At 40.9% G+C, this 126587-nt stretch overlaps 2 protein-coding genes across 3 annotated transcripts in view; both read right to left on the bottom strand.

Moving 5' to 3' along the window:
• Nucleotides 1-18296: 18296 nt before the first annotated feature.
• LOC126235236 (uncharacterized) lies at nt 18297-101757 on the bottom strand. The gene is made up of 3 exons (XM_049943968.1): nt 101391-101757; nt 53227-53573; nt 18297-18841 (listed from the first exon to the last, which is right to left on the bottom strand). Exons 1-3 carry the CDS (start codon nt 101753-101755, stop codon nt 18297-18299), a joined length of 1257 nt encoding a protein of 418 aa, XP_049799925.1. The 5' UTR covers nt 101756-101757.
• A 23249-nt stretch (nt 101758-125006) lies between these two features.
• LOC126236790 (toll-like receptor 4) overlaps nt 125007-126587 on the bottom strand; it is a 164721-nt gene continuing 163140 nt past the window's right edge. For both annotated transcript variants that reach the window (XM_049946377.1, XM_049946376.1), the window contains exon 6: nt 125007-126587. This exon is cut by the window's right edge and continues 1565 nt beyond it. The gene's annotated coding sequence lies outside the window, so the exon portion shown is untranslated.

Below are 126587 nucleotides of genomic sequence, written 5' to 3'. Positions count from 1 at the left end.
TGACATGTGATTGCATTTTCACGCAATTTGGTGCATAGATCCTGAGAAATCAGTACCCAGAACAACCACCTCTGGCCGTACTAACGGCCTTGATAAGCCTGGGCATTGAGTGAAACAGAGCTTGGATGGCGTGTACAGGTACGGCTGCCCATGCAGCTTCAACATGATACCACAGTTCATCAAGAGTAGTGACTGGCCTATTGTGAAGATCCAGTTGCTCGGCGAGCATTGACCAGACGTTTTCAGTTGGTGAGAGATCTGGAGAATGTGCTTGCCAGGGCAGCAGTCGAACATTTTCTGTATCCAGAAAGGCCCGTACAGGACCTGCAACATGCGATCGTGCATTATCCTGCTGAAATGTAGGGTTTCGCAGGGATCGAATGAAGGGTAGAGCCACGGGTCGTAACACATCTGAAATGTAACGTCCACTGTTCAAAGTGCCGTCAATGCGAACAAGACGTGACCGAGACGTGTAACCAATGGCACCCCATACCATAACGCCGGGTGATACGCCAGTATGGCGATGACGAATACACGCTTCCAATGTGCGTTCACCGCGATGTTGCCAAACACGGATGCGACCATCATGATGCTGTAAACAGAACCTGGATTCATCTGAAAAAATGACGTTTTGCCATTCGTGCACCCAGGTTCGTCGTTGAGTACACCATCGCAGGCGCTCCTGTCTGTGATGCAGCGTCAAGGGTAACCACAGCCATGGTCTCCGAGCTGATAGTTCATGCTGCTGCAAACGTCGTCGAACTGTTCGTGCAGATGGTTGTTGTCTTGCAAATGTCCCCATCTGTTGATTGAGGGATCGAGACGTGGCTGCACGATCCGTTACAGCCATGCGGATAAGATGCCTGTCATATCGACTGCTAGTGATAAGAGACCACCGTTGGGATCCAGCACGGCGTTCCGTATTACCCTCCTGAACCCACCGATTCCATATTCTGCTAACAGTCATTGGATCTCGACCAACGCGAGCAGCAATGTCGCGATACGATAAACCGCAATCGCGATAGGCTACAATCCGACCTTTATCGATGTCGGAAACGTGATGGTACGCATTTCTCCTCCTTAGACGAGGCATCACAAGAACGTTTCACCAGGCAACGCCGGTCAACTGCTGTTTGTGTATGAGAAATCGGTTGGAAACTTTCCTCATGTCAGCACGTTGTAGGTGTCGCCACCGGCGCCAACCTTGCTTTTTAATGGCCAGTAGTGTACAACTATCATGTGTACAGTGCTCGCAGATATGTGTAATGTACTTTAGAAATACTTCACAACCAGTTAAAAATCTTCCACTGCATAATTAACTCGGATCCTAAGTATGATACGGGTATAGTGAAACCTTGTGTAGTTTTCCAAAATTACATACGAGACCGTATGGCTTTGAAATGGAAAACAAGTTGTCGACCTCAGGTTTTGAAGATGTCTGCTCGGATGAAATGAGGAGAAATCAAGCAACGACGTTAGCCAAAAATGTTACAGGCGTGTTGAAAAATTACTTCATGACTGAAGTGGGTTATGTGAGTTGGCATTTTTCCAAAATGTGATTTACTTTAAAATTCATCACAAAAAATGGTGTACTCAATAATAGTTTGATACGTATTTTGAATAAATGACACAGGTTATTTTCTTAGTTTCGAAACCATTTCCGTTTAAATTTCCTCAAAATCGCAGTGAGTTTAGCAATTGTCCAAATGCACTACGTCTTTTGATATTCCTGGCTGCGGCCACGAGTATTATAGTTTGCTAGAAACTCCCCTTGATGCAGCTTCATAGACGTGAAATAGCATATGGTACAAAAGCGGGGTGAGGTATAAGTGACAGATGGTACAGTATGTACCAGTCCAGTGGGAGATTCCGCCAGTTGTACTGAACTGGCTTCTGATCAGTCGGCACGTTCGGGTGCTAGGCACCAAAACGCCTAACTTCTCTTATAAATTATTTTTATACTTGTCATCCTATTTAACCCAGTTTTTAGTATGACAATCTCTCATAGTTACCCTGCGAGTCTATCGTTTTTGTTTATTACATTTCACTAGTTTTGAGAAACATAAGAGTAACGATATGGCAACCGAAGTGCTTCAGACACCTTCGGGTCACTGCGGTATGCCTGCGAGTCGAAGTACTTCGGCTGCGCTAGTCACTATGTTTCGGGCTTTCTGGAGGGCCGGACATGTGTCTCAGTTTCGGACATTCTAAAGAGTCAGACACGTATCTCAGTATCATGCGTTATCTTAGATATGAATATGTAATAGTCACTCTGTTTCGTGTGTTCTTCAGAGCCTGACATCTTGTACTTTATATCGGGCATATTAAGTTGTGAGTATGTAATACTCACTCTGTCTAATGCATACCGGAGAGCTGGAGATGTGTATCACATTTCGGAAGTTGGATGGAATAGCTAACATACAATTAATAAAGCTATGTCGAGTGTTGTAAAAGACAGTAATTGTGTGACTATTTGAATAATAACCAACAGGATTCATTAATGAGAAGTATCGCCTAACCAACATTGCCAATACTGCAAATCTTGCCCTCTGTAGACACAGAGACTAACCTGGGCAAATGGCGTTCCGCAAAAAGCACAATCACAGGTTCAAATTGACAGCGTAGCAGCCTCTGCTGAAGAAGAACCAATTACAGGGCATGCCAGATGGAATTAGTTATATGAGTAAAGAGCATATTAATCTAAAGTCAGTAATGATGAATGTACAGGAAAAATTAGATTCAATGGCAGATGATTAAAGTGTACAAAATCAGATGGATGATAACTATTTACCAGAATCGTCTGAAGTAAAAACCGAAGTTTTCCAAGAAAACATAATTACAGATAGTAGCAATAGTGAAATTGGAGAGGTGGTAGTTGAATGAATGTTAATGATAAATTAAATAAGTTGAATGGTGATGTCAGAGGTGATGGCTCTTGACACCGTCATTGCTAATGAATCAACAAGTAGAACAAATAGATTAAGCCGTGGAACAGCATCAGCTGATACGTTGCCTACACAAGACAGTAATAAAAGTATGGTTGAAATAAGAATGAAGTTATTTTTTGGGCAAAAAGAATTTAAAATATGGTAGAAGAAAAAATAGAACAGGTGCAAAAAGAATTAAAAAAAGGATTCAAATTAATTAAAGAAAGGGCAAAAATTACTTGCTGATAGAATAGAAGCAACAAACGGGGAGATAGCAAAAATTAATCATAAGTTTAAGCATTTAGAGACGAGGGTTGATTCTCATGAAACTCCAATTGGGGCTTCTGAGAAAATAATTGAACATGACAGTCAAAAATGGGGTCAAAAATTAGATAAGTGTTAGCAAGAGGATGGTCATAAGATTGATGATGAAGTAGCGAAATTAAATGACGTCATGCAAGTTCAATAAAATTTTGTATTGTTAGTTAGGGATGAAGTCATTAAATTTGGTAATGATCACAGTTAAATAAACAAAACTTGCAAAGACACCCACGAAAAGCAAAACAAACAAGTCGTAGAATTAAAGGACGAAAATGCAGTCCTTAGCCGTAAAGCATCACGAATAGAAGCTGTTTGTAATGGTAATACAAATACAATTCAGGGTCGTTTGAAAGAAATAGGACAGAAGGTAGAAAATATGCCTCATCTAAGTGATGTGAGTGAAAATATGGATGATATGGAAGTTGCGTTAAAACAGAAACTCAAAACGTGGGTTGAACAGGAAAAACGTAAGAGTAAACATGATCAGCAAATCAGACAGATATCGTACCAACTGGTGTTAATTAAGTCCAGACCGAGGTCCTCAAAAATCAAGAAGTTCCAAGAAACATATGAGTGTCTATACTGGATAATTAGATTGGCTCATCCTAGTGCCGTGGAGGTGGCCAATCCAAAGACAGGACAGAGCAAAGGATTGTGTAACGTCGTTGATATCAAAAAGTTTCGTCAGAAACAGAGAAACCTCAGGGGGAAATAGCACGCTTTGCATCGCTAGATAGCTGACACCTACCAGGTACCCGAGTTAACTAACAGTTTACTTCCTTTGTTTTCATGCTGTTAGTTCTTCCCTCTTCATCATTCTGAACTAAAATCTGTCATCCATCCTTCTTCTCTATTCAAGATAAAGACATAAAAAAGACAAAAAAGGGATTAATTGAAACAAAAGACATATTAATTGAATAGTTAAGCAACCGATCATAGACTAAAATTACGTATAACAAAATATAACATGCAGCATGAAGTTTGCAAAACAAGTATGGAACCTAGGCTATAAGACCCACCTAAAATCGTCATCCATACAGGCAGGAGGACACCTATAAACTACGTACAGAAACTTTTTATGTATGTTATGAAACACAAAGAAGTTACATACACATATATACAGAGAAAACAATCTTCTATATTTCTTTATTTAGGTAGCTTGCAGCAGATGCAGAGGAAGAGGACGACGCCAAACCAAGTAACTGGACACAGTTAGAACAAACAATATGCAATGGTCCTGAGATGATTGGATTAAACTTTATTAGCAACAGTTGGTAGATGGTCTGAGAGTGATAACAAGCAGTGCTGAGGTTTCCGCTGTAGTACATATATACTTAGGCTAGGATGAGTCCAGCTACAGTTAAAATGACGAGAAAGAGTTTTGGATCTACCAGAGAAGTCGACCACTCGTATATAAATAATAATGAAAGAGTTTTGGATTGACCACAGAAGTCGACCCCTCGTATATGATGATAGGGAATAGGAAGGTAATAGGCGATGTGAGAGTCGGCCACACATTTAGGGATTAATAGGCGAGGTATTTCCACTGAAGCATTATTATTAATTGTATCACGACGCAGAAATGTTACCCACACGGCTAATGAACGCAAGATATGAATCTCACATAGGACACAGACAATAATAAGTACTGAGGTACAATACATAAAGCACGTGAGAAATGTTTGTTATGTTCATAGTGTTTACATGTTTGAGCAGCAAAGTCCATAACAAGCTAAGAGCAAATTAAAGCAACAGAATTTGTCTCGCTATTTTTCTCTGTCATCACGATCTAGGGTATCTTCAGTTCTCTCAAAAGACCTGTGAATATTGTTTGAATGCCTAGTTAAGTTATCGAATGGAATGAAAGTAAAATCTGATGTATAAAATGAGAGATATTCTCGTATCATTTCGATTCTCAGTACGTAGACGTAAGATAGCGATGCGTCGAGCACCGGTATAAACTTGAAAGGAAGTGAGCGCTGATTGGGATGAGTCATGCCTGAAGTGTAATGGCAGAATATTAACAGGTGGTGTAAGTGTGCACTGACCGATGAGTCAAGGTTAGGAAAACAAAACATTAGCCACGTGAGGAGACAATTCAAATGAAAACCCTGTAGTCACCACAGCAGTGACAAAGACTTTGTAAATATTATTGTATTTTATTCAATGCAACATTGTATACCTTATAAAACTATGTAACATTCATGTGTGAATTTTATGTAAGAACACTTATATGCTGACATAATTTAGAGCATTTCTGAGCTATGTGATAGTAAAGAACATATATGGACAGCCTAGTGCTGGCATTAGTAAAAGAACGTAAGTGTTATTAGGTAAAGTGACTGGAACTGCCCCGATGTTTGATAAAAATATGAGTGTTATTAGGTAAAAGTGAATGGCATTGCGCTGATATTAGATGAAAAACGTGTGTTTTGTAAAGATGGACGGCATTGCGCCTACGACATATATTGCTTAGTTTGTAGTGAGTGTTTATGAGGAGATTTGATGATCCAGGTGCCGATGATTATTGTTGAACAACAATACTACAGAAAATTTAAAGGACAGCTATGAGCTGAAAATCATAAATGATATTTTGTAACAAGAAAAACTTCATGACGTAATATGTGCTTAGTTCAGGTTTTTTTTATAGAAGTAAGATGAAAAACTATATTGTAGCATTAGTAAGTCAGTGGTTTTTGTTAATTGGTGTGATATTTTAGGAACAGCAAGTTCCTAGTTTTTCCCCCTAAGAATTTCCATGAATGAGAGGATAGGGGAGGTACTGAGAGATTGGAAACTTCAATTTTTTTTTCCAAATTTGAGGCATAATTTTCTCATTTCCAAACTTGTTAGTTGTCTTCGAGAACAAGCCAATTTCGGAAATCAAAGAAGGAGGGGGCTGTGTGATATTCCTGGTCGCGGCCGCCAGTAGTTTATTTTGCTACCCTTGGTGCAGCTTCTTACATGTGAAATAGCATATGGTACAAAAGTGGAGTGAGGTATAAGTGACAGATGGTACGTTATTTACAAGTCCCATGGGAGAGTCTGCCAATTGTACTGAACTTGCTTCTGATCGGTCGGCACGTTCGGATGCTAACTTCTCTTATTAATTGTTTATATACTTTTCATTATATTTATCCCAGTTTTTAGTATGACAATCTCTCATGGTTACCCTAAGAGTCTATCGTTTTTGTTTATTAAATTTCACTAGTTTTGAGAAACATAAGATTAATGACATTGCAACCGAAGTGCTTCGGACACCTTCGGGTCGCTTTGGCGCGCCTGCGAGACCAAGTACTTCGGCTGCGCTAGTTACTCTGTTTCGGGCGTTTTGGAGCGCCGGACATGTATCTCTGTTTCGGGCGTTCTGGAAAGTCGGACACATATCTCAGTATCGTGCGTCACTTAGATATGAATATGTAATAGTACCTCTGTTTCAGGTGTTCTTCAGAGCTGGACATGTTGTACTCTATATCGGGCATATTTAGTTGTGCGTACGTAATAGTCTCTCTGTCTAGTGCGTACTGCAGAGACGGACGTGTGTATCATATTTCGAAGTTGGATGAAAAACTTACCATACAATTAAGAAAGCTATGCCGAGTGTTGTAAAAGACAATAAATGTGTGAATCTACATCTACATGTATACTCCGCTAGCTACCAAGCGGTGTGTGGCGAAGGGCACTATTCGCCCCAAAGTCATATTTCCCTCCCTCGATTCCACTCGCGGATCGCGCGAGGGAAAAACGACTGTCTGAACGCCTCACTACGAGCTCTAATTTCCCTTAACTTTGACTGGTGATCATTGCGCGATTTGAAAGTTGGTGGTAATAATATATGCTCTACATCCCCGGCGAAGATCGGATTTTGGAATTTAGTGAGCAGACCCTTCCGTTTAGCGCGTCGTCTATCTGAAAATGTGTCCCACTTCAAACTTTCTATGAGATCTGTAACGCTCTCGCGATGGCTAAATGTACCAGTCACGAATAATGCCGCTCTTCTTTGGACCTTTTCCATCTCTTGAATCAGACTCAACTGATAAGGGTCCCATACAGATGAACAGTACTCTAAGACTGGACTAACCAACGTAGTGAAAGCAATTTCCTTTGTTGAAGGCTGCATCGCTTCAGGATTCTACCAATAAACCGCAGTCTAGAGTTCGCTTTACCTCTTACTTGTGTAGTCTGATCGTTCCATTTGAGATCATTTCGATTAGTCACACCCAGGTACATCTACATCTACGTGATTACTCTGCTATTCACAATAAAGTGCCTGGCTGAGGGATCAATGAACCACCTTCAAGCTGTCTCTCTACCGTTCCACTCTCGAACGGCACACGGGAAAACGGGAGCTTAAATTTTTCTGTGCAAGCCCTGATTTCTTTTATTTTATGAATATTTGAATAATAACCAAACAGGATATATTAATGAGAAGTGTCGCCTACCGTCATTTCAGTACTGAAGATCTTGCCCTCTGTAGATACAGAGACAAACCCGGGCAAGTGGCATCCCACAAAAATCACAATCACAGGTTCGAACTGACAGCATAGCAGTCTCCGCTGAAGAAAATCCCACGACCGACGAGCTGTCTTCTGCGCTAGGGACAGAACTTCAGAAGACGACAGGTTGGTGGAAAGAATGGTCAGAGACTCTTATTCAATCTCTCCAGCTTCCAGATCCGATTTCCAAAGGGATACAAAATTTATCGTCCCTTATTCGACATAAATGAATTTTTCTATATTTACCCAAGTCCTTTTTTTTTTTTTTTTGTGGCGTCAAATTCGTCAAAGACGTTGAAACTTTCAACACAAACGTCTTTCCATGCTTTCTACGTCTTAAATTTTCCTTATATTTTTCACAGGTGTTGTTCCACAGCACTGGTTTAGATTGCCCTGCAGAAATCAGCCATCCATATCAATATCTGGTAAACCGCTAATCTGCCAGAAAAACTGCGACAACAGTTTTCAAAAAAAATTAGAAAAAGAGAGAACTTTTAAAGAGATCGACTCGCTGTCTGTTTGAAACATAAACTAAACTGTCCATGTGTGAATGGTTGTTTCTGTTCCCTAGAAACGAGATCACATCTTATAGAATCCTGATGAAATCTGTTCGTGTCGAGGGAATATTCGCTGCTGTACTGTTTCTGGTTACCGAATAGACACCGAAGAACCGTTTCACACTTGTCGGCCGAAAACGAAGCGAACTGAATGGTACCGCGTACATGTGAAACAGGCCATAAGGTGTAAGGTCGAATAAGGAATGTTCCTTCTGCTATACTTTACTACGAGGTCAGATGGGCCAGAAATTAAAACAGTGAAAATCTCGTGAAGCTTTGTGTAGATGTGGTGCTCAGTGTCTTTTGTAGGCCCGTCGATCGCGTCATATCGCACTTTTCACTTCTGTGTGCCTACTGACCAACGTACAGATACCCAGAACGATGGAATCTCCCACCAAGTGTGAAGCGCGTGCTGTTACTCGAGTTCTTTGTGCTCAGGGGTTACACTCAATTTTATGCAGCCCACATAACGTAACTGACGTCTGGGACGGCAAAGCGTAGCAGTGGTGCTGGACCTTTGAAGCAAGAGGTGTAGGCGCCCATGATGCAGGCAGTCAGCGAAGGAAGACAGTGTCACCGAATAATGTTGTTCAGTGAGTGGATCAGTCCACATCTATGAGGGCAGTTCACGAGAAATGAAGAGGAATGTTGTTATCAGGCATTGAATTTCTTACTGATAATGCTCGGCCGCACACTGCAGCTGCAACAAATACGCTCCTGGGGCCCTATTCTGTATCGTTCACACCGGTCGGTGCAGTAGGTTACCCTCGGTAGTGACGTCATTTTCGGTTCTTTACCCGAAGTTCCTATTCAGTAAGCTTCTGAGACCTGTTACCGATCGGTCCCCCTGCCGATATTTCTACAATTGTACCAAGAGATTTTGGACTTCGGTATGGCCCTCTCGTTCGGTTCTGTGTGGTTTAGTTACACCTAAATTTGTTATTTTAAACATATTGAGCAGTTTTAACTTCGGATTTAGTGACTGTGTTACTGAAGAATCACCAGGATGCGTCCGGGTGAAAAGTGAGTTCATAATAGACAATTTTCCTTTGTTAGAAATATTGTTTGTATTGTTGTTACTGCGAGTGATTATAACAAAAAATAGTTTCGGTCAGTATTCTGACAAAATACTTGTTATTTTTACGTAATTAAGGGTTTAAAAAGTCATTAAATTTCAAAAGATCGGCTCTGCTTATGTATATCATATGAGTGTTAGCTGAAATTACTAGTGACTTCACGTGTCTATGGCGTGCCAGACTTCACGTGTGCAGCGTTTGATGGCGACGGACGGGCCGAGCCTGGTCTGTCACACGGCTATCCTCGGTCCTTCTCGGAAGTAGCTGGAACAGCGCGGCATTTCATTTAGCGTTCCGGTGCGGCATTTTTCGGTCGGCCCAAGTCTCTTCAGTTCGGCAGAATCTTGCTGTCAGTTCTGTTTAACCTACGCTATTCGCTCGTGGTATGAAGAACTTTCACTGGTCTAGTAGCTGTTTGCACGAAGGAGGGAATCTAGCGATCTATCGCCGGAATTCTTAAAAAAAAAAAAGGTTCAAATGGGTCTGAGCACTATGGGACTCAACTGCTGTGGTCATTAGTCCCCTAGAACTTAGAGCTACTTAAACCTAACTAACCTAAGGACATCACACACATCCATGCCCGAGGCAGGATTCGAACCTGCGACCGTAGCAGTCGCACGGTTCCAGACTGCGCGCCTAGAACCGCGAGACCACCGCGGTCGGCGGAATTCTTTAAAACGAATGGGAATGACAGAAGGGAGGGATGATAATTCTCAATTCGTGAAAGCGACAGGTAGTGCGTAATTCCTGTGAAACGACATTACAATAACATGCAGAAAGAATTTAAAGATTTAGTTGAGCATGAAAGAGCCGCGCGGAATTAGCCGAGCGGTCTAGGGCGCTGCAGTCATGGACTGTGCGGCTGGTCCCGGCGGAGGTTCGAGTCCTCCCTCGGGCATGGGTGTGTGTGTTTGTCCTTAGGATAATTTAGGTTAAGTAGTGTGTAAGCTTAGGGACTGATGACCATAGCTGTTAAGTCCCATAAGATTTCACACACGTTTGGACATTTGATCATGAAAGAGCAAAAAATTACGGAGATCTACAGACGGGATTAATTGTTTTCTACATCAAAAAGCATTTAGAGCTACACTTGCAGGCTTGGAGCACGTAGAGGAATGATAGTACGAATAGTACAATTTCTGAAGTCACACGCACTATTCCATTGCCAACTGCAACTTCGTTCAGTGAAACTGAACGAAGAGCATGGAGACTTCACATGTTACTACAAAGTACTTTTGTTAAGTCAAGGGCTATTCTTGGAACTATTTTTTGATTTAGAACTCGCCACTGTTGGATTTATGAAGGAAAAAGGAGTGCAGGAACGGAAATTACAACATCCAGAATCGACTGCCGACTTCGTATTTTAAGTGGAGTTAACTGCCCACTGCTCAAAGTAAGATATAGCAAGATAACTCCTTGCTTATTTGATGGGGATGCTTTTACAAAGAAACTTGCGTTGTAGAAGCGATTCATTTTGTAGTATTTTGAGGATACTGTCGTCTTACATATGGTTCGTAGTTGTTTTCAAGACTGTTTGCCATTTCAGTTAAAGTCGTCAAGTGCATGTGCAGATGTAACCGATTGACATACTGGGTGATTCTAGTTATGGCAAATCTTTTTAGGTTAAAACTACACTGCTTTCCTCAGTTAGAGTTTCCACGTCTCCGTAATGAGGTCACAAAAGTGCACAATTTGAATCGACATAGTTCAGTGAAAGACCTTCTTTGGATTATGAAACTAAATAATTCAGGATTACAAGGCAAACTGAGTGCGAAGCTCTGTGAAATTGTCTGCATCTGTCTGTATGCTGGCAGTTTTTACCAGATAAAAATTATACTCACATCAAAAATAGTTTCATTCTTGGTGTCACAGTATGTCAGCCTTTTGCTGTGGCCCGCCAGATCACCAGATTTGTCGGCGATTGGAAACGTAAGGGAGATCGTGAAACGACAGGTGCAGCACTGTGATCCAATGTCAACCACCACAGATGAGCTTTGGAACCAGGAAATGCAGGATGGATGGCTATAACACAGGACGCCATTTACGCATTATTCGCGTCGATGCCTTCATGCATGGAACAAGTTATCAGGGTCCGTGGCGGACCCCGCGCCTACTAGGCAATACGACACATGTTGAACCATGGTGACTGAAATGTTAACCAGTTCTGCAGAACGCACCAAAGTACATGTCCTGTGAATATGAACGTCCTATCTTTGTTCGTTCAAGGTGTTCTTTTTTCTGAACATGAGTGTATGATAGTATATGAATAATGGTTATAAAATTATCATAACAGACAGGCACACAGGCAGCCGAGACAAGTGTCACATCTTGTGAATGACGACAGTATGAGGCCTGACAGGACTATCTGCTGCCTGTGAAATGCAGATATACTTCAGTCAGTTTCGAAGCAACAGGAACTGAAAGAAATCGACTTATTTAGTCGACTATTTCGCAGTGGTATTTAGAGCTGCACAACTTCAAAGGAGCACATAAGACGGTGGACTGTGGATGGCTGTAGACTGTGTAGTATGGTCCGCCGCAGCGAGATTTTGGCTATCTTGAAGTGGTATGAGGCGTCAAGTGCACCAACCGCCCAATGAATCCCTTAACCCACAGTGTGTAGAGATTGCAGTTCTGGCAGGAGGTGATTCTACGATGTATTGGGGGGCGGGGGGTGTCTTCCGTGCCATTTGTTGCGGCCTTACGTTCAGATTACCCTGAACGTGAAATATGTTGTTTATTTCAATTTGCAGTGTCCATTAGTTGCTCTTTCTTCTACAGTTTTTTGAAGACTGTGTTGTGGACGTTCCCATCTTCCAAGATTACAACGATTTGCTCATTGGGCTCAACGCATACGTTGATGCTTTGATCAACAGTCAGGCACCATATCACACCTCTACTGGCCCTCTAAATTATCCGATGTTTATCTCATAGAAAATGCTGGATTATTTGAAATAGCGGGTGAAATGTAGCAATCAGTTTTTCTTCTATTTCGTAGTTCTACATGATATGAGACGTGGTTATAAAATAATGGGAGTTTGATGTAAAACATTTTATTTCAGAAACATACATATTTCATTATTGTCACCCTCAACATACTCCCGCAAATTTTCTGTTGCCGGGAACAGAACTGGAAGTTTTCCTCTGTGATCTTCTTGGATGCACGTGCTGCTTCTTCTTACACTGTTTCAACGGACTGAAATCTTGCTTCTTAATAGATAATCCGGTAAGAACCGGTGCACTGTCTTGATGCAGTATGCAGGACTTCTTCTACAATTCCGATCGTTCTTTTCTTATTTTCTCACAGGGTTGAGCAACAACCTAAAGGTAATAAGGTTAACTAATACTTTGACCTTCAGTAACGCAAAGAAGATAAAAAATTCCATTAATATTGAAGAAAATCATCAACGCTTTTAAGCTTGATTTATTCATTTGAATTTTTTCGCTCTCGGTAAAGCTGGGTCCTTCCAGTGCATTGATTGGCTCCATCATAACTGAAAAACAAAGATTCATTACACGTTACCACTCTTATCAAGAAATTAGGGTCGTTTTCAGTGATATTCAAAGTGTCAATACAAGTATTTATCCCCACGTTGTTTTTGTTCGATCGTAAGAATTTTCGGCACCACTTTCGCAAGAATTTTCTAATGCAAAATTGTACATGTAAAATTTGCCTCACGCATTCTTTGTCGATTTCTACAGCTTCAGCAACCGATCGAATACTCAATTGACGCCCAGATCGAATCAGATTACCTAATTTTTCGATATTGCCATCTGTTTTTGGTGTTGGAGGACGTCCTGGTCTTGAGCCGTCTTCTCGTACATTTTTACATTTTGGACCATTCAAAAACTCTCGCAGGTGACAAACAATCTTCGCCCTACACTTCTTTTAGTAACAGGTAGATTTCGATAGCACTTTCTCCTGAAGTTTCATGTGAAACTTCATGACAATTCGTTGCTCTGTTATTACACTTAATATTTTCCCTGCAAAACAAAGTAACAGCTTTTACACAAACGAAGGCCACGGCCACACTGGTTCCTCTACAGACAGCAGAGATACCGCGTTCGGCTGACCTGAGGAGGCTTCACGCTTCCCAGCTATTTGGTCGTTCATCTTTGGCGCATGCGTACTTACTCCGTGACAGCATCAGTCGTGTTATTTTATAGCCACACCTCGTATAATCACCAAGGAGTAGACTCAGCTGGATATTGCTTGCCTGAACTAGTGGAATCGCTTTCTCACGTGACTGAGGCTCTCATGAAGGATAGCGGTGCTGTTAGACGGTATTAGCTTGATGTCTACTATAATTGAGCCACCGAAATATTGTCCCTGACTGCTGACGGCCATGTTGCCAGTTCTAGTACGCGCGTGTTTATCTTGAAACGCCGTGTCGGTTGTCTGACTATGGAAGTCACACCACAAAATTGTAGAGCCGGTGCAAAGCCTTCTACAGAAGCGTGAAAGGCCGCTAATAACCTTTGGGAACTGAAACGTACTGTCTTCATAATTAAAAAGAAATTAAAGCTTGGAAACACATGCCAAGGTAGATATTTCAGTATTTCAGTACATATTTTAATGAAGAGATGCATCCCTTATGTGCATCTCATGGAAAATGATAGAGAGCCACAGTCTCCAATGAGAGTGTCATCGTTAGCCACATCTCCTATGTCATGATCACTAAGTTCACTCCTGCCGCTGCTATCACCCCCTATTTATTTCTAAGATGTGTTCTTTGTATGTGACAACGTTGCTCCTTGTTGTGGAAGTTATACTGCCAAATGTCTCACGCACTAAAGTTTCGACGTCGTGTGATTTAAAATATTTCTTTCTTTCTTTCTGCAACAAATAACTTCACCTGAGCCCACACAAGATCTATTGCACTTAAACGGTAACGATATGATGGGGGGGGGGGGGGGGGGAGGGAGCAACACACTACTACCATTTTCTTATGCATTAAAAAATTCGCAATTGCGAATAAGGACTACTATCAGCTCAAGAATGGAATGACGACAATGAAAACTTGTGCCGGACCGGGACTCGAACCCGGATTTTCCGCTTATCACAAGCGGTGGCATTACTATCTTTTTTTTTTAATCCCATTTTGTTCTTTCTGTTTGTTCAGGGCGGAAGTCCCATGACGCTTGTTAAACTTCATCATTGATCCATTAAATCAGTTTTTTAATTGCAGAGGGCAGTTAACCCTCTGACCGAACACGGTGAGCTACCGTGCCGGCAGCCATCTAGCTATCCGTGCACGACTGACAGCCAGTCCCAAACTTCCATGCGTGTACGATCTGCACTCGTACATCCATTATGTATATTCCCGTACAGGTCAGACATAGTACTTGAAAGTCGCTTGCCTGGTATCGACAGATAAAAACGATATTGCAGTGCCTGTGTTATTCTGATTACGACGCAAAGTTCCTCTGGACATTTATGCACGCATGCCCAAAGGAACTTCACATCGTAATCAGAATAATAAAGGCTTTGCAATATCGTATTTTCTTACACTACTGGCCATTAAAATTGCTTCACCAAGAAGAAATGCAGATGTTAAACGGGTATTCATTGGACAAATATATTATACTAGAACTGACATGTGATTACATTCTCACGCAATTTGGGTGCATAGATCCTGAGAAATCAGTACCCAGAACAACCATCCCTGGCCTTAATAACGGCCTTGATACTCCTGGGCATTGAGTCAAACAGAGTTTGGATGGCGTGTACAGGTACAGCTGCCCATGCAGCCTTAACACGATACCACAGTTCATCACGAGTAGTGACTGACGTATTGTGACGAGCCAGTTGCTGGGCAACCATTGACCAGACTTTTCGTGAGAGATCTGGAGAATGTGCTGGCCAGGGCAGCAGTCGAATATTTTCTGTATCCAGAAAGGCCCGTACAGGACCTGTAACATACGGTCGTGCATTATCCTGCTGAAATGTGGGGGTTTCGCAGGGATCGAATGAAGGGTAGAGTCACGGGTCGCAACACATCTGAAATGTAACGTCCACTGTTCAAAGTGTCGTCAGTGCGAACAAGACGTGACCGAGACGTGTAACCAATGGCACCCCATACTACCACGCCGGGTGATACGCCAGTATGGCGATGACGAATACACGCTTCCAATGTGCGTTCACCGCGATGTCGCCAAACACGGATGCGACCATCATGATGCTGTAAACAGAACCTGGATTCATCCGAAAAAATGACGTTTTCCCATTCGTGCACCCAGGTTCGTCGTTGAGTACACCATCGCAGGCGCTCCTGTCTGTGATGCAGCATCAAAGGTAACCGCAGCCATGGTCTCCGAGCTGATAGTCCGTGCTGCTGCAAACGTCGTCGAACTGTTCGTGCAGATGGTTGTTGTCTTGCAACGTCCCCATCTGTTGACTCAGGGATCGAGACGTGGCTGCACGATCCGTTACAGCCATGCGGATAAGATGCCTGTCATCTCGACTGCTAGTGATACGAGGCCGTTGGGATCCAGCACGGCGTTCCGTATTACCCTCCTGAACCCACCGATTCCATATTCTGCTAACAGTCATTGGATCTGGACCAACGCGAGCAGCAATGTCGCGATTCGATAAACCGCAATCGCGGTAGGCTACAATCCGACCTTTATCGATGTCGGAAACGTGATGGTACGCATTTCTCCTCCTTAGACGAGGCATCACAACAACGTTTCACCAGGCAACGCTGGTCAACTGCTGTTTGTGTATGAGAAATCGGTTGGAAACTTTTCTCATGTCAGCACGTTGAAGGTGTCGCCACCGGCGCCAGCCTTGTGTGAATGCTCTGAAAAGCTAATCATTTGCATATCACAGCATCTGCTTCCTGTCGGTTAAATTTCGCGTCTTCATGGTGTAGCAATTTTAATGGCCAGTAGTGTATGTAGTTTTGTCAATGGCGTAAATAATATTACGTGAGTTACGTTGTTATACGATTTTCAGTATTTCTACCTTTTTCACTTCCCTATCACATGAATCAGTGCCTTTCTTCTGTTGCCAGAACAATGTCACTTTTACTGCATAGTGGACTACTTTACTATGTTTGGAACCAAAGAGTGTACAGACCACTCCTTAACTTCCGTTGTTGTCATTTCCTCGTGCAATTTCCCTTGATTTCTTTGATATAAACAACAACAAAACATTTGCAGCATATCCACCGGTTGCTCAACCAGACCTGTTCTTCCAGAAAACGTTTTTCCTCGAAACCCTATCTTCTTTACTATCACTCAAAGGCTGGTTTTTCCTCTGAAAAACGACTCACTGTCTTGTAGTGAGGCAAGTTACTTCTTCCAGGTGCTTTCTATGCGTAATAGTTATATGTACGTTGCCAAGTTGCATCCTCTTGAAAAGTACTGACATCAAATGGTTCAAATGGCTCTGAGCACTATGGGACTTAACATCTGAGGTCATCAGTCGCCTAGGACTTAGAACTAATTAAACCTAACTAACCTAAGGACAGCACACACATTCCTGTCCGAGGCAGGATTCGAGCCTGCGACCGTAGCAGTCGCGCAGTTCCTGACTGAAGCGCCTAGAACCGGTCGGCTAACAGCGGCCGGCTTAAAATTATCACTACAATACCCAATGGCTCCCTTAACACGAATTGAATCGGTAAATCGTTATGCGCGACAATCGGTTACGAGCCATTGTGTATAAAACCACGTGCGATCTTGATTTGTCGAGCTGGCAGTGGGGCACTGTCAACGGAACATTCATGGATTGCTGTGCTCAGATTAGCGCTCGTATTTTCCCTCCACACATTGTGCTCCATGTGGGTGAACTGTGAGGGACGCTCTTACAGCGGCATGACTACAGCTTTTTGTCCAGTGACAAATGAATTGTGTGAGGAAAGTAACAAGACTCACAACACTCCGAATGATCTGGTAACAATGTGTTGCTCTACTTGCGTAGATCGGTGTATTCATCCCCTCGAGATGCTGAGTCAGAATTTCAGCTCAGTTCAGCCTTGACGTGATTTTTGAGAGCGCCATCAGCGATGTTGTGTTTTTGTTGTGTGTTACGAAAGTGGAACAGCGAAACATAGAGCAACGTTATTCCATTAAGTATTGTGTTAAACTTGGGGAATCCGCGAATATGGTGTTTGAGAAGTTGAAACACGTCTACAGGGCACATACCTTATCAAGAGCATAAGTTTCTCGCTGGCACAAATCATTTTTGGGAAGTCGAGAACACGTTGAAGATGAACCTGATCAGGGAGGCCTTCAACTTCAAAAACGGACGAAAACGTCGAAAGTGGGCGTGCTCCTATGAGCTCAGACTGACATTTAACCGTATATGTGAATGAAGACTTTCTCGTGTACACTGCTGATGAAATCTACTCGGGCTTCCATCCGGGTAGCTGCATCAAAATCCGCGACGTTTCGATCAGTGTCATTCTCATCATTTTCTGGCGAATATGATGAAAATGGTGAGAATGACACTCATATAAACATTGCGGATTTTCGACGCAGCTACCCGGATGGAAGCCCGAGAAGATTTCATCAGTCAACCAAATATTTCACGAAGTTGTCCTTGAAAGGCTCAGGAAAAGGGTGACTCAAGTAAGACTGGACATTGCAGACAAGTGGATACTGCATCAGTACAACGCCCCATGTTACATGGCCACTTCCACCACAGAATTTTTGACCTCAAAATACATTCCTGTGGTTCCACACCCCCTATCCAACTGATCTGAGTATTTGCGTATTTTTACTTTTCTCGACTCCGGAGAATATTCAAAAGAATGTGAGGAGCATGTCAAAGGATCTTCGGCTTGTAGTCTTTCGGCGGCGCTGTCAAGACTGTAAACGACTATTCCACTGGTATATAGCTTCTTAAGGGAAGGGGAAAATATTGGTGTTCGAAAAAAATAAAGACTTCGGGACATAAAAAAATCAGTATCATTACTTTTCTGACACCCTCGTCGAGCTGTTTCGGTACCTTAGCATGTTGGCGCTGCCTTCCCAGGAAGACACTTGGTTCCCAGTAAGGTCCAGGTGTAAAGTGCGGTTGCCCGGCCCGAGCTGGCTACAACCGGGGATGGTGCGCAGACGGTTGTGGGCAAAGTTTAGATCGGCGGACCCCTGGACGTGCAGCTTCGGGAACTCTCGCAGCAGGTTGTGCGACGCGTCGAGCAGCTGCAGGTCGCGCAGCTCCTCGAGGGCGGCGCCCAGAGAGGGCAGCGCGTTCCCCGACACGTCTAGCTTGCGGACGGCGCGCACGCCGCGGAACGCCGCCGCCTGCAGGCAGCACAGGCCCGCGCCGCGCAGCACCAGCTGACGCAGGTGCGGCAGCGGCGGCAGCCAGCCCGACAGACCGCCCACGCGCGACCCAGACACGTCCAGAACCTCCAGCCGCTCCAGGAGCGACAGGCCCGCCGGCAGTGGCCGCAGCAGCACGTTGTCCCGCAGTGTCAGCTCCTCCACTCCAGGCATCATCACGTGAGCGTCTGTAAACGAAAAGGCGCCTGCCGCTGATGGCTTGGAGTCACCGAGGGTAAGTTCAGCACCCTTAATGTCGGCGCACAGTGGGCGTAAACCTAACGGAACCGAAACGCAGGCGACATCACTGTGTGAGGTTGCGCGGGTTTATTATTTTTTGCTTGCTTATTCTTGAATTGAGGACACTGTGTGAGGTGAAATGACATGTTTAATGTCGCAATATTTCTCACCACGTCACAGCTTTTCACACCGTTTTCAACTCGCCAACATAAAAACAGCGCTATGGATAACGCATCTTGCCAACATCAAAAAGTGAAATAAGTTTATAAACAACAACGTTAAATATTAACTTTCTTTCTTTCTTTCACTGGTGCCATGTCCCGCGCTGACACAGGGTCGGCATTGTTAGGAACGGATTTGGCAAGGTTAGTGGAAAGGGGTGGCCGGATGTCCTTCCTGCCGCCACCCTATAACCCCTGGGACAGAATTACTGTACCCCTGCTGTCTGCGTCTGGTGTAAGTCATGGAATAGTTCGAACATGTTCAGATGTCTGCGAGTCGTGTAACTGAGACGGAACGTGGGGACCAGCCCGGTATTCACCTAGCGGGATGTGGAAAACCGCCTAAGAACCACATCCAGGCTGGCCGGCACACCGGCCCTCGTCGTTAATCCGCCGGGCGGATTCGATCCGGGGCCGGCGCGCCTACCCGAGTCCAGGAAGCAGCGCGTTAGCGCGCTCGGCTACCCTGGCGGGTAACGTTAAATATTAACTCTCTGAAAGAAAATTAATCTTAAGCACAATATTATGAAAGTTTAATTGGAAGTTTCTTTACATTAATCCTAAGCACAATAATATGAAAGTTTAATTGGAGTTTAACTGGACTTTTCTTTACAAAACTGCTCCTACACATACGTTATGATGTTTGTCAGTACTACGAAAATCGTCCGATTCTGGTTCAATGTTCGGTACTATTTAGGATGACAATCAAGTCTACAGTGGATGGTTAATCAATTGACAAATTTGAGCGCAAGATTACCCAAGGCCACTCCAGTGGATGCAAGCTGGTGAGCCAATAAAGTTTACACCTCTGCACGCAGTATTTACCTTCAGCTGCGACGTGCTCTCTCCCACTGAAATTCCTACAAAACTAATCTGGCCTTTACTGAACTCTCCAGTAGAAACTTTCCCTACGTTTCTCGTTATGCAAGAAAACATGTACTCAGCCCTAGTCTTATTATGTGGCGATATACACGCGCATGGTTGGAGCAGCGTGCATGTTATAGTGCCCTCTCAGTTCTCACAAGAACAATTAACTAATTTGGCTGGTTCGTTTCTCCACAGTTGGAGCTAAATGTTGCTATAGCTAATTTTAGCTGGATTGCAGCCGCTGTGAATGCAGTGTCCACACCAATTTCTTCTCTGCATCGTACGGAGCGTTAAGCGCTCCGTTCTGCACTTGACGCCAGTTCAGAGAAGAGTCCCTACAAAATTTCTCTCTTGTCCTCTCATGGCAGAAATGCCTCCCTCCACTTGGGTTCCTTTTCCACATCGCAGCTTTTTTCGACCAATAGGAGCATTCCTCTCATTTTGTAGAAACACCTTCTACCAATCGCAACGTGCCTTCTATCAAACTGCATTGAAACTTCAGTAGTTTTCTCCTTCTAAGCGAGTTTCCGCCAATCGGACGTTTTGTGCCCGTTCTAGACCCCTAAAGTACACTGACCTTTCCGTTTGTGACACTCACTGGACGAAAATGCGTCACTTGCTTTTGTTCATCTCCCGTTGGAATTTCGAAACGCAGTTTTCTAAAGCTTCTTCTCTGCCCTTGTACCGATGCCCTCGCTACAGGCGGCCCTCCAGCTTGAATCACCTGGCCCAGGGTCGCTGTCCTCTTTCCTGCAACCCCTTCAAGTGGTTGCCGGCGTAACTCCCGCAGCGCGGTTTCGGTACGCCATTGTGGAGCTGGCTTTTCAAAACTAAAAGCGACTCGACTCGCGTTCGCTGTTCTACCTTCTGCTCAAAGGCATGCATTGTATAGGAATGGTGTGTTAATTACTGTCGATTGACTGCCATTCCTTTTTGCATTACATATTGATAGGCAAATGTTCTCATAACTGTCGATTTACGGTAGGTGACATCTTCACCTTCTCATTGAGATTTGTAAAGATCTCATGTAAGTTGCGAATCTGACCATTTATTCTGCCACCTTACAACTGTCATACGGTGGTTTGTTCACACTAAATGGAACGTCAACACAACGACACTCCACTCTACCCAATACTGAACAGTGAAATGAGATTATGAGAAATCTGTGTTACTAAATGGCTAGAAAAATACACAGTGCCAGTTGCAGGTCCCCTATGTGACGGCCATCATGGGCAACCAAAATTTTAACTTAAAGTATTGTTATACAAGGTGAAAATTAATAAAACCAAGAAGCTGCAGTCCTATGAATGTGTGTCCAGAAGCAGGCAGTGTGTGTGAAATGATAATAAATCCTCCCAGAATACAGTACAGAGCAACATCGCGTCCACATCATAAAACTTGTTCGAAGTGGCCTCCATGGGACTGCATGTGATAGGGATAGTAGTGGTTGTCATGCAGGATGCACATAATCACACTTACAGCATGTTGGCCTGCCAGTTGCCTGTGGCTTATACGAGGGTTCGTCTCAATGGCCTGTAGAACCCAGTTCTCCAAATCTGCTGTACACAGTCTGCCGCCTCCTTGCACGTTCGTCTATCTGAAAGGACCCCTGATCACTCAAACGCCTAAAACGAGTTATGTGATGTGGTTGAAGTCTGTGAGGGTACTTGTTTTGGTATAGCTGAGCTGCCTCTCGAACGTTTCCATATACTTGGCCGTACACAAACACCATCTCGGCTTGTTTCCGATATCAATACCAGACTATTCCTGCTGCTTACAGTACGCTGCGTCAATCACACAGCCCGCAACACATAAGCAACACGTGACACATGGTCAGAGGATCTGACATTTGTCAGTGCCATCTACCGTGGCAACAATGCATTTCTGGACACATGTTCATAAGACATTTTTTTCCTCAGTTTCCAGTGGGGAGTCCATCCCGCAGTTTCTCGTTTTTATCAATGTTCACCATTTATATACAGGGTATCCCAAGAAATCACCGACAAGCTGATTAGTTTTCAAGAAGGAACTGACATCCGGAAATGCACGGCTTGGGTGCTGGAGAACATCGAACTCTGACATGGGTGTGTGTTCTACATTACAATAACCCCACAAGAACCACATTATGTATGCTGTCTACATTACAAATGGGCTTCAAACTGTACATGCTACAGCAATGCAGGTGGAGCTGAACCGCCGGCCGCTGGTGGCCGAGCGGTTCTGGCGCTACAGTCTGGAACCGCGCGACCGCTACGGTCGCAGGTTCGAATCCTGCCTCGGGCATGTATGTGTGTGTTGTCCTTAGGTTAGTTAGGTTTAAGTAGTTCTAAGTTCTAGGGGACTTATGACCTCAGCAGTTGAGTCCCATAGTGCTCAGAGCCATTTGAACCATTTGGAGCTGAACCTCACGCACACGAGTCAGTATGTGGGACTGTTTTTGAAGTGTTTCAGTCACTATGTAGACTCGAGCAATAAGGTCCTCCGCTATCATAACAAGTACGTCGTACACCATATTCTTCATCGGTCCTGTTAGTCTGCTTGGCAGTAGCTATGGTCCAATGATAACCAATTATTTTGGCCCATATGTAAATACTGATCCTGTGTTGGTCAGTTTCAATCACCTGTGCACACGGATTTTCGTCCACCCAACCATGCATGACATGCAAGTTAATATGCTATCTCTAGTAAACGTCCATTCATCTGTGAATAACACCAAGCTCGGTAATTTTAGACGCAGTATGCATTGTTGTAGATACTACGGCACAAACTAGAACTGTTGTCGGTAGTCCTCCATCAATACTGCCTGAGCTTTCTGCGGATGGTGTGGGTGGATACCGTTGTTCAGGGACAACATGGTACTTTTGCCCGTGTTCAGTGCATGTGCCACCTAGCAAGTGCTGGTGGCTGGGTCCTCATCGAACATTGTCAGCACATCAGCAACCAACATTGTGTTCCAGCCGATGGTGGACGACCTGCATCAGGTTTCAGCATATACCACAGGGCAAATAGTAGGTTCAAAAATGGTTCAAATGGCTCTGAGCACTATGGGACTCAACTGCTGAGGTCATTAGTCCCCTAGAACTTAGAACTAGTTAAACCTAACTAACCTAAGGACATCACAAACATCCATGCCCGAGGCAGGATTCGAACCTGCGACCGCAGCGGTCTTGCGGTTCCAGACTGCAGCGCCTTTAACCGCACGGCCACTTCGGCCGGCGCAAATAGTAGGCTGAGGATAGTATTTCGCAAGTACGAAGCACAAAGTGCTACTATTTTTCTCTACAATAGACACACCTCAGGCAGAGAATACCTACGTGCAACTTTCCGGCTTCTCTGAGGCATCCCTCTATAGTCGCAAACATGGAATTATGTGCAGTACATGTGTTTGGAAAGCGTACCATATACAGTCTTGCAGCAGCTGTCCCATTGCAGTCCGCTTTGCCATACGCAAGCACCATGCTGGTCACTGCTGCCGGTACACATCACATTGTTGCCAACAACGTTATGCAATGGCGGACCACATAAGGTCCGCAGTAGGATGCGCACAAGGTCTGTGTGGAGGATTGTAGCGCATGTGCACGAATATTATTAGCCTCAGGTCGTCCACCCACAACACACAGATTTCTAAATAGTTGCATCCGTTCTGTATTCAAACACTAAAATGAATTCGAGCAGTCCGTCACAACCAATCTTTCTCATACTTCGGTGATCTCCAGCACCCAGACTCTGCATCTCCAGATATGGGTTCCTTTTCGAAAATAAATCAGTTTTTCTTCATGCTCAACACACTAAGCGCAGTCGGTTTTGTTTTCTGTGACACCCATTATACATTTGAAGTTCATAGGAACAGCTGTAGCGATTTTGATCCAGTTTTGAATAATACATACACTGATACACGAGAGAGGTTTTTGTATGTAAGTTACAAATATTTCGCACAGATTGTCCGAATTTTGATGAATTAAACCGCTGGGTAATATTTTCCACTTTGTCTTTTATCTTAGCATTCATCTCTCAGTGATATGGAGATACGCATTTCAAAATGTGGCTACAGTTTCAGGTTATCAGTTTCTGCTTCTCTCAGATTACCAATTGGAATTCACTGCAAATTGTTCGAACAATGCGCAGCGAGTTACTAATCTTTAAGGTAGCGTAATAAATCGCCCATTAACGAAAAGATAAACACCTAATCATCAGGCTGTGATGAGACACAGTTTAAAATATTTTTAACCAATAATTTACCTATAGTTGCTTGACAAAAACTGCATAGCAAAAAACATGTGAATCCAAGATATGCCTTGTTTTATTTTTTTATGCTACAAGTAAAACCTTTCTGTAACTTCAACAACTTCACTCCGTTCACATACAGTAAGTCCTTTCAGCAGCGCAGATTTCTGCCTTCCTTGAAGCAAATCAAGATGTATGTATGATTGTTTGCATAGCACGGTGAAGAAACCTGTCACAAAGAGCCCATGACAAAGAACTGCGCCAATGAGTCTCAAGAAGGCATCACAGTGCTTAGTAAGCTTCTCAATAGGAATGTTGTAACATGAGCTATACATGTACAACACACGTGTTTTTTTATTATTTTTTCTTTAATTTGTTCGCCTCATCCAGCCTTCGATACACACACACACACACACACACACACACACACACACACACACACACGATTTCCGCCAATCCAATATGTAACCCACAACATGCATGCCTCCAGACAAATTTCCTGCCATGAGCTGCTTACATCGCTCCAGTTATGTGGAACTGATGATATTCAGTTACTTAACGTTGTTATCAGAAATTTATTTGTAGCTCTAAGCATGACGCACAAAGAAAATACGCTACCATTACAGTGTGGTGTCTGTTCTTTCAGACATGTCCGGAAGAACAGATACCAACGACAGACTTCGCCTGCCTTACTTTCATAACTAAATGAAAATTTTTATGATACAGCAGCTTTGAGCATTGAAATAATTCAACAGCTGCACCTGAAAATTTGTGACCGGACAGAGAACTGAACCCCGTTGCCCCACTTCTCTAGAGCAGTTGCCTAAACTGCCCAGTCAATCAGACACCCCCCTCCCCCACAATCCAACTCAAATACCCAAGTGCTGCTCACCACTGATGTTGTGACCCCATTCATTTCCCCCCAATGCTCACAGCCTCACTATATTCCCACAAATACATCCACACTGGAAAAGTCATACTCCCATCAAGGCGTATCTACACAATTACATGTGTGGCGTCTGTTCTTTCAGACCATTCTAGTGAACTGGAGCACCTGCATTAGAGTCCTAGTCCGGCTCAAATTTTGAGGTGCAGTTATTGAATTATTTCAATGCCCAAAGCAGCAACATTATACAAATTTGTCTTTAGTTACAAAATACGCTATGTCAGACAAATCATGTGACAGTAAGTTTATGTACTTATATGCAAAGCAAAACAGGGTCACCGGTTTCATATAATTATTGTCATAATCTTTTAAGATGTATAATCTTACTTTAAAGTTTTAAAACCGTAACACAAATATGAAAGTTGGAAACTATATACACACAACAAAAAATGTTTTGCATCACCTCGGTTCCGAGAGTTCCGGAACCAGTATAGAAAATTGGAACGGAGATCAACATAAACGTCATTTCCGCCCTTTTTATTGCTCATGACAACCACACATTGCATGTTGCACTCCCATACAGCGAGACCTTCAGAGGTGGTGGTCCAGATTGCTGTACACACCGGTACCTCTAGTACCCAGTAGGACGTCATCTTGCATTGATGCACGCCTGTATTCATTGTGGCATACTATCCACAAGTTCAACAAGGCACTGTTTGTCCAGATTGTCCCACTCCTCAACGTCGATTCGGTGTAGATCCCTCAGAGTGGTTGGTGTGTCACGTCGTCCATAAACAGCCCTCTTCAATCTATCCCAGGCACGTTCGATAGAGTTCATGTCTGGAGAACATACTGGCCACTCTAGTCGAGCGATGTCGCTATCCTGAAGGAAGTAATTCACAAGATGTGCACGATGTAGCAAATTTTTCGTCCATGAAGAAGAACGCCTCGCCAATATGCTGCCGATATGGTTGCACTATCAGTCGGAGGATGGCATTCACGCATCGTACAGTTGTTACAGCGCCTTCCATGCCTACCAGCGGCGTACGTCGGCCCCACATAATGCCACCCCAAAACATCAGGGAACCTCCACCTTGCTGCACTCGCTGGACAGGTGTTCAGCCTGACCGGTTTGCCTCCAAACACGTCTCCGACGATTGTCTGGTTGATAATCTACAGGTAGCGGTCATCCACTGCAGTAGTAGCCCTTAGGCGGCCTGAGCGAGGCTTGTCATTGAGAGTTACTGTCTCTCTGTATCTCCACCATGTCCGAACAACGTCGCTTAGGTTCACACCGAGACACCTGCACACTTCCCATGTTCAGACACCTTCCTGGCACACACTAACAATGCGGACGCGATCGGACCGCGGTATTGACCGTCTAGGCGTTGTTGAACTACATACAACACGAGCTGTGTACCTCATTCCTGGTGAAATGACTGGAACCGATCGGCTGTCGGACCCACTCCGTGTAACAGGCGCTGCTCATGCATGGTTGTTTACATCTTTGGGCGGGTTTAGTGACGTCTCTGAACAGTCAAAGGGACTGTGTCCGTGATACAATATCCACAGTCAACGTCTATCTTCAGGAGTTCTGGGAACCGGGCGATGCAAAACTTTTTTTGATATATATAGTCTTGAGGAAGCGTAACACAAAGCGCACACATTACCCAAACTGTATACATCCAGTATTTGAAAATGTGAGTTAGCAACTTCCAACAAACGTTCCACATAATTTCAAAGTATTCAGTATCTTTTTCTGGCTGAAACTCCCACAGAGAAAAACTGTTGCTTATTATCTTTTCGATTATCGTGCCATAAATCTCAGTATTATTCACACCATCTTAATTTATTACTTCTTTTTACTAACCCTGTTCCCAACACGTTTTGCGGGTAGCATCCACATACAGTGATCGGCCTCAACTTTCCATCGACCTGCTACCGATATTAACCCAGCCAGGTGATACCAGCCAGTATCAGCTAGCGTGGAATGACTGCTTCTCAGACACACGCACGATGCACGTAGTATCAGTGAACATGCTGTTCATGTGTAGAATGGGGACCGGAGGCAGATTGTGATGGCTTGGAGGATCGGCACGAGCGTTTCGGAAACTGCACGCCTTGATAGGTGTTCGAGGAGGATGTGCTGCTTGTCTTCAACACATGGCGAAAAGAAGGTGAAATCATATCCAGACGTTGTGGGGTTGCGCAGCCACCCCTCGTTACAGATGTCAGACGTTGTAGCTGGGCAGACTGGTAAAAGAGGACAGGCGGCGAACTATGGGGGAACTAACATCAGACTTTAATGCTGGGCATAGTACAAGTGTGTCTGAACACGCAGTGCACTGAACACTCCTAACGAGGGCCTCCGCAGCCGCCAATGTTAACACGATGACAACGGTAACTGCGACTGATATGCTGAAATGGGCACGTGAGCATCGGCGCTGGACATTGGCGCAGTGGCATAGCGTTGCATGGTCTAATGAGTCCTGATACCTTCTTCATCACGCCGATGGGAGGGCGCAAACTCATCGTCTTCCAGGGAAACGATTCGTTGACACCTATACTACGTGATGCGGCAGCGGCTCCATCATGCTCTGGGGACCATTCTCGTGGACATCCATGAATCCAGTGGTATTCGTGCACGAAACCATGATGGCCAAGGAGTATCGTACACTGATTGCAGACTACGCATGACGATCATGGGTCCTGACGGCAGTGGCATTTACGGGAATTGGGTGAGTAGTGTGTGCAGAAATTTTGCAAACTCCCTCCAGCGCCCTGTTTGGGCCTCGTTGCTTTCATTCCACGACACACCGTAACTGTTATCCGTTCCAGAGGTGGCAAACCTGCTATTAGGTAGGTGGACATAATGTTGTGGCTCATCAGTGTATTTCGTTGAACATTTGTAATAAAATTATGTCATTGTATGACACATAGTTCCGCAGATAAGTCGTCACAAACACTGAGATGCGTGAAAAACCAGTTCTTTGTGTTTTATACATTGCAGTTTGACTCTAAAGAATTGGTGGGTAGAGAGGGGGTCGCTGATGAAACACTATAGAAAAGGTAAAAAATGTACACAACTGTTGAGGCTGTTATACACTGATGAAAACATTATGTCCACTGCCCACTGGGTGGTTGTATGCTGTTTGGTGGCCCTGAGGTCCTGTGACGCGGTAAAAGAGGTATATGAGCGGAGAAAAGCCGAATAGGGAATCGTTCCAGCGACGATAAGCTGTGCAAATGCGGAAATCCACCGACTTAAGCGACTTTGACAAAAGCCAGATTGTTGTGGCCCCGTGCATGGGAGTGAGCATGGAGGAAACGGCGATGATGGTTGTCTGTTCGTGTCCGCGTGCTACTGTTATAAGGATCTGTGGAACGTGGTTGAAGAGTCACTACCGACTCGCGATCTTCGGACATTTGTTTAAAGAGTTTTCTGAGGTTTCTCCAGCAAGAGTGTGTTTCATTTTATCTTTTCATTATTCGTGTACCTTAACATCCACCCATATGCATACTGGACCTGTAAGGTCTTTTTTGGTCCTGTGGAATGCCCAATCAAAAAGCACACACAGTTAACATATAACCATTTTCTCTCCAAATACAAGCCATGACTAGACGTTCGGGATCTATATGTACCACATTTCCATCCATAGGGCGATTGTCTTCCTTTATCTTAAATTTATCTTCATACCACAGCACAGAGGAGTTGTGTGCATCAACTCACTTATCTGATACAAGATGCACAGTCATACAGAGCAGAAAAAACTACATTCGCTGAAGAAAATACTTAAGTAGAGAGAGCTTCGTGTACTGATACGACACAGGCACTGTCTTTTACGTTGTGTGGGAAACAATACCCCTGCACATACGCTGTGGCCAACACATGACGCTGCAGGCCATTGCTCAGACAATGCCACAATTGGCACATTACCTTTAACTGCGAATTAACCAGACGTGTTAGCAGCAGTCTCAACCCCGCGAAAACTATTGCATTATTTAGTGCTTCATACTGCTGTATCAGCAGCAATGGTTCAGAGAGCTCTAAACAAACTCAGACTGAAATCTTAAAAAGTAAAGATAGTGCATAGTAGCGGATCTGTACCATTACTGACCCTCTGATTTATGACCTTTATGTAGTCAAACACCAACTGTCACTTTGAAGGTAACCTCATCACCATTACCTCTCCCCATAGCCCACTTGTGTTCTTATCCAGTATTTATTTAGCAGTTAATAGCTATAATTTATGACACACAATGAAAACATTGTTTTATCTATATTTATGTAACCTTATCATAATTAGAATAAGTCATGACACGAAAATGGTCGACATTCTACGATATTGTTATCAGGCTGCTGACACCAAGACATTTCTTTCGGCACGTAAAAACAATGGAAAATTAAAAAAAGAATCCATGTAGGATCGTTCCTACAGATAAGTACCGTTAAAAAATAGACATTGCAGATCACACACAAAACATCACCAAATTACACTAATATGCCATGTTTATAAAATGTCCCACAGTTGTGTTGTTAGTGCAATCACTAGGATAGGATAGGAACAATAACATCTCTGTTTAAAACAGGTAAAACTGCGGGAGGGCGTCTTATATGGTCTGATGTATAAGTAAATCTATTGGCACCTTCACCGCCATGCCTCTACACTGGAGGCTTCGCTGGCCAGTGCCTCACCATTCCACCACATCTTGCATACTAGCCACCAGATGCTGCTTAAGTATGGTGTGATCACCAGTCTTAAACGTGATCTGATTTTATAAATGTAATATTCCCATCAATGAGACATTATTATTAACATTGCATCATCTGGACACACGTGATATCCTTACAGTGTTGTCCTGTATGGAACTCTACACACATTCGGTCACAAACTGCAAGAAAAGGACCCCCTTTTATATTGTGGTATAGTTCTATTTGCCAATGTGTGATACATGATTTAGCATTATGTACATGCATTTTTTAAGCAAGTACAACTAATGGAGTCACCACACAAGATTAGATATTAGAACTACTACTCACACAGAATCATTCTCAAATGTCCGCATACAAAAATGCATACAGATTTGTTTCAGTTGTAGTAATAATTTTTATTCCATCCATATGATAAAAGAGGTGGCAAGGTATCATATTGAATCAGATGTGTAACACAGATTTACACCATTCCATTGACAGTATATCCTCTCATCAATAGTAAATTGTATAGTAATGCCCCACATTTTAAGTTAGTAATAATTATGAATTTCTCTAAATAACATCTGCATGTAAAAAGAAAAAGTAGGATGATATGCTGTGGCTAGTCTGTAGAACAGCGCTAAAGCCACAGATAAGTGTGAATCGTGGACAATGTTGTATTATCTGATGAAACAGAATATGTGGCAAATCTATATGAAAAGAAATCGTTTGTGCTATGCCTGTCAGTTCCCTTTTAGAGTATTGCTGTATGATACTGCTTTTCCCTATATAATAGCCATTAACAAATGTTCCATTAAAACTGGAGTATTAGATATACAGAGCATATCCATCCCCAACTTTCACTTCCTGGTTTTTAAATGAAATTTGTTATTGGTTGCAGCACTTTAGCTTCTCATTCTTTAATAGTTACTGCTCAGTTTTGTAGCTGTGTTGTGGATAAGCCACAAACAAATTAACTAAGTAAGGTGATTTTATTTACAATCAGAGATCTGTAATCATACTTGTATGTTATGAAGAGCAATCTGTGTTTGCTTTGTACACATGTCATTACTCTCCACCCTAAAACACCTGCATGGGGGGGGGGGGGATGTTGTGGTGTATACTGTATATGTATTGAACTTACATATTGTAGCCTTTGTGTAGCAAAGGGACACATAGTACTAAGACCCAATTTATTTGCAAGATTTTTGATAATTGTCAACACATACAGAAATTAATGACTGTCTGGTAAGAGTCCTTCACTATAAAATGTGTGGAGTTGCAGGTCAGAGATGCATGTTTGGTACTAACACATTAAAAATGTAGTTACAAGAAGAGAAGGAAACCATTCATAAAATAAAGCATTCGTGCTTTCTTAGTGAAAGGGCTTTGCCCCTTTCCCTCTGCAGAGAAGGAAGTAGTTTCTTGACTGCTCTGCAGGGAAAGAGAGTGAAGCTGATGTACTTTTAAAAAATCATTCATCTGCCAGTGCTGTGTATCATACAGAGACACGGTTAGAATTTTCAGTAGGTGTGGTATTCTACTACATATCTCTAAGGTTTTCGAACCAAGATTTTACTGCCAATAGAATATTTTGCGACAACTGTTTTGCTGTAAGATGGCGATGTATGGAGTTATAAATGGCAGCTTTAGATGATATTCTTTAAGCAGAAAGAAGCAAATCAGAACACTTGATAACATCGAAAAGTTGGCTATCGAATCGCAAAAAGTGCTTGAAATTATGCACAATGTCCAGTCCTCCACAGTTAGATACAATGTAACCATCCTTCTTAAGCAGTTCCAAATTCAAGTGGAGGTTTAAAAGTACATTTTTGTTACAATCTTTAATGTATTAAATATCCTCGAATCCGTTATTTTCTGATAGTACGCCTATGTGGAAAATTTCATTTGCAAATTTCATAAAGTGCAGATGTCTTATACTCCCACAATATCCATATTTTTTCCATATGCGGTGTTTTAAACCATTTATAAGCCTTGCTTATACACCAGTGGACTATGATAAAAACAATATTGTTTAGTAAGGGCACTTTATAACATCGATAAATCCGCTACCAAATCGTAAATAGTGTTTGAGTTTGTGTTATCGATTTTCACATTAAGTAATTAAAACTATTCTTGTGTGATGCATATTAGCATCTCTATCCCTGTACTCTTATGTACAGAGCTAGAGTTTCTTCAATTTACCAAGCAGTTGGCCGGCCGAAGTGGCCGTGCGGTTAAAGGCGCTGCAGTCTGGAACCGCAAGACCGCTACGGTCGCAGGTTCGAATCCTGCCTCGGGCATGGATGTTTGTGATGTCCTTAGGTTAGTTAGGTTTAACTAGTTCTAAGTTCTAGGGGACTGATAACCTCAGCAGTTGAGTCCCATAGTGCTCAGAGCCATTTGAACCATTTTACCAAGCAGTTGGCTGTTTCGCAGCTTACTCCACGTTAGAAGCGCTTAACAGGTGACATATTGTAAATACTGCTAGGTAGTGTGAAAAACACATATCATGACCGTCGCAATATAAATAGCAGTTCAATACTATGCTCCGAGCCAGGAAGATAGATACCTGATCATTTCATAAGATCACTAAAATGTGTCGGAAATGTCGGTGTCACATTGTCTTATTAAAGATTTATGTTGCCACCACAGCAGTATGTTAGGACAGGGAAGTGGATTTTCTAGGATTAAGGAGTTGTAGTTACTTGGATATTTTATATCAATTACACAAACTTCCACACATGGCTTAGACATCCACATTAGCTCTTGCAATTGCTGCACTGTGGGTTGGTGTACATAATTATACAGCATTCTGCTAACTCTGCTGTAGGATTTGTGACTGTGTATCACTAATGCAATGTAAAGTATGAACATCCAAAATGCCTGCATATCTTTCATGTCTCTTGTGTCTGAAGTATAATGTAAAATAATTTTTACTGCTATATGTCACAGCAGTAATGTGGCTTTTTTATTTATTTATTTATTTCCTGTAGCACTTTGAAAATATAGCGGATTTCCACACTGATACACAGTACCCCAATTGTGGCAACATATGAGCCATGTATATTTTTCTACTGCCATAAAATAATTGAATTGTTATAGTAGTTCAGTCACCTTTCTGGAGAGGGTAACAACAGATTTTTAATTGTTATAATTTTATGGTAATTTCTCTTTTTTAAGATATGTGGAATAAAATTGTCCCTAGGACCAACTCCTAATTCAGAAATATCTGTATTTGATGGTATTGTGGAGAAGAATGTCCTGGGCTGAGAAAAATATGTTTCTCCATTTTTTATATAATATCTTTGTATAATACTAATGCCAATGGCATGGCAGTGTGGTAATACCGTTTCCCATTAGAACACCAGAGTTGAGCGCATTTAGGCTTGGTTAGCAAGATGATGGGTTACGCTCTGGGTCTACTGAGTGCTGTGGCAAGTGGAGCTACTTGGTTGAGAAGTATCGGCTCCAATCACGAAAGCCGACCTTGGCCAGGAGAGAGGTGTGCTGACCACATGCCCCTCCATATTAACATCCAGTAACATGTATTGGCTCAGGATGATATGGCGGTCAGTTGGTACCACTACGGCATGTTCGGACAGAGTTTGAGTTTTGAGTTTAATACTTATATTGTCTTTGTTGGAGTCTGCATAACAATCTTCACACAGTTTACAGATAAAGATAACTATAAGCAGACAGAGCATAGTTTATAATATTTCCTCGGTCTTGATACCCCAGTTAACTTTCGTGTGTTCTTATTTCCTCAGCAAATAATTTGCTGGGCGTTGGTAAATACAACAGACAGCTCTTTTGTAAGCTATTTGATAATTTACAGTGTGAAGAACTGATTGGCACCGAGTACAGCAGATCATATTTTTAAAAAATACTGTTTTTTGGCGTTTAGTATACTTAAACAGTCCTCCACAGGGTGCAACACGCAAAATCCGATTCAGAGCTATAAATCATAGCCTGTAGTCCGATAATACCATGTTCTTTAGCCAAGGAAGATGTAGAAGTTTGTAGCAGATGTGTGTCAGTGCACTTCATAAAATTCATAAAATGGTTTCCGATAACTTTGTTCACTCCTGGGACTGAGATTTGACATATAAATTAGTTATATCTTTGCTCTACACTTAGAGCTTGTCCACATTACTCACATTTACATAACTTACAATAACATCACTGTTTTACTAGCAGTCTTCTTATTGGACAGGAACTTGTGGTTTTGATGTCAAATAATCACACTTCTCCATTTTCCTCAAACTCACAGTAGATTTTTTTCTTACACGCAGATCCATAAGGTAACAGTCGTCTAAAAGTTGCTGCTGCAATAGTCGAGTCAGTTGGTGCATTGGAACATCCATTTAACGTATGCCAGTTATATTTTATATGGTCTAGTCACAAAAATTTGTATATTGCGTCGAAACGGCTTCTACCCAGTATATCTCTTGCTGCTGTAGTATTGTTCCTGTGTAGTTGAAATGTAAGTTTCGTCTTGACACCATGTCGCTATAGTGTTTAGCCTTTCCTCTATTAAAATCAAATGTGATGTCATGCTTCCATTATATCTAGTACTTACATTAAGGCCCATAGTTTCTTCCGCAAAGTCCGATTATCCCTACTGTATAATGCTTTTTTTCTAAGTGTATCTAGAAAATATGGGTAATAATACTAAAGCAGAGTCTGAAAAGATTCTAAGATTTGGGTGTAGGTAACATAATATATAGTCCGAAATCGTAGTGAATGCTTTCTCTGAAAATTATTTTGAACAGTTAGTTCAGGAGCCCAATCGAAGTGGAAATGTTCACGAAAACATATTGACCTCTTAGCAATAAATAATCTACGGCAAACAGACAGATAGAGGAATTAGTGTAACAAGGTCGTTGTAACAACACTGGATACCGTAACATCCAAATCCACGAAAAACAAATGCAAAACATATATAGTTAAAAAAGCAGATAAAAATTCGCAATACGCCATCCTAAGAGACACTTTCCAATCCTTCCAATCTGACTATGTTTTCATAGACCAAATGTGGATTGCATGTAGAGAAATAATATCGGCGGTACTTAAGAGATATATACGAAATAAACCGATAAGAGATGGAACTGATCCCGCATGGTACACTGAACATGTCAGAACACTATTGCAGAAGTTACGAAAAAGGTATGCCAAATTTAAAAGAACACAAAATCCCCACGCTTGCTGAAGTTTTACGGAGACTTGAGATTTAGCGTGAACTTCAGTGCTTTCCGCATTGAATTCGGTCTCAAAATGTGGTAGAAAATCCAAAGAGAAACTGGTCAGTTGTAAAGTACAGCAGCGGCATGAAGTAATCAGTATCACTGTGTCTAATAGCAAAGGTAATGCTACTGATGGGTGTGCCACCAAATCAGTGTTACTAAACAAGGTTTCAATAATTCCTTCACGAAAGAAGACGAAATATATATTCCATATTTCAAATCAAGAAAAACTCTTAACATGGATAACTTAGATGTAGATGTCCTCGGTGCAGTGAAGCAGCTTAAATCCCATAGCAAAGACTAGGCCCCTGTCCAGAATGTCTACCAATCAAGTTCATCTCAGGGAATGGTGACACAGTGGCTGCAATACTCAGCAATCATATGCAAGCGTTCGCCTGTCGAGAGATCGGTACCTGAAGAGTGGGAATTTCCACAGGTGACACCAATACTCAAACAAGGAAATGGGAGTAATCCGCTGAATTCCAGACCCATATTACTAACGTCGATATGCGGTAGGATTTTGGAGCACATATTGTGTTCAAGGTTTATGAATTACCTCGAGGAAAACCATATATTGACAATTGACGGATTCAGAATATATCGTTACTACGATACACAACTAGCTTTTTGCTATCTCGAAGTAATGAGTGCTATCGAAATGTGGCTTTTGACACCGTTCCGGACACACAATTTTTAAGCAAATAGCGTACCTACGGAGTATCGTCTCAGTTGTTCGACTTGATTCGTTATTTGCTGCCGGAAGGGTCACAATTCGTAGTAATTGAAGGCAAAATCATCGAATAAAATATAAGTAACGTCTGGCTTTCCCCAATGAAGTGTTATAGGTCCTCCGTTGTTCCTGTTCTATATGAATGATTTAAGACACAATCTGAGCAGCCCTCTTAGATGGTTTACAGATGACGCTGTCATTTACAGTGTTGTGAAGTCATCATATGACCAACAACGATTGAAAAACAATTCAGACAAGATATCTGTATGATGCAAAATGTGACAATTTACTCTAAATAATGAAAAGTGTGGAGTCATTCACGTGCATACAAAAATAAATCCGCTAAATTTCCGTTACCTGACAATTTTAAAGGCTGTGAGTTCAATTATATATTTATGGTTTACAGTTTCGAATAACTTGAACTGGAACGATCACATAGATGTTTTAGGGAAAGCGAAATAAAGACTGCTATTGATTGACGTAACACTTAGAAAACGCAACGGGTCTACTAAAGAGACATCCTACACCACGCTTGTCCGTCCCTTCTGCAGCGCGATGTGGGATCCGCATCAGGGAGGACATCGGAAATGTTCAAAGCAGGGCCGCACATTTTGTATTAACGCGAAATGGGGAGAGAGAGCCACGTATATGATCCGCGATTTGTGGTGACAACAATTAAAACAGAGATTTTTTTCGTTGCGACAGGGTATTGTTACGAAATTTCAGTCACCAACTTTCTCTTCCGAATGCGAAAATATTTTGTTGGAAAAGTTTTGAAGGTGGTTAGATGAACACTCAGCCCGGCGTTTAGTTGTGAATAACAGAGTAACCATACAGACACAGATGTAGCAGTGTCCGCTGAAACGTCTCTGTGGAGTCGTTCCACAGACGCTTGTCTCACTGGATTCTGTTCCGTCCACCGCCTGATTGCGGTTTAATTTGTTAACTCTTCCAGAAAGACTGAGCAATCAAAGTAACGCTTATTAAATGATATTAAGTTTGATTTTTGACCTGTATTTATTACGTTTTTCCCTTCACCCTACCCTTTTTGTGGGTGAATGTGACTTAATGAGTGTTTATACGAGTGGTTTCGGGTTTCTTTCGTGGGGGACGCTGAGTTGGTTGTCGTCTGCTAGGAACAGGTGATGTTTGCTTCTCGTTTGGAGGGTAGCACAGGATGACCAACTTAGGATCGCAGTACCTGGACAGAGAGGTTTACCCCTTTTACTCTGAGGTTGGTTTGTCTGTCAGGTTGGTGGCGGAAGCCTACCCCTCTGGTAGCTTCCGTTGCACCGGTAGTTAGGCGAAGCTCGGTGGAGAAAGGACACTCTGCAGCTAGCGGTTGGTGAGTACAGTTCGTAGCTCCTAGAGAGGGTTTCTGCCTTGCCGAGTTAATTTTATTTCGTGACGGCCAAATCATTCTGCTATTGCACCACTAAAATTTCTTACATTTTTGCCTGGTTTAATGTCTAATTTCTGAACAGTTATCTTGTAATCAAGTTTACCACGTACTAAAGTTCGGCCGTTCGTAAGCGACAGTTGCGGATTCCATGTCGTATATCTACTAGACAACCTTGCGAATTGGATAAATGTCTTTCCAAGCTAGTGCAGGGGCATAATGGTGATACGTATCTCTCTGATCTATTTCTGTCGTGGGTATGTAGATGGAATGATTGAATTGTTGTGGTCCACTTCCCTTTTGTGTGTGTTTCCTTTTTTAATTACGCTATTCTACCATTTTTTGCGAATTATTTAGCTAAACTTTTTTATTCAGGCACCGGTCATGTGTATTCATAGGATGTGCATCAAATTCAGTAATGAAATAAATGTGCTGCATAAAAGATAAATTCTCCGTCTTTTATCTTTCTCATTTATGCCAGTTTTCAAATTAATTCTCTATTCCCTGTTTTTTTAAAGTTAATCTGCTTACTTGTGATGAACAAAAATGTGGAAGAAAATCAAAGTGAACGATGTACTGTCTCACAATTAAGAAATTATCAGATTTAATTAAACTCATTGATATACAATGCTGTTCATCTTGTTAGTTTATTTAAAAAAATTGCGTTCTTATAGTTAAATTCTTAATTTAATTAAACTGATAATTTCCAGTTTGGTCTTTTCTTAATTGTTAGGAAGGGCTTAGGCTGGTGGCGATCCTGTCATTTTTAAATTTATAAGTGTCCTTGTGAGGTGGCTTAACCAGAAATTGCGCACAAGGGTTACATCTCCATTATTCTTGGTACGTCACATATGTCGAGCATTGGCTAGGATCCATTTACAGTTGTACTTACATACTTTACACTGCTGTTGTCCATGATCTACATCCTATGGCAGCCTCAAGTCATTCGCCTAGTGTTTGAGTTGATGCATGGTTTAGGGATAGCGTCGTTGACTAGTAACTAAAAAGTCCTCCGTCCCAGGTTCGAGTCCCACGACTACTTAAATTTCGAATAATAATGGTCATCAATGGAGCCCAAAGACTGCTGGCGTAAGAAGTCACCCTCGTTCTGCCAACGATCTTGTCAAAGGGTGCGGAAGACAGAGATTCAGGGCACTCTTGCCGTTGGGGTGGGAAACTACCCCTAAAATGCGGAGGCATCAGCTATGACTAATGTTATGAGGATGTAGAAAGCAATGTGAACCACTGAATCACACGCATTAGATGAATCCACAGGAAATAATGGCTGTAAATGAAAAAGTGTCATGATAATCTCTCCATTGGCAAAAGACTGTGGATTAGTCTCCCATTCGGATCTCTGGGATGGACTGCCAAGGGACAAGTGATGTTGAGAAAAAGATGGAGTAACCAAACACGGGATAACAATTTACGAGTCAGAGCATGGAATGTCAGAAGTTTGGACATAATGGAAAAGATCGAAAACCTGAAAAGGAAAATGTTTAAGCTCAGTCTAGATATAATGAGGTCAGTGAACTGAAATAGAAAGAAGATACGGATTTCTGGTCTGATGAATACAGGTTACTATCAACAGTAACAGAAAATGGTATAACAGAAGTAGGATTCATTGTGAATAGGAAAGCAGGGTAAAGAGTGAGTTACTGTGAATGTTTCAGTGTGTCACCTGTTCTCGTCAGATTCGACAGCAAACCAACACTGGCAGCAGCAGTTTAGGTATACAAGCCAATGTCGCAAGCAGAAGTTAAGGACTTCAAGAAAGTATACTAGAACACTGAAAGGGTAATTCAGTATGTTAAGGAAGTTGAAACTCTAATAGTCATAGATGACAGGAATGCAGCTGTAGGGGAAGGAGAAGAAGGAGGCAGTGTGGAAGACTACGAGCTTGATAGAGGATAAGACTAAGTTCTGCAATAAATGTCAGCCAGCAAAAGCAAATACTCCGTTCAAGAATCACAAGAGGAGTAGGTGTTGTGGAGACAAGTCCAGATGGATTATATCATGGTCAGTTAGAGATTCCGAAATCAGGTATTGGACTGTAAGGCATACCCAGGAGCAGGTATAGACCTCAATCATAATTTAGAAAGAAGAGGGATGTGGAACTACTGAGTAATGACGAGACGCTTTTGAAGTTCACTAAAGATGACAATAGTGTAACAAGTAATACCACAGTAGACAGTTACGTTGAAGAGTAGTGGACATTTCTAAAAGGAGCAATCATAGATGTTGGAAAAACAGACATAGGAGCTAGGAACGTAACTGTGGAGAATCCTAAGGTAACAGAAGAAACATTTCAGTTGATTGACCAAAGAAGGAATTGCAGAAATGTTCAGGCAAGACAGGAATACAACAATATAAATTCCTTCGAAATAAAATAAACAGGAAAGGGCAGCAAAGGAGAAATGGCTGCAGGAAAGATGTGAAGAAATCGAAAAAGAAATGATCGTGTGGAGGACTGACTCACTATGTAGAAAATTAAAAAACCTACTGTGAAATGAAAAGTGATAGTGGTAACATGAAGAGTGCAATGGGAACTCATCTGTTAAGAGGAGAGAACGGATAAGTCGAAAGATTACTTTGAAGGCCTCTCTTAGGGAGACAAATTGTCTGTTGACGTGATAGAGGAAGAACTTCCAATTAATATGGAAGACATAAAGGATTCAGTGTTAGAATCATAATTTATATGAGCTTTAGGAGACTCGAGGTCAAATAAGACAGAAAGGGTGGATAATATTCCAACAGAATTTCTAAAATAATTGGGGGAAATTGCAACCAGACGACCATTCAAGTTGGTGTCTAGAATCTATAAGACTGGTGACATGCGATCATATTTCGAAAAAATTTCATCCACACAATTCTGAAGACAGCAAGAACAGATAAGTGCGAGAACTATTGCTCATGCATCCAAGTTGCTGACAAGAATAATATACAGAGGAACAGAAAAGAAAATTAAGAATCTGTTAGATGGAGATCAGTTTGGCTTCAGGAAAATTAAAGGCACAAGAGAGGCCGTTCTGACATTGCGGCTTATAATGGGAGCAAGACTAAGGATAAATCAAGACATGGTTACAGAACTGCCGACTTACAAAAACTGTTCTATGGTCTAAGTGGAAGAAGTTTCAAACACTGAGAAAAATAGGAGTAAGATATAGGGGAAGGCAGGTATTACACAGTAAGTACAAGAAGTGAGAAGGGATAATAAGACTGTAAAACAAAGTTCTAGAATTGAACGGATGCAACACAGGGTCATAGCCTTTCACTTCCATTGTTCAGTTTATACACCAAAAAAGCAATGACGGAAATAAAAGAAAGTTTCAAGAGTCACATTCAGATTCATAGTCGAAGGATACAACGATAAGATTCTCTGATGACATTGCTATCCTCAGTGAAAGGGCAGAAGAATTACACGATTTGTTGAAAGGAATGACCAGTATAATGAGTACAGAATGTGGATTTAGAGTAAATAGTAGAAAGACTACAGTAATGATAATAGTGAGAAACTTAATATCAGAATTGGTGGTCACTGTGTAGACGAAGTTAAGGAATTCTGCTACCTTCACAACAAAATAACTGCAGACTAGCAAAGGTAGAAAGGGCATTCCTGACCAAGAGAAGTTTACTTGTATAAAACTTAGGCCTTAACATGAGGAGTAAATTACTGAGAATGTACATCTGGATCAGAGTATTGTATGGCAGTGAATCCTGGACTGTGAGAAAACAGAAGAGAACAGAAGTGTTTGAGATGTAATACTACAGAAATATGTTGAAAATTAGATGGACTGATAAGATAAGGAATAAGGATGTTCCACTCAGAATTGGTGAATACAGCAACACACGAAAAACAGCGAGAAGAGGGAAGTGTTCCCAAGACATCAGGGAATAACTTCCATGGTACTAAAGAGAGTTGAAGAGGGTATAATCTGTAGAGGAAGACAGAGGTTGGAGTACGTTCAACAAATAGCTACAGCAGACACAAGGAAAAAAGATGCCTCTGGATTGCGATTTCGAAATTGCAAAGCACTTGTTGACAGATGCTACAGAACTGTGTAGTAAAAACCTGAATGGCTTAACGAATGTGCTCTATGAGGAATAAAATGCAGTTTTTTAACTTTGTGGAAGATCATCTACATTGACAAAAGTTGGTATAGTCTGACAATTCTACTTTTTGACACTAAAATCATAATTCTTTAATGTTTGTCAGATTTTCGAAGGAAGTGTTAAGGTCAAGGTGTAAACAAAAGTTAATTTGGATGAAATGAACCAACAACAATATTAATATTAATTTCTGTTATCTTATTAGGAAGATTTAAATTATTTTTTGTTTCCTCATTAATGGGAAATGAGTAAAATTGATAACTCTCGATTTTATTAATGAGTTATTAAGGAAAACATTTATTAATTTATTAAAATTTCTGTTACATAAAAGCCATTGAGTACATTAAATTACCATTTTCATCAGTTATAGTTAATTCTAAATTCTGAACAGTATAAAAAATTTGAATATTTACAGGATAATTTGGTTCATAAATTATTTGTCCTCCAAGTTCAGCATTTTGTTTAAATAAACAAATAATGTCAGTTGCTCTGTGAAAATTCTCATTACGTTTAACAAATATTCCATTAGCTAAATTAAAATTTATGTTTGTTAACTTCAATGGAATAATTTTAGGAACATTATTAGCTGTTTTTTTATTAGCTTCAATAATTTGATTATTAAATCCTAAAACTTGCCCAGTATTATATTTGTTAACCATAACTAATTGAACATCACTTTCAATAATAACGCTTTTAAAATTTTATTTTCTTTAATGCTTATATTAAGTTTTTTCCATTGAATAATTTTTCCAAATTTTTCAAACTGTACTGACAGCAGTGATTTCTATCATTTCTTCATTAGCATATAATTTATTATTTTTTGATGTAACATTTGGAGTAAAAAAATATGAACAAAAGCCAACTAGTGAAATGTTTCCACAATTTTTCTAGTGCAACAGCTAATCTTTTCTTCAGAACAAATCAGTTATCATTCAATTAAAATAATCTACTCATTTGTACTAGTAAAATTTATGTAAATAAATGATATATTGGGAACCAAAAGTAACAATCCCAGAGAAGAAATCAAAAAATTAACATGGTACACTTTTTCAAATACTATTTGATGTTCAGTAATATGATCGAGTAGTTGTGGAAAAACAACATTAATGATTAATGGTTATAATCTAGCTCCAGGACGGTTAAGTGGAAAAAGTTAATCATTTGTATGTTTTTTCAAAAAGATGATATCAGCCTAAGTATCAAGAATTTATAAAAAGATGTGCAAAAATTGGAGATAAAATTAATGAAAAAACGACTACTTTTATTGACAATAATAATGAAATAATTCCATTAGATGAATGTGAAGATAATTCAGTTGCAGTTTTTGATGACATCATTCTTGAAAATCAATGTATAGTTAGAGAGTATTTTACTAGAAGTGGAACTAGAGGGATAGATTTTTTACTTAGCTCACACTTATTAAAATACCAAAACAATAACTTAGAGAAAATATTAATTTTTTAAATAAGTGTGACGAGATGATACAAATTTAAATCATATTTATCATGAAATTTTGGTAGTGCTTTAAAAATTTTATGTTTGTAAAGAAATATTTAGTGAATGTTGAAGTAAAGATGAATTTGATTTCATTCAATAGATTTGACAAGAAATATTAATGACAGTAAATATAGAGAAAAAGCTTAACAATGTATTAAACATTGAACATATCAAAGTTAAACAAAAGAAGCAGTAAACATAAAGACACTGAACATGAAAATGTTAAATATAAACTACGAACATAAAATAACAATGATTATTGTTTTTTAACCTTAATAACTGCTTGCAAAATATGATCCAGAGGTTGTTAAAAAATCTAGATGAAATAGACAAAATAAACGAAGAATGGAAGAGTTTAATAAGGAAAAACTACCAAGAATAGTATATGAAAAACTTAAAAAAGAAGATTAAACGGTTATTGATGCAGTTGAACAAGGAATCAAAAGATTAGGTGATAACGGTTTTGAACACAATTGAAGACAAAGATAAGTTGAAAACAATGGTTTCTTATAAGCAATATTTTTAGAAAAATTTAATGATATCAACAATTAAAAATGTTGTAGTGACAAAAGAATTATATGTTCAGTGAATCAGAAATAAATGAAAGAGAAAGAACACTAATAGACAAAATTAATAAAAGATAAATATAAGTGAAAGAATATTAAGAACCTCTTTTTGGATTATGACCAGTTTGTCAATTTAAATATATTGGTAGATTATCAGAAGAATTCAATGGTAATAAATTAAAAATTGGTGGAGAAGAGTATGAGGGAACAGATAGATTAATGCAACTTTTAACTAAGATACAAGTAACTATGAATGGTTTAGGTACAGAATTCGATTCTCTTGCTTTACAAAATTATGTAAGGATTTTGTATCACTCAAACACTGGATATTCTGTTAGTAATCCAAGTAAAATTAAATCATGTAAGAGAAATGAATATAAATATTTGTTAAAACTATTGTTGAAGAATATTTTCCTAGTGTTCCAGAAACAAATCTTAATGATTCATTTGAAAAGGTGAAGGTTTAGTATAAAAATATTCAGAAAAACCAGTTGAATATATCTGGATGAATGGTGTTCATTAATTAATTGACAGAAATAGATAGATTAGCAGTGATCCATGGAGAAGAACTAGGTGGAAGTGAAAACTATTATAATGAAATGGTAGGAATAACTCAAATGTTAACTAATAAATTGATGATTTCATTACTAACAATCCAAAATGAATTCCTTATTTAACTTGATTTATGAATAATTTACAGCACAATTTTGGGAAAGTGATAAATATGAAAAAGGATTAGTTAATACTTTAACTAATAAATTACCATTTGAAATGCAGCTCCTAGGCTATGGATTATGTGGTCTGGAGACCAAATTAGATGAAAGATTAACTAAAGATGATACAGAAGTTAATCCATTAGATGAAGCCTGTAAGAAAAGTGATATTGCTTACAGAGATAATACAGATGTAGAAAAACACATAAAGGAAACAAGGAGCTTCAGTTATTTGCAAAAGACAGAATTTATTTGAGTGACACTTCATTAGATGAAAAAATTGCTTCAACTGCAGTTACAGAAATAATGTATGCAAAACAAAAGTTAGGACTTGGATTAAATGTTGGTGAAAATGGATAGAATTTATATAACAGTTCTTTACTAATTTTTATGTATGTAAATGGATAACTTTTGAAATGATTTTACTTTACTACCAAGTGACAAAACTAAAAAAATCAGTTGAAATTAAGTTAAATAATCAAGAATTAAACAATACTGAAACAGTTCTTAACTGATCTTAAAGAGAGAAAGAAAGAGAAAAAAGGTGTTGGAAATTTAGTTGTGACATTGTCTATCCCTGTTAAAAAAATATGAAGGCAGATTTATTGATTCATTTTGGCTGCATTACATATTGAGCAACTATTAGTTCACTAGCTGGTGGATCTGCGGATATCCCTAATGCACTTATAAACAAGGAAGAAGTTGATAAAAAATTATAAAAGAACAAAAAAGATATAATAAATGGAACATAAAAGAAAAAAATTTCAAAAAGTAAAACAAAATGACTGAGAAATAACTGTAAAGTTTAATAATCTCTTATCTATATTTGGCATAGAAGAATTTTTAACAAATTCAAAATTAAATAGTTTCAAGATGTTTTTATGATTCATGTATTAGCTGATTAACCACGAAGTTAGAAATGTGTAATAGTAAATTTAGGTTCTTTTAATCATGCTGGTACTCACTGGATGTGTTATTGTAAAAATAAAGATATAAATTTTTTTTTGATTTGTATAGAGGAAATATAGCAAAATAACTAGTAAATTATTTAGAAAAAATGATTTATACCGTCTCATCGAAAGACTACAAAATTTTAATTAAGTAATACCTGGTCATTTTTGCCTATTTGTTTTAAAATTGTTATGAATGAATTAGAAGTTAGTGATATTTTAAATTTAATAAATGGACGTTTCTGGAATTAAGGCGCAGGATATATTGAATATATTGAATTTAACAGTAGACGAATAGTGTGTTACGAACCAGAGTATACAAGTATTCTAACACATTTCAATATTTATGCCACTACAAAACAACTTACCAAAAGGTTAATCAACATAATAAAGATGTTGTCACTTATTACTTTACAAAGAAAAGGAAACTGATAAGATTTTTTCAAATTTTCCCAAAAACGGATTTAACTCCACGTTTAAACGGGGTAAGTAATCTTAAAGCGAAAATATATAATAAACAAATAACTGCATTTCCTTTTATGAGTGGAGGCGAACAAAAAATGCACAATGTCAGTGAATATGATTTCATTCTTTAAAAAACTTTGGTATAAATATAACTTTACAAAATTACTCCTGAGATCCACTCAATTAAAGTAGTGCACAAATCATTTTTTTCTAACTATAAGACTGAAAGATTCTGTTAAAATTGCTCCAGTTGAAGTAAAGTTAGTTATATTTCATGAAATAATTAAAAATTTTATCAATTTTTAGTCTGTATAATTTGGGAATCATAAGCATATTTACTGTTTCAAGTATAAAAAGTTTACTGAATTACATAAACCCCATAGATTAACAAGAAAAATGGAAAAAAAGAAATGAAGGTATTTGTTCAATTTGAAGAACTAAGGAAAGTTAATTTGTATAAAAATGTAGGTAATGGATCTCGTAAATGTGAACAAATTATTAATGAGTTGCATAATGCAACATAATAAATGTAAAACCAAAATGTGATTTATTTTGGAATAAATGATTTATGCCAAGCCAATTTGGTCAAATTGGATTCTGGAAAATTGAAAGAAATTTTAAAAATAAATAAAGAATATATATATATATATATATATATATATATATATATATATATATATATATATTAACTGTTTTAGATGATTTTTCAAAATTTGTTTTACCTATTCCAGTTAAACAAGTATAAATTTGTTTGATACTTTGAAAATATATTTGGATATAGAAATCCAAAAAATTTACTGATAATGTTAATGAATTTTATAATGAAGAATTTCAAGAATAAATGGAAAAATTTAACATTTGTCAGTACGCAAGCGAATTAAAAGCATCTGTTGTTGAACGAATTATTAGGACATTAAAAGAAAAAAAATGTGAAAAAATTTCTTCTTCAACAAAATTATAAATAAGAATTTCTAAATTAATTGACGAATATAACAACACAAAACATTCAACAAAAAATTGAAGCCAAAAGATGTACCCTAAGATAATGAAAAAAATCTTATTTAAAACTGTTTATGTTACAAATTTGTTAGATACTAATGCTAAATAGAGAACTGGTGATAGTTTGAATGAGTAAATTAAAAGGAATTTTTGAAAAAGGATATACTGCCTACTGGTCAACACAAGTTTTTGAAAAACGAAGATGTTATTCATTCTAATACAGTCACACATAAAAAGAAATATTGAAATAGCAAACATACAAAAGGAACTTTTTATGAGCAAGAAGTACTGAAAATGAATTTTCCAGATATTTACTTTTAAATAACAATGGTAATAAAGTATATGTTAAATGGTTTCACACAGTAGTTGGATATATAAATAAACGGTCTTTGGACTGTTTTAGCTGTCACAAATTAAGGTTATTTTTTAGAAATTTTAATACAAAAAGTTTATATATAAATTGAGTTAGTTATTGAAACTTTAAACATGTTTGGTAGTGAATGTAATTTTCGTTATGCTTATTGTTTTATTGATATTGAAATGAAGGTTAATAATTAAGATTTAATGTAGTAATAGTTTGAAAATTTTAAATTTGAATTAATGGTAGCAACTGTTTTAATGAAATTTGTTTATTTGATGTGTATGAAAATAATTAGAAATGTTACTTAAAATTTAATTATGAAAAAGCTACTTGGAAAGTTAGTTTTGTGATCTAAGGAACATTTGCTAAGATAGTTATATCATCATATGATTTTGCTCATGAATAATTATTCAGAGTATTGAAATAATTACGGGTATAAATATATTCAAACTTACTTTCATTCGTTGATATAAAGCTAATGAATATTCTTCAGAATTTGGATACCTATTTCTGGTAATATTTATGTGTTTTTTTTTTTAATTGTGTTCTGATTACATAATAATTGTAATTACAATCATATAATCGTAAAATAACAGTAGTACATCTTAAATTCTCATCTCTTAATTGAGGAACAACATGAGGTACTATCGTATTTGTGAATGCATTCCTTTCATTTAATTTTTCTAAAGCAATATTAACTGTTTCTCTTATCTTTGTGATTTTTATATGATATCTTCAATTTTTGTACTTATTCCTCTAATGGTTTAGTACAGTAATTTCTTTCGTTTATCTGATCTTTATGAAAGGTTATTACCTCTTTTCTCATGTTATTTTCTTCATGCTTTCCATAGGACGGTAAAACTGCTTCATAAACCCAAATTTGAATATTTTCTGCAAAGGCATTTTGGATTTCATAATCACAAAATATGATCAAAGTTTGTTTAAAAAATTTGTTTGGGAATACAAGTGAAATGATAGTTACACAACAATTCATTATAATTATTATATATTTACATTTAACAATGCCATTTAAAGCTTTTCTAGAAGTCTAATATTTCAAAATAATACAAATATTTTAGCTTAAAATCAAAGATTATTATGTTCATCAATAATAATTAAAACTTGTTTGTTGTTATATACAAGTTAGTTATTTTTCAGATCTAATAGCGACACCATACATACGTGATAAAATTTAATAGACTTTTATTTTTTAATTCTAATAATTTTTTTCTGTACGGAAGAGAAGTGAAAATAAAATGAATTTGCCCATTGTGCATACAATAAAAGGTTATTAATGAAAAATATAAACAAAAAATCGGAATATGCCCACAAAATTGGGTTGTATTGATAGTGTCAAAAAACAAAAATAATATAGAGAAAATAAATCAGAGCATATAAAAGGGCTGGTTAATAACTGGTACACAAAACATTTATTGTGAATATTATAAATATATCATAGATATGATCCAGAAAATGAGAAGAAATCTTTCGACTATCAGAAACATAGAATTAGTTGTTATCAAAAAGTTGAATATTTTTGTGAAAAATTTGTTTGTAAAATGATTTTGGAAAAACAAAAAATATCCATATCATGAAGAAATTTAAATACTGCTTATTTTTCTATTTTAGTTAATCTTCCCTGCGGCAGCACAATTCCCATAAGCGTTCGCTGTCATCATCTATTATTTGGGTTTAATTTATAATGACATTGCACTATAATATGTATATCATCATTAAAATGTAAAACATTTTATGACATTCAGCTGTATACAGTTCACGTTTAAATGATGTAATTAACTTATTTTTTCCAAATTTTTTTGTCCAAACAATTTTTATATTTATGAAAACGAATTTCGCTTTTTACAACATATTTTTTAAGGCATTTAGTTTTTTCTCTTCTTATTCACCAGTTTTATAGGCATCCATTTTCGATCTTAAACTGACATGATAAAATGTAATTTTTCCACAATTTTCATTTATCGTTTCCCTTAAAACTTTTACGTTGACTTGTTGAATTTTATACATGGTATCTTTTGAATAACAACTTGTGTCTACTTGTTCTCATAGATTTCACATCGTTATAAAAATCTTCAGTTCTTATATGATAAATAGAGGTATCAGTATCCATATAGCATAAATCAAAATTTTCACAATATTTTGGTTTCATAACATTATAATGAAAATCGTACTTTTTAATTTTCGAATTATGTAGAATACTCATTCCAATTTATCTCAGTTTACTGAATATTAGTTTTATTTTTTTATATGCACTGCAACTAAATTTACTGAAATTAGTGTAGTATGTTCATAATTTGGTTTGCAAATATAATTCGTATATTTTTGGATCTGTTGATATTTTAAATTTTTTTTTATTTCTAATATTTTTCCGTTGTTTGTCCAAGTACTGAATTATTCATTAACTTGTAGAAATATTTAGTATATCCGTTAACTGCAGTTTCTCTCATTTCTGTATTAGTATCAATATATTTCTTTAAATTATCTCATACTTCAAATGATAAGATTCTATGAATTTTCGCTAATTTTAATACAAGGATTGAACATTGCTTAACTTTTCTATAACGTAAAATTATTTTCTTTATTCTTGAAAATCGTTCTTAATTATTCCTCCTTCTGGTGCTAATGTTAAATCTTTTTATAAATTATGTGAGTCTAAATCAATTGCTAAAATATACCATTATATATTTTCACCTGGTACTACGAGTATTTTTTCAAAATAAAAACGTTTTGGTTCTGTCCAACTGAAATCTTTAAATGGCAAATTATACATTGCCCAATCATATTAATATTTGTGTCCAAACATGCAATATAATTTGATTGTTTTTCTGGCTCAAAATTTTTCATATATTGATTATTTGATTTAGCATATCTTTTTATACTTTGAGGAATTCCCCTGTGAATTCCCTTTGCAAGAAATAAAATCACGTCATAATGGTTTTATAAATCTACATCAAATTTTGTCATTTTTGATATAGCATTTAGAGATAATCCTGGTGCAGTATAATATCAAGGTGTTTCGAGTTTATATTATTTAATACATGTATCTCTAAAATTTGGAAAAATGTCTGTTTCTATGAAAACCTTTAATTTATTATATAATCTTCTACACTCATCTACCATTATAATATCTAATTTTTTTTCCAAAATAATTTTGTATGAGTATGCTTTTCTTCAGATATAGCTAATTTTTTAAGTTTTGAATAAAATTTCCTTTTTTAGGCTGTATGGTATCATGCCAATTTTTCTTCACAATACATATATTCATAAGAATAAACGCCTTCCTATACATTAAATTTAATTGTTCACCTGTACAGTTTGTGTTGTTTCTATAAATTGTTCTTTTGTAATATTAGAAGATAATTTATCATAACTTGAAGACATAAATTTCTTTGTATCAAAAAATCGTAGAGTTAGTGTATATTCAACATATTAAGTAAAGAAACATATTATTTTTCATTATTTCAAATAGCATCAATATCTTATGTATCTATTGCTAATTCTTTAATATACCAATGAACATCATACTGTAGCTTATGAATATAAACTGGAATAAATTTATGATTCTGATAATTAAGATTACAATCTTCATGTGCAACTCCTCGATACTTTTCCTGTATAATGAGAATTATCTCTTACTTCTCATTCTACTTTAGTAAATTTTTTCCACGAATAATACAACTTTCTGAAAACTTAAAATTGTTTTCATCACCTTCAGTGATTATCATCAGAATATTTTTCCCACACGTTATAAGAATTTCTCGAAATTCTTCTTTTAATATTTGAAGTAATTTCTTTTGCCACATGTTTACCACTATACATGACATGATTTTTATAATCAATTACAAATATTTAAAATATTATACAAGTTAACGTTTTTGATATTTATTAATATAAGCATTTTCATAATTTTGTTGACAAGTGTTAATGTATTTCAAAAGACATTCGAAATCTGAATAAATTACAAAAGTTACCATCAATGAATTATTATAATTTTCAAATTCTATTTTTCACCTGTAAAAGCCATGTCTATTTCTGTTTGTTTACGTTTTTTGCTATTGTTCTCTTGTATGTAATTTTTCTTGTGAATAAAAATATCTTAAACATTTATCACAAGCATAAATTTCACGACCGTTTTTAGTTGCTTGTGAACTAATCAATCTAGATAGATTTTTATCCAACAATAATGTGTATTATTTTTACCTTTAATTGAAAAATTAATATGCTTTTCTTGTTAGTTTTTCTATGGGAAAGAGAGTATACAATAATAGTTTCTCTTTCATCATTGATTCAAATACATATACATTGATAGAAATATTTAAATCCTTTTCAAATTTTGGTGTATCTGTAAACTGAACATGTAAATTAAACTTCTCTTTTTCAAAAAATCTATCTAAATTCAATTCAATATTTCCATATTTACTAACTCTTTCTCCATCACAAACTGCTGAATATAAAGCTGACTTTATTGAATAAAAAGCATATTTGATTTGTGTTTTTCATTAAGTACAGCTTCTTAGCTTTAATTAACTTTGGTAAATCGATATAAGAAGAACCAGAAATTAGTTTATGTCTATTAACAATTAACTCTAGAGTGATTACATAAAATAAAGACCAGCTAGACCTTATCTTAGCATTCTTCGTTTCATTTAATAATTTATTCAATGATTTTTGATAACAATTTCTAAATCAGTTTTTATCGCTAAAACTCGATTAGTTGTTTTAAACTAAAATTCTTGTATCTCTCATGTCTTTTAAAATTAAATATAAAATTTCATGTTAGCCTTAATCACCTTTCTTAGTATAAAAATGTTGTTCAATTTGATGATTATTTCTTCTTTAATGTGATTAAAAAATTCTTGTGGATCAACAATATTATTATTATTATTATTATTAATTCCATATGTTATTATTCTTGATTTAAAAGCACAACTATTCTCTAAATTTGTTGAGGTGATTTTAAAAATCGTCAATACATAGATAGTTGAAATCTGAAAATTTTTCTGATTACTTTCTTGTTTTATTTTACCTACTTGATGCTTTTGAAAATAATTCTGATTATCATTATTACTTATATCGTTCTCAAATGTATTGATAAGATCGAATAATTGTTGTTAAGATTAGTATATTATTTCAAATTTTTTGTTTTACATATTTTATGAAGATCTTTTGCAGATTTTTCATGAAATCATTACCATTATTACTAATTTTATCATTAGATTTTGTGATAAGAGCGATTATTTGTCTTTTATTAAATTTAGAACAATTTTTTTATATTTTCATATTACCGATTTTATGAAGATCTTTTAACGATTTTATATTTGTTTCATTATCATTATTGTTATTATTAATATTTTCAATAGGATTTGGGATTAAATTCGCTAAATTTATTTATAAGTATGGAATACAGTTTTACGAATTGAGCTAATTTCCTTTACTTTTATACATTTATTCTCTCTTCCTCATTAGTTTCTTATTGATATAATTAGTATATTAAAACAGATGTTGTCTACTTACATTTGAATAACAATTTTCTTTACAATAATTTTCTGAATCATTTTATCTTACATCATCGTTTTCTTTACAACAATTTTCTAAGTCTTGAAATAGCTCAGTTATGGAGTACATTTTGTTTTGCTTTCATTTATAGGGAAAAAATGTAAGCTACAAAAAGTAAAATTATTATGACTGATATATATCCTTCAGTTTTTTAAGTAGGCTTACAACACTCGAAACCAAGTCCAAACGATGCCGACTATGCGCTGTAGGTGAGAAGCTGCCCGGCAGAGTAAACCTCAAGAAACTCCATGTCCGTCGCAGTGATCGTCACATACTTGTAAATAACAGCCCAGTTACAGTGGCTGGGCTCTGATCGAGAACATCGCGCAAAAAGTCTTCCAATAGTCGTGTTGGTATCTTTATTTCGAGCTTAAAAACGGTTGACTTGACGCCATGTGATTCTAAAAGTGGAGCTGGGGGGCGTGTTCTTAGCTTGCAGCGTCGTTCGCAGGATAAGCGCGGTGACTGGCGCGCCACTGGTGGTGGGATCGTGCAAACCAGATCTCATATCTCGATTTTCGAATCTCTGGATACAATATGGCGAAGTAATGTCATCGTGTAAGTGCAGATGGTTTATGAAACAAAACTTATCCCTTTTATCGTTTTTCAATAAGCAGTCGTTTTTTTATGACTAGCTCTCGTATTTGTAGATCAGATAAGGAGTTCCACATTACATCCAGAAAATTCATATGTTACTAATGTTACCGTGGAATGTGGAATTTAACAGAGATCGAAAAGGAGAGATGAAGAGAAAGAGATATACATTTGCAGTAGTGGTTCGTTTTGATAACAAAATATCTATGGCAAAAAATTACAGCATTGTGTCAGTCACCTTGTGGGAAGTTTTGCACTGAGGCACCGGAAAGTGTGAATTTCCTCAACTTTGGCATCTGTCCGAGCCTCAACTCTGTGTTGTTGTTCTGGTTGAATATAAGGGAGAAGCGTTGGACTGTCGTGTTTCCTAAGTGGTAGATGTTGTCGAGAGAGATTTTACAGGCTGTCGTCGAACTGTAGTAAATGTCTGGGTTTTTAAAGTATACCGAGATCAGGGAGCCCCTTGGTCCGCTGAACACCGGACTGCTGAAGTCCCAGAACTGATCATCGGAGCTGTCGTAACTAAAAGGATTCAGGTCTGCTATGCTCTCTGAGATGTGCACTTCCAGGAAGCAGTCACGGTACCTGTAAATGAAGGGAGAAGAATGACTTCAGAGATGTTTAGGAATAACAGGATAATCGAACAAATTTTAGTCAAGCCCTTAAAAGACAATATTGGTCGATTTAGGAGTTTATATAGAACTTTTATCAGACGGTCATGCGACATTCCCACTCACAGCAGTGAAGCGATGTGTATATGCCAATCGGTTCTATGCAATCAGTACAGTAAGACAGGTCGACTTGGAGACGTTGCCGTGACTGCAGTGTCCATGGAGTTGCCCAGTTTGTTGGTGTATCAACGCGGAACGCGGGTGGTCCAACATATCTATGAGGTATAATCTACCACTTACAGCCACTTAACAAGGTATAAGAACATTAGTCGATTAAGTATCGTAAACAACAGCCACCAGAGACGAGCATCACGTATTGTCACTGACAATGATCTTCAACAGGGACTGCTGCTGTCAATGGATGCAGGTCCATTTATCTGATGGAATTACTCTTTCCTTGAAACATATGAGTCTCAACTTTATCTTCGATAATGATAGAAGCAGAAGAAATGAATTAAAATTTGTGCCAAAGCCAGGACTTGAACCCATGTCTCCTGCTTACTAACAGAGGTGCTAACCACTAAATCAGCATAACAGTATGGCTAACATCGTTCTGCAGACTACCATAGTCCAGTGCTATCTCTAATATAAACTTCAGTTCATGCCTTGCAGGCAATTTTCCCCTTCTTAAATTATCAGTTTTGCCAATGCTCTCCGGTATTGGAATAGCACCCCAGCTTTGTTTGTAATGGGGAAATCCTGCCTGTACGCCAGGCATAGGTGATTTGTTGATCTGATGGAATTAGTTTTCCTTGAGTTTGAGTCTCATATTTATTTTCGATAATGATAGAATCACAAAAAATGAATTAAAATTTGTGCCATGCCCGGAACTTGAACCCAAGTCTCGATTGAGACTTTTATGTCCAGGGAAAATATAATTCCAACATATCGATAGATCACCTATGCATGAGGTACAGGTTGCATTTCCCCGTTATGTACAGAACTTGGGCGCTATTTCAGTAACGGAGAGCCGCGAAAATAATGACAATTTAAGAAGGGGAAAACGAGATGAACGCATGAATTGAAGTTTGTGTTACAAAAGGTATTGGAGTACGGTAGCCCACGTAGCTGTGTTAGCCATCCTGCTGTGGTGCTGTAGTGGTTAGCACATCTGCCTAGTCAGCAGGAGACCTGGCTTTGGCACACATTTTAATTCATTTCTTCAGCTTCTATCATTATCCAATTCAGGTCAATCTAAACCAATTTCTGGGTGAACATTACAAAGGGAATTGCATGCAATGTGAATTGGAGTTTTGTACCTTGCAAAAGTCCATTGATCATAGTGGCGATGAAAATACATCTTCAATGCGCCAAACCGAATTTGAGAGGAGCTGACTGGAGGAATGTAGTGTGGCTCAATGAGTAACAATGTTGCCTCTTTTTTCAAATGGTACAAGCTTTAGTGTGCACCGACGGTCCAATCAGGCGTTAAAATCTCAGTGTATGGAGGATGTAGTTCAAACTGGAGGTGGTTCTGTGTTGTATAGGGGTGTTTCTTGTACCATGACTTGCGCCTGTTCATTCAGTTTACCGTGAACATGAGAACGAGCATGTTTGTTTCAACATTCTCAGTAACCAACTGTTGCCCTTTCTTCTACAGATAAATGAAGAATATGCTTTTGGAACCGTTGTCTTCCGAGATAACAAAGACTGTGTTCATAGTTCTACGCACGTGCAGGGGTGAGGGGTTAGGGGGGAGGGGTGGACAAAAAAATGGTCAAATGTGTGTGAAATCTTATGGGACTTAGCTGCTAAGGTCATCAGTCCCTAAGCTTACACACTATTTAACCTAAATTATCCTAATGACAAACACCCACAACCATGCACGAGGGAGGACTCGAACTTCCGCTGGGACCAGCCGCACAGCCCATGACTGCGGCGCCCTAGACCGCTCGGCCAATCCCGCGCGGCGAGGGTTGGACAGAAATATGGAAACACCAAAAACACAACATATTACCATGTCTCATACAGTGTAGGAAAACCGGTGGCATTCAAAACAGCTTCCAGTCGTTTCGGAATGGATAAATACAGGTCCTGTAGAATCTTCAAGGAACTCGTATACCATTCTCCCTACAAAATGGTGTCAAGTTCAGGCAACAATGACGGAGATGGATAGTGATCACGCATCCTTGTGTCCAAAGTAGACCTCAAAGACTCAGTAATATTAAGATCTTGTGACTATGTTGGCCGGATGGATGAGATGCGACAGTTTATCTTTGTACTCACAAAACCAATCCTGAACGGTGCGAACTGTGTGAACGGGGGCCCTGTCGTCTTGGAGCACAGCATCACCACTGGGGAACAAACACTGAACCATGGGATGGATCCGTTGAGCCATATCATTCTTGAGAGTATGCCACCTTGCAGGGTAACCATGGGCAACTAATACCTTGATATGGCTACCGAAGTCGTCACCAAACTTCCGCCATCTTCCATTCTTGGGTCGTAAACTCCGTCAGAAGTTGGAAACAGTGTGAAACAAGACTCATCCGACCAACTGACTTTTCTTCATTGCTCCATAATCCAAGTTTTATGACCTCGGCGTCACGTTTTTCTATTACAGTCATTTCCGTCACTGATGTGTGGTTTGAAATTCTTGCTCAGTGACTTTTGCAGCTGTCATCCTCTAAATTTTTGTCACAAACGTCTTCAATGATCATTCAACACACAAGTTCGTCTGTGTCTGCGGATGACTTTTTTCCGTTTTCCCTACATACAGTATAAATCTTCCAGTGCCTCTTGAAGCAGTAAACACTTCGGCTCCCTTGGTTATCCAAGCACCAGCCATACGAGCACCAACAATTTATTCACAGTCGAAGCACCTCCGCTGGCGTGCCAAATGATCCAACCTTAATCGTATTAATTCCTATTTGCAACAGGTGTGATATCTCCGAAGTTTGGTAGTCCTACTGACTGCAATTATCGGTGAGTGACTTCTGCTGGATACGGTATACATAAAGAAACAAGTAGACGTTCTTCCTCCGCAAATTAAGGCCGCTGTAGAGCCAACATGCGGTGTTACACGACAGTAGCGTGACGTACCCTGGAGGTGATTAAATTTTTGTCTTGTGTGTTTATTTGCTGTATGAGGCTTGTTGGTTGATTAGGGGGAGCAGGCCAAACAGCGAGATTTCCGGTCCCATTGAATTAGGCAAGGATGAGGAGGGAAGTCGGTCGTGCCGTTTCAAAGGAACCATCCCAGGATTTGCCTGAAGTGATTTAGGGAAATCACGGGAAACCTAAATCAGGACGGCCGGCCGCGGATTTGAACCGTCATCCACCCGAATGCGAGTCCAGTGTGGTAACCACTGCGCTACCTCCCTCGGTTATAAGGCTTGTAATTACACTGAAAAATAGAGTACGATTGATGGATACCACTAGAGAATACGAATTTAAAAATCTTTCCAAGCAAAACATATTTCATACGTGGATGATTCCAATATTGGGTTCTGAAATGTAAGGTGTTATCGAAAGACACTGACTATGCTAACAGTTATCAACTGAAACTTACCTAACACTCATTTAAGCAGCGTCAATATGTATTCCTGTTGCCTATTACTCAGTGTCCACAATTAATTGTAAGTTATCACACAGACGAGAAAGACATTAGGGCTTGCTTTTAGAGAATCCTTCGATATTCAGACCATAGATCGTCGAAGTTGTAAATATTATCAAATCTTTGGGATCTTGAAAAAAGACCATTTGAATTTAATGTTGTAGTGATCACGTTTGCTGTGTTGCAGCAACAGTGCTCAGCCGACACCCGATTGTGAATATTATGTTTAGCTCAGATACTCTTCGTACTGCTACACCACTACTAGTTTACCCTACGCAGAGTACTGTGCTCTACTATGGAAAAAAGTGCACATGTCCGCAAAGTTGACGTGAAGCTAAATCATGCAATGACAATTGTAGTGGACTGACAAGGCAGCCAGTCCACAGTGACGGGTAGCCGAAAGGGCACACGTACACACACGCCGACTGGCGCGAAGTCTGGAACAGGATTCGTAATGAATGTGATAAAGAAAAGAACGTAGCTACTAGAACACTTAACTTTTATATCGTCCTTTGGTATACAGCATTCTTGATGATACAAGTGAGACTATCTTGAGATACATGCAATGGTACAAATGGCGCCTTGCTAGGTCGTAGCCATGGACTTAGCTGAAGGCTATTCTAACTGTCTCTCGGCAAATGAGAGAAAGGCTTCGTACGTGTAGTCACTAGCAATGTCGTCCGTACAACTGGGGCGAGTGCTCGTACGTCTCTCTAGACGTGCCATGTGGTGGCGCTCGGTCTGCGATCCTGCCAGTGGCGACACGCGGGTCCGACATGTACTAATGGACCGCGGCCGATTTAAGCTACCACCTAGCAAGTGTGGTGTCTGGCGGTGACACCACAACAATAATTAGCGACACTACTAAATCAGTACTTCTTCCAAAGCTGCCTGTATGAAGTAATATTGCACCATCATGAACTAGAGGAGAAGCAGCAGCTGTAAGAAAGTTCCAAACGTGTTCTGCTCGTCAAAACTCACGTCTTTATAACCAGCCACTGAATTTACTTGGCAGCAGATTCAAATCCAGAAAACTAACGCTAAATTCTTCTGTTATCCACGATGCGTGTCAACAGTGGAGAGAAGTTCGGCAGTAGCTGCCTCTACAAAATTCTCGCCTTATTGCTGATCCTACAAAATGTGCAAATGGATTCGATCTTTCCAGGAATCTTGAATAGATTCCGTAAGGGCGTGGAAGACGTGGTGCCTGTTTGTATGACTAAGGGTTCAAGGATGCCCCAACGTGCGACTTCGGGGTCGTTGTGCAAACTACGCAGCACCTGACTGAAGAGTGTCTATTGCGAAATTTTCCTGATTTACTGCATTTGGTAACGCCAAGATCTATGACCTGTTAAGAGACCTAGATATTCAGTTATAAAATTTTCGAGTGTGTTTGTTTTTGTATTATGTTTGCCTGTATACTACCTCTTTTTATATATATTTAACAATTATACAGGAATGTAAAATGCCGATGTACACCATACTAATAACAATAACAATTTCTAGTGTTCTTATGCAAAATTGTCTTTACAGTTGCTAACAATGCAAGAACCAAATGTCGAAAAGTGATTCAAAATTTTGTTTTCAAAGCCTGTTTTCGAATTCTGGATGAATCGTATACAGATTCTAGAAGCTTGTAGAAATACCACCCAACTGTGTTCGTACTTACGCATTTTTAGATTACATTTCTAGCGATGTTTTGAGCGTTCTCATGGAGAATGAGTCGACCAGTCCCATGCAATTTTTTGCGCCGCTTTAGGATGAAGTCACAGTGATAAACAACTGTGGCAGGGGCTCTACTAGAAATTCTGTCTCTAATTATATTAATAATGGTAAGCAACAATTGTCACCTCTCTTTTTTTTTTTTAGCTCTGACAGATCTCTTTGGAATTATTTTCTCGTGGAGGAACTGAAACTCTCAATTCGACAGAATCTTTTGTCTTCAACGTTGAATTTTTGCTTCAGGAACACTGCAAATTCCAGCTGTTTCTCCGCTCTGTGGTTTCGTAAGGTTCTTCAAATATCAGACAACGATTTTCTACAAGAACATCTCTTACAATATGCACACTTGGTTCATCTGCTGATATTTTCTGCGTTCTTTGTTTTGTCTTCTCTTTGTTTTTATGCTGACACCAGAGCCATGTGGACTAAGAGACCAGCGAATACGACAGTCAACTATTGTCTTAGCAAAAACTTAAGTTTAGTTTTGTAAAGCCCGTTATATGAAGATCTACACAAAGCTTGATAAATATCGGCGTGTTCCTTTTTCGTGTAACAATATCCATTTTATCGAATCCCTATAATTTTCACTGTCCTGTCACCCAATCAGGGATGCTCAACACCTGTGAATTACGATTCAGATGTGCTACTTACGAAATTAACCTTGGTATTGCTGCTTAAACCACTCTAGTGCGCAGCATATGTTTAAATGTCAGCGTCTTGTGCTTTAGCTTTCTACCAAGAAAACGGCCTCCGCATCACGGTGCATAAAGGAAAAGTCAGTGCCACTTTACGTTTACTGGGAAGTGAAGCGTCTTCCATAACTCTCTAACTGACCACGGAACTTGGTAGTAGTTGACAAATTAAGACGTTTGGGAACATAGTATTGCATTTCGACGTCCTATGAGTATCACGAACACGTTACTCGTTGTACGATTTGTAGCAATTAACGTCAGTTAATGACATCTCGTAGGAAAAACACTTCAGAACATCCTAAGATGAAATGTGCCATGAAATCCTAAGATGAAAATCAGAACTAAAAGAGTTCACCATGAATATAGAGATATTATTAACGTGGATATGTAAGTGCCAGCTCGCGTTATGCCTTTTAATGCATCATTTGACAGAATCAGTTACGAATCTTTGTTAGAACTATAAGGAAAATGAGTTTTGCTGCCAAACTGGTCCAGATTATTCTAAAACGCGTAAGTGGGACCTTCTCAAAGATAAAGATGAACGGTCAATTAACTGGGCCCGTATAGGTCAAGTAATCATTCCGTTAGGAATGTCTTCTTTCAGTGACACTGTATGCCACTGCCAGTGAAACCTTACTTTGGAATTTGCATACGGCATTAAAAACGTCAAAACTGTATGTCATGCTTATGCACACGACTTAAGTATTATTAGACAAATGATGTAAGGACGAGCTCAGACGAATTTTGTGAAAATGTACTTGTTCTTCCGGTGAAAGTCGTAATACTCAAATTCTAAGGTAGTGCATCTGGGCCCGTGCGGCAGCAAAGAGGACATAACCTGGTCCTGGCAACGACAGGAAGATTTCAACTAGGGATGTACTCAACGTCAAACCCACGTGGACTTGTTAAAACTATCTGGTTAAAGAAGCTACACGCCATTCGTGGCACGTTCCGAGAGAACAACCTTTGAACTTCAGATCGCATCAAAAAAGTACTGTTTATTAACGCTTACATGTTAAATAAAATCAATAACTTAGCAGCTGAAATATCTATACCATCGCACGTCATACACAAAATTTGGCAGTCGTGTGCCTGTATGTGTGGAAGGCAACATTTTCAAAGTTCCCTTCAACATGGCAATGCTAGAGAGGGCGAAGGATGGCTCGGTCACAAAACCTCCAGATTTTCAGTAATGCCATTTTTCTAAAGTGGGTCTCAAAACAGTGCATGCAAACAAGTCGGGGATGACGCAAAGACTACCTGAAACTTTGAGACCTCTACGGACACCGTCGCGCCATGCAGAGTCGGCAGTATAAATGCAGATCTAGACTACACGCTCAGATTTCGCATAATTTATTTATATTCATCTAGTCTTGAAGTGAGTCACGACCAAGATGATCTACGAATCACTCACATTACAGTGTTCGCAAACTGCCCTCGAGGTGAAGTAGCCCAGAAAAAACTGGAAGGTTCCAGAATGAGATTTTCACTCTGCAACGGATTGTGCGCTGATATGAAACTTCCTGGCAGATTAAAACTGCGTGCCGGACCGAGATTCGAACTCGGGACCTTTGCCTTTCGCGGGCAAGTGCTCTACCAACTGAGCTACCCAAGCACGACTCACGCCCCGTCCTCACAGCTTTACTTCTGCCAGTATCTCGTCTCCTACCTTCCAAACTTTGCAGAAGCTCTCCTGCGAAATTTGCAGAACTAACACTCCTGAAAGAAAGGACATTGCGGAGACATGGCTTAGCCACAGCCTGGGGGATGTTTCCAGAATGAGATTTTCACTCTGCAGCGGAGTGTGCGCTGATATGAAACTTCCTGGTACGCACGAGAGCTTCTGTAAAGTTTGGAAGGTAGGAGACGAGATACTGGTAGAAGTAAAGCTGTGAGGACGGGGCGTGAGTCGTGCTTGGGTAGCTCAGTTGGTAGAGCACTTGCCCGCGAAAGGCGAAGGTCCCGAGTTCGAGTCTCGGTCCGGCACGCAGTTTTAATCTGCCAGGAAGTTCCAGCTGGAATGTTGTCTCCACCGCCGTCCTCCGTGCAGGAGGAAGCGCCTCTTGGCACGGCGTTGTCTATAGTACCACCCCTGGTGAGGAAAGACTCCATAAAATTAAGTTGCAAGCCACCCGCCAGCCGCCCTTACTTCTTTGGGGAGGTAAATTACGATTTGGGGATTGGACCAGGAGAAACCTAGCCTTCGTGAACTGAACCGTCGCGAACACGTATGTGATGCCCTCTATCTCGTCTGGAACCTGTACCCATGTGCAGAACAGAATAGCTACACATGTCTAATGCGACATTTTATGGACTTCATCGTAGCCCACGAATCACCAGCTCTAGAGGATTTTATATTCTGAATATTCTGTATAATTATGGGAGATCATCAGAAACTGGAAAAGCATCCCAGATATAAGATTCGCTTTCAAAATTTTCTAACAGTTTGCACTATCGTACAAGGCACACCTAAACCAAGTGATAAGGGTCAGCTAGTGCGCGTCACAGTTGTGGAGTGACTATTAACCTTTTAGTAGCCTCTACCGAAAAACGATTCTTCTATAATCTATAATCGAAAATAGGATTTTAAATTCATGTGGAAACACGTTTATAGCACTTATTGCATAATTTTGTAAGGGTCCAAAAACTGAAGATGACGAGGCAATCATGAAGAGAATGACAGAGTGACGAGTCGTTCACTCCGCTTGCATATGGATTTCTAATTTAATTATAATATATATGGTCTACGACTCGGGAACCCGGGGGAACTACTTTATATCTGCAGAAGACGCAGCATTATGCAGTTCGCGAACTTAACTTAATTGCATCCTTCATTAATTCAGCACCTTCCTTGTTCCTGGACATCAAGATCAACTATTATAAGAAGCTTAATCGCAAGCCAATCTGTCGCTCAAGTTAACTTCTTGTGTTGAAAGTAAAAAGTTAGGTTCTTTCTTAAGTTTTTTTTATTTTTATTTTAATTTCCAGAAAAAATACAAAGAGCTAAAAAATAAAAAGCAAGACGAAGAAAAAAGAGGAAAAAAACGTCGTACGATGGATATAGGTGTGCAGGTACGATGTCTTAAGCAGTCAGATCTTGTTCTGTCATATTCACATAATTTTATACGCTTTCGCTTTGTAAAACATTACTTTCTATAATGTTCGATGTTGTATACATATCAGAGTTCTCGATCTCACGAGTCAGTTTGACGTATTGACGTAAGCAGTTTCAGACGAACTATGTGATCAAAAGTGTCCGGACACCCCCAAAAACATACGTTTTTCATATTGGGTGCATTGTGCTGGCACCTACTGCCAGCTACTCCATAACAGCCACCTCAGTAGTCGTTCGACATCGTGAGAGAGCAGAATGGGGCGCTCCGCGGAATTCACAGACTTCGAACGTGGTCAGGTGACTGGGTGTCACTTGTGTCATACGTCTGTACGCGAGGTTTCCACACTCCTAAACATCCCTAGGTCCACTGTTTCCGATGTGATAGTGAAGTGTAAACGTGAAGGGACACGTAAAGCAGAAAAGCATACAGACCGACCTCGTCTGTGCCGGCTGGAGTGCCCGAGCGGTTCAAGGCGCTACAGTCTGGAGCTGCGAGACCGCTACGGTCGCAGGTTCGAATCCTGCCTCGGGCATGGATGAGTGTGATGTCCTTAGGTTAGGTACGTTTAAGTAGTTCTAAGTTCTAGGGGACTAATGAACTCAGAAGTTAAGTCCCATAGTGCTCAGAGCCATATTTTTTTCGACCTCGTCTGTTGACTGACAGAGACCGGCGACAATTGAAGAGGGTCGTAAAGTGTAATAGGGAGACATCTATCCAGACCTGCACACAGGAGTTCCAAACTGCATCAGTATCCACGGCAAGCACTATCACAGTTATGCGGGAGGTGAGAAAACTTGGATTTCATGGTCGAGCGGCTGCTCATAAGCCACACATCACGCCGGTAAACGCCAAACGACACCTCGTTTGGTGTAAGGCGCGTAAACATTGGACGATTGAACAGTGGAAAAACGTTGTGTGGAGTGAGAAATCACGGTACACAATGTGGCGATCCGATAGCAGCGTGTGGGTATGCCGGTGAACGTCATCTGCCAGCGTGTGTAGTGCCAACAGTAAAATTCGGAGGCGGTAGTGTTATGGTATGGTCGTGTTTTTCGTGGAGGTGGCTTGCACCCCTTGCTTTACGTGGCACTATCACAGCACAGGCCTACATTGATGTTTTAAGCACCTTCTTGCTTCCCACCGTTGAAGAGCAATTTGAGGATGGCGATTCTACCTATATCTATATCTACATGGTTACTCTGCAATTCCCACTTAAGTGCCTGGCAGAGGGCTCATCGAACCATTTTCATACTACTTCTCTACCATTCCACTCTCGAATGGTGCGTGGGAAAAAGGAAAACCTAAATCTTTCCGTTTGAGCTCTGACTTCTCTTTTTTTTTTTTTATTATGATGATCATTTCTCCCTACCTAGGTGGGTGTGAACAAAATATTTACGCATTAGGAAGAGAAAGTTGGTGATTGAAATTTGGTAACTAGATCTCGCCGCAAAGAAAACCGCCTTTGTTTCAGTGACTGCCACCCCAACTCGCGTATCATATCAGTGACACTCTCACCCCTGTTGCGCGATAACACGAATCTTTGCACTTTTTCGATGTGCTTCGTCAATCCTACCTGGTAAGGGTCCCATATCTCGCAGCAGTATTCCGGCAGAGGACGGACAAGTGTAATGTAGGCTGTCTCTTTAGTGGGTTTGTAGAAGCCTCTAAGTGTTCAGCCTACAAAGCGCAGTCTTTGTTTCGCCTTCCCCACAATATTATCTATGTGGTCTTTTCAATTTAAGTTGCTCGTAATTATAATTCCTAGGTATTTAGTCGAACTGACAGCCCTTAGATTTGTGCGATTTATCATATATCCTAAATTTATCGGAATTTTTTTAGTACCCATGTGGATGACCTCGCACTTTTCTTTGTTTAGTGCTAATTGCAACTTTTCACACCATACAGAAATTCTCTCTAGATCATTTTGTAATTGGAACTGATCGTCTGATGATTTTACTAGACGGTAAATTACAGCGTCATCTGCAAACAATCTAAGGGGGCTGCTCAGATTATCACCTAGATCATTTATATAAATCAAGAACAGCAGAGAGCCTATGACACTACCTTGCGGAACGCCAGATATCATTTCTGTTCTACTCGATGATTTACCGTCTATCACTACGAACTGTGACCTCTCTGAGAGGAAATCACGAATCCAGTCACACAACTGAGACGATACTCCGTAACACTGAATTTGATTAATAGTCCCGGCGGAGGTTCGAGTCCTCCCTCGGGCATGGGTGTGTGTGTTTGTCCTTAGGATAATTTAGGTTAATTAGTGTGTAAGATTAGGGACTGGTGACCTTAGCAGTTAAGTCCCTTAAGATTTCACACACATTTGAACATTTTGATTAATAGTCGTTTGTGAGGAACGGTATCAAAAGGCTTCTGGAAATCTAAGAATATGGAATCGATCTGAGATCCCTTGTCGGCAGCACTCATTACTTCATAGGAATAAAGAGCTAGCTGTGTTGCACAAGAACGATATTTTCTGAATCCGTGTTGGTTATGTATCAATAAGTCATTTTCTTCAAGGTGATTCATAATGTTCGAGTACAGTATATGCTCCAAAATCCTGCTGCAAATTGAGGTCAATGTTATGGGTCTGTAATTCAATGGGTTACTCTTATTTCCTTTCTTGAATATTGGTGTGACCTGTGCTACTTTACAGTCTTTAGGAACAGACCTTTCGTGAAGTGAGCGGTTGTAAATGATTACTAAGAAAGGCGCTATTGTGTCTGCATTCTCTGAGAAGAACCTGATTGGTATACCATCTGGACCGGAAGACTTGTCCTTCTTAAGTGATTTTAGTTGTTTCACAACACCTAAGATATCTACTTTCATGTTACTCATGCTAACAGCTGTTCTGGTTTCGAATTCTGGAATATTTACTTCGTCTTCTTTCGTGAAGGAATTACGGAAAACTGTATTTAGTAACTCCGCTTTAGTGGCATCATCATCGGTAACATTTCCATCGCTATCGCACAGTGATGGTGTTGACTGTTTTTTGCCACTGGTGTACTTTACATACGACCAGAATCTCTTTGGGTTTTCTACCATATTCTGAGATAACGTTTCATTGTGGAAACTATTAAAAGGATCTCGCATTGACGTCCGCACTAAATTTCGAGCTTCCGTGAAACTTAGCCAGTCTTGGGGATTTTACGTTCTTCTGAATTTTGCATGCTTTTTTCGTTGCTTCTGCAACTGTGTTCTAACGTGTTTTGTGTACCGTGGTGGATCAGTTCCGTCTTGCATCTTTCAATACGATCGAGCACCTGTTCATAATGCACGGCCTGTGGCGGAGTGGTCACACGACAGTAACAGCCCTGTAATGGACTGGCCTGCAAAGAGTCCTGACCTTAATCCTATAGAACACGTTTGGGATGTTTTGGAGCGCCGACTTCGTGCCAGGCCTCACCGACCGCCATCGATACCTGTCCTCAGTGCAGCACTCCTTGAAGAATGGGCTGTCATTCCCCAGGAAACCTTCCAGCATCTGACTGAATATATGTCTGCGAGAGTGGAAGCTGTCATCAAGGCTAAGGGTGGGCCAACACCATACTGAATTCCAGCATTACCGATGGAGGGCGCCACGAACCTTTAAGTCATTTTCAGCCAGCTCTCTGGATACTTTTGATCACATAGTATATTTACCAGTAATATATATTAAGACCTGGGGTTGTGTGACAACTCTCTTTTCTTTTTTTCTTTAGAATGAAGGGTATACTTCGCTATAGATCGTCTTGTTTCTTTTTCTGCCAAAGGAATTACACAGGTTTTTAGATTCAGCATGCAATGTTTCTGGTGCACATGTACTAAAGCCGCATTTCTACTGAGGCGTGGACGGCGCTTAATATTCTGTAAATATCACTGGAACACACTTATAGAATAGGTTTTGTATCAATAATGAGTCACAAAACTCAGTACAATTAATTCTTTATCATCTATCCAAGTATTAATTACATGTTTTTCTTTCTGATCACGTCAAAATGAAATACGTCAGCTCATACAACTGCCAACAGTTACCTTCCATCTTAGGATCAACTGGAATCTCTTACCGGCGATATGTCATTAACTGACTTTTAATTATAAGCTTAAAGTGATGCTGGTTTCTCCGTTCCCTACGTGCTAGCGTTCCATCAACACGATCACAGTGCCTTTATAGTTGGAGGGGAGGCCTGGTTACTGCCGAGTCAGGTTTGATCGAAGCCCCCCACCCACCTCTCTAAAGAACTTACTTCTATACAAGGAAGCCTTTCACTACCGGATGTTTCAGCTGCCGAGAATTCTTCCGGAATGTATGGCAGTGGTCCATGGAACACCTCTATCCCTGACGTATCGTCCAAAGCTACGTTGGACATCTTCGGAGGTGCTCCTGGTTGTGCCGAGTCTTGCCGACTGACGAGTCGGGCGTCGAAGAACGGCCTAAATATCATGGAAAGTGGGCGTGGTCTGGATTTCACGTGATAACAGAGATAAACCTTGTCAAGGATAAAATATAAATATCGATCATAGTACGTCAAGGATAAAAACTTCTCATAGATTCTGTAGCGCCAGTGTCCATATATCGCTGAGTTTTCTGTTTTCTGTTAAAATTATCCCCATGTTTATATATTTCGATGGCTTCTCTATATAGCCGTGGATAATAATTTGTCAGAGTACATAAATCTTCAATTTCTGAAAATTTCGTTACGTGTTCACCCGATTGAAGAGCATGTTCCTCCACGGCTGACTTGTCTGTTTTCCCTAGTCAACCGCGTATTCACACTTTTCTTTGTAGTGTCAATGTATACCCTACCACATGTACACGGAATCTTGTGTACACCACTTGCAGACAGAGGGGGACGTTTATCCTTAACGGAACGAAGTGCTTGGCCTATTTTCTTAATTGGTCTGAAAATAGGTCGAACGTTATGTTTCCTTAAAATCTTGCCAATTTGATCCGTTACTTTTTTTATGAGGGGTAGAGAAATCGTGTTCTTCCATCGCTGTGTCCCGTCGTTGTCCTTAGGCCTCCTGTTATTCGGTCGCAAAACTATTTATTTCCTTACTAGAGTACCCATTCTTCTCAAAAGCCTCCAAAGATGTCCAACGTAGCTTTGGACGAAACGTCAGGGATAGAAGAGTTCCATGGGCCACGGCCATACAACCCGGAAGAATTCTCTGCAGCTGAAACTTACTTCCCCTCTACACATACCTTACTTCGGTAAAACTCGATCCGACTACGAAAGTCGATAGCAGGCGATAAATGTTTTGGACAAGTACACGTCATTTGGACGTCAATTCCAAGACAGCTTCGAATGAAGCTATCTTCTCTCCAGTGCATAAGCCTCAACTGCAGTTTCCCTGTCGTGTCACTTCCTCAAGCGAAAGAGGCAGTTACCTTCCGCAGAACGTGGCAGGCGTGGAGCAGCTGTTCGTGGAAGAACCTCCAGGCTAGGAAATGACTAATAGCGCACACTTGTGCTACGCGTCTCTCAGGTTCCTGGATCCGATTCGACTGGCGTTACACCGGCTCATATAATATTATCACCCATTTCTATGTGTGTGAGACGGTGGTTGTTATATTTAATCGTTATAGCTTAGTAACATTCAACACATTTTGAAGCACTGTTGACATAACACAGGAACTCGTTTAGACTCATAATAGGCCATCTGTGTTAAAATCATTTCACGAAAACTACTAAAGCGTAAATGAGAGCCTCTAATCTTGTAACCGGTCGCTGGTGAACATTGCTGTTAAGTGTGTTGTATGCTGTTAAGCCTTAACGAGCCGTTCACCTGCCTCAAGAGCGTAGTTTTACGATATTCCTGTCTTCGTCTCCAGCTCGTAGTGCTACAGATTTTTATCCTCCAAGAAGCTGGCCAAAATAGGCTGAATAAAGCAACGGATTGTACCTTCCGTTGCATGTTTTCTAGCGTACAGGACACAAGTCTGCAAAGTGCTACCATCGGCTAGCCAGTTGCTGAAAATAACGTAGAGTTTGCGTTCCCCATATTGAATGATAAGCGTGCATTACTAAACGTAGGGAAGGTAATTCCGTAATTCAGCTAACTTTCTGCGAGAGCGGGAAACATCGTTAAGTCCTGGAAATGATGATAAGCATGGTCCTTGTAACAATTTTATTCCAAATTCCAGATACAACGGACGTGAAGCTGTTTGTAGGCAGCTGTTTGAAACAGTCATTATTGTTGATGGATTGGAAGGTGGAGAGAAATGAGATTTGTGTAGCAATTAAATGTGTTTATTTGAAGAATCAAAGAGATGTGCAGTGCAGTATGGAATTTTATCAAACTAACACTGAAACGAGGACACAGAGGAAACCATCGAAAAGATTGAGGATATTGTGATATTGAGGACATCCCAGCTGAATACGTACACTACAAGCTGCGCCAAGAATTGGATAAAATCTCTGTTCGAAAGGGCTTCCGATTTGCGCGTTCCATTCTATGTGAACTTTCGTCATATCCGAACGTTCTGCCATGTTTTACGTGCGCGAAACTACGATTGATTGATTTCTGTCGTATTCTGTACGGTCTGTCAGTTTTCTCATAATGATTGAAACACTTAGAAGTCGCTAAGTGTTTCACAAACAGGCCAGGGACCTTATTTTTAAGGCGTACTCTTTCTGCGAGGTTCCGAAGTGGAGGAACGTTCTGCAGCGGCCTGTGCGATATTGTACGAACTGTCAGGCGAATTGTGCAGGAGGGCAAGCTGTATCATCAGACAACTAAAAATGTGGAATATTGGTCTGCAGGGAATAAACATAGCATTCCAAAGCGGGTAACAGAACTGACAACTTCGGTCAAGATGTTTTACGTCGAAAGTTTTTGGAATTTTATGAAAGAGGCGATTTCCCCACGGCAGTGAAATCGTTCCCTGTACTGTGTGAAGCTGCTAAGTTTGCAGGAAGTGCAGTGTCAGTGCAAAGAATATTGAAGGACATCGGATTTAAATATGTCAAATCTCATGACAGAGAGAAATTTTACTGGAGCTTAGTAATATTGACGCTGCTAGGATGACGTTTCTAAGAAAAATGCCTGAAATCAGATGAAAAGCAATATCAACTGTGTATTAATTGCACGACACTGGGGTAAATTAAAACCACACTAGAATTTGTATTTCGCAAACAACGGAGGGACAAGGTGGCTTGAAAGTGTCAGTGGGAAAATAAGGGTGTCTTATAATATGTCACGCAGGTTGAAACACGTATGTTGTGCGGCAGCGATGCTGAGACATTGTAGAATCTCTGACCAGAGCAGTTGCGCTCGACTCGCAGTAGCGAGCAGTCAGTCAGTCTGCAGTAGTCAGTCCTCAGTAGTGCTTGGAGTCGGTTGCTAGCAGTAGCGGAGAGCAGTCGGCGGGCGTCGGCATCGCAATGGTCGAGATTCAGGACGAGGTATAATTTATTTAAATAAATAATCATGCAGCTTTGCGCTCATCAGATAATGTAACGAACAGTCATTGTAATTTAACTTTCAAAAATCGCCCCCAATAATAATTTTGATTTAAAAGCAATTTTAGAGACAATCATTCAAATTTCCTTCCATTTCCTTTTAACAAAGATTTTTAAAAGGTACTTCCAATGCTTTTCATGCAAGCGCCAGAGAACAATAAGAGCAGAATTTTGACATGCAGTTTCACTAAGGTAAGAAATTTATTCTCGTTTCGCACAGGGCAAACACCGACTTTTCGGTTGAATTGAGTTTAGGTTATCATTACAGTTTCATTATCATGGGATTAGCGTTCATTATTTAATGGGAACTTGTACTTGAGTCAGATAGCGAGCTTTCATTTAATTGTCTTTGCCATTAAAATTTCTGTGGGAAGGTCACACTTAGCTGTGGCTCCATTACTAATAAATATAGTCTTTCGAATATTTTTGTGGGGAGGTTACACTTGGCGACACCCGGTCCAGGATCGTATTTCGTTGAGAATCTTTTGAAAAACAGTCAGATATCTGCTCTTATTGCTTAAATATAATTAGAATTTGGCGCAACGCTTTTATTAATTTGTGAATTTCTTTCCTCAGATCATCGGCAATTCGTTGCTCTGTTGTATTTGTGTGTTGATTTTACATTGTGCTTATTTCTTTTGTGAATATTTTGACTATTGTAAAAATGCCGCGAAAGACTGTGAATAGTGTATCGCGAGGTATTTTGATTGAAAATTCCGACTTAAACATGACCGATAGCAATTGTGACGCGCAGAGTAGTGATGACAATGCTGCGTTCACTAACAGTCAGTGCATTCCAACCGCTAATGACGACTTTTACCTTAATGATGAACAAACGAAATCAATTGTCTCCTCTGTTAACTTGACAACAATTGATGACGCGGGGAGCTCTATTGTAATGAGCGCTGCCCAGCTTAACACACCCGGTTTGGAAAATTCAAGTAACGTACAGACAAATTTTTCGAATGAGAATGATCAGTGCACTGAAAGTACGCCGGATTTATTTAATTCCGAAATAGTGACCGACAGTGTAAATTCGACTGGGAAACCTTTGTGTGAATCTCAGAATAACCAAATGGTTACTGAAAATGAGACAATTCTAGATCCAGTATTAATTAACACAGAGAATAGAAATGCTAATTTTGGCTTGGAACAAATTATGGCATTTTTGCAACAAAGTTTCAGACAACAGGGTGAAAAATTAGACAACAATGATGTAAATTTCAAACAGCTTACCGAACAGGTCAGACAACAGAGTGAAAAACAAGACAATCTTAATGAAAAATTAGATAACAATTCCAGACAGTTAAATGAAAAATTAGATAACAATTCCAGACAGTTAAGTGAACAAATTAGAGCCGTTGCCGCGCAGTGCCATGACACTAAGGAACAGTTACGCGAGGAAATCGAGGCTTGTTCGCGAAAAAGTAGCGAAGAAATTAAATCTGTTGCTCAGGATTTAAAGGAAATGCAAAAAGCTACAACAGAAACACTTAGAGCGGAAATCAGTACAGTCGCTAAACAATGCTCTGAAAAAGCTACACAATTACGCGACGAGTTTAAAGCAATGACGGTAGAACTTTCGCGCACAATGGATGAAAAGATTGACGCAAAATTCGAACAACAGAACACACAAATTAACGAACGTCTTAGTCTTCACATAGAAAACAGTAATACGCGTTTTCGTAAATTTATTGATGATCAAAATAAAGTAAAACGCCAGGTAATGGAAACAATCACTGCACAGAGACAAGAAGACAAACGTAAAATGTTTGCGAAGGCAAAAACGTATGTAGACAATAATATTGCCACAGTTTCGGACAAAATTAATACCATCGAACAGTCAAACACAGAATTACGTGACGAAATTTCTGATCTGAAATCGAAAACAGACACATACATAACAGATTTTCAAACAGTGACCGATAGACTCGAACAATTAGAACTAACACAGGATTCCGATGTCGTGAAAGCTGATGTTAAAAAACTGAACGAAACTACACGTAAATTGCAAAACCAGATTAATGCCAATGACACTAAAACCGATGATCAGGTAAAAATACTGACTGAAAAATGTGATGAATTGGCCAGTCGTATTGACGTCATCGAAACTGCTAATGACAATAAATCAGACGATACTTCAGCGGTTGCATTTAATCAAACACCGGAATTTCAAAATTTACAGCAGACAATTAATGAGATTGATTCGTCTAATAACACATTGCGTCGAAAACTGTCAAGTTTACAGCAAGAAGTAACAGAGATGAAAAACACTTCAGTTAATGACACATCACAGCAGACGCCACTTTTCGAACATTTGCCAGACACGCGTAACGCGTATAATTTGTGTAATCAACAGAGAGTACGGGACTTAGATTCAGAAATGACACAGAGAAACAGATTCTCACACAAACCTGAACGTATTCTTAAAATCAGTGACGAGAACGTAGATTATGAGCAATTTGCATTTGTAAGAAAATCTAAGGAATTTAATAATGACAGAGCACAGGTACACGATTTGAACTGGTTACGTCGATTTATTTTTGTACTTTCACCATTATTACCTGTAATGCAGAAACGAGCTTTGAACCTGTTACGACAATTTGCTATTGTACTTTCATCAGTATTGCCTATAATGCAGAAAGTGGAATTAGCATGGATACTACAATTTTCTTCTGAATTTATACCGCCATTGCCTGTGACGCAAAAGTTAAATTTTATTTGCAGTGCGTAATAGACCTCAGGGGATTCATTACGCTTTAATGAATATGTGCCGTAGCGAGCATAGGGCCCCGAGCTGTAGTAGTGCTGTTTCATCTTTAGTTTTCTGCACTGCTACCTTCTCTTCTACTATCCTTTATATCTATCAAAACAGCTCTTTAACTTTTGCTCTACCTAGAATTAAGAATATGTACTGAACACCGGATATGACAATTTTTACCGAATGTGACAATTTTCATTAGGCACTCCCGTAATGACAACTACCGCCGTAATTTTAATAACAAAAAAAAATCGTAATCATCAGTATATGTAAAATTAGCAGTAACAGCAACCACATTTTTGGTAACAATAGACGTTTTCCACCACAACAGCATGAAATTCAGCCGCTTAGTATGCGTAACCAACAATGCAGTCTACAAGATCAACCAGGCTTTAATGTTTCGCCGCGTGCACGTATAGTCCCAGCTACAATAAATAGTAACGCACAGCAGAGAAATAACTACGTACAGAAAACACAATATTTCGACTCGTATCGCAATGCGCCGTATAGAAGTGACTATTATGACAGACGTAAAATTAACGAGCACAATTTTTCAGCGTACATTTCATTACAGTCGATCTTTTCAGCAGCAAGAATGTTAGCAACAACATATAATCATGAATGAAACAGACAATAGGTGTCATCTATAGCGTAACATGTCAGTAAGAAATAACAGAGCAGTTTAAATAGTCAAAATACCACAACATCGTCCCGTAAATAACAGCACGTATGACAGAATTTGACCAGACACAGTACAGGTAGCCTATTCCAGTAACGTAAGCAATACTTATTGACACGCAGAATTTTGTTCACGAGAATGTTATTTGAAATATGCTTTGTTGAATGCTCCACTTTTATCGCACCCAGATCTTACCAGAAATTTTTCCATTGCCACCGACAGTTCCAACACAGCTTTAGGCGTACACATTTTTCAGGAAATTGAAGAACATGGCTCAATAGTAATTAAAAACATCGCATTTGCAAGCCGCATTTTGTCACCTGCTGAACGAAATTATTCCGTTACTGAACTAGAAACATTATGTGTTGTATGGGCTTTTACGAGATTTCGGCACTTTCTTTATGGCAGACATACCACCGTCTACACAGATCACAGAGCTATACAATTTTTACTTTCGGCTAAATTTACTCACGACAGATTAAGCAGATGGAAACTATATTTACAGGAATTTAATTTTACAATAGTTCACATTCCCGGCACACAAAATGTTATAGCAGACGCACTTTCTCGTTCTCTCAGCAACAATCAGCAAGACGTAGCAACCAACTTCTGCAAAGCAAATTTCAGCATCATGTACATTCAGCAAGTTGCATTTGAAAATTTTATTTCGTCGTCATTACAGGACATAGCAAAAGAGCAAAGCAAAGACAATGTGTGGAAAGAAATTAAACACCTTTGGCAAGATAAGAATAATGTTACGATTAGAAACCACTACACTGTACGCAATGACATTCTGTTTCGCCGCTCTCATCCAGACAGTAACAATTGGTTATTATGCATTCCTGACGAACTGGTTAACAAATTAATCTGGTACACTCATTTAAGCTACGCACATTATGGAGCAAGAAAATGTTTTCTTATATTGAGACAAAACTGTTATTTTTCAAACATGGAAAAACGTATACGACGAGTTTTAGCGTCATGTAAAATTTGCCAGAAAGCTAAGTCTGACACCACTTCACACATTCCTCCATTATATCCCATTGTACCTGTTAAATTAAGACATATGGCCGCAGTAGACATTTTTGGTCCAATTCCGAGAACTAACAGAGGTTTTTGCTACATCTTTGTCGCTGTTGAACTCACTTCAAAATTTGTTACCTTCACTCCGTTACGCAAAGCTACTGCTAAAACTGTTTCGAAAGCATTTGTAAAGCATTTCTTATTTCATGTAGGGCATGTGATGAAAGTAATTTCTGACAATGGATCACAATTTCGTTCTACTATATGGACACGCATGTTACGAGCTAGAAACATTTCTCCGATTTATATATCCAAGTACCACGCTTCTTCGAACCCTTGTGAACGATTAATGAAAGAAATTGGTAAACTGTGTAGGATATACTGCCACAAAAGACATGTTAATTGGGACACACACATACACTCATTCCAAGATGTAATTAATTCCATTCCAAATGAATCCACTATGCTATCTCCGTCTGTTATACTGAAAAACGTTGAACCACCAAACAAAATCAAAGAATTAGTAACATTTCCTACATCTCGTCGATTACGACACCACGAAATAATTGACATTGCGCTGAACAACATCAAACGTGCCGCAGAGCGCCGGAGAAGACAGCAAAAACAGGTTTGTAGACACCGAGACTTTCACGTTGGACAGAAGATATTAGTACGTACACACTATTTATCCAGCAAATTAAAAGGTAAGTGCAGTAAATTTGAACTTCTATACGCAGGTCCATATCGGATTCGCAGCATTCCTCACCCCAATGTTGTACACGTCGAAACTCTGAGAACCAGAAAATCGAAAGGCAACCATCATGTGTCAAACATTAAACCCTTTATCGAATGAAACCACTTTACGATGTAACATGCTATGAGGCCGTTTACACATTTTATGACCACTTATGCAATTATATTGACATTACTAATTACTGATGATTATCGTATTTTTTCTTGGCAAGTGCCCGGCAAGGTAAGGTTAGCAGGTCGCTTTTCTTGTCGTTACACATCAGACCGTGCATATTTTCCAGATGAACTTACACATTTTGTGACCACTTATGCAATTACATTTATGTGACTACCTATTGATGATTATCGTATTTTTTCTTGGCAAGTGCCCGGCAAGGTAAGGTTAGCAGGTCGCTCTTCTTGTCGTTACACACTAGACCGTGCATTTTTTCAGATGAACTTACGCATTTTATGAATAATTATGCAATTCTCTATAATGACGCATTAATTTTATCAAATTCTCTCTCCATTGAAGTCTTTAATTATCGCATCTATTAACTACACTACATATAAGCTGAACACAACGAATGTCACATTTTGTCTTTCTTATGTATGTACGATTGTTTTCATGTTTTGTTTGTATGCACTGTGAACTAGTTAAGGTATAACACACACCATTTGACTTTGACATTTTGCCTTGTGATATCTCAACATCATGACTGTTTTACATTTTCCTTTTTTGCTGCTGCATTACGATATTCTCTGTACACTTTTTGCCTTTAAACACTGTCTGTGTTTTGAGATATTACGTTTTCTGTCATGTTATGTTGTATGCTTAATTGAGTCACCATCAACCAGTCACTATTTAATGGGTATATGATTTAAATGCAAGACATTAATCTTTGTTCATCAATTTCAGAAATAAATGATGCGTACAGGAAATGAATTAAACAGAAGTGGGAATTTCACCTATGGAATAAACGAAAGAAGATGCAATAAGCTAATGAGGACGAGTAAATGGATCAGAATTAACAAGCATTAACCAGAATATATTATACACATCGCAGAATAGCAGTCTTAACTAATTTTTTCTTTCAGAATACAAAGCGATTGATGCAAGCTGTCAGACAGAACTACACATTTTAGTTTTAAGTGATGAAATATGCTAGGGATTAGGAATAGTTGTGTGATGAATAATGAAATGATTTTTGCAGATGATAATGAATGCTGATAATGAACAATGATGAAGAATATGGTACTATGAATAATGAAGTTTTTGTTTACAGGTGATGATAATGATGGAGTTATGATGATATGAATAATGAAGTTTTTCTTTACAGATGAGGATAATGTTGAAGTTATGTAATTATGCTATGTAGTTATTTAAGTATTTGTTGCAGTTTACTTTGACAGCAGGTGTTATATTGCGTAGTAGGATGACTGAAGGTTTTGGAAAGGACAGCTATGGAACACATTTTTTATACACATTTCACTACCTGTTAATTCGAAGTTCACTACTTTTCAGCATAGTCTGCGTTTCTTCTTTCAGCTCAATAATCCATTTTGTATTTTTTCCAGGAGAAGCTTTTCATGATACTTACTAAACTTGTTATTTATTATACCTGTTCTAGTACTTGCATTTTATTTTTTTTACCCACTTATGTCTATCATTTATAAATGTGATAACCTTGCTACAGCTGACTCATGACGAATGACGTTACACAATCTTTTCATTTATAGGAACAACCTAGAAGCAATTTTTTCTCTTATTTCTTCTTGCTTTCCCTTATAATTACCCAAAGCAATGCATTGCTAGCAAAAAAAAAAAAACAAAATGTATTAACAGTCCCAGATAATGTCACTAGTTTATGATAATTCTGAATAACACTGATCAGCTCTGAATAGTATGTCACTTGAATAATGACTTCTTAATGATACCAAAACATAATTGCCACTATCTATTGTAATGAGAGTACTTATTATGCCCATGCTTATTAATGCTACTAATGTTTTGTACTATTCAGTACTTGCTGGCCACTGAGTGCCCATAATTAATGTAACTTATAATGCCCATGCTTATTAATGCTACTAATGTTTTGTACTATTCAATACTTGCTGGCCACTGAGTGCCCATAATTAATGTAACTTATAATGCCCATGCTTATTAATGCTACTAATGTTTTGTACTATTCAATACTTGCTGGCCACTGAGTGCCCATAATTAATGTAACTTATAATGCCCATGCTTATTAATGCTATGACTGTAATTAACTGATTTTTCTAATAATGATTTCTTAATGATATGAATAATACTGAATGATGAATAATGTTTTATACTATTCAATACTTGCTGGCCACTGAGTGCCCATAATTAATGTAACTTATAATGCCCATGCTTATTAATGCTATGACTGTAATTAACTGATTTTTCTAATAATGATTTCTTAATGATATGAAGAATACTGAATGATGAATAATGTTTTATACTATTCAATACTTGCTGGCCACTGAGTGCCCATAATTAATGTAACTTATAATGCCCATGCTTATTAATGCTATGACTGTAATTAACTGATTTTTCTAATAATGATTTCTTAATGATATGAATAATACTGAATGATGACTAATGTTTTATACTATTCAATACTTGCTGGCCACTGAGTGCCTATAATTAAGACTTTTTATGAACATGTTCTGTAATATTAAAATACATGGTACAGAAATGTTCAATGACTAGAGTATGGATACCGCAAACTACTTATGTAATCACTAATCAAGACTTGTGTGTTAGTTAATGTCCTTCACCTTCTGACCTAACTACCTGAAATTATTGTAACATCCATTTGTCTTGTCCATCCTCATTATCATGGAGCACTATATTTGGTTTTTGCACTAATTCTACGTTGGTGTGCCTCTTAAGAGCGTGGTGTTGACACGACATGCTGTCCACCACCGTAAGCGATGAAGACGTTATTCTGGTCCCACTGTTTGGTGTACCTGGTATACTGCCAAATGATAGTATGGATTACTACTACGACGTTTCACTGTCTTGATACGCTGATAAATACTTCTGGGAACGGAACTGTAGATTGTATCACTTAGTTGTGATTCTGTGGAAAGATATGGACTTTCAGTGCAGCTATGTGCAAACTAAAGTGCTACAACCATGATGCAATCCTTCCTTTCCTATCCTAATAGTGAAAATCATTTTTTTACTAACACCATTTATGTTCATGGCCTATACATTTTTTTCTCGATTTGTTGAACCCTAGTGCGAGTACACTTGTGTCACTTGTCGACATGATTTTTGCCATTTGTTGTCAAAATACTAAAGACATTTTCGATTTGTTTTGAAGTGCAGTATGTGTGCACTCTTGTCATCTATATTGTATATACTTTTTGTGATTTGATGATTTTTTCTACTCTTGCGTTTATTTGTTATAAAAAATGTTCAAAAGTTTTCAGTGCATGTGCACTTATGTGAATATGTTTTCAACTGAACTACAGTGCCTGTGCACTCTTCTCAATTTTCGATATGATTTGTGTTCATTCTGTATACCTTTTATGATTTATGTCATTTGTTACTCTTGTATATACATTTCGTCTTTTACTGATATGTTCTCCACTGCAGTGCATGTGCACTCATGACACTTGTCAACATGATTTTTTTTTTGCCTGTTATGAAACTGCTAAAGAATTTTTCAGTGTGTGTACACTTTGTTATCTGTCAAATAATTTGTATATACATTTTTCCTGATTTGTTTTGTACTTATATTTTGTCTTGTCTGTAATGTTTTGTAATCGGTGCATGCGCACAACATTTAATTCATGTGATACATCTAAATATTTTGTAAATGTTAATTAATTAAAATAAAAATTTGTTACGATGGCAAGTCCAAATGACTCACCATCGCTGCCAAATTTTTGCCCCCCCAGTGGAGGGTTATGAAACACGTATGTTGTGCGGCAGCGATGCTGAGACATTGTAGAATCTCTGACCAGAGCAGTTGCGCTCGACTCGCAGTAGCGAGCAGTCAGTCAGTCTGCAGTAGTCAGTCCTCAGTAGTGCTTGGAGTCGGTTGCTAGCAGTAGCGGAGAGCAGTCGGCGGGCGTCGGCATCGCAATGGTCGAGATTCAGGACGAGGTATAATTTATTTAAATAAATAATCATGCAGCTTTGCGCTCATCAGATAATGTAACGAACAGTCATTGTAATTTAACTTTCAAAAATCGCCCCCAATAATAATTTTGATTTAAAAGCAATTTTAGAGACAATCATTCAAATTTCCTTCCATTTCCTTTTAACAAAGATTTTTAAAAGGTACTTCCAATGCTTTTCATGCAAGCGCCAGAGAACAATAAGAGCAGAATTTTGACATGCAGTTTCACTAAGGTAAGAAATTTATTCTCGTTTCGCACAGGGCAAACACCGACTTTTCGGTTGAATTGAGTTTAGGTTATCATTACAGTTTCATTATCATGGGATTAGCGTTCATTATTTAATGGGAACTTGTACTTGAGTCAGATAGCGAGCTTTCATTTAATTGTCTTTGCCATTAAAATTTCTGTGGGAAGGTCACACTTAGCTGTGGCTCCATTACTAATAAATATAGTCTTTCGAATATTTTTGTGGGGAGGTTACAAGGTTCCTTTGCTATCGGATTTGTGCCTTGAAGTAAACCAACTCTGACTACCATTCCGAATGAATGCAGAAACATTTCGAGAATGGTTTCAGAATCAGCTGTTGCCTTACTTGCATTCTGGCTGTCATTGTTATGGACAATGCAATCTATCACTTTGTAATTCTCGACAGGCCTACCTACCACTACAAACACAAGAAAGTGGTATTCTTTCATGGCTGCGAAGTAATAATACATGACATATTGAAACACAAACAAGAGCAAATTGTTATACACGGAATAAGGGGTACCTTAGTTGTCAATCTAGTATCAACATCCAGCGACTCTAGTTCTGAAGGCATCTACAGTGAAACATCTGAATAAATAGGTATGTGAATGGAATGTAAATTTATTTTATAATTTTCATGGAATATTTACCTTCTTGTCAACATGTCCGAGCAGTAGAAAGTAGTTCATAGCATAATCTGTTCTGTAACGGAAATTTTATTTTACTTATCTCGCTATTTTGACTACAGTAGAATGCAGTTTAAAATGCTGTTCATTCTTCTACGGATATTTTAGAATCGATTCTTTAGTCGTTTTGTTATTAAACTAAGAGGCAACGGAAGGTGTAATCCGTTCTTTTAGGTTTACTATTGAATCTATTCTGCAATGCGAGAATCCTTTTCGCTGAGTTTTCTTAATGCCATTATGGCTGGGAAACATTCTGTAATGTGTATCTCGTACTTCGTAGGTACACGTAATAATCTATCACGAAATAGCTTAAAAAGCACAATGAACAAGACCATAGTGAGGTAGGTTAAACTTCCGCTATTGCAGTTGTCCATAACGTATTTGCTGTCTAAGTACTTTCAGCCGAGTTGATAGTGCAGCATTCCTTGTGAGCTGCGCAGCTAAAGGCCATAAACGCTGTCGCCGACTGTAATTGCACTCTGACTGTATACCTCATGTGATAAAAATATGTGTTGCGTTTCACATGATCGATGTTTTCACAATCCATGCTGTTTGACATGGAGGAGGTCATTCTGTTCGAGATACCACACTGCGTTTGAGCTCAGAATATGTTCTAAGATTATACAACAAATCGATGTCAAGTATGTTGGACGGTAATTTTGTGGATCACTTCCACTACCCTTCTTGTACACGGGTGTGACATGTGCTTCCTTCCAACTATTGTGCACGATATTTTGTTCGAAGGATCTACGTCAGATTATAGCTAGAAGAGGGGCTAACTCAGCCGCCAATTCCGCATAATTCAGTATAGAATCTGACAGGGATTCCATCAGGCTCTGGTGCTTTGTTGAATTTTAAAGATTTCAGCTGTTCCTCAACACCACTGACTCTAACACGTACTTTGAGTGGTATGAGGATTAAACTGGATTTTCCTTGTAAAGGAACATTTGAAAATGGAGGTAAGTATTCCAAGTTTTGCTTTGTTGCTCTCAATTTCGGTTCCTGTCTCATTCGTGAGTGACTGGACACTTTCTTTGGTGCCATTGCCTTTACGTATGATCATACTTTCTTTTTGTTTTGTGAAAGATCATTTGACAGTACTCTGCTACAGCAGTGATTGAAGGTTTCACTCATAGCTCTCTTGACATTCAAACGCATTTCATTCAAAGTCTCTCTCTATCTATAGTCCTATGCTTTGTTTGACACCTTACCACAACAATGGCGGATCGGCATATTGTGCACCAAGCGCATTAAGACCCCTTCGCATCTGCGTGTCATCCAGAAACAACATTCTGTCATCCTGCGACACTAGTCGGAGAATAGCACCAGCCGGACTAGGAAATTAACGTCCCGTGCGTATGCTGCCGTTAACATCACAACACAAACAGCTGCGTTTCGAATGGTGTCTGACCGGGGAGCATGGACTGCTGGTGAATAGCGTCGTGGTGTTCAGCGATGAATCGCGGTTATGCATCACTCTGGATGATCATCATCGGCAAGCTTGGCGGAGAGAGGAGAAAGGTGATATTCTTCCAGTGTTTTGGAGAGGCACAGCGGTATTACTCCTGACATCATACTGTGTCGAACCATCTGATATTACTTCAGGGCACGACTGGTAGTGACTGAGTGACGCTGATGGCACTATGGTACTTCACGGACATCCTGTGTCCTCTTTTGCTAGCTTTTGTGCGACAGTATCGTGGTGCGATTTTTCAGCAGAACAATGCTCGTCCACACATGGCAGGTGTCTGTAAGAACTGTCTGCTTGATGCTGAGGTACTCCCGTAGCCAGCAAGATTCCCGATCTGCCCCGATAGAACATGTGTGGGACAGGCTCAGGCATCAACTCTGTCCCTGTACCACTGTCCATTGATTTTGTAATCAGTGAAGTAACACCACATACTCTCTCAACCCGTAAAGCTTCACTTCGTTTCCTCCTCCCCTTCTGCGTTCTTGTATGCGCCACTTCATACGTTTGTTCTAATGACTGCTTTCAATTCTTGCGAGTGGTCCTATTCAGGTCCAAATATAATTATTGCGAATCAATGTTCACCATTTATATCATTATTAGCGATTAGCAACTTTGCACTAGTGGACGTTCTCAAGTTACATCTGGGCGAAAATTATGGTACGCTTTCAGCATGTTATGGTCCACAGAGCAACGTGAAAAAATATTTGCCGTAGTGTGCTTCGTAATCGTAGTAGATACGGGTACAACAGCAACAAATTTGAAGCTTCATATGAAGAGTGAAAAGGACAACACATGTGCAGGATTTTTACCGTAGCAGCAAATATGGCACATTAAAATAAGTAAACATAATTCTTTTAACTGAATATATACATGACATGCTCTACGTTTAAAATAAAATAGGATACACTTTAATAAAAATTAAGAACGTAACCACGTCGTCAGATATTAATTTAAAACTAATATATGCGAAACAAAAGCTGTTTCATTATGTTGCTTATTTTATTATTGTTTTCATGTGAAGCATGTTGCAGAGTAGTACGTGCGACGGCGTTGAATTCATTTGGCAGTTCCTTAACTGTTTGACAAAGATAATGATACTCAATATACTAAATTACTTTGACGATAAATAGTTAAAAAAACCTTGAAATGGCACTGTGTTGCAAAACGGTTACTTTAAAAAGCTGTTAAAACAAAATTATTCTCCACATCAGGTTGAAACATAACGTTTACGCGCAATATATAAAAATAAAAAAATAGAAGTACGATGATGTAGCCGCTATCTCTGGCCTGGATCAAGAGGTTTTACCTTTGTCTCTTCTACAAAATAAGCCGCTTCTTAACATAATATCGTAACACATTAAGATACTGATCTTAGCGACAGATGAGCATCATTTCTAAACTTCTGAGTAGTTATTTTTGGATATAAAAATGACCACTCGCAAGAATCGAAGCAGTCATTCGAAGCAACATAAAAATTGACCCAGACGGTGTAGTTCTTTTTCACTACATTAAAAGCAGTCACGGTGTCCTCACACTTTGTGCCACGAGACGCTCACCAGAACCTTACACAGTTGTGAGCTACGTGATCGCGAGCGGATCTTGAACCGCAGGTACCGTAAATGTGTGTGCATCTTAGACACTCAGAATGCGTTCGGCTTCCATGTTTCTGCTACTGACTGCAGATGCAGGTTGTCGCGAATGGGTCGCGGATGTGAGTAGAAATGCATAAGACTGCATGAGATGAACATGTAGGAAAGCAACCTAACGTCAGCTAGGGCGCTGGGAAGCAGGAGAGGTTGCGTTTTTGTGGCAAGAGACGCTGGACCTACATGACCAGCTACGACAGAATGTTCTGGAAGGATGACAGGACACGGGAGACGCGCGTGATCGCGGGGGATTGCATCAGACGAGCCCATATAAGCAGGGCCGCTGCTACTGCTAGGGTGATTCCTTCGACAGTCGCCTCAGACGCTGGACCAGAGTTACTCTGCCCTCGGGACGGCACTTAGCTGCGCAGGGTACATGCAGGATTTCCCAGCTTTCATTCAATGTGTTGGTGCCTCTTAAGGTACGTTTACACTGGGATACATGTATCGCGACATGTATGAGCGACATGTCAATTTGACATGTCGCGATACATCACCTCATACAAAAATTCACGGAACTTGTATGCGGACCCTCGAGCTCATACATGTCGCGTATACATTTTGTATATCGCTTTTTGGCCATATACGCGACATATATGAGCGACATTTGAAGAACTCGCGCATGCGCAGTACTATCATTTCCTGTCGCCTTGTCGACTGCCGCTTATTTCGACGATTAGCGCATGCGTAGTACCAGGCTCTTCGGCGGCTGTTTGAGTTTTGAAGGTGCCGACTGTCGTTTCGACGTTAATGTATCTGCATAGAATATCAAAAAGTGCCATATGCAACATTATTCTTCATGTTTGCGAGGCCATTGTGCAAGTTTTATCCCAAGAAGTGAAGGTAAAAGTTTAATATATATCAGAGTATGTAATACATTATATAATTTTTTCATGCATCTGGCACGTATATCAATGTTTTGCTGTTATTCCGGCGGCCTCGCGATATAATGTTGACAACGGATGCCGACAATCGTGTGTGAGACGTTGGCATTAGCAATCGCGCGACAATGCAAATGTTTTGTCATGAAATCTTCGTTTTACGAGGAATCCCCAGTGGCTAAAAAACGGAGTGTTACTGCCAACTTATCCTCTGGTGGAATCGCTTCCCGAAAGTTTGTGTTGGTTTTGGACACAAGAGGAGCCACAAGTGATAACAAACCGCGGAAATCCTCCATACTCATCCTAACATAATTTCTAAAATATGCGCCATCCTCTAGCGTTAATTCGCGAGAAACTCTCTGTGCCACCATCTACGCTTCCTCCGCCTTTTCTTCCTATCATCTTCCAAAAGAGCAAGAGTATCAGCACATAAAAATGTGAAAACTTCCAAATCGTCGTCGGAAGCTATCGCACAGTGATACATATCAACCAGTGTAAACGCACGCTCATACATGTATGAGGTTGATACTTGTCAACTCATACAAGTCGCGATACATGTCGCAAAGTCGCATATACATGTATCTCATACATGTGCCGATACAAATCGCAGTGTAAACGCACCTTTAGGGTTCGACAGTGGTCTTACCATACCTCGTGTTTCATCTCAGTTATTTCATCCCTTTTGTGACGGCTCCCAAACCCAACGTCCTCGACGGTACTTTTGGGGCAGCCACCACAAATTGTATAAAGCGTGGGTAGTGACCAGGATGTAACTATGTCTGTTGGCCGAAAAATAATTAATGACAAGAATTGCGCCAGCTAGAAGGAAGAGATAACTTATCTTTATTTCTGACAAAACGTGCACCAGCAATACAAGTCCAAGTACTATCCAAGAGTAATCTGTGTACTGAGCCTAGTCGAATACAGTAACAAATATCACACTGCAATGGCTCCGCTATAAACTCCACGAAAGGCTAGCAATAGACAATCGACAATAGACTGTCCGTCCCGGGCCAGATGCTCCTCCTTATATGCAAAAGGCAGAGGGCGCTGCGGACCCGAGCTCAGCCATGGCGCGCCTCTTCCGTCGGCGGTAAAGCCCTGAGACGCCGACGGCCGCGACAGGAACTGTGGCCAGCGGTGTCACGGTCAGGGCGCGCGTGCGCGAGTTGATTGGTTGGTTGGGTCCGTGGATACAACACTCCCACCGAGTTCCCTTATCTGCAAAGAATTTCCAGCTTGTTTTCCAGCACAAGGACTTTGAGCTGGATGAGCCAGCTCATTACTGGATTTAGCGTCTAGCTCCCATCCCGATCCACTCGCAGGAAACTGCAGACATGACAAGGTGATCATTTTCTCGATCTCATTGTCTAGTGCACTGGAAAGGCGTACGTATGATTGAATTTATTCAGTAACTCATGGTTGTTGCGGTAGGCGTGGTTGGTCTGCACGACAACGCTCAGTCAGGCGCTACTGCGAAAACTGAAGGCCTGACAATTTTCTAACGCGAGCTGTTGAAGCATCCTCCTAACAACCTTAGTTTTGCTCCTAGTAACCGTCACCTCTTCTTAAAGACGATTAAATGGCCATCGTCACACTATTTAGCTTCAGGACTAAAGTGACACCATCAGTGGCAGCTCAGCTCGCTGCTGGTAGTTGCCTACGGCGATAGCACAGAGAAGCTCATGTGTTGCTAAGATCAGTGTCTTAATGTGTTACGATATTGTGTTGAGAAGCGGCTTATTTTGTAGAAGAGACAAAGGTAAGTGTTGTGTACACAGTTCCGCGTAGTCAGCGCATACACAACTTTCCCAATAAAGCGCGCCCCGCTAAGCACAACAGCGCAGGCGCAGCGCTCGTCCGTCTCCGCATTACGAGATGGCGCTGTCTTAGAGACGGACCAAATTCTGCTTTCGCCGATCCGCGTATTAATATGTAATACAGCCAATGAGATTGCTGCTAATGTAGAACCTTTTCTCCTCGCGGATCACACTCGAGCAGTGATACACGAACGCGCAAGGTATTATAACGAGTGTACTGACCTCCGATTAGTCAGTCTGCATTAGTCTATAGTCAAGTTTCAGTCTGCGCCTAATAAGATTACCATATTCCTGTACATAGCCATGAAGATAAATGTATAGACACTTTGTCAAGTATCAGAGATATGTGAGAATAAGATTAACATACCAAGACCAAAGGAACTTCAGATTGTCAATTGTAAATAGCATCCAGAATCAAGTTAAGTAAGGTTTATGATTTATTATTTTAATAAATGTGTGTGAAAGTTAATCAAGTTCTGTTTAAAGTTGGTCACCGTCAATCTGCTACTCTAAGCGTGCAAGTGGCATTTCTATCGTCTGACCTAACGGCAGAAGATAAACACGCCACGATAAGACCACGAGACATATTGCTGACACTCGCCTCCTTCGCTAGAGCGACAAGTCAAATAATCTGATGGTGTGTGTACCGAAGGTCTTACAGTACGCACACCACAGTAAGACTTCTTGATTCAGGCCAGAGATAGCGGCTACATCATCGTACTTCTATTGTTTTTCTTTTATTTTTACATATTGGGCGTAAAGTTAAGTCAAGTTTCAACCTTATATGAAGAATAATTTTGTTTTAACAGCTTTTTGAAGTAACCGTGTTGCAACACAGTGCCATCACAATGATGTTTTTTTAACTATTTATCGTGAAAGGAATTTAGTATATTGAGTATCTTTATCTTTGTCAAACAGTTAAGGAACGGCCAAATGAATTAAACGTCGTCGCACGTACTACTGTGGAACACGATTCACGTGAAAACAGTAATAACACAAGCAACATAATAAAATAACTTTTGTTTCACATAGATAGGTTTTAAATTACTATCTGACGACGCGGTTACGTTCTTAATTTTTTTAAAGTTTATCCTGTTCGACTTTAAACGTAGAGCATGTCATGTGTATATTCAGTTAAAATAATTATGCTTACCTATTTTAATGTGCCATAATTGCTGTTACGGTAAAAATCCTGCACATGTGTTGTCCTTTTTTCGCTCTTCATATGAAACTTCAAATTTGTTACTGTTATACCCGTATCTACTACGACTACGAAGCGCACTACGGCAAATATTTTTTCGCGGTGCTCTTTGGATCATAACATGCTGTAAGCATACTATAAGTTTCGGCGAGATGTAACTTAAAAATGCCCACTAGTGCAAAGTTGCTAATCGCTAATAATGATAAAAGAGTTCATTGCACATTATAAAAAAATACTCAGTTTATGCAAAAAATACTTCTTTTAAGAATGGTTAGAACATAGCTAGAAGGAGCATAATGTGATAATGGGCGATCAGCAATAAATGTGCTCGAAGTAACTGAAGTTACAGATGTACCACAAGAAAACTACACGTTTTACATGAGGAACCATATCTGAGACAATCCATACATGACACCTTCAGCATGTGTAGAAAGCTGACAAATGAAATGTGACAAAGCATTTCTCGCCGTGCCGGCCGCGGTGGCCGAGCAGTTCTAGGCGCTTCAGTCCGGAGCCACGCGACTGCTACGGTTGCAGGTTTGAATCCTGCGTCGGGCATGGATGTGTGTGATGTCCTTAGGTTAGTTAGGTTTAAGTAGTTCTAAGTTCTAGGGGACTAATGACCTCAGATGTTAAGTCCCATAGTGCTCAGAGCCATTTGAACCATTTCTCACCGTATTGACAATAATCAAACAGACTTTGTAGATTGGTTAGGTAGACATTGGCATCTATGACACACTAGGTGGAGGGTCGTTTTGGTACCAGTAACTAACCCTCCGTCTTTATTCCACTCGCGAATGATACATCTACATCTACATATATACTCCGATAGCCACCAAGCGGTGTGTGGCGGAGGGCACAATTCGTGCCAAACTCATATTTGCCCCCCTCTGTTCCACTCGCGGATCGCGCGAGGGTAAAACGACTGTCTGAACGCCTCAGTGCGAGCTCTTATTTCGCTTATCTTTGAATGATGATCATTACGCGATTTGAAAGTTGGTGGTAATAATATATGCTCTACATCCTCGGTGAAGATTTGATTTCGGAATTTAGTGAGCAGCCCCTTCTGTTTAGCGCGTCGTCTATCTGCAAGTGTGTCCCACTTCAAACTTTCTATGAGATTTGTAACGCTCTCGCGATGGCTAAATGTACCAGTCACGGATCTTCCCGCTCTTCTTTGGACCTTCTCAATCTCTTGAATCAGACCCAACTGGTAAGGGTCCCATACAGACGAACAATACTCTAAGACTGGACGAACTAACGTATTGTAAGCTATTTCCTTTGTTGAAGGACTGCATCGCTTCAGGATTCTACCAATAAACCGCAATCTAGAGTTCGCCTTACCCGTTACTTGTGTAATCTGATCATTCCATTTGAGATCATTTCTAATAGTCACACCCAGATACTTGACTGATGTTACCGCTACCAAAGACTGATCATTTATATTGTACTCATACATTCATGGGGATTTCCGCCTTGTTATACGCAGTAGGTTACACTTACTAATATTGAGAGATAGCTGCCAGCCATTACACCACGCATTTATTTTCTGCAAATCCTGATTGATTTGTTCACAACTTTCGTGTGATACTACTTTCATGTAGACTACAGCATCATCGTCAAACAGTCTAAGGTCACCGTCAATACCATCAACCAGATCGTTTATGTAAATCGTAAAAAGCAGAGGACCTATTACGTTGCCTGGGGCACTCCAGAAGTTACTCTTGTTTCTGTTGAAAGCTCCCCATTCAGGACGACATACTGCTCCCTGTCTGTTAGAAAACTTTCTATCCAACCGCATATGCCATTGGATAGACCGTAAGCGCGCACTTTTTGTAGCAAGCGACAGTGCGAAACTGAGTCGAACGCCTTTCGAAAGCCGAGAAATATGGCATCAACCTGGGAGCCGGTATCTAGAGCCTGTTGTATATCATGCACAAAGAGGGCCAGCTGTGTCTCGCATGACCGCTGTTTCCTAAAACCGTACTGGTTTCTGCAGATGAGCTTCTCAGAGTCTAGAAAGGTCATTATGTCTGAACACAAAATATGTTCCATAATTCTACAACAAATCGACATCAGTGAAATTGGCCGGTAATTATGTGCATCCGATTTTCTACCCTTTTTTATAGATTGCTATGACCTGGGTCTTCTTCCAGTCCCGTGGAACTTCCCGCCGTTCCAGTGATCTGCCGGCCGCGGTGGTCTAGCGGTTCTAGGCGCTCAGTCCGGAACCGCGCGACTGCTACGGTCGCAGGTTCGAATCCTGCCTCGGGCATGGATGTGTGTGATGTCCTTAGGTTAGTTAGGTTTAAGTAGTTCTAAGTTCTAGGGGACTGATGACCACAGATGTTAAGTCCCATAGTGCTCAGAGCTATTTGAACCATTTTTTTCCAATGATCTCTGATAGATGACGGATAAGAATGGTGCTATATTTGTAGCATAGTCAACATAAAATCTTACGGGAATACCGTCTGGGCCAGATGCCTTTCTGGTGTCTAAGGATCTTAACTGTTTTACAATCCCAGAAACACTAAACACTATGTCAGCCATCCTTTCGTTTGTTCCATAATTGAAAGGGGGAATGGTGCTGCAGTCCTCTATCGTAAGCGAGTTTTTGAAAGCTAGGTTTAGAATTTCGCCCTTCTGTTTATCGTCATCAGTTACATTACCCGTACCATCAGCAAGAGAAGGTATTGAATTATTTGTAGCGTTCATAGATTTTACGTACGACAAAATTTTTGGGGGTTATTTTTAGAATCTGCAGATAAAATATTGCTTTCAAATTCGTTAAAAGAGTCTCTCATTGTCCTTCTGACAACTGCTTTCATTTCGCATAATTTCTGTTTGTCAGAGGGGCAGTGACTACGTTTAAGACGACTGTTCAAAATTCTCTGCTTTCTCAGCAACTTCCTAATATGTTTGTTGTACCAAGGTGGATCCTTTCCCTCCCCTTTACTTTTGCTAGGCACATACTTCTCTAACACATGGTGGACAATGCCTTTAAATTCTGACCAAAGATGCTCAATATCTTTGTGTCCCGTGGAGAATGTTTGGAGCTGACTGTGAAGATATTCATTAATGGCACTTTTATTTACTTTCCTAAACAAGAAAACTCTACGCTGTTCCTTTTTTTAATTTTTTTTTCAGCTTCCACTGACATAGAAGCCACAACGACATTATGGTCGCTAATACCTTCTTCTAGGTTAACTTCCTCACAAAGGTCAGGTCTGTTTGTCGCCAAGATATGTAATATCTTCCCATCTCGAGTTGGTTTTCTAACCAATTTCTCAAGGTTGTATGTTGAGAGCGCTCCTAGTATAACTTCACACGAATCTTTGCTTCTGCCCCCTGCGATAAACGTGTAATTTTCCCAGTCAATGGATGCTAGATTAAAGTCTCCACCTATAACTAATGGATGATTTGGGTATTTACTTCCTATGTACTCAAGACTTTCCCTGAAACGTTCTGCGATGTTTGTTGTGGATGCTGGTGGTCTATAAAAACATCCTAATACAATGGTCAGTCCTTGCCTGATTGACAGCTTTATCCAGACTATTTCACAGTCCGACGCAGTATCAATCTCAACTGCGTTTAAACAGCCTTTAACTGCAATGAACACACCACCTCCCATAGCATCAGTCCTATCCTTCCTAAACATTATCCAATCAGAGTTCAAAATTTCACTGCTTTTTATGTCTGGTTTCAACTAGCTTTCGGTACCTAGCACAATATTGGCATTGCCACTGTTTATTTCGGAGATTAACTCGGGGATCTTGCTACAGACACTTCGACAATTTACTAACAAGAGATTAAGCACATTTAAATTCTTTGGAATGGCCTGTTTAGGCGAACTAACAATTTTTACAGTTGGCATACGCACATCAGTGTCGTGAACTGGTAATTTTTCGGGCCAGCGGTTTATTTCCCATGGGGAGGAGCCTAATCTCAAAAACCCCCATGTGCACGCTACAAGTACTGTGCTACCCCTTGTAGCTGCTTCCTGTGTGTGGTGCACCCCTGATCTATCGAGGGGCGTCCTACAACCTTCCACCCCATAGCGAAGGTCGAGGAATCTACAACCATTTTCGTCACAGAGTCGACGTAGCCTGTGGTTTAGATTCTCCACTCGACTCCAAACCAGAGGACCGTGGGTACGATGCTGCAGATAGTCAGCTTGGCTTCCACTTCTCGAGAGATGGAGGCCGCCTTCACCAATTTAGCCAGCCGTCGAAAGGACCCAAGGATTTCCTCGGAACCCCGACGACAGGCATCGTTGGTGCCGACATGCGCAACAAATTGCAGCTGGCTGCACCCCGCACGCTCAATAGCCGCCGGAAGAGTCTCTTCCACATCCCGGACAAGGCCCCCCGGCAAGCACACCGAGTGAACATTGGGCGTCTTCCCCGCCCTAGCCGCTATGTTCCTGAACCTCGTCGGAAGAACGATTCTTGACAAGCCTCCGCATTAGCTCCAATTCTCGTTGTGGCCATTTCTTTAGATACATATGGGAGGAAGTAATATGTTGCCCTACTCTTCCCGGAACGTACTCTCTCGGATTTTCTACAGTAAACCTCTCCGTCTCTTGTAATATCTGCCACCGGCGTTCGTTGAGCATCTCTGTAACGCTCTCGCGCCGACTAAACGATCCCGTGACGAAACGCGCGGCTCTTCGTCGTATGTTATCTATCTCGTCCATTAATCCAGTCTGTTAGCGTCCCAGACAAGAATCGGTCCAAGCCACTTATTTCGTGTGCCAGTTTCAAAGTGAGCGATTTGTAATGGAGTAAGAGAAACTTTATTTATGAATGAAAATTGTGTCATAAACAACAATATGCACATTATTTCACTTTTCATCATTGTCACCTTGAATATTCAAACATTTGTCAAGGCGTGGCACCAGCTTTTGAGTTCCAATATCAAAGAATTGTGCCGCCTGACCGTTAAACCAGTTAGTAACAGTATCTTTCAACATGTTGTTTTCCTAGCGCTTTCCACCAGAAAATTCCTGGTTTTGGAAACAGGTGAAAGTCTGATGGTGTTAAGTCAGGGCTGTATGCTGGATGATCCAGTAATTCCCAATGAAACTTGTCCAGTTGCGTGTTTGTTGCTGCCACAACGTTAGGCCGAGCGTTGTCATGAGGCAGAACGACGCTACTAAAGAACAGTCCCTGCCGGCGATTCTGAAGAGTGCGCCTAAGCTTTAATAATGTTTCACACTACCTCCCAGCATTTATTGTCATTCCTCCTGGCAAAAAGTCTAACAGGAGAATGCCTTTCCGGTCTCAAAAAACCATGGCCATGATTTTCCGTGTTGGATATTCTTGTTTCAATTTTCGTGGTTTGGTCGGGGTGTTTGAATGATACTATTCACTGGATTGAAGATTATTCTCTGGAGTGTAGAACTCAAACCAATTTTCATCATCGGTCACAATGTCACCATCCTTGTGAGAGTGCTCCAAAACTGACCAGGAATGTGCAATTCGTTTTGTGTTGTGTTCTTCTGTCAACATTTTCGGCACCGTCTCGCACACATTTTTTTGTAGCGAAATTTACCAGTAAAAGTATGAAATACTGATCTTGAAACTTGTGGAAATTTCTGATGCAGCTCGTCAGTAGCGGAGCGCCTGTTTTGAGTAGTTACCTCAGCAACTTTTTGTGTCATGTCTTCATTCATGAGAATAGGCCGTCCAGATCATTCATCATCATGAACATTTGTCCTTCCTTCATTAAACAGCCTACACCATTTACGCACATTTCCGTCATTCATTACAACTGCACCATAAACTACAACGAGCTGCCAGTGAATTTCCGTGGGACGAACGTCATTCATTACAACTGCACCATAAACTACAACGAGCTGCCAGTGAATTTCCGTGGGACGAACTTGTTTTGCAGAAGCAGTATAACCCTACAACCAACACTGGCAGAGACGTAAAATTTAATGGCGGCGTAGTGAGACACTGGCCAAGAGTTATGGACCGTGAACGGACATTGCGTGACAGAATGCGCGGAACCGATGTGTTATCGGTTCTTACTTTAAAAACGACTCTCGTACATTACCTTATGGGGTTCCAAGCATCAGCCTGGCATCTGCTTTTCCTACCACGAGGGCGAGTCAAATGAAAACCTTAAATATTTTTTTAAAATATTATTTATTGTGCACAAGTGGTACAAAGCTGTATCACTTTTCAACATAATCTCCCCCACGCTCAATGCAAGTCCTCCAGCGCTTACAAAGTGCATTTTTCCCGCTAAACTACAGTGCAGGATTGTATCAGATACTTTCCTGAAGTCAAGGAAAACGGCATCAACCTGAGCACCTATGTCTACGGTACTGTGAATCTCGTAGAGGAACAGAGCGAGCTGAGTTTCAAAAGATATCTGTTTGCGGAATCCGTGTTGATACTTATAGGGCAGATTTGCGTTCACCAAGAATGCAATACGTGAGCATAAAATATGCTCCATAATTCTACAGCACATTACGAGCATCTGCTCTATAACGCTCACTGAAAACAGGGACGACCTTCGCTTTTTTTTCCATTCGCAAGATGCCCTAGTTTCTCCACCGGCCTACCACAAAAAGTACACCTCTGTAGGTACGCGGTCGGCGCGGCGGTTGTTAACCCCAGGGGTCCGTGTTCGATTCCTTGCCGGCTCGGAGATTTTCTCCGCTCGGGGACTGGGTGTTACGTTCTTCTTATGTTCGTATCGCCAGAAGTGACATTCCACCGTTGGAATGTCTGAACGGGCACGTCCTAAAAGCCAATAAAAATAAAAAATAATAAAGAAAATAAGACTTTAGACAAACAATATTTAGAACTGGAGCGAGTTCTTTCGTATAATTTCTGTAGAATGGTTCAAATGGCTCTGAGCACTATGGGACTCAACTGCTGAGGTCATTAGTCCCCTAGAACTTAGAACTAGTTAAACCTAACTAACCTAAGGACATCACAAACATCCATGCCCGAAGCAGGATTCGAACCAGCGACCGTAGCGGTCTTGCGGTTCCAGACTGCAGCGTCTTTAACCGCACGGCCACTTCGGCCGGCAATTTCTGTAGAACCTTGCGGGTATCTCATCTGCTCCATATGTCTTTCCACTTTTAAGCGATTGTATTTGTTTGTGTGTTACACACTCACTCACCTCAGTATCTGCTATTTCGACATTCGTGCGATGATTGAAAGGGGGTGCCGTATTACGATCTTCTGCGGTTAAACAGTTTCGGAACACCGAACTGATTGTTTCGGCCTTCTCTCTTTGATTTTACGTTTCGGAGCCAGTATTTTCATTGAGTGAGTGTACAAATGATTTCGATCCGTTTACCGATTTTACGTGAGTACAAAATTTCCCATGGGCTTTAGTCAGATCGGTTGGTAAAATTATATTTTCAAATACGTCGAACACTTCTCTCATTGCTCTCCTTATGCTCATTTTCGCTACGTTCTGCTTTTGTTTGCCAGCTATTTTTTGACCTCGCTTAAACCTCTTATTACGCTCACTTTGCTTACGTAGCAACTTTCTAACACGGCTGCTTCGTGCGTCTTTCCCACCCGTTAAAACCTGTCTTGGAACATACTACTTGTATAAGGCGTGTCGAACGATTCTTTTCAAAATCAGTTATTTATGCTCCACATCTGCATCCTGTGAACTGAATATTTGATGTTAGCTGCTCAGATACGGGGCCGGTTTAAGGCCCAAGCGACACATTCGCCCAAGCAGTTGGGGGCGCCAGAGGCACTACAGCTCTCGTAAGATCTCTACACACACAACGTATCACAAGCAGTAGCGGCTGCTTTGGGTGCCACTCTGAGAGGTGTGCCAGAAGCGTTGTACTGCATGATGTGTGCACAGTGCATACCGCAGTTAGCAGCGAAAACTGTCACGGGTGAAATGAAATGAAATGATCGTATGGCATTGTTGGCCGGGAGGCCCCATGCGGGGAAGTTCGGCCGCCGTATTGCAAGTCCTTTTTAGCTGACGCCACTTCGGCGACTTACAAGTCAATGATGATGAAATGATGATGAAAGACACACAACACCCAGTCATCACGAGGAAGAGAAAAATACCTGACCCCGCCTGGAATCGAACCCGGGACCCCGTGCGCGGGAAGCGAGAACGCTACCGCCTAAAAAGCAGCCACAGACTGGCTGGCTCACCGGACTTCGACACAAGTCCGCCGGGCGGATTCGTGCAGGGCACCAGGCTCTACTTCGCAATCCAGAAAGCCGTGCATTAGACCGCACGGCTAACCGGGCGGGCAATATCACATTAATCTCTTTTATTTGCGATCTGCGTGGACGATCGTTCTGTGAGAATAATGTAGTTGATTTATCTTCTATTTCGGATGGCAATTCATAACCTCAAGGGATTTCTGTAACTATAAAATCCCGTGCTTACACGAGACCTACTCCGCTAACCCAGTAGCCGCTATTTGCATATAGTGGCTATTGAGGAGTCATTACAGTACTCCACCTGACAGCGGACATCGAGAAATTCGCATTCGGTATCGTCACAGAATAGCCTGAGTCTCTGGTGTTAACCTTATATTCCAAACCAGAGGACGACGATCGGGCCGGCCGAAGTGGCCGTGCGGTTAAAGGCGCTGCAGTCTGGAACCGCAAGACCGCTACGGTCGCAGGTTCGAATCCTGCCTCGGGCATGGATGTTTGTGATGTCCCTAGGTTAGTTAGGTTTAATTAGTTATAAGTTCTAGGGGACTAATGACCTCAGCAGTTGAGTCCCATAGTGCTCAGAGCCATTTGAACCATTTTGAACGACGATCGACTCTGGGTGCAAAGCTGTTGTTGTTGTTGTGGTCTTCAGTCCTGAGACTGGTTTGATGCAGCTCTCCATGCTACTCTATCCTGTGCAAGCTTCTTCATCTCCCAGTACCTACTGCAACCTACATCCTTCTGAATCTGCTTAGTGTATTGATCTCTTGGTCTCCCTCTACGATTTTTACCCTCCACGCTGCCCTCCAATGCTAAATTTGTGATCCCTTGATGCCTCAAAACATGTCCTACCAACCGATCCCTTCTTCTAGTCAAGTTGTGCCACAAACTTCTCTTCTCCCCAATCCTATTCAATACCTCCTCATTAGTTACGTGATCTACCCACCTTATCTTCAGCATTCTTCTGTAGCACCACATTTCGAAAGCTTCTATTCTCTTCTTGTCCAAACTAGTTATCGTCCATGTCTCACTTCCATACATGGCTACACTCCATACAAATACTTTCAGAAACGACTTCCTGACACCTAAATCTATACTCGATGTTAACAAATTTCTCTTCTTGAGAAACGCTTTCCTTGCCATTGCCAGTCTACATTTTATATCCTCTCTACTTCGACCATCATCGGTTATTTTACTCCCTAAATAGCAAAACTCCTTTACTACTTTAAGTGTCTCATTTCCTAATCTAATTCCCTCGGCATCACCCGACTTAATTTGACTACATTCCATTATCCTCGTTTTGCTTTTGTTGATGTTCATCTTATATCCTCCTTTCAAGACACTGTCCATTCCGTTCAACTGCTCTTCCAAGTCCTTTGCTGTCTCTGACAGAATTACAATGTCATCGGCGAACCTCAAAGTTTTTACTTCTTCTCCATGAATTTTAATACCTACTCCGAATTTTTCTTTTGTTTCCTTTACTGCTTGCTCAATATACAGATTGAATAACATCGGGGAGAGGCTACAACCCTGTCTCACTCCTTTCCCAACCACTGCTTCCCTTTCATGCCCCTCGACTCTTATAACTGCCATCTGGTTTCTGTACAAATTGTAAATAGCCTTTCGCTCCCTGTATTTTACCCCTGCCACCTTCAGAATTTGAAAGAGAGTATTCCAGTCAACATTGTCAAAAGCTTTCTCTAAGTCTACAAATGCTAGAAACGTAGGTTTGCCTTTTCTTAATCTTTCTTCCAAGATAAGTCGTAAGGTCAGTATTGCCTCACGTGTTCCAACATTCCTACGGAATCCAAACTAATCTTCCCCGTGGTCAGCTTCTACCAGTTTTTCCATTCGTCTGTAAAGAATTCGCGTTAGTATTTTGCAGCTGTGACTTATTAAACTGATAGTTCGGTAATTTTCACATCTGTCAACACCTGCTTTCTTTGGGATTGGAATTATTATATTCTTCTTGAAGTCTGAGGGTATTTCGCCTGTCTCATACATCGTGCTCACCAGATGGTAGAGTTTTGTCATGACTGGCTCTCCCGAGGCCATCAGTAGTTCTAGTGGAATGTTGTCTACTCCCGGGGCCTTGTTTCGACTCAGGTCTTTCAGTGCTCTGTCAAACTCTTCACGCAGTATCTTATCTCCCATTTCGTCTTCATCTACATCCTCTTCCATTTCCATAATATTGTCCTCAAGTACATCTCCCTTGTATAAACCCTCTATATACTCCTTCCACCTTTCTACCTTCCCTTCTTTGCTTAGAACTGGGTTTCCATCTGAGCTCTTGATATTCATACAAGTGGTTCTCTTCTCTCCAAAGGTCTCTTTAATTTTCCTGTAGGCAGTATCTATCTTACCCCTAGTGAGACAAGCCTCTACATCCTTACATTTGTCCTCTAGCCATCCCTGCTTAGCCATTTTGCACTTCCTGTCGATCTCATTTTTGAGACGTTTGTATTCCTTTTTGCCTGCTTCATTTACTGCATTTTTATATTTTCTCCTTTCATCAATTAAATTCAATATTTCTTCTGTTACCCAAGGATTTCTATTAGTCCTAGTCTTTTTACCTACTTGATCGTCTGCTGCCTTCACCACTTCATCCCTCAGAGCTACCCATTCTTCTTCTACTGTATTTCTTTCCCCCATTCCTGTCAATTGTTCCCTTATGGTCTCCCTGAAACTCTCTACAACCTCTGGTTCTTTCAGTTTATCCAGGTCCCATCTCCTTAAATTCCCACCTTTTTGCAGTTTCTTCAGTTTCAATCTGCAGTTCATAACCAATAGATTGTGGTCAGAGTCCACATCTGCCCCAGGAAATGTCTTACAATTTAAAACCTGGTTCCTAAATCTCTGTCTTACCATTATATAATCTATCTGAAACCTGTCAGTATCTCCTGGCTTCTTCCATGTATACAGCCTCCTTTCATGATTCTTGAACCAAGTGTTAGCTATGATTAAGTTATGCTCTGTGCAAAATTCTACAAGGCGGCTTCCTCTTTCATTCCTTCCCCCCAATCCATATTCACCTACTATGTTTCCTTCTCTCCCTTTTCCTACTGACGAATTCCAGTCACCCATGACTATTAGATTTTCGTCTCCCTTCACTACCTGAATAATTTCTTTTATCTCGTCATACATTTCATCTATTTCTTCATCATCTGCAGAGCTAGTTGGCATATAAACTTGTACTACTGTAGTAGGCATGGGCTTTGTGTCTATCTTGGCCACAATAATGCGTTCACTATGCTGTTTGTAGTAGCTAACCCGCACTCCTATTTTTTTATTCATTATTAAACCTACTCCTGCATTACCCCTATTTGATTTTGTATTTATAACCCTGTAATCACCTGACCAAAAGTCTTGTTCCTCCTGCCACCGAACTTCACTAATTCCCACTATATCTAACTTTAACCTATCCATTTCCCTTTTTAAATTTTCTAACCTACCTGCCCGATTAAGTGATCTGACATTCCACGCTCCGATCCGTAGAACGCCAGTTTTCTTTCTCCTGATAACGACGTCCTCTTGAGTAGTCCCCGCCCGGAGATCCGAATGGGGGACTATTTTACCTCCGGAATATTTTACCCAAGAGGACGCCATCATCATTTAATCATACAGTAGAGCTGCATGTCCTCGGGAAAAATTACGGCTGTAGTTTCCCCTTGCTTTCAGCCGTTCGCAGTACCAGCACAGCAAGGCCGTTTTGGTTAATGTTACAAGGTCAGATCAGTCAATCATCCAGACTGTTGCCCCTGCAACTACTGAAAAGGCTGCTGCCCCTCTTCAGGAACCACATGTTTGTCTGGCCTCTCAACAGATACCCCTCCGTTGTGGTTGCACCTACGGTACGGCCATCTGTATCGCTGAGGCACGCAAGCCTCCCCACCAACGGCAAGGTCCATGGTTCATGGGGGGGGGGGTGCAAAGCTACAAATTGAAATAGAATAACTACAGAGTTGGACTGATCGCGAAACAACACAAAAGTAAAAACAAATGTAATTTTATTTTAATTTAGGCTGGAATACATTTTTCCAGTGCCGGCCGAAGTGGCCGCGCGGTTCTGGCGCTGCAGTCTGGAACCGCGAGACCACTACGGTCGCAGGTTCGAATCCTGCCTCGGGCATGGATGTGTGTGATGTCCTTAGGTTAGTTAGGTTTAACTAGTTCTAAGTTCTAGGGGACTAATGACCTCAGCAGTTGAGTCCCATAGTGCTCAGAGCCATTTTTCCAGATTTTTCCAAACTTTCCAGTTTTTTTTGCGACTGAAAACATTCAATAGATTTATTCCCATCCCGGGAGCACAACAAACAAAAATGAATAAACTAAATACGTCCTTCGTATCGTCAATTACGATCATGAATGCATACAAAAATTTTAATTTTTGCAGTTTGTCCGAATTTTCCGACTTTCCATTGTAACGGTCCTGCATTTTCTGCCCTGAGAACTTTCCCAGGACCTTAATGAACAGAACGAAGAAAGTATTACACAAATCCATGATTCAAATCTTAGGTTATGGTCTTGAGTTCATACAAAAATGCCACAGAAAAAAGCACTTTTGTATTTTCCCGGATTTTCCAATTTTCTGGGCTTCTTTTCCAAGTTTTCTTTCGCTAAAAACCCTACTCAGATTGTTACGAGTATTTTTTTTTTAAATTAGCGATATCAGTACAGCCATTCTCAACTGATGCGCTTCCCAACGAACAGCATTTAATTTCTATTTATATGCAGGTTGTTTCACAATTCATGTTGCACAATTCTAAATCTTGTACAGGGGACTTACTAGTTTTACACTGGAACCCATGTCCGGAAACGTTATCCAACGACGCTACAGATCGTCGAAGTTACGTATGTATGTACAGGGGAATTTATTGATGATGTTACAAACTTCCTAGGGTGATGGTGAAGGATAAATGTATCATATATTGTGAAAGCATGGTGTTTCTTCTTTTGGACATGTCCGAAAGAACAGATACCACACACTATCCACAGCTGTGATTCACATCATGCAGATTGAAGGTGGAGGGGAGAGAATGGAAAGGAAAGAGGAGGAACTAATGATATCAGCTGCATCGGGACTTTATGCAAAGTCAGCGGCGACCGGGGTTGGTATCCTGGATCTCGGCACGCCTCTCTACTGACCCACGTTCCCACGTAGCGCCACATATCCGGAATCCCCGTCCATGTCCTCCATGCTCGCTACTTGAGACTCGCGCTGGAGGTCGAAGGCACTTGTGCATCCGCACTGAATGCATTGGATTCATTGCCCGTAGAGGCGAATCAGTTATATGAGTGTCCTTGTATATACATACATTTGCAGGTGCCGGCACCTATAACTTTGCCGCTCTGTAGCGTCACTGAATGACGTTTAGGAACATGGCTTCATAAAAACTTGATCTACTAAGTTCCCTCTACAACCTCTAGAAGCGTGTAACATGAATTGTTAAACACCCTGTAGATATTTCGACCGAGCCTTCTTCTCGCAGAACCTGAAAAAGATGACTGGATCTATTTTAGAAGCACTGTGCATAAAAACTGAAACAATAACTCGGCCATAAAGCACACTATTAATCACTTCACAGTGGTTTGCCGTGTATTTATGTAGACGCAAATAATAAACAGTCGTTAGATTTGTGAACGTTTTCTTAGTAGCGAAATTGACGTTAGTTTCCGCCTTGCCCTCTCAGAAAAGATTGGTGCTTACCTGCACGGACGGATGAAGGCGGCCCAGCCCACGGTGAACTCCTCGAACGTAAGGCCATCCGTGCAGTGGCCGTAACAGAACCTTTCGAAGCCGACAAGCGAAGTGCAATAGCGTTCCGTTGTGGCGTTGCCCCAGTCGCCGTCCTCGTACTTCAGTCGCAGCGTGAGTACGCCGGGGGAAGGCGGAAACCCTTTGCATCGGATCCAGTCGCGCAGCCCGAATGTGCAGCCCCGCAACTCTACCGTCTTCGCCCCTTCTGGCGTGCAGCTGGCGGCAACCACTGCGGCTTCTGTCGAATGCGGCTCCGTTCTCGTCCGGGCCGCCCCCATCAGCAACACTAGCCCTGCCAGCAGCCGACCAGCCATCTCCGCGGCCTCAGGCAGCACTGTGCCCACGAGGAAAACCGCGTTCTCCGCTGCTTACGCGCAACGGCTTCTTCCCGGAACCGCCGGAACTTGGACTAAGAAGAGGCTCTTCACAAGGTGACACGTGACGTCCCAGTAACCTTCTGTTGTCTGCAACAAGTAAGGATATCAAGAGTCGGTTTTGAAGCTCACAACCAATATACCTTAATCACTTAAAAAAGGTGCACACTTCTCGCTGTATATGGTGGAGAAGTGGTACCAAGATGTCATGGAAACCTCCACGTCTGACATTAGTCGTGGCAGCGAAATAGTATGTGTGTGTTCCAGTAGGCTGTATTGGAATCAGCACAGCCAGAATAACAGAAATGAACTACTGTGTTTGGACCTACCCATGACCACATCATGAATGAACTTACCCGAAATCGTTCGTCTGTCAGTGCGGAGTATCCAACCTTGTCTACATGTATCTTTCGCAGCCATCTAATAAGGCGGAAGAACCGTACTCCCAAAAACACTCTAAACTACCGGGTGATCAAAAAGTCAGTATAAATTTGAAAACTTAATAAACCACGGAATAATGTAGATAGAGAGGTAAAAATTGACTCACATGCTTGGAATGACATGGGATTTTATTAGAACCAAAAAAAACCTCATATTGCTAGATGCGTGAAAGATCTCTTGCGCCGTCGTTTGGTGATGATCGTGTGCTCAGCCGCCACTTTCGTCATGCTTGGCCTCCCAGGTCCCCAGACCTCAGTCCGTGCGATTATTGGCTTTCGGGTTGCCTGAAGTCGCAAGTGTATAGTGATCGACCGACATCTCTAGGGATGCTGGAAGACAACTTCCGACGCCAATGCCTCACCATAACTCCGGACATGCTTTACAATGCTGTTCACAACATTATTCATCGACTATAGCTGTTGTTGAGGAATGATGGTGGACATATTGAGCATTTCCTGTAAAGAACGTCATCTTTGCTTTGTCTTACTTTGTTATGCTAATTATTGCTATTCTGATCAGATGAAGCGCTATCTGTTGGTCATTTTTTGAACGTTTGTATTTTTTTGGTTCTAATAAAACCCCATGTCATTCCAAGCATGTGTGTCAATTTGTACCTCTCTATCTCCATTATTCCGTGATTTATTCAGTTTTCAAATTTATACTGACTTTTTGATCACCCGGTACATGGAGGGGAAGCGAGTGCCACGCAGAGTTACGCTAAAAAAAGGAGTGGGGAGAGCAGGACGTAGGAAGTATCCGAACGGAGAGTGGAAATCGGTAAATTTGTTGTACATATGCAGAAAAACAAATAATTACAGTTTCATAGAAACTGAGTGATTTATTCAAGAGAAAGAGCTTCACAAATTGAGCAAGGCAGTATCTCTTTGGTCCACCTCTCGTCGTTGTGCAAACAGTTATTCGGCTTGGCGTAGATCAATATAGTTGTTGGACGTGCTCCTGAGGGATACTGTGCCAAATTCTGCCCAATACCCGCGTTAGATCTTCAAAATCCCGAGCTGGTTTGAGGGCGCTGTCCATAATGCTGCAAACGTTCTCAATTGAGGAGAGATCTGGAGACCTTGCTGGTCAAGGCAGAGTTTGGCAAGCACAAATACAAGCAGTAGAAACTCTCGGAGAGTGCAGGTGGGCATTACCTTGCTGAAATGTAAGCCCAGGATGGCTTGCCATGAAGGGAGACTAGACGGGGCTTAGAATATCGTCGACGTACCTCTGCGCTGTAAGGCTGCCGCGGATGGCAACCGAATGGTTCCTGCTGTTAAAAGAAATGGCATACCAGACCATCACTTCTGGTCGTCGGGCCACATGGCATATGACAATCAGGTCTCATTGACTGGAGTAGAAGTTTCTTTAGTGACGAGTCCAGTTTCGAGTAGTCCCCCGATGGCGACCGAAGCCATGTCTGGAGACGTCCCAGAGAGTGATGGGATACCGACGTGACTGTCGTCCTCCATACGACCCTACAACCACTACCATTTCTTTTCATAGCAGGACCCATTTCGTTGTCATTCGCGGCACCCTTACAGCACATGATACTTCGATGATATCCTACACCCTTTTTTATTGCTCTTCACCTGGCGCTTACATTTCAGCAAGATAATACCCGCCCGCTCACGGCGACTGTTTCTACCGCTTGTCTCCCTGTTTGCCAAAACCTACTTTGGCCAGCAAGTTCGCCCGAACCCTCTACAATTGAGAACGTTTGGAGCATTATGAGCAAGACTTTCCAACCAGCTCGGGATTTTGACCATTTAACGCGCCATTTGCACAGAATTTGACACGATATCCCTCAGGAGGACATCCGACAATTCTATCGGTCAATGCCGAGCCGAATAACTGCTTGCGTAACAGCCAGGGCATTACTGACGTGCTCAATTTGTGAAGCTCTTTCTCTTCAATAAATCACCCAGTTTTCCTGAAATTGCAGTCAGTTGTTTGTCTGTACATGATCATCACATCTACTGCTTTCCGTCCCATTCGGATAATTCCTTGGTGGAGCGTCGTTATTTTTTCGTCTCTCAGTGTATAAGCGAAAATTCTTCTGATGTCTCTGACAGTGGACTACATGTGCTGTAGCTGCTGTTGCTAAGTTTTTAGACTAGACAGCTCTCAAAACAAGAAAAAAATGGCCTGTAAAGAATTGCTCTAAAGTCCAGACCTGAAGAGCTACGACCACTTATTCAGCTTTGCTACTGCAGAACATATCTCGTCTACTCATTAAGTGCCCAGAGCTCTTAAGGTGTGAATTTCATATCCAGTATTCGCTAAACGTTTTTTCCTTGTTTTGATCGCACTATTACCTCTGAAACTCATCTACCGTACAATCTTAGCAACAACAGTACTGATACATATGTTTCACTATAAGAGGTGTCAGAACGATTTTCGCTTATAGATTTAGACCCGGTCGTTTCCAGACCACGGGCTTTACCTCAAATTGATACTTCTAGTTCTGGAAACATTCAGGCAGCTTTTCACCAAGCCGAAATAGACGGTGTGGTCACACTCTGAAATAAAAAATTCTTTCTTAGCTTTCCACTGTACTTTGTCAATTTTTAAACCCTGCATTCGTCAGGTTAAAAAAAACGCTTCATCTGTTTCGTACTTTTTATTAATTTTGTAGCTGTTGGAACACTAATTCCAATTGTTCAAAAATGAAAATAGTTCTTATTACCCACAAAGTATACGAAACATTTATTTACCTTCACATATTCCCTCTTCAGTGCGTTAAAAACCATTTCTCATGTTTCTGAAATTGTTTTGATTAATGTGCAGTGTGATATTCGAGTGCCGTGCTATAAACTAAAGCAGCTCTCCTGCATCAAGAAATCACAGTGTCACTGTCGCCTCCATTCTGAACATATAGAATTTCTCAAGAGGATATTGGTTGGGGTTGTTTTCCGGGGAGGGGGAGGGGGGGGGGGCAGACTAAACAGCGAGGTCATCGGTCCCATCGGATTAAGGAAGGATGCGGAAGGAAGTCGGCCGTGCCCTCTTCAAAGCAACCGTCCCGGGATTTGCCTGAAGAGATTTACGGAAATCACGGAAAACATAAATCAGGATGGACGGACGCGGGATTGAACCGTCGTCCTCCCTAATGCGAGTCCAGTGTGCTAACCACTGCGCCACCTCGATCGGTCAAGAAAGTATTACATTTTGTAATATGAGAATGCACTTTACTGAGCAAATACTGAAATACACTCTCATCCACGCGTAAGTAATTTATGTATAAAACTTGACGTCCTCCACTTGCGGCTCTCGTTACAAATTTTCCTGAATGCTTTTACTATCTCGACGTAATACCTATGGCTTCATCCAAAGTATGTTTTCTTTTTTCCGCCGCTTTCCTTCCAAATACACACACAATGCAATTGTGGTACCAGCAAGTGCAGCGCATAGTAACAAGTTGTTGTTCAGTATCTTGAAATTTGACGAAAAATATGACGACACAGTAATAACCCTTTTAAGGGCCTGGTCAAAGATCTTTGACAAAGAAATTTGACAAGTATTTGATCATATTTCTTTGTCAAAGAAATATGATAGTGTAATACCGGCCTTATGGTATCAAAAGTACTTTTCGACAAATATTTAAAAGATGTTTTAAGTTACCCTAATTGCTTGTCATCTGGGATTGCCTAACTCATTGCCGCAGTTTCTTATTATATTATTTCTCGTGCTAACGTTAATAAATAATTCTTGTTCGCTGTGAACGTAATAGAACATTGCAACTGTTGAAACTGAAAATAACTTACAATGAATTAGCTGCAACCAACTGGTTTTATAGGCATTTCGGTTTATGATGACATTGCAAGATGCCACGCATCCCACCTTCAAATGTTTACATTTATTTACATGTTTCCTAACAAAAAAATGACTCTGAGCACTATGGGACTCAACTGCTGTGGTCATAAGTCCCCTAGAACTTAGAACTAGTTAAACCTAACTAACCTAAGGACAGCACACAACACCCAGCCATCACGAGACAGAGAAAATCCCTGACCCCGCCGGGAATCGAACCCGGGAACCCGGGCGTGGGAAGCGAGAACGCTACCGCACGACCACGAGATGCAGGCTTTCCTAACAGTATTGCAAAATTTTGCAACAGAAATTTTGAAGACAGCTACTGTAAAATATCTTACATAAAGGAACAATGTTAAAGACGCGTAAATAAATGTAAACATTTGATGACGGGATGAACGTAAAATGAATGTACTAATAAAATGCATGTTTCGATGCACAACTTGTCGGTATGATGCGTCGGAAAAGGGTGTCATTCATATCAGTGCGTTATTCCATAAAAATTAGCGTCACAGACGTTATATTTTCGACTTGGTGTGATGGAACACTCAGTGGGGAGGCTTGATGTATTCGTAACTTTGATAGCTTTTAAAAATTATTAAAAGTAACAGTTTTGTCCTTGGAATTACTATTATTACTATTACTGCGATTTTCCAAGTACCCGTACTGTAGTAATTATTATTGTTACTGTAGTTGTTATTATTATTATATTATTGTTTGCGATTATCTGTTATTGCGTCGCATCATACCCTACTATTACACTAAATAATGTAGTATGTCCTCTAATAAAGGAAGATAAAGTCTGGTTTGCGACTGTGTATTTCGAAGGTAAGTTTCGATTCACTTCAACGCCGAAAATGATACTGCTGCTGAAGTAATGGCTAAAATTAATTTCATTATTTTTGATGCTTCAGGTAGCACTTTGCTGAGTTCACAGAAGGTGAAATATTAACTTTGTGCAAATACTGGCTGGTTCCGGAAGTCATCTGAAGAATATACCACAGATAGTTCCGTCGTTAGTTGAGGAATAGCGAAATGTCCACCGTAGGAGATTAGATTACATTAGATTAGTACTTTTACCATAGATCATGAATACGACACTTCATAATGATGTGGAACGTGTCAGGTTAATAAAAGGTGTCTAAAAAAGATATTACATAACACAAAATATTACATGACACTTAATATTTATAATTTTTTTCGGGTGGGGATATGGGGAAATTACCCACTTACTATATCCAAAAATTCATCTAATGAGTAGAAGGAGTTCCCATTCAGAAATTCTTTTAATTTCCTTTTAAATGCTGCATGGCTATCTGTCAGACTTTTGATGCTATTAGGTAAGTGACCAAAGACTTTTGTGGCAGCGTAATTTACCCCCTTCTGAGCCAAAGTTAGATTATATCTTGAGTAGTGAAGATCATCCTTTCTCCTAGTGTTGTAGCCATGTACACTGCTATTACTTTTGAATTCGTTCGGATTGTTAATAACAAATTTCATAAGTGAATATATATATATATATATATTGTGAGGCTACAGTGAAGATCCCTAGCTCTTTAAATAAGTGTCTGCTGGATGATCTTGGATGAGCTCCAGCAATTATTCTGATTACATGCTTCTGTGCAATGAACACTCTTTTACTCAGTGATTAGTTACCCCAGAATACGATGTCATACGAATGCAGAGAATGAAAATAGGCGTGGTAAGCTAATTTACTGAGGTGTATATCGCCGAAATTTCCATAAGTAGCTGAACTCAATCGTTTCAGCAGATCCTCAGTGTGTTTTTTCCAGTTCAACCACTCATTAATGCATACACCTAGAAATTTTGAATATTCTACCCTAGCTACCGATTTCTGATCGAAGTCTATATTTATTAATGGTGCCATTCCATTCACTGTGTGGAACTGTATATACCGTGTTTTGTCAAAGTTTAATGAGAGCCCATTTGCAGAGAACCACTTAATGATTTTGTGAAAAACATCGTTTACACTTTCATCAGTTAATTCTTGTCTGTTGGGTGTGATAGCTACACTTGTATCATCGGCAAAAAGTACCGGCTTTGCATCTTCGTGAATATAGAATGGCAAGTCATTAATATATATTAAGAACACCAGAGGACCAAAGACCGAACCTTGCGGCACCCCATTCTTGATTGTTCCCCAGTTTGAGAAATCACCAGTTTTTTGCATGTTATGTGAACTGCTTATTTCAACTTTCTGCACTTTTCCAGTTAGGTATGATTTAAACCATTTGAGCGCTGTCCCATCCATAACACAGTACTTGAGCTTATCTAGAAGTATTCCATGATTTACACAATCAAAAGTCTTTGAGAGATCACAAAAAATCCCAATGGGTGACTACCGGTTACTGAGTGCATTTAATATTTCTTTAGTGAAAGTATATATAGCATTTTCCGTTGAAAAACCTTTCTGGAAACCAAACCGACATTTTGTTAAAATTTTATTTTTACAAAGGTGTGAAGCTACTGTACAATACATTACTTTTTCAAGAATTTTGGATAAGGCAGTCAGAAGAGAGATTGGTTGGTAGTTGTTGACATCAGACGTATCCCCTTTTCTATGCAGTGGTTTAACAATGGCATACTGCAGTCTATCTGGGAAAATACCCTGCTTCAGAGAGCTATTACATACACTCCTGGAAATGGAAAAAAGAACACATTGACACCGGTGTGTCAGACCCACCATACTTGCTCCAGACACTGCGAGAGGGCTGTACAAGCAATGATCACACGCACGGCACAGCGGACACACCAGGAACCGCGGTGTTGGCCGTCGAATGGCGCTAGCTGCGCAGCATTTGTGCACCGCCGCCGTCAGTGTCAGCCAGTTTGCCGTGGCATACGGAGCTCCATCGCAGTCTTTAACACTGGTAGCATGCCGCGACAGCGTGGACGTGAACCGTATGTGCAGTTGACGGACTTTGAGCGAGGGCGTATAGTGGGCATGCGGGAGGCCGGGTGGACGTACCGCCGAATTGCTCAACACGTGGGGCGTGAGGTCTCCACAGTACATCGATGTTGTCGCCAGTGGTCGGCGGAAGGTGCACGTGCCCGTCGACCTGGGACCGGACCGCAGCGACGCACGGATGCACGCCAAGACCGTAGGATCCTACGCAGTGCCGTAGGGGACCGCACCGCCACTTCCCAGCAAATTAGGGACACTGTTGCTCCTGGGGTATCGGCGAGGACCATTCGCAACCGTCTCCATGAAGCTGGGCTACGGTCCCGCACACCGTTAGGCCGTCTTCCGCTCACGCCCCAACATCGTGCAGCCCGCCTCCAGTGGTGTCGCGACAGGCGTGAATGGAGGGACGAATGGAGACGTGTCGTCTTCAGCGATGAGAGTCGCTTCTGCCTTGGTGCCAATGATGGTCGTATGCGTGTTTGGCGCCGTGCAGGTGAGCGCCACAATCAGGACTGCATACGACCGAGGCACACAGGGCCAACACCCGGCATCATGGTGTGGGGAGCGATCTCCTACACTGGCCGTACACCACTGGTGATCGTCGAGGGGACACTGAATAGTGCACGGTACATCCAAACCGTCATCGAACCCATCGTTCTACCATTCCTAGACCGGCAAGGGAACTTGCTGTTCCAACAGGACAATGCACGTCCGCATGTATCCCGTGCCACCCAACGTGCTCTAGAAGGTGTAAGTCAACTACCCTGGCCAGCAAGATCTCCGGATCTGTCCCCCATTGAGCATGTTTGGGACTGGATGAAGCGTCGTCTCACGCGGTCTGCACGTCCAGCACGAACGCTGGTCCAACTGAGGCGCCAGGTGGAAATGGCATGGCAAGCCGTTCCACAGGACTACATCCAGCATCTCTACGATCGTCTCCATGGGAGAATAGCAGCCTGCATTGCTGCGAAAGGTGGATATACACTGTACTAGTGCCGACATTGTGCATGCTTCTGTTGCCTGTGTCTATGTGCCTGTGGTTCTGTCAGTGTGATCATGTGATGTATCTGACCCCAGGAATGTGTCAATAAAGTTTCCCCTTCCTGGGACAATGAATTCACGGTGTTCTTATTTCAATTTCCAGGAGTGTATGTGGCTAAGAATCCCACTTGTCTCTTGGGAACAAGCTTTTATTATCCTACTGGAAATGCCATCAATTCCATGTGAGATTTTATTCTTGTGAGAGTTTATTATCTTCCTAATTTCAGAAGGAGAGGTGGGTGGAATTTCAATTGTATCAAATTGAATGGGTAAGGCTTCTTCCATTAACTGACTTCATTCTTCTAATGAACATTTAGATCCTATTTTCTCTACAACATTTAAAAAGTGATTATTGAAAATGTTTTCGACTTCCGGCTTGTTGTTTGTCAAGTTTCCATTCGCTTTGATGGTAATGGCGTCATCCTGTACTCTTGGTTGCCCTGTCTCCCTTGTAACAATATTCCAAATTGTTTTAATTTTGTTATCAACACCTTCAAGGAATTAAATACAATCTCAAGGAAGTTATTCGTATATAGACTATACTTTTCGTAATTCAAAAGTGTAAGAAACTGCAAATTATCCAAGTCAGCATCAGTCACTTAACTGATGTGAACAAAACACGTGTCCAGTAGTACAATTTTTATGTCTCTTTACAGGAGGACCAAGAATCTCGAAAATGTCTGACATAATTTTTAGATACTGTATTTGAATGTGGAAGATTTGGTGTAGGCTGTCGCTGTTTGGTCATGTTGCTTTCCCTCTCAAAACTTAGTCCTGCAAATGGATATATCCACAGACTTTCCGGTACACATTTACAATCTGATACTTTTTGAGGAGTCCGTTACTTTTTCGATATTGTTTAAACAACCAAACTCTACGCTTCCGCAGAAGCTAATTGAAAACCGTTGACAATGTCCCCGTTCACTGAAACTATAGTGCATAAATAATAATATGTACTACGAAACAGTAAAATACGTAGCATGAACACTTTTAGCGGAATAGCTTGCGAAGCAATAAGACCTTTAGAAGAGCTAGAGAACCGTAGGCGCTACACAATTATCAACTGCCTTCAACAGCTGACCAGCCCTCCCACTCTCTCTCTAGAGGAAGCAAGAGAGGGGAAGGACTGTTAATCACTGTTGCCGGGAAGTTACAAGAGTGTAGTATGTAGCCGACGAGCCCCTGTGACCTTCCAAACTGGCGCCTGTCACACTGACAGCCTTTAAATGTCGTAAATGCACCTGGGTTAACAGCGCGTTTCCTTGTATGATGTATGTCTGCAGGAAATTGTAGAAAAAATATATACCAAGAATGTATAAAAGTAAAAAAGTGCGTCTTACCTGAAACGGTAATAAGCGATTACGGCAGTTATTAGCACGCCTCGTCCCTGGGAGCACAGCTGTCAAATCACCAGACAAGACGGCACACGAGCTGAAGTAAGTATGTGAATCAGGAAACATTGCTGTGGTTGGGTAAGGTGCAAATGCTTCACTTAGAGACTATAAATAAAATTAATTACTCGGATCGCCACAAATCCTTTCTGATAAGGAATTGCAAGTAAGTGTGTGGTGACAGTTTATTGCAAGAAAAACACAGAAACACTTAATTATCAAAAATGAATAATAGTTTGTATACTTTATTAATTTCTGGCCAAGTGACACTGGGAGTCAGCGTACACATTAAGGGTCACCCCATCTCGAGATGTAGCCAAGAGGTCGCCCGAGAAGTTCAGCCTGTGCCGAGTGAGCCGTTGACAGCCCGACAGCTCGCCAGGGCATCTCACAAGGGAGTCTCCCCATTGCAACCCCCTCAGATTTGGTAGTAAGAGGTCGCCCGAGAAGTTCAGCCTGTGCCGAGTGAGCCGTTGACAGCCCGACAGCTCGCCAGGGCAGCTCACAAGGGAGTCTCCCCATTGCAACCCCCTCAGATTTGGTAGTAAGAGGTCGCCCGAGAAGTTCAGCCTGTGCCGAGTGAGCCGTTGACAGCCCGACAGCTCGCCAGGGCAGCTCACAAGGGAGACTCCCCATTGCAACCCCCTCAGATTTGGTAGTAAGAGGGCCCAGTGGGCAGACCGTCAAAACCTGAACACAGATCAAGCATGAAAACAGGAAGAAGGTGTACCGAACTGTCAAGAAAAAAAAGCGAAATAGAAACAGTGAACGGTCCAGCGTAACAAGTGCAACCTTGAGGAAGAAGAGGAGAGACACCATGATGGTTAAGTGGTCCCCGTGTTGAACTGCTAAGCGGACGAGGCGTCTTCAAAGCTCGCTCGTGCCTTCTTTTTTTATTTTATTGACTTTTTTCGCTGTTGGCTGTATTCAAATTTGTGTCTGTGTCGCGGTGTAACGTCCGTTTGCAACAGCGAGTTGTAAGGAAGATACCTGTAATGAAAGTTGGTTCTGCACAACTATTCTATTAGCAGCAGAAAGCAAGTGGCTTTCGAATGCCAACCGGAAACCTTTGATGACAAGGCAACCAGCCAGCCGCATCCTCTACTGGAAAACACGTGTCGTGTGTCACACACGGCATTAGTGACAGTACGTGTGCCATGTGATAGACCTAATTTGTACGCCTGGTAAGTGAGTGAGGTAGGCCTCCTTGCCGGACTTATGTGTTCGTATGAATGTAATGTGATCACTCCCAACGAAATGATGAAAACATTTTAGTTTGTCACATAAGCTACAGTAAATGAACGCAACAATTTCCAGTCATACAGTTTCTCTGTGCTCTATCAAAACAAAACGTTTTCGAAGTTGCGATCCGTTTTGGAAATTTAAACTCTTGAGTTCCTTTGTTGTAACATGGTTGACATCCGTTTATTTGTTTTCTCGTTTATGTGAGACCTCTATGTGGTATCACGCCTGCTCTCACTATTCATCACACTTACTTGCGATGGTAATATATTCTTACCACCTGTCTTATATTCCGTAGCCAACGCATAGTATGACAACTGCAAAGACTGCAGAAACAAAACAAATGTTTCAATGACCAGTGTCAAGTTGTGAAAAAAAAAATGGGACGAGGTAGTTTAGCACCCGGCTCGCCCACTTTAGGGTCCAACGGTTTGACCACTTAACCACGACGCCATGGCTGGTGTACTCTACTCAGTGTTACATTTGTTATTATTGGACCGTTCACTGTTCCTATTTTGCTTTTCTTTTTTTTTCATAGTTCAGTACACCCTTCGGTTCTTGGTCTATGTTCAGATTGCTGCGATATCTGCTGGGCCATAGTACCACTAAATCTGATGGGAGGGGGGGGGGAGGGTGCGATGGGGAGGTTCTCTTGTCTGTAGAACAGAGCCCGGCGAGCTCAAAAAAATGGTTCAAATGGCTCTGAGCACTATGGGACTCAACTGCTGTGGTCATCAGTCCCCTAGAACTTAGAACTACTTAAACCTAACTAACCTAAGGACATCACACACATCCATGCCCGAGGCAGGATTCGAACCTGCGACCGTAGCAGTCGCACGGTTCCGGACTGCGCGCCCAGAACCGCGAGACCACCGCGGCCGGCCCGGCGAGCTCAGTCGTAGAGTGTACCCTGGCAGCCCAGGCTGGGTTGTGTCCACTTGCTCTAGATGAGCCAGTCCGTTTGATGCACGCTAGCACGGGTTGGCAGCGGGCGATGCACGCCCCTAGTAAACAGTATGAATTGCGCTGTTAAAACACAGCGCTACATACCTTCTTACGACGATCGACAGGCGCTATTCGACCGCAGAAGACTACACACCACACGACGAAACCGTATTCGGACGTCGGCCATACATCACATCACGATGGGCGCAGCAATGAAGACGACCGCCAGGACTACGCCAGAAGACTCGATATATGTCGGGAGGAGGACAAAGAAACGCTGAAGGACATACAACGCCATATCCGCTATTCACGGGAAACGCAAGAGCAGGATAACGACACCTGTCTGGCATCTCCATCTGTGGACTCAGATGTCGAATCACAGCACTCCCACCAAACGGTCGACGACGCGGAGATGGCTGCGGCCTTTCCAGCAGAAAACGACAATGACTTCCCACACTCAGAGGGGGACTTTACGCTCGTACACAACAAACGGCGCAGAAGCAACGCATTAGCCAAGGACTTAGCCAACCCGGCTAAGAGACGAACGGAGACCATCCCCACGACGAACCGATTCGCCCCGCTGACACCTCAAGCTGCGCCTCCATCACCCACCAACAAGCCACAGGCACGAACTTCTAATACCGCAGAAGCCGTGGACAGAGACAAGAATGTGCTTCGCGAAGTGCCCCCAGTCACAATTTATTACACAAAGGATTACGTTCACCTCAATGAAACGCTCAACGGACTTCTAGAGGGCAACCTTAAAGCTATATACCAAAAGGACAGCATCAAATACACTTTGAGTCCTTCGAAGACCAAAGACGTGCAATAAAATTCTTCACGAACCACAGCTTCTCCTATTTTACGCATCAAGCACCAGACGACAGGGAACTGAAAGTAGTTGTCAAACGCCTTCCGGCGGAAGTTACCGAAGAACAACTTTACTATGCCCTCAAGGAAAAAGGCTTCAAAGTGCTACAAGTCTACCAATTTAAGGAACGCGACGAGAAGACGAAACAATTGATACCGCAACCTGTGTACCGAGTCACCCTCCCATCCGGAAAAGACAGTGACAAGATATATGATGTCAAATACCTGCTCTATACACGAGTGATAATAGAAATCTATAATAGTAAAGAAGGACCAGTCCAGTGCCGACATTGCCAACGTTTCGAGCATACAGCGAACTACTGCAGCATGCCAGTACGCTGCGTCCGCTGCGGTGGATCCCATAAATCATCGAATTGTACCCATCCTAGGAACGGCGCCCCCAACGTGCGCCAATTGTGAACAAGAACATCCAGCGACCTTCCGTGACTGCCCCAAATTTCAAGAACTGCTACGGAAATATACTAGAAGGACACCAAAGAAGTCGACCCCACAACGGTCTATAATTGTTAAGAACTCGGCCATGGCAGCGATTCCGGCCACCCAACAACAAGCGGCACCTCTCCCTGTGGAAACAATCGCCTCTCGACCACAACTGGCACCCAGAGTGACTCTACGACAGACAAGACAACAGCGCTCTTACTCCGAAGCAATACATGCCCATCCACCGACGCCAACACCAGCGGAGACATCGTCTGCCTGGTCGACCACCTTTACACCAGCGTTAACAGATATTCTTCAACTACTCACCGCCCTCCAGCAGAAGTTGACGTCTATTCTCTCGCTTGTAGAAAGCGTACTGACAGCTTTTCAAACACCCTAAATGGATAGACGGCATCACACGAGCAATCTTAACTTCTGCATTTGGAATGCCAACGGCCTGAAACTGAAGAAAATAGAATTCACGGACTTCCTACATCGCCACAAGATAGACGTAGCATTTGTCTCCGAAACACTTCTCCGCGAGTCAACCGACCTCCGCTTGAGGAACATGCACATCTACCGGACGGACAGACGGGACCAACGGGGTGGAGGGACCGCAGTTCTGATCAAAAAATGTATTCGTCACCACCAAGAACGTTTACCCCAGCTCCAGACTTTAGAGGCCACGGCAGTAACAATCCACACGACGCTCGGAAACATTACCTGTATTGCGGCTTACCTTAGCCCAAAGAAGCCTCTCCACCCAGAAGATCTTTGCGCCGTTACAGAGGGTTACGACAAGATCCTCCTTGGAGGGGATCTTAATAGTAAACATGTTGCCTGGAATTCCCGTAAGACTAAACTAAAAGGACATATGTTGTTTGCACTGGCTGAGAATTTACATGTTTCCGTCCATGGACCACGGGAACCGACGAGGATACCTTACGCCCAGACACAAGATGTTCTTGACATCGCCATAATCAAGAACATCAACCCGAATCTCCATCTGCGGACGCTGGATGATCTTTCGTCGGACCACAGACCGGTGTTAGGACTAATAGAGGGGGCTACTTTGCAACTCCCACTGCCGACGACAAGAACATACGACTGGCAGCAGTTCCAAACGTACCTCAACAACAATGTGGGACCGACCCAGGTTGTTACTACCAGAGAAGCGATTGATGTGGCAGTCGCAGTACTCACGAAGAAGATTAACAGTGCGAAACAACGAGCACTCACGGAGCACCTGCAACCAGAAGTCAATTATGACGAGTTTCCACCACCACTGCAGGAACTTAAGACAAGGCGCAATCGATTTCGGAAACGATGGGTCCGTTACCGCCATCCGGATGATAGACGGGAGACTCACAGACTAACCCGAGAACTCCGGCGGAAGGTTCAGGACTGGAAGCAACACACGTGGGAACTCAAACTGGACAACTTTCTATTACGCACCAAAGATGAATGGCGAATAGTTAAAAGTCTCAGACAGCAACAGCCACCCAAAAGGGCAATTCGAGGATCCAATGGCCTCTTGTACGACTCACTGGCGCAGGCGGAGCTGTATGCGGATACATACCAACAACAGATGACTACGCCCCCCACGGAGGATGGAGATGATGCACTCCACCGTGCAGAGGAGGACACAGCGGCGGAATGGGAAGCTATTCGGGGCGCCCCGACTAACACTGTGCCCCGGCTGACAACGCCGGAGGAAATTCGGAGGATTATCAAGTATAGCAAACACACCTCACATGGAACAGATAGAATCAGCAATACGGAATTGAAACACCTCCCGAGAAAGCCTGTTGTGCTTCTCACCCGGATAGTGAACAGCTGCCTCAGGACTGGATACTTCCCAGAGGCATGGACGATTGCCAGAATAGTGCCAATACCAAAACCGGGCAAGGATCTCTCACACCCTGACAGCTACAGACCCATAAGTTTACTGCCGACGCTGGGAAAGGTACTGGAACGTGTCCTATTAAAACGCATGCTGGACATCCTTGTGGCACACAACATCATCCGACCGGAGCAGTTTGGCTTCCAGGCGAAGCTATCGGCTGAGTTACAACTACTGCGCATCACGGAATCTATCCAAGACAATTTCAACAAGAAACGACATACTATTGGAGTCTTTCTCGATATAGAGAAGGCTTACGATAAAGTATGGCGACGCAACTTGATCGTCAAGCTCCGACGTACCACTCCCCTACCAGACTGCTATTTAAAACTTCTCGACAATTTTCTTCGGGATCGCAGATTATATGTTCGCATTGATGACAAGAATTCAACAACACGGCCTGTCCTTGAAGGACTTCCACAAGGATCGGTCATATCTCCACTGCTGTTTAATTTATATATTAACGACCTCCCGACGGTGCCACGTGTTACTGCCAGTTTCTATGCCGACGACACAGCGCTCCTGACTGCAGACACCAGAATGGACCACCTCGTCACACGGATGCAGGGCCAAGTAGATTTAGTGGACCACTGGACCCACAGGAACAAAGTAACGGTCAATGCAGAGAAAACCAAAGTTATTGTCTTCACACGTCGGAAACCCATCATCAACGGACGCCTACGGATATCAGACCAGCCACTCCCCTGGGCAACAACTGTAAAATACCAGTGAGTGCATCTGGACGCCAAACTGCTGTATAGTCATCACATTATGGAGAAGAAGACGTCTGGCCTCAAAATGCTGGGAGCTCTCCTCCCATTTCTGAAGAGCTCATACCTCAACCAACGCACGAAACTCCAGTTGTACCATGCCACAGTCCAACCATCTATTTTGTATGGATCGACCTCTTGGGGTACTACGTGTGCCACTAACTACAAGAAGCTACAGGTTGTACAAAGCAGATGCCTACGATGGATCACTGGAGCCCAATGGTGGATCCGGAATCATGACATTCATCGAGCCTTAAGCGAATCTTACCTCTCAGACAAGGTCAAGGAGAAGGCACGAACCTTATTTCGGAAGTTGGACATGATACGTGACAGTACACCACAACTCACCACAGTAGGTACTGTAGAACCCTTACGCAACCACAAATATAAAGTACCGAAGGCGATAGTATTTGAGCCTCCGTAATTGATATCCCTACGTAATTTTCCATAATTTAAAGACATATAGCCCTTTAGCACTTCTACACACATGTTTTCAAACACACACCAAAAGCAGCGAGTTAAAGGACCCTTCTGTGTGCCCAAACTAAAGCTGAAAGAAGAATAAATAAATAAAGAGAAAATTTTTACCCTTTCCATTCCCTACAGAAGTAAAAATCAACGAAGTTGATCAGACTTCAGCACCACCACCCAAAAAAAAAAAAAAAAAATACCTTCAGCGCTCCCTAACACCATGTGCTGAAAGGAATGTTCACAGTCAAGCTAATGTCAACATGGTTCCGCATAATGTATCATGAATGATTTTCTTGCCGTCTCTTTAAATCCGACTTCAGACACGTCATCCAGTGCCTCGTGTTTCATCGACGCAGCCTGTACTCAGTTTGTTGAGAGGGGATCCACTGCTGAAACACGCCATCAGTCTGTTACTCACCCACATTGGTCATATCACTGTGGGCTAGTATTTGTTTGGATGCCACACCTCACTTATATTTTAACTTTAGTCAACTGATGACCAGTTTCTTTGTTGGCTAATGGACACTTCTGCCTTGTACTGAAAATTAAGCGGGTGCAAAACCATATGATAGTAAAATTCATCTAGGTATCTGCAATTCACTTTGTGGAATGACTGCATTTAAATAAGGCAATTCTGCAGCTTCAGAGACCATTACAATATTGATTTGTAGTTCTGTGTGTGTTACTAATGTCTTACGTTTGCTTTCAGTACAATACTGCACAGAAATCACTGTACGCATGCTTGGAAACAGACAACTATGTAATTCAGAATGAGATTTTCACTCTGCAGTGGAGTGTGCGCTGATATGAAACTTCCTGGCAGATTAAAACTGTGTGCCGGACCGAGACTCGAATTCGGGACCTTTGCCTTTCGCGGGCAAGTGCTCTACCAACTGAACTACCCAAGCACTTGCCCGCGAAAGGCAAAGGTCCCGTGTTCGAGTCTCGGTCCGGCACACAGTTTTAATCAGCCAGGAAGTTTCAACTATGTTATTTACTGGTAGTTTTACATCAGCCGCGGCCAACGTTTTGGCTCGTGAGCCTTGCCCAGGGACGAGTGCCAAAGCGCTCAGCCTCGCTTCACATTTCCCCCATTGCCACGCCGTGCCGCCTGGAAGTGAGGAGGATGAAGAGTGAAAAACTGCGAATGCACCGCATTTAAATGGCAGTGCAGTCGCACTGCATCGTTTTTGGTTTTATATTTCACATTTCTCAAAAACAGCTAACAAACGAAACACATTGTCATTATTATTTGGTTATTTTGGCGTGCTGGAGACGTAATATAATTTTTGTCTGGTACAAACTGACTACATACGGACAGACACAGACAATTACAAGGAGTTTCGCACTCAAGTTGCCACGTAATCGTCACTTATTTAGTTTCACAATCGAAAAAAGGTCTTTCGCGCAAATTTGTCGATCGAAATATTATAACGCTTTTGCAACTTTACTATGGAGACTTGGAAAAGAAAAGTAAGCGTCCTTGACGGTTTTAACGTAACAACATTTGTCATTAAAACTGGAATTACCTTGCAGATCAATCAATTACATTGGCATATGCACAGGAGGGCTTTTAACTGAAACGGAAAACGATCTCAAAAACAGTACGGTAACAGATGTAAGATTGACACCGTCCTCAAAATCTTTATAAAATTATCCTTGTAATTCTTTCAAGGCCGCAATGAATTCTTCAAGCCTCGTGTTTTCTTTAATAGCAGTGAGCTTAGGGAAGTGGACTGTCTCTATCAGAATGTGTCCCTTCTACAACTTGATTTTCTTTTTATATGCATCTCCATCAAGTCAGAAAGAAGTTATCTTGCTGTGTCTTACTGTGAACAGTGTGCAGTCTAGTGCACTTAAAATTTGAAGTCTGAAATCCAATCTGGATGTTCTAATTTTCGTTTGTGCGCTCTTTCTTCCTTCATAAATTCTACAGTAGCAATTTTTATATCGAAAAATCGTTCCAAACATGCCCTTTGACCTAACCATCGTACTTTATAGTAACATATGAAGTCTCCAAACTCTTCGTTCAGTTCCACTGAAAACGGTTGCAACTGTCAGTGAAATTTTAATTTTTTTACGACTAATTTTTTCACGTGCTACAGGCCTGCAAATTTAGCACAAAGTGCTTTTTTATGTACTGTACAATGAAACCTGTCTGTCGATCGTTGTGATTTTTTGCTCTTTCATTGTCATTTAAATCTTTAAATTCTTTCTGCATGGTACTGTAATGTCGTTATGCGAATTGAGAATTCTCATCCTTCCCTTCTGTCATTACCATTCATTTTAGAGGATTGCGACGAGAGATCACTAGACTGCCTCTTTTTGTGCAAACAGCCATTGGACCTGTGAATGTCCTTCATACCACGAACAGATAGTGAAGGTTAAACAGCGCTGACAGCATGATTCTGCTGAACTCCGCACCGCAATGCTAAATGAAATGTCGAGCTGTTCCAGGTACTTCCGGAAAGGAACAAGCCGTCGCCCACTCTTGGCTCGCACACGCTGCTCTGTTTTACATCTTAACTGAAGATAAATAAATATTACTAGAAAATATTGCTGAAGAAATACTTACAGAGTGATTTATCTTGTTGAGAATGTTTTCCTTATTACGCGTGTGCGGAAATCTTGAAAATGGTTCAGGTATGAGTATCTGTCAAACAGGAACTAGATGGCTGTTTCACGATAACTGGGAGAGTTAAAGTTAGACATTATGCACTAAATGATTTGCAAGAACGTGGTTGTTGAAAAAATGTGCGCTTTTAGGGTTATCTTTATCGACAAAGGAGAAACAAGACTGGTCGCAATACTAAGCAACTCTTTGTCATGTGGAATTATTGTGTGACTGTTTATTCACCTCAGACTCTGTTCTTAAGCTGAGAAACTTCCATCAAAATGTGTCAGCTGAGTACCAGTGTACGAGCCTGATGAGACTTTTAACTCACTGTGTGTAGGGGTAGTTCAGGACGAAGGTGGTTCTGTGTACTTTGAACTACTTTTTCGTGCCATGAATTTAACGTAAACCACGACGTTTATTTCAATATTCTCGGTCAGAAAGTGTTGTTCTTTCCGCTACGTGATGGAAATGGTGAAGACACTCCAATCTTCCACTGTGACGCCACTCATGTACAGAGGACTGCAGACATACGTTTCTGGTTTGATGAACTCTCAGGCTCAGCTGAATTACTTCATCTTGTAGTCCGATTCGAAGTAACTGACATTAGACAGCTAGCGTGCTGAGGACCTCCCGCTCAACAGTGACAGCTTGGTATTGATGGCTTCCACTGTGTTGCAGCTTCCGTTGCGTAGCGGTTTTTGCCTGCCAGTCCTTAGTGAGCTGCTGCAGGGAGACATGTAGCGTCTGGTTTTGCTTGCTTTTCAATGCGTGATTTAAGTAGTCGAAAGAGAAACACAGAGGAGACGCTATAGAGGTCTATGGGATATGTGTATATAATTTTGAGGGGCGCCAAGTGTAGATACCTCTTCATTGTCAGGGTGGTGATGTGGACCTGTTGACGTCTTTCAGCGCTAATGAAACGTGATTAGCGTGTTAACATTTGTTGGTTCAGATTTACAGTTCAGTGTCTTCTCGTCGACCTCTGCTAACACCTTGTGTCAATGATACAATGGAATTCCGCTGACTCCTGTGGTCAGCGCGGCTGGTCATCAAGGCTGCAACCCCACCAGTTAGGCCCAAGTCTTGCAGACTGCCGTCTGGCTGTCTATAGGCAAAGTTGTGGTGCGGCCTGTGGGCTGCATCCAGCCCATGACTGGCTTCAGTTCAACCCACTAAAGACATTCTGGGTGAACCTAAATTGGATATTTCCTCAAAAACACGAGTTTTGAGGCCTAATTTGTTGGCGTGGCATGCTGGGAAAGAGGTGGCATGTGTATTGGTATGTTACCTCATAAACATTAGCGCTAAAGACACTGCGTTTTTGAGTTTATGCGGTAGTAGCATTGTTCTTGTGTTATATTTATGTGGCCTGTGAGCTTAGGTAAGTATGTGAATTAGGCCCTTGTGTCACTAAACATTGCCCATGCTTGGTTTAGAGCGTCCTTGATTCCCCTCTGGAAGATAATGATGACCCACAGTGACCCATTAGGATGTCCATAGTCATGTAGTCAGATAATCTTAGTCTCACGTGACAGGTGGGTACCCAGAAGGGCCTGCAGCGACGATCAGGAACAGAGGCACTGGATTGCCCTCTCACCAAGCAGTGACTAGGAAATTAGTGTCATAAGAGCCGCTAGAATTGCTGATTTGGAGGATCCTCATTCTAGCCATTAACCATGTGGTAGGCCGTGACCAACCTAAATTCCTCTAGTGGCAGATCGTGATTATTTGGACGTTGCCATCTTGGGAATAGCAACCAGCATGAGGAGTGCTGAAACATCTAACATATGGGTGTCACCACACAGTAATAATAACTGAATTGAGTGCTATCAGCACAAATGCCATCGGACCTAATGGCCAACTGAATTCAGAACTGGAGAACTGGGATGTTTATGAGGACTGGCTTGTGGTAATGACGTGGCAGACTGTTCCTTATGACCAAATGTGGCCCGGTTCTTTACCATCGCCAGCAGTTCTCGTTCGACTGTGTTAACTTAACAAATTGTCGCATGCTCTTAACTACACTGTCTGGTCTGGCTCTGAGCATTATGCAACTCAACTTCTGAGGTCATCAGTCGCCTAGAACTTAGAACTAATTAAACCTAACTAACCTAAGGATATCACACACATCCATGCTCGAGGCAGGATTCAAACCTGCGACCGTAGCGGTCGCTCGGTTCCAGACTGTAGCGCCCAGAACCGCACAGCCACCCCGGCCGGCTTTCTGGTCTCTGAAATACGTTATTGTGTCTTGTTGCTTCATGTCACAAGACTAACAAATACGTGTGCATCCCTCTCTCTCAGCTGACTTTTTGCTCATTGTGTAACATGTGGCGATTGGTGCTGAAGTAACTGTGTGTGCTCATGTATGCGACTGACTTACAGTGTTCATTGCTTCTGCTTCATAGCTACAGGGTATGTTACCACCACTGCCTGGAGTTGCATGTGGTTGTCTTAGTGTGAACTTAAAAAAATTAGTTTCTTGCCCTTTTCTGTTCTGTGTCTTAACATTATGTTTCACCAGATTTTTTCGTTGGTAGAAACTTGAAAGCAATTTTCTAACACCTAGGATGGTGCAACTGTAAGGCGGCTGCCTGTGGGCAGTACTTGTGATAAAGTGCTTCTGGCCTTAAACGTGACATGTTAAATAATTTACATCAGACTATAATACCAGTGAAAATGCCTGATAATATTTTGAACAACGGGAGAAATGTAACTTCAAGGGGTCTAGTCATCAATGATTTGCTTCAGCTGGATTGTGCATACCTGAAGTAACGTGTGGACTGTTCTCTTCGCCGAGTTCACCTCATCAGCAAGGCTAGCGGCGGTGTTCCATGGCATTAGCGTGGTGTCTGCTGTAGCTGATTAATTTTTTATCCAGAACATTTTTGTACATGGTTCCTCAGAAATGCAAGTAGTTTCGCTTTTTATTTTTTATTTATGTTCTTCTGACAGATATTGTACTTAAATAGTATCAAATTTATACATGCAGTTAAGAGAAGACGACTATTTGGGATCAGTATCGTGTTCGTCTAGTAGACGCGCATAATTAGGAGCCACTCATTCTAAAATTAAACCTCCTGTTTCCATTGAGAGAATTCACAATTTTTCCTTCAGCAGTTTGTAAACGTTTTCGTGAACAGATGTATACAAAGTTCTATAATGACTGAATTACAGTGAATGTGTAGTTTTCGCGGTTGAGGTCGAAAATTATTTCTATGACGACATATTGTTTCAAAGACGTAACTTTGTAGAGAATGTGTAATTTATATCTGCAAGTTCACTGTATAACCCCTAAAAGGATTTGCAAATGCCTGAGATTTTCTCAACTTACCTTTTACCAACAACATTTATAAGGAGCAGTCAGATGAAAAACCTACTCGTGCGGTCTGAGGCGTCTTGTCACGGTTCGCTCGGCTCCCCTCGTGTGTTGTCCTTTGCCTAACTTCTAAGCTCCATAAATGTGGAAACCACATGGCGTGAGATCGCGACTGTATGGAGATGTGTAAGGGCTTTCCAGCGAAGCTTACAAAGCGCACTCTAAAAACCTTCGCAGTAAGTGGACGGACATCATCCTGCAACAGAATGATGCAGTCCGTCAGCATTCCTGTGCGTTTGGCCTTGATGGTGCGTTTCAGTTTTTGCAAAGTATTTTTAACGTATCGCTATGCGTTAATTGTGGCGCCGAGTTCCAGGAAGTCAATGAGCAGAGGGCTTTTTCAGTCAAAGAAAAAGCTCGTCATGACTTCCCCGGAGCTGGCGTGCCTATTTTTTCGACTGCGTTGCAGAAATTTTGTTGGGAAGCCCTTACACATCCCCTATTCAGTCCCGATCTCTCCCCATGCAACTTTGATATTTTTGGAGCCCTGAAGAGTGCCGTTAATGGCTTCGCACTAAGCAGTGCACGCCTGTGTACAATCATGGCTCTGTAGGCTACCGCAAACAATTTTTCGTAAAGGCATTGACAGATTTGTCGCACAGTGGGATAACTGTATTAACAGTTATGGCGATTACTTTTGAAATAATATACAGTTTACATACTTTCTTTTATGTGTCTCCTTTTCATTTGGCTACCTCTTACATTCTACTCTGTTTTTCATTTCTCCTCTGTCTTTCCACTTCTCCTTACCTTGACTGTTACACTTCCAAGTGCGTTTATTCGGGTTGAAGAATTTATTATATTATCAGTAAAATACTGAAACGTTTCTTTTTAGAAAAACACACACTAATCTACTGTCCTAATTTATTAGATGAAAAGGGCAAAAAAGGTTTCTCACAGGATTCATAATTTTAATACAATAATAAGTTGTTTTTAAAAAATTTACTGATCATACAAAAAGTTTAATCATTACAACAACGACATATCCATACAATGTTTGTGTAAAGAAACTGAGAGATCTTTTTGGGCTCTCTAAATCTCAAATTTAGAGAACATCGCGTAGCAGGATAACAATTATTAGTAGGGGCGGACGACTCCAAGACCTTAAGCGCTTGAACTAAAATCTTTCATGAGACTTGTGTAACTTAAGGTGGGAATTCAGTAGGATTTCCACAGGGAGTTCAAATATAAATGTACTCTGAATACTGCGCACGCGCGCGCATGTGCACGCACGCACACACACACACACACACACACACACACACACACACACACACACACACACCGAAATATTAAAATCACGTTCACAGTCAATTCTAAAACCGACCATAAAAATTTTTCATGGAATGAATCAAAAACATGCCGGTTGCACAGGTAAGTGTAGCTGACCGATCGCTGTACTAAAAATGGGTGAGCCGCTACTCTGTATCACATTAAAATCCTCAACATGAAATCTTAGGTTAGAGTCTTCAAATATACAACATTTTAATAGCTTTATCAAACTCACGTCGTCGTTAACGAAAATAGACGACAGATCTGTATTTACATTTGCTTCTGCCATCTTGTCAAGGTTTAAAATGCACGCAATTAAACTGTGACGTACATTGACATTCGCAGTCACAAGCGTCACATACTGGAGGGTCCTCTCGTCAGTGTACGAGGCCGTGTGTTAGCGGACAGTATCGAATTTCAAGACAGGTGAAGGTTACTTCCTGCTGTCTCAGAGACCAATATGAGGTACATCATGGCCGGACATTTGGGTTCACCAAATGCAGTCCACACCCCCTCCTTTGCCATCCACTCCTCTTTCCATTATTGTAGGACTCTCTGACGTAAGAACGAGATGGCAGACTGCAGGGGAATGGCATATTGTTTTCCCTGCAGGTCTCCTTGATGCTTGATCTGCTTCCTCATTTTCTTAGAATTCCACGTCCCATGTTAAAATGATACATGTCCCCCCTGCTGTTGAAGCATTTCGTTTTGCAGTTTTTTGCGTCAGTTTCTTTGCTGGGTTGTAAGGCGCTAAGACAACAGGAGCAGATGAGAATCTTCGTCCTTTAATGGTGCCCCATCTGCTCCATTGTTTTCAGGGTCACCTCTGATTCTGTGCTAGATGCATTTCATTCAGTGGGAAGGCGAATTGAAAACGTAATCAGGGAACACATTTGAACAGTCGAGAGACTGACTCATCAGTGGATGCTATATAAAATCGTGACACATATTTTAAATGTTATAAAATAATGACTTAAAAGTTAGATCTGGTGCTTAAGAAGTAGCACAAGCGCCAGTGTTACGTTTCACTCCTTGGCTCATTTGCCACAAATGGTTACGTGCGTCAGATGTAAAATTTCACGAAAGAGATACCTCTAGTCCACCTTCAAAAACACAGCAGCACCAATAGTGCGTTTTACTCGTATTCCTGGGAATCCGGAGCCTTTTTGTAGAAAGGGCCTAATGGGTACAAGACCTACGATTCCGTTATATAGAGAGATTGTGAATCTACTTGCGACGTTATGAATCGT

This window comes from Schistocerca nitens, chromosome 2, assembly GCF_023898315.1.
Source record: "Schistocerca nitens isolate TAMUIC-IGC-003100 chromosome 2, iqSchNite1.1, whole genome shotgun sequence".
NCBI classification, from domain to species: domain Eukaryota; kingdom Metazoa; phylum Arthropoda; class Insecta; order Orthoptera; family Acrididae; genus Schistocerca; species Schistocerca nitens.
The sequence above is the reverse complement of the archived record's forward strand: the minus strand, read 5'-3'. Positions and strand labels throughout refer to the sequence as shown.

Bases quoted from the DNA above. Each gene is read 5' to 3' on its own strand.
- LOC126235236 (XM_049943968.1), bottom strand. From the start codon at position 101,755: ATGGCTGGTCGGCTGCTGGCAGGGCTAGTGTTGCTGATGGGGGCGGCC. The intron at 53,574-101,390 runs GTAAGCACCAAT...CTTCATTTACAG, and splicing joins GCCTTCATCCGTCCGTGCAG to GTACCGTGACTGCTTCCTGG. The intron at 18,842-53,226 runs GTGACTGACACA...TTTCGTTTACAG, and splicing joins AGTGCAAAACTTCCCACAAG to ACGCTCACGTGATGATGCCT.